Genomic DNA, 144,179 nt, shown 5'->3' on the forward strand with positions numbered 1-144,179 from the left:
TGCATTTGAACAACGTGGCTAACTCATTGGAACTGTGCTCTCTAAAGCAGAGTTTGATGCTTGGTAGTTTAGTCAGAGTAAGGACTTCAGTGTCCTTACGATTCAGTTTCCTGTCATGGCACTAGTATACTGTCCAGGTTTCATAGGCATACAGCAATGAGGTCAGCACCACAGCTCTGCAGACTTTCAGTTTGGTAGTCAGTCTAATACCTCTTTCATCCCATACTTTCCTTTAGAGTCTCCCAAACATTGAGCTAGCTCTAGCAATGCATGCGCCAGACTCATTATCAATGTATACTACTGAGGCAAGTGAACTTATCCACAGCATTCAAAACTTCTCCATTTGCTGTAATCGATGGTTCCACATATGGATGGTGTGTTGATGGCTGATGGAGCACCTCTTTTCTTGGTGTTAATTATTAGCCCAAAATTAGCACAAGCAGCATAGAATTGATCCATACATTTTTGCATCTCAGCTTCAGAGGCTACTTCAAGTGCACAGTCATCTGCAAAGAGAAAATCATGCACCAATACTCCCTCCACTTTGGTCTTGGCTTGTGACCTTTTCAAGTTGAATTTACCATCCGTGCAGTAGCAGACCTTGATGCCATGTTCATCCTCATTGAAAGCATTTGACAACATGGCTGAAACCATCATGCTAAAAAGCATGGGAGCAAGCACACAGCCCTGTTTCACTCCATTGGCAACTGGCACAAGAGCATTGTCCATTGTCTAGAACCTTGGCAAGCATGTGTCTTGAAACTGATGTACAATGCTGACGAACTTCTCTGGGCCAACAAATTTTGACAAAATTTTCTATAAACCTTCACAACTGACAGTATCAAAGGCCTTGGTCAGATCTACACACGTGTACAGACCTCTGTTCTGCTTCTATTTATTTCATAAATAAGCCATTTTAAAATGACAAAATCCTTCACTTCCTTCCAAAAAATTAGAGTACCAAATAACTAAGTGATAAAATTTTGATAATGGTCCATGTAGAATAAAAATAACATTGGAGGAAAGGGTTATGGCCAAAGCAGACAGTAGGATCTCTTCTCCTCTTGCATCAATACTGACAATAGAGATATCAGTGCTTGAAAGATCCTTTATTTCGTGGGTACAGGTATTCCCTCCTTTACTAGAGACTATAAGCACTTTGCACCCTAGCAGGTTGCCTTTTTTGTGATCCCCATTAGATTTCAATCTCCTTGAGGGAATATCTTTTAGGTCTTTTTTCTCTTTGGTCATTAGCATAGAGATTGGCACATAGTAAATGTTTAATAAATGTTTACTATAACAGTGTGGCGCAAACTAGGCATAGGCCAATGCCTGAAACCATACACAAGAATAAAATCCAAATGACTACATGATTTATGTACAAAGATTGATACTATAAACAAATTAGTGGAGCAAGGAATAGTGTATTAATCAGATTTATGGTGAAGGGAAGAATTTTTGATTAAACAAGAGACAGAAAACATTATGAAGTACAAAATGCATAATTTTGATTACATTAAATTGAAAAAGTTTTGCACAAACAAAGCCAACACAACCAAGATTAGGAGGGAAGCAGAAAACTGGGAAAGAATTTTTGCAACTAGTGTCTGTGATAAAGGCCTCATTTCTAAAATATATAGAGAACTGAGTCAAATGTACAAGAATACAAGTCATTGCCCAATTGATGAATAAAAGGATATGAACAGGTAGTTTTCAGAAAAAATTAAATCTATCTATAGTCATATAAAAAAATGCTTTAAATCACTATTGATTAGAGAGATGCAAATCAAAACAACTCTGAGGTACCACATCACACCTATCAGATTGGCTAACATGACAAAACAGGATGATGATAAATGTTGGAGAAGATGTGGGAGAGTTGGAACACTAATTCATTGTTGGTGGAGCTGTGAGCTGATCCAACCATTCTAGAGAGCAATTTGAAACTATGCCCAAAGGGCTGCAAAAATGTGTATACCCCTTGACCCAGCAATACTGCTTCTAGGAGTGTATCCCCAAGAGATCATAAAAATGGGAAAGTGTCCCACATGTACAAAAATATTTATAGCAGCTCACCTTGTGGTGGCCAAAAACTGGAAATCAAGGGGATGCCCATCAATTGGGGAATGGCTGAATAAACTGTGGTATATGAATGTAATGGGATACTATTGTGCTATAAGAAATGATGAACGGAAAGACTTCAGAGAGGCCTGAAAAGACTTATATGAACTGATGCTGAGTGAAAGGAGCAGAACCAGGAGAACTTTGCACACAGCAACAACCATAGTGTGTGAGGATTTTTCTGGTAGACTTAGAACTTCATTGCAATGTAAGAACTTAAAAAATTCCCAATGGTCTCTTAAGGCAAAATACCTTCCACATCTAGAGAAAGAACTATGGAATTCGATCACAGAATGTAGCAGATCATTTTCTTTTGTATTACATTTTGGTTTGTTTTATGATTTCTCCCATTCATTTTAATGCAATATAACTAAAGTGAAAATGTATTTAATAGGAATGTATGTGTAGAATCTATGTAAAATTGTATGCCATCTCATGGAGGGAGGGGAAGGGAAGAATGATGGAAGGGAAGGGGAAAAAAATCTAAGTTATATGGAAGTGATTTTAGAATACTGAAAACAAATTTTAAAAAATGTCCTTGCTTTAAAAAAATAAATGTTTACTGATTTATTAACTGAGCCAAAAAGATCAATTAATTGCCAGCCCACCTAATGATGAACCTCTCTGAACTTAAGTAGGCTAGTCCTCAAATAACAAATGTCACCAGGCCTTTACCCAGTCTTTCCAGTATAGAAAAAATGCCAAAGTTTGTTCTCCAAGGTGCACCCCTGATGACATGTCAGAGGAGGATGCAAAGTGTGATGGCATAGACAGAGGAACTAATTTATGTTAGAAGCATCATGAGGGAAGGGGAAAGGGAGAACTGACAATATGTTTTCAAAATCACCTGACTAAATCTTCCAAATTGAGAGAATCATAGAGTATGAAAGCTGAATGGAATCTTAGAGTTTATTCAGTCAAAACATAGGGTCAAAGACTTCTGGCTAGGAAAGACCTTAGAAGATATGAAACTGAAGCTGAGAGATTAATTAATTTGCTTAGGATAGGTGTAAGTCTGGGTCTTCCTAATTCTAAGCCCAGTGCACAAGCAATTATTCCACACTGCCTACCACTCATCCTCCCCACAGATGAAGAAAACCGAGGTGCTTTGAGTTCAATTAATAAAGCCAAGGTCATATAAATGGCAGAGTTTTGACTAGAACCCAGGTATTATAGTTAGCTCTGTATCCATAGAGGTCACAACCTCCCCAGACCTGAACTTCCTCATCTGTAAAATGAAAAAGTTGGACTAAAATGCCTCTGATGTATCCTCTAGCTCTAGATCTATGAATATGAATGATAAAAGAGAATCAAACAGTAGGCTAATAGTAACCAAAATCATCTATTTACGTCTCAAAAACTATGATCCTATTATCCCCTGATCTGGAAAATGTTGAAGAGGAATCTAATATTGAATGGTAGCCTGATGACAAGTCAATCAAGACTTATATTTGAATTGAGAGCTCAAGGATGTGGTTTCAAGGGTCAGCAAGAACTTACTGGCCAGATTCGGTCCCTGTTTTTATATACGCACCTCTTGTTTTTGTACAGAGCTAAGAATGGCAGGCAGTAGTTTGCCAAACCCTGAGTTACGTGAAATATACTGACAATTATAGAGAAAAAAATTATTAAAACAAGACGTGACAACCAACAACTGGCCCATTCAATCACACAAAACTCTAGACACCATATTCTCAATGATTATTGGATGTAGCAAGTCCAGTGTTAAGAAATGAGAATGTACCACTCATTAAGTACTTAGTGTAGGATGACATCTTGAGTTGAATGACCTAGGGCTCTCTGAGGCAGAGTGGATTTGGTGGCCCTGGGGTCTAGATGGAAAAACATGATGTAGTTGCACATCTTTTACAAAGGAAACCTTGTGATACAGAGGCACCCATGGGATGCCAAAAAAAAAAAAAGCCAAATTTTCTGATCAGCTGTGGGACTTTATCAGTAGCTCAAGGTAATAGCCCTCTCATTCTGCCTTGCACAAAATACAATTAATGAGGAGTCAAGGGCCATGGCCAAGTGATATAGATAGATAGATAGATAGATAGATAGATAGATAGATAGATAGATAGATAGATAGATAGATAGGTAGGTAGGTAGATAGATAGATAGATAGATAGATAGATAGATAGATAGATAGATAGATAGATAGATAGATAGATAGATAGATAGATGTAGATGCAGATATATAGGTATAGATATATCTTCATTTAGTCACAGGCAAGGGTCAGGGGGAAAAGGTTTATTCGTGGACAGCAGAAACATTGTAAAAAAAAATAAAACCTTGAAGTACAAACTGATTCCTGAGGAAGATGAATAAAAACAGAAAAAAGAAGTTCAAAATATGAGCAAATGACTATCAAATATAGGTCATACATATGAGTCGATGTAGTTTTGGGCCTTTCAAGCAGGTTCCCAAGTCAATACCATAACTACCATCCACCACAGGATGTTACTGAGAAAAAAAACAAGTTTAACTCCTGGGATCAACATGGTGCCTATATGTTCCACTGCAGAAGCCACAAACTGAAAGATGAACCACGTTTAATTCAAGACAAAATACATTATTGAATGCCAATTAAATAACAGAGCCTCTACAACACAGTTCCAAGTACCCACAATGATGGGATCATGGAATCCTGGAAGATTTATGCCTGGGTAAGGAATTACAACAATCAGCACAAATCTGGACAAAGAAGAAAGGAGAGGGTGGAGCTATTTGGAAAAGAGAGGCATATAAAAGATAGAGAGTTGGTTGGGAAATGATAGTCTTGATGTTCCTGATATGTCAGTAGTGGAGATGGAAAAGATAATTTACATGCTATGGTTAGAGGGAGAGAAAGAGGGGGAGCGTGCAAAAGTGGTATTGTTCATGGTATCCACAAATCCAGAAATCCCAGGTGAGGGTGAGAGGACAAAGGAATAAGAATTTATTAAATTCCTACTATGTGCCAGACTAAGCCCTTCCCAGTATTATCTCATTGGATCATTTGATCTCAGTAGAATCCTAATGATAACAAGAACCAAGACGAGATGCTTCAGCAGATTCCAGGCTGCCCTGAGAAGTTAGCAGAGCTCTATACCTACCACTGAGAGCATGCTGAGAAGAAATGACAAATTATTCCACTCATACCCCAACATGATTAGTCTCCTCATCCTCTTTTAAGTTTTCCTCCAGAAGTTTCTATCATGTCACTTCTGGGAGGAGGTGTAGGAGTTTGTAGCCATTTTTGAATGGTGGTAGATGATTCTATTGCTTTGTTCACCTTTTTCATTTAAGGTCATAGATCTAGAGTCATAAATATAAAGGCATAAAAGGTTTTTTAGTCCAGCACTTTCATTTTACTGCTGAGGAAACTGAGGCCCAGTGAGGCTAAGTGACAAGCAGCATAGGTGGAATTTCAAACCAGATCCTCTTACTATAGAACCAGTGCTCTTTCTACTATCTTATATTGTCTTCTTTAAACAATTTACATAGGTTTATATCTTAAGTGCTTTTGCTCTTAGATTGGTGATTCTTACTTAATATGGTAATAGAATAGCGTACTAGACAGGCACTCAGGTCAAGAACTTGAGCAAATAATAATTTTTAAAAGTAATTATAATGTAAATGTAGCCACCCATAGGGATTACCCCTGACTCTTCCCCTGAAAAGAATGGGAAGGGCCAATGGAAAATTACCACTGGATCAAGTCCTGTCTCTGACACATACTAACTATATGACCCTGGACATTTAATCTCAGAGGTTCCCTGAGAGAAAAGGCAAGAACCAGTAGGAATGTTCATGATCACCTGGATCATGAACTTGTTTATTTATTTGATGTTTGTTTTTAATATATTTTAATAACTATTTCAGTTTTTCTTGTGGGAAAGCAGCATGTACTCAGATTTTAAAAGAATAGAAAACATATATAAAGTAATTTAATTCCTTCAGGTTATCATGCAAAGATCTAAATAGTAATCCAGACATTTGCAATACACAGAAAGAGGACCCTTTAAAATGGTCAAGAAAGTTAAATGATCCTGGATTGTAGAAATCATAAACCTCTAAAAAGGAATTCAGAGTGATTTATATTCCAGCTAATTTGATTAGATAAAAAGCTTTTACATAGGTCCATCCATCACAGATTGTAAACTGACTGAAGAGTCTTCCTCCAACCATATTGAGTGGTGGTATCCCCCAATCTTCTAGGTATCCTCAGGCTCCTTTTCATATAATTTTCCCATTGGTAATCACATCCATTCTCATGGCTTTAATTATCATCCCATGCAGATGATTTCCCAGTCTACATATCTAGCCTCAAAAATCTCCCTTTATCAGTCCTGCATCTCTAATTTCCTGCTGGACATCTCCTGAATATCTCCACTTCAAATATGACATATCCAAAATTGGATTTATCTCCCCCCAAAAAATTTCCCCCACTTCCAGCTTCCCTATTTTTATTGTTTTATAGCATCACTATCCTTGCAATCATCTCAGCCTTAAATCTGGGTGCCATCTTCATTTGTATACTCTATATCCAATCAATGGCTAAGTCCTATTGATTCCATTTCCAAAACATCCCAAGAATGTAGCCTCCCCTCTCCACTACTGGACCACAATCCTAGTTCATACCTTCAACAACATTTTCTGACCTAGACTAATGTAGTAGCCTCTAAATTAGTGTATCTCTTTTGGTTAACTGTTACATTACCAAAGGGAAAGATAAAGGTTGTAAGTGAACTAAATTTACCATATTTGATTCAATTCAACAAAATGTATAGAGTGATTCCTAGATCTGTCACTATGCTAAGAACTCTATGATTAATCATAACTGAAAAATTACACATTCTGCAGAGAATAGCAAATTCAGCTTATGTGGAAGAAAGCACTCTGACTCAAAGTTTACCTGAATTTAACTCACTCCTCAGTGTCTTCCCCAGTCACTTAAAAGAAAATCAAGATCCATTTAAGACTGTCAAAGCAAGATCATCAGAATATCCTCAAAAGGCAAAAGCACCAAACATTGAAGTATATAACTTTTAGTAAAATTTTGAAAACGTTTACAAAATAAAAAGGAGTTGTTTCTACCTTAATGTTAGCTGACAGGGTAAGATTCAATTCAATAAGCTTTTATTAAGCATTTACCACCTAGTAGTCACTCTGTTTGGGGTTTGTAATACAAAGACAAAAATAAAAATAATCTTTCCCTCAAAGACCTTGCATTCTATCTTGCACCTACTTTATATGTAAACTCTGTGTAAGGCCCTAAAAAGAAGCTGATGGAAACTGATTAACCATAACCAGTTCTGATCTGCCCACTTACAAATAGACAGGTCAAAGTTCAGAGAAATTTTGCCCAGGTTCAGTAAGATCTACTTCTACCTGTTCATAAAATTGGCCAGAAAACATTCATTGTCAAGTTCTCCTTTGCTTTTTTATAATAATAGCTGACTTTTCTAATATACTATACCATTTTCAAAGTACACAGTATTATCTCCTGTGACCCTCACAACAACCCTGAGAAATAAGTATACACATATTTATTATTATTGTGAAAATAAAAAAAATTCCAACTTGAAAGGGGCCTCAATGACCATATGGTCCAGTCCATATCTGAAGAATTTCCACTTCATCACATTACCCTAGTGATCATCTATCCTATGAATTAAGACCTTCAAGAAGAGGGAATCCACTGATTCTCCAAGCAACCTATTCCACTTTCCTTCACATCAAGCTTACATTTGCCTCTTTACAACTGCTACTTCTTGTCCCTACATCTACTGAGGCTAATAACCCCTCTTCTGTGTGACAGCCTTTCAAGTGTTCAAAGACAGATATTATGTCTTTCTTGAACCTTTTCATCCCCAGGCTAAATAAATATTTCCAATCTCCTCCGGTGATCCTCATATGGCACAGACTTCAGGCCTTTATGATTGCTTTCCTTGGGATACTTACTCTCCAATATATCAATGTCTTCCCTAAAATATGGCGCTCAGAAATTAACGCAGTGATCCAGATGTGTTCTTTTCATGGCAAAATACACAGCAGAAGTATCATTTCCTTAATTCTTAGTTTTTATCTCCCAATTCAGTCCAAAATCAAAATAGTTCTTTTTTTTTGGTTGTTACGTTGCACTTTTGAGTCATATTGAGTTTGCAGTCCACTAAGCCCACCAGTCCTTCTTCGGACAAACTGCTATACAACCATACTTTTCCCATCTTATACTTGTCGAGTCAATTTCTTGAACTGAAAGCAGAAGACACTGCAAAAGATCATGAATATGTCTATTTTATTTACCACAGGAAAACAAATGAGCAGAATGCTACTTCAGACTCTTCAGACTTCAGTAAGTAATTTTGGCAAAGAACTGACCAGGAACTTCACTATTCGCACACCATTTTTTTTAATTGAGAGAGTTGGTGCAAAACTGTAACAAAGACAAAAGAATAATGAACTTGGAGTCAGAAGACATTGTTTACCTATTACAGAAATGAAATTACTAGTCTAATGTCACACAGGGCAGCTAGGTGGCTTAGTGGGATAGAGTGCTGGATAGACATCTTCCTGAGTTCAAATCTGGCCTCAGACATTTCCTAGCTGTATGACCCTGAGCAAGTCACTTCACCCTGCTTGCCTCAGCTTCCTCCTCTGTAAAATGAGCTGGGGAAGTAAATGGCAAACTACTCCAGTATCTTTGCTAAGAAAAGCCCAAATGGGGTCATCAAGAGTTGGACATGACTGCATGACAAATGCCATATAACAAAACATTGCCAAAGTAAATCAGACCAGCCCTTAACTCTTCCTGCTCTTTTCTGATTCAGTTCTTGTGATTTTCTTTCTGTTATTGGGCTTTTTGTTTCCCTCCTACATCCCTACTCTCCTCACCACCACAGAATATCCTTGTGTTTCATTCTCAAAGTGACTGAACTTAAGAAGGCTTTTTCTGGAGCCTTCCTGTCAAAGGGTGAGTTGGGCAGATGCATGCCAGCCCAGGATTTGCTCTCTCACTCTGCTTAATTACAGGCCCAAATAAAGTGAGCAAAGAGGTTCTGAGGCAAATAACCCATTGCACTGAAATGTGCTTGTCTTCCTCAAACCTGGCCCCAGACTGAGTCCTAAAATGGTTTGACTTCATAAGATCATATAAAGAAAAAAAATCCTCTTTTATGATTTTTCAGATTTGGTGGTCACCACTCTTAGGTCTTGTCATACCCAATGGAATATTAGTTTCCTGGAGGCAAGACTGATTCATTTTTATCTTTACATCTCCAGAGCCTAGCACTAATTCCAGGGACATAAATGCTTATGCTGATTGAAATCAACAAGATTTGTTACTTACTATGCACTAGGTAACGGGTTAGGTATCAAAATCTTTGGAGCCTGAGTTCAAATATTGGCTGTCCCACTTAATACTTGTGCAACTTTAGGCAAGTGCCTTGCCTTTTAGATCACCTTCCACTTAACATTTAAGATACAGAGATAGAGATAGGTTGGGAAACTATGGCACAGGATAGCTAGATGGCCCAGGGAACAGAACACTGGTGTTGGAATCAGGAGGGTTCATCTTCTTGAGCTCAAATCCCACTTCAGACACTTATTAGCTTTGTGACCCTGGACAAGTCACTTAACCCTGTTTGTGTCAATTCCTCCTCTGGAAAATAAGCTGGAGAAGGAAATAGCAAAACACTCTAGTATCTTTAACAAGAAAATCCCCAAATGGAATTTATAAGAACCAGAAATGGCTGAAACAACTCAGCAACAACAAAAAACAGAGATAGAGATATCAACATGGATATGTATTTGTATGTGTATGTATATATATACATACACATATATATGTGTATGTATATATATACATACACATATATATGTACATATATATACATAGTAAGAGACAGATTTAGATATAAAAAGAGATAATGTAGACATTTCTTGTATATTCGTGTTTTGTCATCTATAAAATAAGGAGATGGGACTATATAACTTCTAAAATTCCTTCCAACTCTGTAATTCTATTGCCTCCTTATCTTTGGCATAAAAAACAATACCATCTATTATTTCTCTCTCATTATAACATGGAAAGCCAAAGAGTGAGTATTATTTGTATCCCAATTATGTCTACATAATACAGACACCAATATTATATCTACCTTTTATACAAATGATTTGCCCAGGATGACACAGCTAGTAAGTCTGAAGCAGGATTTGAAGTCAGGTCTCATCAGATCACTGTTGTTCAGTCATTTTCCCAGAGGGTCACACAGCTAGTGAGTGTCTGAGGCCACATTTGAACTCAGGTCCTCCTGACTCCAGGGCCAGAACTCTCTCCACTACACCACCTAACTGCCTGACATACAATAATGTGTGTTGAATTGAATTGAATGACTTAACTAGGGAGAAGCAGTTTTAAATGTACTATAGGGGGAGCTACATGGGAAAGTTGGCCTGGGATTTAAAACTGGCCAAAGGGTCTGTGCCACACATATATTTGAGAAATGGTAGCAAGTAGAAGACTGATTATTATTCCAAATGATGCAGCATTTCTATTGAAACTCAAAGGTACAGAAATCTTCTTTTTGGTATTGGATCTAAGCATTGCATGTGTGTTCGTCCTTTGTTGCCAAAGAAGATGGTGCCATCTGAGAAATAATGACATGACTTGCACTTGACTTTGTTTTGAGTGAGGGAGGGCTGTGCAGGTCACCAGCCTCACTTCTCCTCCAGAGCCATCTGAATTCACTGACCAGATATTCATCAATATCTCCAGTCATCAAGATGACTGGAGATGACCCAGGATGAGTGAATTGGGGTTAAGAGACTTGCCCAAGGTCACACAGCTAGTAAGTGTCAAGTGTCTGAGGTGAGATTTGAACTCAGGTCCTCCTGACTCTGCACTGGTGCTCTATCCACTGCACCACCTAGGCTGCCCCATCATAGTTACATAATGAACATATGAATCTAGAAAAGACTGTGGCAGGTTTTTGTAACAAACTGGAAAAGTAAATGGACAAGAGGATCAAAAAACTTTTCTCAGGAAACAAATTGAGAAAATATACTTTCCTCCCTAATCTCTTTCCAGAGTAAGGGAATATGGGGAGAGAATATTCCATATTCCTTCAGCTTCAGTTGATATCTTGATGATTTGCTGAACTGATTTGTTTGATTCTTTGTTACAAGGGATGGTCCCTTGGGTAGAAAAAGGGGGAGAGATATATTTGGAAATAAAGATCATGTAAAAATCTAAGCTATAAATATCTTTTAAGGAAAGTAAGCAATATGAGAGTACTAAGGAACTTAAAAATTTTTTTTTTAGTGTAACAAGGGTCAAGAGACCAGGACTTTGTTATGGCAGCTTATTATAAAGATTCAAATGTGTCAAAACAAGTACTCACCCAAATATAACAACTGCATCTGTAAAAATCTAATACGACACCATGTTCCTATAAAGAGAATATTAGTCCAGAAGCTTTACAGAGCTCCACTCTGCTATTAAGTAAACAGGATAGGATTCCATCATAGAATCACAACCTTCAGAGCTGGAGGAGCCTTCCAGAATATCTAGTGCAGATTCTTTATTTGATAATTGAGAAACAGAGCCCCAGAAAGGTCAAATGACTTGCCCAATGTCCCAAGGGTAGGAAGAAGGCCGCTACTTAAAATTACTTCATAATATATTCTTCTACTATTAATGAAAAGATTTTTTTACCCTATATCATAGAGTTGGAAGTAAGGAACATTAAGTCCAGTCCCTTCATTTTACAGAAGAGGAAACTGAGGCACAAAGAGGTTAACTAACTTACCTAGAGACATATAACTAGGGTCTAAGGTAAGACCTGAACTCAGGCCTTCCTGATCCTAAGGCTGGAGCCCTTTCTACACTACACCATGCTGCCTCTTACAAAGAGTACAGAATAGTTAATCTTTATTAAATTAGAAAGATTCAATGATCCTTCCATGTATTTGGAGTCATGTTAAGTAGATTGCTATTTAGTCATAAGTGAAAACAAGGTATGTTTTCTCCTTTTACACAATATGTGATATAGTAAAAAGGACACTGAATAGAAGGGTCTAGACCCACCTCCCACCGCTTCCTAGCTATATGGCCTTTGGTAAGTCACTTGGGGGGGGGGTCATAGGATCATAGAACTAGAATTGGAAAGGGTCACAGAGGTAATCTAGTTTCATTTTATAGATGAGCAACTGAGACCCAGAGAGGTTAAGGTAAGTCATAAGCATCAGTGCACTAGGTAACCCAGTGGATAGAGTGCCAGGCCTGGAATGAGGGAGACCTGTATTCAAATCCAGCCTCAGACACTTACCTGAGACCCTGAGCAAGTTACTTAATCCCGTTTGCCTTAGTTCCTTCATCTGTAAAAAGAGCCAGAGAAGGAAGTGGCAAACCTCTCCAGTATCTTTGCCAAGAAAATCCCAGATAGGGTCATGAAGAATCAGACAAGACTGATACTACTGAACAACAACCCAAACAACATCAAGGACAGTATTCAAAACTAGGTCCTCAGTTTTCTCATCTGTAAAATGGCAGGATTGGGTTAGATGATGTCTGTGTTCCTCTCTAGCTGTGACTCTACGCTCCTATGACCTCTAAGATCCCATCCAGCTTTAACTTTCCATGATTCTTCACTCTGCTCAGAGGAAAGTTTGCATCTTAAAAGGAAAAAAATTCTGCACCTTAGATTCTGAAGATTATTCATCTTCTTGTAGTTCCAAATAGCATCAGCTCAGCCATCCCTCCACACAACCCTCAGCAACACTGTTCACATAGTCAAGCTTTGAAATTCCAAAATACTGTAACCACTAGGCCTGCCAATACAGCATGGAACAAGTACTTCACAATTCAAGTAGTCAGCTATTGACTGATGGCAATCTATATCTGCATTAAAATGGTGAGTTTGGGATTAATGTGGAGCTGAGAGCCTGTCGGAGGCTCTCTGCTGCCAGCCTGTCTGTGTAACAGCAGCATGGATTTCACCAACCACAGAGGGCAAAATGAATGTGATCATCCCCAGCGGTCGATAGCTCATCGATTTTTTTTTTTTTTACTCTATGATTCTCACAAATATCGAAGCTCATTTTTTAAGCAAGGAGGCTTATTAATCTACATTCCTCCAAACCAGCATCCTCCAGAATGAGGTAGATTCTGAGGGTTATTTAATATGTAGGATGTAAATTGGGGGAGCAAATAGAAAGCCTCTGTCTTCTTCCCACCTCCACAGATACACCAAATATGTGGAGACCTGTGCACGCCAGACATGGACATGCACACAAAGATAAAGGCTCACATAGGCATGCACACACACACACACACAAATACATGTGATTGCTTGCTCCAAACTGGAATTAAAGGCAGGCAAGGTAACCTCAAGCTCATAATTGTTGTGTCATGTATCTTATTGCTTGGTTAGGAGATTAAAGAAGGAAATGTTGGCAGGTCTCATTCTGGTCAGTGGTCTCTGTTTTCTTAGTTTGGTTTCATTTTTGCTAACCCCCGAGGTTGTAAACAGAATGTGGACGGCAACACCTGTGGTTCCTCTGATGAAGCAGTGATCCACGGACATTTCTTTACCAAACGGAGGTTATTAATCTGCAATAACTGATAGAGCTTCAAACATTAAAAAAAAAGCGAAGGACTTTTCCAGCAGAACTTGATGGGGGTAGCTCAAAGCACTCTGTGCCAATTCATAGGAACAAAGATGGCAAGCTTGAAGGGACCTTGGTCCAACTCCCTCATTTTACAAAAAAGATCTTGGAGTCCAAGAGAGATTAAGTGACTTACCCAAGGTAACACAGCCAGGGTTGCTGAACCAAGGTTCCCTAGGAGGCAGAATTCTCTCCATTGCATTATTTAAAAATACTATGATAGATCCATTATGACCTAAGGGATAGAAGGCCAGCCTCTGAGTCAGAAGGACCTGGGTTCAAGTCCTATCTCTAACATTTACTAGCTGGGTGACCAAGTGTCAGTCACTTAACTTCTCAATGACCCCATACAAATCTCTACTATAAGAAGCGAGGCTGTGTAGTGAATAGCATACAGGACTTGGAGTCAGAGAAGACCTGAGTTCAGATCCTGCCTTAGACTGGATTGCCAGCTATATGACCCTGTAAAAATCACTTTTAGCCTCACTTTTCTCACTGGTAAAATGGGGATGATAGTAGTATGGAACTCTCTTGATTGTCATATGGATCAAATATGATGATGTATATTATCTGTAAAAATTACAGCTCACAAACTTGTTGGTTGACTATTCTTCATTCTTGAAGAAGACCAAAATAACATCACTATGTTAAAGCTATATGCCTCTGACTGTGGCTGATCAGACCAATACAAACTCAGAATGCTTTACCACAGGTCAGGCACAAATAGTCCATGTGGACATTTGGGGTGGATTCTCTAAATCTGCATATCTTGCATTATAGCTTGATAGTTATAAATATATCTAAAATAGATATGTAATAGAGATCACATATAATATACAATTATACATATATAAATATAATTATAGCTTATAAATCATTTTCAAATCTTAAAATGCTATATAAAGGCTAGCCATCATCATTGTTATCATTAAATAAAATGAGCTACTAACCTATAGCCTGGAGGGAATTTCACTCCAGGTGTTTTCCACACTGATAAAATCACAATTTGGGCACCAAAATGATTGCTTAAAAATAGAAGTAATAGATCTGGGTTTAATGGTGCCTGTGTGAAACTTTCTACTCATTTAATGCTCATATCCATTAGGGTTACTAGAATTTTCATCTGAATTGTTGGTAGGAAGGACATCAGCTCTAGAGTTAAAGATCCTGGCTCTGCCACTTAATACTCCATGACTTTGGGTGAGTCTCTTAACCTGAAGTTACAGATAAGGTGTCTGCTGTGCAAATTGATGGAGTTGAACTAGATTTTCTTTCCAGTCTCTAAAAGTTCCAAATCTGTGGTCCTTTGTCTTAAATAAATCCACATGATTTCTTATGCTTACTATTGCTATTGTGTTCGTCCTTCATTGCCGAAGAAGACCATGCCATCAGAGAAATGATGACATGACTTGCAGTTGACTTTGTTTTGAGTGAGGGAGGGCTGGGCAGGTCACCAGCCTCACTTCCTCTCCAGAGTCATCTGAATCCAGTGACCAGATATTCCACAGGATGAGGGGAGATGACTCAGGATGCAATGGGAGACCTTGGGCCCTTTAGAGGAAGTTCTTTGCAGGTACTCACTTAGGGTGAAGTAACATCCATTCATTGAATAGGCCTGTTTAAGAAGTAGCCAGGGCTTGGCCCCTTTAATGAGGCAAAGAAAAAGAAACACATCAGGACACCTACACCTCCACTTCAGCTTTAAGGAGAAACTCTAGTTTGTTTTACAGATGAGCAACAGAAGCCCAGTAGTCAACTAGCAAGGGGCAAAGACAGAATTCAGTCAGGTCTTCCTTGTCCAATGCCCTTTCCCCTGTGCTAGTTGACTTGATTTCATCAAGCGCCAACTAGGGATTCACTTATTACCACCTTATCTTGGGCATCATTTTTCAATTATTCATTTTTGTGTGTCATTTCCAGTTCAATGGAAACTCTTCTTGGCAGAGAAAAGAGAGGCAAAATATAAACCAACTAGTTCCACTGTCTCTCTGTTGTCATTTATTAATGTCCCATCTACCACAATTGACAATCCTATCATTTCTTTGGTCCTTTTGGATTTAAAAATTCTAGCACTTTCCACCATTCCATAATCAATCAAACAATAAGCATTTGTTAATTGGCTACTATGTACCAGGGCTTCTGCATGATCACAAGGTATTGTTGGGGACATGCACAAGATATGTCTGTGGGTTAGGTGACTCCCAGCAATGCCCACCATCAGAAGGTGTACAACTAGTGCAAGGACTGCTCACTTATTAAACAGTCAGAGAAAAATCTCTGGACATATACAGTATCTCTATTCAATTCAATTTGACAAAGGATTTATTAGGTACCCACTTGGCACAGGGAGAGACAAGAGAAATGAAACAGTCCCTGCCCTTAAAGAGTTTACATGAAAGAAACAATACGTACCAAGATGAGTAAATATAAATATATACAAAGTAATTTTGAGGGGTGTGAAGCTCCTACTGTGTGCCAAGCAAAGATGCTATGTGCCTTATACATTTTTTTAAATTTGATCTTCACAACGACTCTAGAGGCAGGTACTATCTATTATTAATCTCATTTTACAGTTGAGGAAACTGAGGCAAACAGAGGTTAAAGTGACTAGCCTAGACTCATACAGCTAAGCATCTGAGACCATATTTGAACTCAGGTCTTCCCCACTCTAGGCACAGTTGTCTGTCCACTATGGCACCACCTAGATACCTCTAGGGAAGGAGAGAATTAACAAATTAGGAATTAAAAAAGACTCATTGGAGGTGGCATTTGATAAAAGAAACACCAACATGAACCAGTTGATGGAGAGTATAGACTGTACAAGGGAGAATGTAGTGATGTATTTAGTTTGGACTTAGAGGTGACTGGGAAACTTTGTAGCCTCTTGAGTATGGAAGTGACAAAGCCAGACCTATATTTTCAGGATATCAATTTGGCTGCTACATAAAAAGTGAACAGGAGAGAGGAGATACTGGGGGTCAGATGACTGGTTAGAAGGCTACCATAGTAATCCACATCACAGCACTGCGGGTCTAAACCAAGCTAGTGGCTTTCTAAGTGCAGAGAATGAGGAAGATGTCAGAGATGAGATAGTAGAATCAACTTGACAATAGAATTAAAATTGCCTTGACAATTCTCTGGCCATGGGAAAAGAAAAGCTAAGAGGAAAAGAAAAAGCTAAGATTGCAAGTCTCCTTCCACTATTTTTGCAACCAGGCCAGAGTATCTTCATTCTGGGTTCACACTAAATGAAAATGTTTATTCAGGAGAAATGTTTTTGAGAAGTAACAAATTGATTTGGGAGTCTTCAAAATCAAAATGAAACTGAAGACATTTTTTAAAAGGTGGCCAAATTGACAAGATACTGGTGAAATTTTACTTTTAGATTGATTGACTGATTGAGAAATAATCAGAGCATGTGAGCTCTTATAACTTTTCTTGCATTCTAAGGAGTGAGATGGTCAGCTTTTCTTCTTTTCTACCCCCAAAAGGTTAAGAACTGAAAGGATATTGCAATCCCTCATGGGCTTCCACTAAGTCCTCAGTGGAAGTTGTTCATCCTTCATTGTCTAAGAGGACCAGATGAATAAATAAATGAATCAATTAAAGACAGTTATGAAATACTTACTATGTGCAAAGCACTACACTTCATTCCAGGAATACAAATAGAAAAGCAAAAACCAAAAACCAAGTTATTTTCTTCAAAAGGACTGGAGTTCAGACTTATCTGTTGCTCCAGTTTTCTTTTTTCAATGTAATGTGTATGAGGAGGTATGCCTCAAGGGGTTGAGAAGTCCCTACACTACCTTCTTCCCCTAGATAAAAAAAATATGGTTTTAGTAAAGGTGGGAGAAACTGTCTTCCAATCCTGAGACTAGGTGAGCATCCAATGCACTACCAGACAATAATAGCTAACTTTCATATTTCTGTGGCAACACTTTGCAATTACTTCTAGGACCCTGAAAATGGCAGGGTAAAGTTGTAGGTTAATGCAGACTAAAATGAAAGGTAAAAGCTGCCAACTATGCTTATAGGTACACAGAATGAACAAATCAATTGGCAAACAAAGTATTTTCAGTTGATTTCCAATTATCACATACTCTTCTCTTTAAATGGCATCAAAGACCAGTCATTGTCTTTAGATGATAATCCAGATGGTTGTTTATTATAATTGTTCACATTCAGTTCAAAAGTACTTCCTGCAATGTAAAAGAAGCCTCATAAATGAGAACCGTGTCAATCCATTTCTCAAACTCTGTGCTTTCACAAACCTTCTTTAGCAATACCTCTCAGGGTCCTGAGTCCTCTGACTTGGGCACATCTGATAACAAGGAAAGGCCCCACATGGTACCCCACATATACAATGTGCCAATACGACAATTACATGCCAACTACACACTAACACTTTATCATGAAAACTGGCAACACACCAATCACATGCCAACAATACACCAACCCTTTACCATGAAAGTAAGCAACACATCAATTACATGCTAACAATCACACACCAACAACATGCTAATTTATTCTATGCTATTCCACCAAAAAGATAGTTATTGCTGAAAGTGACTGTCTCTTTGAAACTACCAGAAAGGAGGAGGCAGAGCCAAGATGTTGAGGAAAAGGCAGCAATTTTCCTGAGCTCTCTGCAAAACCCCTCAACACCTTTAAATAATGCCATAAAAAATTCCTGGAGGGACAGAACCCATAAAGAATCAGATGAAATTTTTTTTCCAGCCAAAGACAATGCAGAAGGTCAGCAGGAAAGGTCTGTTGTACCTGGGTGAGAATGGAGTACAGTCCAGCACAGGCCATGCTAGCTCAGACCCAGCCCCAACAAACCAGGAGCAGGCCTTGGGAGCCACTGAATCAGCAGTGGCCACATTACTTCTGGAGCTCTCAGCCCATAGATGGTAAGGGGGTCAAACAAGTGGTCAGAAGGAGATTACAGGAGTCTTTGTTGGCACTGTGGATAGGACTCTGTTACTTTACCCATACTCAGCTCTGGGTGGTAGTCTTGGGAGGCATTTCCAGGGCAAGGAGGAACATTAGCATACCAGAGCCTGTAGTCACAGTGGAGCTGGGACCCTCATCACAGTTTCAGGGCAGAAAAGAGTGCCTGTGATCACTCCAGAGCACAAGTCAGGAGAGGAGTAAACACCTCTCCTTAGATCACACCATATTGGAAGAACTGAAATTTTATATATCTCTAGAAGTATCTCTGAAAACAACTGCACAAAACCCCTGAAGCTTGGGACAGTACACCTTTCACCCTGGAATCAGAGCCTCACTTTAACAAAGAGTTAAAAGCCAAGAAATAGACTAGAAAAATAAGTAAACAACGAAAAAAAATTCTGACCATAGAAAGTTGCTAGGGTGACGAAGAAGATCAAAACACACACTCAGAAGAGGATAACAAGGACAAAGCTCAAAAATCCACAGCCTCCAAGAAAAATATGAGCTAGTCTCAGGCCATGGAAGAGCTCAAAAAGGATGTTGAAAATCAAGTAAGAGAAGGAGAGGAAAAATTAGGAAGAGAAATGAAAGTGATGTAAGAAAATCATGAAAAAAACAATCAATAGCTTGGTAAAGGAGACACAAAAAAATACTGAAGAAAATAACACCTGAAAAATAGACTAGGTCACATAATAAAAGAGGAACAAAAAACCAGTGAGGAAAAGAATTCATTGAAAGGCATACTTGGACAAATACAAAGAGGGGCACAAAAATTCACTGAAAAAAACTCCTTAAAAAGTAGAATTGGCCAAATGGAAAAAGAAGTCCAAAAGCTCACTGAAGAAAATAATTCCTTAAAAATTAGAATTCAGCACATAGAACTTAATGACTTTATGAGAAATCAGGAAATAATAAAATAGCCAAAAGAATTAAAAATAGACAATGATGTGAAATATCTCACTGGAACAACAACTGACCTGGAAAACATATCCACGCAAAATAATTTTTAAATTATTGGACTATCTGAAAGCCATGATAAAAATAAAGAGCCAAGACATCATCTTTCAGGAAATTATCAAGGATGCAGAATGAAGCAGACTCTTTTCTATTTTGTTATGTTTTGTTTTGGTTTCTCTCATGATTTCTCCCAGTCATTTTAATTCTCCCATGCAACATGACTAATGTGAAAATGTGAGAAGAATGTATGTGTAGAACCCATATAAGATCACATGCTGTTGTGGGGAGGGAGGGAAGAAAGAGGGGAAGAAAAATGTAAAACTTATAGAAGTCATTGTTGAAAACTGAAAGCAAATAAATTAATTATAAAAAAGAAGTTATCAAGGAAAACTACTCTGATATTCTAGAACCAAAGGATAAAATAGAAATTGAAAGAATCCACTGATCACCTTCTGAAAGAGATCTCAAAAGGAAAACTGCCAGGAATATTATAGCCAGATTCCTGAGTTCCCAGGTCAAGGATAAAATATTGTAAGCAACCAAAAAGAAACAATTCAAGTTATTATGGAAGCGCAGTAAAGTTAACACAGGATTTAGCAGCTTCTATATTAAAGGACTGGAGGGCTTGGGATATGATATTCTGGAGGGCAAAGGAGCTAGTATTACAACCAAGAATCATCTACCTAGAAAAACTGGCATTCGATGAAATAGAAGACTTTCAAATGTTCTTGGTGAAAAGACCAGAGCTGAGTAGAAAATCTGACTTTCAAACACATGACTCAAGAGAAGCACAGAAAGGTAAAAAGGAAAGGGAAATCATAAGGAACTTATTAAAGTTGAACTGTTTATATTACTACATGGAAAGATGAAACAACTCATAAGAACTTTGTCATTATTAAGGATAGTTAGAAAGTATCCCAAAAGTCTTAGTGTAGCTTTAACAGCTTAAAGCTTTAAATAACCTAGAGTTACACTAAGACTTTTCAGATACCCTGTGTACTTTTATTTAGGTTGTATATATTTATATATCTACTTATTGTCCCTCCCATCAGAATATAAACTTCTTGTGAGCTGGAATTGTTTCATTCTTTGTACTTCTATCCCTAGCACAGTGCTTGGTGCATAGTAGATGTTTAGTAAATATTTGATGATTGTTGATCCATTTTATTTGATGTAGTTCAGGGACCAGCAGAATCACTGTTAAGTAAGAGTGAGAATTCCTGACAGAATGTACCCTGATTACCTCAAAAAAAAAAAAAAAAAGAGAAAGGTCCCTTAAAGAATGTGAGATTTCATGAAAAGATAGTATGGGGAATGCACATTTTAATGAGTTGTGAATCATATTAGAGATTTGCATAATGTGCAATTTGCATATGTGAATCACATAAGATATTAACAAAACTAAAAGACAGTCTGGAGAAATTTAAAGCATGGATAAATACAGATTTCTGCATGAAAGATATAACTGGTTAAAACATGCAAGAATTAAAATGCCAAAAGGTCACTCCTGAATCATAGTTATAAATGACAGAAAAAAGAGTTGATAACGAGAGGGCAGACAAATGTCAAAAAGAATCTAGAATATGTAACAAAATGACTTGTACTATAAAATAAAGTGACTCCCTTCATTCTGGTCTGCCAACTATTATCAAAGACCTGATCTACTGCTTGAACAGTCCATTCCAGGAAAAGGTAGTGACCAAAAAGAAAGTCAGCAGAAGTCTGGAGAGATGCAATTCACTCAGAGAAAAACAATCAGTCACAATAGATGCATATCTTTATATGCTTTGGCATATCAAAATCCATTAATCAATCAACAAGCATTTGTTAAATGCTGACTATGTGACTGGCATTGGGTTAAGCATTACGGAGCAAAGAAGAGCAAAACCAGTTCCTGCCCTTAGGGAGCTTATATTCTAAGGAGGGAAAAAGCATAAATATAAAAAGGTACATACAAGATATATACTGAGGAGATAGAAGACAACCTTTGAAGGGAAGGAGGGAACAGGAAAGATCTCTTGTGGAAGGTAGAGTTTGAGCTAAATCTTGAAGCAAGTCAGGGATTCTGAAAGGTGATGGGAAAAATACTACAGACATGACAGATGGAATGTCATGTACAAGGAATAGTAAGGAAACCAATATAGCTCAATCATAGAGTGCATGGAGAAGCATAAGAAGACTGGAGAGGTAGGAAGGGAACAGATTGCGATAGGCTTTGAAATGCTAAAGGACAAATATATAGCAGGGCGAGCTTTGGAATCTCAAACAACTGGGTTCAAGTCTTCCCTCTGACATATCGTGGCACAGTGTGATCTTCGGTAACTCACCTAACTTTTCAGTAACCCCAGGAAATTGTGTATCACTATAAGATACAGGGCAAGTAGAAACACTGATCAACCTTGGAAGAGAGAGTTGACTTATCAGGAATTCTCTAATGACAGGGAACTATCTACTAACAAGTACTTCATCCCTTCTCCCTTGTCAACAAAAAGCAAGGGGTATGGAGAGAAAATGATGAGAAATCCAAATGAAAATAGAGTATATACCCCCAAGAGATAAAAACAAGTGTGTCCTCTTCAAATCTGACTTCTGATGCAAGGAGGAGGTCATACAATATAATCCAGATGATAAAGAGATATAAGTGGAAAATGAATTCCAGACGCTGTATGTCAAAGAGAATGCCTTTGGGCACACCTTGTGTCATGTGACCACCAGTTTCCTGGTGGGTGAATATGTACAGAAGTGATACTTCATTTTATACATGGGATTAACCCCGGTATAGCAAACACATTAAAACGATCTTTTTCCAACAACACCAAAAAGGCCAGTTAGACAAGTTCACTCACTCAGTTAGCAGGCATTTATACTCAGTGCAGGCTAGGAGTCAGGCATTATGGCAGTCATCGGGAATACTATAACAAACTGAAACTGTCCCTCCTCTAAAGGAGTTGACATTTTACATGAGAAGACAACATGTAAACAAATAAATATATGCAAAATACAGGATAAAGTTTAGGCTTGTGATTTCACTGGAACAGGAAACACTTAGGTGAAGATACTCTTTTTTCCAATTCAGATCCAATACTGATGCTGAAATTTATAGTCATAGGGAATTGCCTGGAGCAGAGGTGATGGTTCAAGTAGTAGTTGGAACTCCAGAGTGTGGCCTAAAATCAGATTAAAATGTAATTGGGAAATGTTTAACAAAATAAACAAAAATGCAATACAAGATAGTGTTAATTTGTGTTTTTCTAAGTCAATATACTGCCTACAGGGACCCATTTCTATTTGATTTTGACATCCCTATTAAGGGGAAGCCCAGAGTCGCACACTCCACTCCTCTCCATGTTGCACTGCTGACTTTCTTACCAAACTTTGTATATGTAACAGAATTCAGCTTTTACAAAGCATAATTGACTTCCAGAGGGATAATCATAAATATATAATCTTATTCTCCCCACCCCCCCATGGATGGGAGGCAATCTCCAGTAACATGCTATACATCCATGACCATCTCAGTCTCTAGGGAGAGAAAGGAGATTAGGTTCATAGTTTTAGCATGGTTTCCACAAAGCAGAGTCCCAGTTCCAAGTCCAAAACCTCTTTCGGGCTCAAGTCCCAAGCACCCTGGCTATTTAGGACTTCTATGTAGGCCTGGCTAGATATAGTACCCTGTCAGCAATTCTAGCTCTGGGAAGGGAGAGGACAGGGCACCGTGTCCAGGTCAATGAGGATCACCTCCCCCACCAGAAAATAAGGAGATACACACACACACACACACACACATGCACGCATATTCAGTGGATCATGTATGAACTCATCAATGTGGGTACTTTCTCCAATAACACATACATTACAATCTGTTCATTGTCTTCTCTTCTGTGTGACTCTTATCTATGCCTTCCTGCAAATCCTCCATAGATGATCTTATCTAGTGCCCTAAAAGCTTTCCCCTATTTTTTTAAATATTCTATAAATGTCAGTGCATCACTTGGACTGTCCACGTCTTACCCTCACAAAGTAACTAGATCACTTCTTTCTCCATTCATACTTTTTCTGTATATCTTGTTCTCAACTTATTGTTAATAATATGCTGCAGCCTACTTAGAACCACCATATACCTCTTTCTATTGCACTTTAGGTCACCCACAATTTTTAATATTTGGAAAATATGTTGCTGCATGACCCACAGCTATATAACACCAATGGGAGATTGTCTGTACTAAACAGATATATTTTTTGTGGCAGAGAGTAACTTGGAATTGTTGAAAATGATTCACAATTTTCCAAAGGCAATGCATTCTCCTACCTCTCTCTTATTCAGTTCTCAGGTCAACTCATTTTCTTGCTGGTCATCCCCCAAGATACAAGCTCATTCCACTGCATGTGGAATATTCATTCCACATTATTATATCAATATTCATATTCATTCATTCCTTCAACAAGCATTTTTTAAGCATGTACTTATTCCAAGTCATTTAGCTAGGCACTAGAAATATGGAGATTAAAAACAATGGTCCTTTCCCTCAAGGGTCATTCATGCTATTAGGACAAACACCACATACACAAAGAAGTAAATACAAACTACATGTACATGTAAATTTTAAAGGTCCCTATCCCAACTCACACTTGCATTGATAAATCAATTCCACTGAGCTTGTCTATTTCACCTCTTCAGGGTTCTAGGTTTAGTACTGAGGAGTCAAGGAACTTATTTGTCTAGTTCAGGGTGTTTTTAATCTGGAGTCTGTGAATCTGGCTTTAAAAATAATTTTTATAATTGCATTTTAATATAAATTGTTCCTGTTGTAATTCTTCGTATTTTATTTTATGCATTTAAATGTCTCATTCTGAGAAGAGGTCTATAAGCTTAACCAGACTTCCAAAGGACTTCATAACACAAAAAAGTCTAGTACTAGAACTCACAAGCCCACACTGGTATATACCTACTTCGGTCATGCATGCCAAATTATCAGTTGATATCATTTAGTCAGACAGACTCAATTATCTTTTAGAAACAGGTAGATTTGGCATAAAATGTCCCTGTAATAGACTCCTTTCTTTCCTAGATATCTGAGAATCCTTATCTTAAACTAAGACTCAGTTCAATTGCAAAGCTTTCCCCAATCCACAATGTCAGTAGCTAATGCTCTTCTAATTACATTTAGATACACTTATCCATTTATATATTGCACATCTTTCCCCTCTCCCCCCAGAAAATTATAAGCTCCTTGAGGGCAAGGACTGTGTTATTTTTATCTTTGTATTCTAGTGAAGAGCTTGGCATATGTTAAATACAGGGGGACAATGTAGTACAGTGGTAGAAGCATTAGCCCTGGAATCAAACTGACCTAGGTTCAAACCCTACCTCTGGTACATACTCAATGTGTGACCTCACACATTTAAACTTCCTTGCCTTAGTTTTTTTGACTGTAAAATGAGGATGTTGAATTAGATAGTTTTTGAGATTCCTTCCAGCACTATATCTATTACCTTCTGGTCTTAAATGCTCAGTAATTGTTGAATTTTAATTCTAAAAGCCTGGAGCCACATAAAACTCTAAGTCCAAGAGATGACTATAATCTCTTTGTAGGACAGCTTGAAATGCAAGGTAGGAATTTTGGTGACTCAAGTGGGAAGGTGCCTCCTTCAACTAGGAATGACTATACCTTGAGATCAAAATTGAGGAGAAGATTCTAGAAGGAGCTGAGAATCCTGCCAGTAGCCAAGTATATTCTCATTCCATAACAATACAAGAAAAAAATGTTTTTAAATTCTTTAAGCTGATGAATTCATATCTGAAAGATAAGTATTTCTCACTTTTTCAGACTGAGAAACAGCTCAAAAATATTCTATCATCCTTGTCTAACATGATGGCCTAGTCCCCAAGCAGTCATTTTGAAACTCTGCCACCAGAGCCCATTGTAGATATGTATACAATATACAGATATATGTAACATTTCTTTTTGATTTGTGCTGCCCATTTTGTCCTTCAATCCAAGTATTGTCTGGTGCCCTCTATGCCCATGGCTACTTTAGTTACTTTTATTTGCTACAAGAGCATAGGGGACTATATAACATAGGTTGTTTTTCCATTGGGACTTTCAGTTCACTGAAAGTATGATTCCAAACAAGACAAGATGCTCCAAAGGCCATGAAGATGTTATCTTGTGTAGTGGATAAATCACTGGACTGGGTTCTAGCCCCAGATCTGTCACTAACTACATGAGTGACCTTGAGCAAATTCCGTATACTATGTAGCCCCTCCCCTCTCAAGCTCTCAAGCTCTCTCAAGCTCTCCAGTCTTTGGCTGTACCTTCCTTAAAAGCCAAGACCAAGGGCATAGGTCAGGTGTATGAACTGTTCATGAACTTCGTCATTAGTGTGGAATGAAGAAGGACCAGAACAAGGAGGATTCAAACTTTGGAAAACAGACAGTAGAAAAAGAAGGGCTTGCTCCTGGAATCATACGTGGCTATATCCATTACATCCTCCTCATCTTCATCAGCTCCCTCCTCCTTCTCATCATTATTATTTGTGCTGCTATAATATAGCATGCACTCAAAAGGAACACCTGTGTTCTATGATGGAAACCTGTCTTGTTACCCTACTAGTTAATTTCAGTGCCTTAAAATCAGCATCTCTCAGAATCTGACATTCATTTCAGGAATTAGGAACTTAACGTGGTTTGGGAGAAATCAGATAGGGTAATTAGCTCTGCTTAAATCAAGGATGTAAAGTAAAAATAATGTTCAAAGTGTTTAAAGAATAGTTCTAATTTCCCCAGGACCCGAGAATCATATATGTGGTATCTCATACCCATATGTGTTCAGCAAACATCATTAAAGAAAAAAGTCCTGTATTAGCTACCATATGTTATATTCAGACTTTAGAATCTAGTTTATTTTAAATCCAGCAAAATTTTACCAACCAAAGCCCCAAGTGAAAGATCCTGATAGTTTTTTCTGTTACCCTGTCTTCTGTTGCTGCAGCCACAGCATTTCTTTTATGAAGAGGAAATGCCTACAAAACACCCTGAAACAGAGTTCCTCTTTGAAAAAAAACCTTTTAATTGTTCCCACACTAGCCATACCACAAAGAAGAATGATGCCTTTCCAATCCTGACAAGTGAATGTGTCCCCACTGGGTTTGATTGACATTTGACTGGGTCTCTGACCTTGAATGACATTGCTAGGAAATTTTGATTGGCAGGATGCAGTAGAGCAGACCACCCTTCCAGCACATAACCAACCTCCTGGAATGAGGCTTTATCTTTGAAAAAAAAAAACTCAAAAAGCATAAAACAAAACCCATCACTACGATGAGTTCTCTGCAGCCTCATCTATCTTAAAACATCAGCTGGGTATGCAGGAAAATGTGACTGCAATTGTCAAATATGAACCAAAAAAAGTATACTCTTTGATTTGTAATTTTTAGATTATGCTAAAATTGGCCATATCAAATGATGCAGTACATCATCCACCAGCCAGACAATAAAATAAAATGAGACATTCAATCCTTCATCTAGATGTTACACCTATGCAGCACTAAATATCTGAATTTTTTCTAAATAGTAAAGCTTTTCTAAACATTAGTAAGTTTTCCATGACTATACATAACTGAAAAGAAAGTGGAAATATGCTTTATTTGAACCAGAGGATATCCTAAGGGGGTTGCAATTAGCAAAAGAGTCACCAAAAATTTGCCATTTAATGAAGATCTCTTCTTCAATATTCAAAATTCTTCATAATACAATAAAAATTATAGGAAAATATAGGAAATTAATCACCATGCCTAAGAGGCACTCATGGATTCTTTGTGAAATGGAAGTTGTTTGTTTCAGCAGTAGTAATAAGTACTTATTAAGCATCTACTATGTACAAAGAGCCCTAAGATATAGTCCCTGCCCTCAAGTTTACAGTTTAACCTCAAAGATAGTATTAACACATAAAAGAAACATAACAATATAACATGAGGTTTCCTGTGATGATTTACAAATGAATGGTAAGTCAAGGATTACTTTGCAAATTCAAAAGACTGGAGAGGTCTTTTCAGGGTAAGAGCTAGGGGAAAGCTTCATGGAAGAGATGAATTAACTTTTCAAGGAAGTGTTAGAAAAGTAAATAAGAAGAGGGGGCATTCCAGTGAGAATAAACTTTGTGAGCAAAAGCACACAAGTAAGAATATGCATAATTTCATGGGAGTGGAGGGTTGTTCATGAATGGTGTATAAGATTAACCCCATAGGTCTGGGTCAGATAGTACAGCCATAAAAGGTGAGATCAAAAGATTTTTATTTTATTCTATTAGTAAAGGAAGTACTTTAAAGTTTTGGGGGATTTAGGGAGGAGGATATTTTATACAAAGTGGTGTTTTAGGAACATTATGAGCAGTATTGTTTCAGAATATAGCAAAAAAATAGGTTAAAAAAAGTTTCTAGGAAGGTGACATTAGACTAAAGACTAATTAGACCAAATTAAACATTAGACTAAACCAGGTCATGCCAAAAGCATGTGTGGACAAAACAAGAGAGACAACACATAGACAAGAAAAAACAGTTCTACCAGCATTTCACTAGTTATCTATTTTCAATATTTATGATAGCGAAACCTCCACTTTGAATGCTAATATTTCAGTATTAAACTTTCTATATGAGGAGAGAGAAATAACGCTTAAGAACGATACAAGAAAGAATAACAAGAACCAAACAAATACACACAGAAAAAATCCATGCTGGAGGTAACAATCTGGAAAGTATTCATTGATCAATTTTCAAGGTATCTCAAAGAAGAGAATGTACCAAAGGATTGTGGGGGATGGAAATCATAGATTTCAATTCTTTAATTAAAAAATAAAAATATGACAGGGAAGACATCAGCAACTATTAATCTAAAGCCTTACTTTCTCATCTCTAAAAATCTTTATGAGAATGGTCTATGTACATACAAAGGGTATACTTGATGAAAGATGAAATTATAATTAGCAAGTTTTCCCAGATGATTCTTTATAGCAGACCACATCTTTCACAATCACATAGGTGACTGAAAGATGTAAGAAGTTCAGAGAAGTGAACTGAGTCTGTTATTTGTTGATTATTAAAAGCATTTGACTTGGAACAAAAAGTAATCTTAAAGTTTCTCCTATTACAAGGAGTCTTCTAGATATGTATCATTAGATTCATGGTAGATTCCTTCATATATGCAGTCACAAAGATAACTTTGTTCAAGAATGCTTTATCAGTAACTAGTAATGCCATACAATTGCAAGATCATGGATTATATGAAATGTCAAAATTGTGGATGACCCAAAAGAAAACAGAGAACCACAAGACAGATATTAAGTAGATGATTGTATCACCAAAGACATCCTTTAGGAAATACATGAACAAAAAAGGTGGTGGATCAGTCTTTCTTCTAAATTAATTTATTTGTTTTCAGTTTTCAATAATCACTTCCATAAGTCTTAAATTTTCTCCCCCTCTTACCCTCCTCCCTCCCTGAGACGGCATGCATTCTTATATGGGTTCTACACATACATTCTTATTAAACACATTTTCACATTAGTCATGTTGCATAGAGGAATTCAAATGAATGGGAGAAACCACGAGAAAAACCAAAACAAAACATACCACAAGACAAAAGTCTGCTTCGTTCTGCATTCCAATTCCATAGTTCTTTCTCTGGATGTAGATGGCATTTTGCGTCAAAAATCCTTTGGGAATGTTTTAGGTCCTTGCATTGCTGTGAAGGGTTAAGTCACACACTGTGGCTGTTACTGTGTATAATATTCTCCTGGTTCTGCTTATTTCACTCACCATCAGTTCATATAAGTCTTTCCAGACTTTTCTAAAGTCCTCCTGTTTGACATTTCTTACAATACAATAATATTTCATTACATTCATATACCACAACTTGTTCAGGCATTCCCCAACTGATGGATATTCCCTTAATTTCCAGTTCCTGGTCACCACAAAGAGAGATTCTATAAATATTTTTGTACATGTGGGACCTTTTCCCTTTTTTATAATCTCTTTGGGATACAGTCCTAGAAACAATATTGCTAGGCCAAAGGGTATGCACATTTTTGTAGCCCTTTGGGAATAGTGTGAATCAGTCTTATAATGAAAGTGAGAATATACAGGCTGTTCAAGTTCTGTACTGGTACCTAAGAAATGTTAAAAGATCTGTATTCTCTAGTGTAATGAGTAAGAAGAGGATTTACAATTGGATAATAACAAGAACCACATAAGCTAAGAAGGTGATCTGAACCTTTATAAAGATAACTACTTAAGTGAGACGATGAATCTATTCAATCTGACCAGAATATGCAGAATGGATTGGAGTGGGGAGAGTGATGTGCTGGTATGTGTTCAACAATTGACTCCCTGAGGAAAAAAAAACCAACCACATACACATGACATACTTTTAAGTTTGATCTGTATTATTAACATTTTCATCTCTTTCCTAAGTCTAAATTAAAAAACAAAAACAAATCAAGTCTTTATTTGAGGCCTTTACCAATTCCTGGGGTGTAAAAACTTACAATGAAAATTTGACAATCAGCTCTCAAGAGCTTTTATGAGCCAACTCCAGCACACTCCTTAGTTGGGAGCATGACTGAAGATAAAAAGAACCACGAGAACATTATTACAGTTGTCCAGAGATGAAGCAAAAACAATTTGGCCTTGGAAGGTATCATGGGAATGGAATAAAGGGGCAGAGGGAAGAGATACTAATAAGGAAAAAGTCAACAGGTCCTAGCAATTTTATTGAATATACATATCTTCATATGTTTATATATATATATATTTATATGTGTGTATACTATGCAACAAAAATACATGATTTTGTTGGTATAAGGAACTCCTGATGTAGAAACTCTATCAATTAAGATTGGCACCTCCTCTACACCTCTTAGAATGCTGCGTAGGAACACTGAGAGGTTAAATGACTTGCCTAGAGTATGTATCAAAGACAGAATGTGAAGCTAGGGCTTCCGGATGCCAAAGTCAGCCATTCATCCATTGTTATACTGCTGCTTCTTGGTTGCACATAAATACATATATATGTATATATATGCAAGAATATATGGAATTTTACAGCTACAAAGGAACTGAGAGATCATCTCTCCTGACATCTTCATTTTGTAGTTATTTTTGATGGTATTCAGTCTTTTCAGTCATGTCTGACTCTCAATGAACCCATTTGGGTTTTCTTGCAAAGATACTAGAGCAGATTGCCATTTCCTTCTCCAGCTCATTTCACAGATGAAGAAACTGAGGCAAAAAGGGTTAAGTGACTTGTCTGGGGTCACCTAGCTAGTAAGTGTCGGAAGCTGGGTTTGAACTCAGGAAGGTGAACCTTTCTGACTCCAGGCTCAGCACTCTCTCTACTGTGCTGCCTCAAGTTGCTCTCAGCTGCATTTTACAGTTGAGGAAATTGAAGCATATAAAGATGGCCAAAGACAGAAAAATGCCCGTAGACCAAAAGAGTCAGCACCAAAAAGGGAACCAACTATCCAAGCCTTCTGATTCAGGCTAATGCCCTTTCTCCTATGCTGTGCCTCCTCTGTCAGTTTATGGAGGAATATCAGGTCTCTGGATTCAGATGGCTGTGGAGAAGTGAGGCTGGTGACCTGCACAACCCTCCCTCACTCAAAGCAACGTCAAATGCAAGTCATGTCACCACTTCTCTGATGGCATGGTCTTCTTCAGCAATGAAGGACAAACACAATGGAGTAAATACACATATTCTTTCAGACGTACATGTAACAGGAAACTTCGCATCCTCCCACCCTCTTCATGGAGCGTGCTCAGTAACCATTCCTCATTCTAGGTGACCAGGAGGAAGCCTGAGGAGAAGGGGGGCTGCTTCTAGCCATATGGCACTACTCCTAGCTTCCACATCATCACCTCAAACTAGGAATGGTGACTGAGCATCCTGCATAGGGGAGCAGGATTCCTACAACAAACAAATAGCATCTTTCTATATAACATGTAGATAACCTTCATGAGTGACTATACATACATATATATACATATGTGTGTATGTGTGTTTGTGTGAGTATATGTGTATGTATGTATGTGTATATATATATATATATATATATATATATATATATATAATATATATGCTGGTGTGAAGCCATACAAATGAACCAGGATCAATGCATGGACCAGGAATATATAGCACTGCTGATGTGTACTATATCTACCCAATATCACTGAGACTGTATTCATTTCAGGAATAGGGAACAGCCTGAGCTACATGTTATTCTCACCAAGTGAGAAAGGATCTTTGCATGTTGGTTCATTACATGCCAGATACAAATGGAGATGTGTGGCTAATATACATGACTCATAAAATCAGTTCTCTGATAGAATATCTACTCCAGCAAGGCAAGGACTATTTTGCCATTTCCCTTGTACCCCAGTACCTACAACCTACATTCAGAAGTTTTTCAATCATTTCTTACTCTTCATGACCCCATTAGGGGTTTTCGTGGCAAAGATATTAAGTGTTTTACCATTTTCCTCTCCAGCTCATTTTACAGATGAGGAAACTGAAGCAAACAGGGTTAAGTGACTTGCCCAGGGTCACAAAGCTAGGAAGTATCTGAGGCTGGATTTGAACCCACAAAGATGAATCTTCCTGACTCCAGGCCTGGCACTTTATCCACTGTGCCACCCAGCTTCCAGGGCATACGCTGGATGCCTCATAAGAAAACAGTAATAATAGCTAGCATTTGTATAGTACCAACCACATGCCAGGAACTATGATAAGTGCTTTACAAATATTATCTCATTTGATCTTCACAACAACTCTGTGTGGTAAATGCTGTAATTATTTCCATTTTACAGCTGAGAAAACTGAGGAAAGCAAAGACTCCATGACTTGCCCAAGGTGACGCAGCTAATGTCTGAGGTCTGGTTTGAACTCAGATCCTCCTGACTCCAGGTCCAGCATTTCTATCTACTGCAACATCTTATTTGATTTGCAGGTCATACAAGAAAGTTCCAAAGACCAGAAAATACTCAACTCTGCTTAGCTGACAGTTATAGACTTCTTTTTAATCTAGACAATTAAAAATCATTTTTGCATAAAAATTACTTGAGGTCTGCAAGAGTATAGTAAAAGTCTTCAGGAATGAAGTTATCACCAGACTAGAGGCCTGGTCTGGAGACCAGTGATGATAATAATAACTGGCATTTAGATAAAACTTTCAAGTTTGCAAAGAGCTTTACATGCACCGTCTCATACAAGCCTCGTGACACCCCTGATGATAGCTGATATTCACATAGCACTTCATGGTCTGCAAAGCACTCTTAACTGCATTATCTCATTTCCTCCTCACATCAACTCATCAGGCAAATATCATCCTTATTTTACAATTATCCTTATTTTACAAATGAGAAGAAACCAAAATCAAACCACTAACAAGCCAAAAGAACGTAGCTAGTTAGTGGCAAATCCAGATTTCATTCTGTCAAAACAGATAAGAGGAGTAAACCTGGAGGGAAGAGAGTTGGGTTTGATTTTGGCCTCACCTTACCAACTACATGACTGTGAACAAACTAACTTCTTAGAACCTCAGCTTTCTCATTTGTAAAGAGAGATAATAACAAGGCCTTTTAAAAGTAAGTTCCCCTCTTCACTATTCCAAATCATCTCACCCTCTACCAAAGGTTGTGTTCAGCACATCTGATTAGGATGTTTATTTCTTTTTTTTTAATTAAGTTATTTTATTTGTTTTCAGTGTTCAGCAATCACTTCTATGTATCTTAAATTTTTTTTTCCCCTCCCTCCGCCTCATTCCCCACTCCCTCCCTGAGATGGCATACAATCTTATATAGATTCAACACGAACATTCCTGTTAAATACATGCTGCATAGAAGAATTAAAATGAATGGGAGAAACCATAAAACAAAACAAAACATAATACAAAAGCAAATGGTCTGTTTCTATCTGCGATCCAATTCCATAGTTCTTTCTCTGGATGTGGAAGGTGTTTTGCCTCCAGAGTCCGTTGGAAATTTTTAAGACCATACATTTCAATGAAGTATTAAGTCTACCAGAAAAATTCCTCACACACTGTGATCATTACTGTGTACAAAGGTCTCCTGGTTCTGCTCCTTTCACTCAGCATCATTTCATATAAGTCTTTCCAGGCTTCTCTGAAGTCTTCCTGTTCACCATTTCTTATAGCATAATAGTATGCTATTACATTCATATACCACAACTTGTTCAGCCATTTCCTTGATTTCCAGTTTTTGGCCACCACAAGGAGTACTGCTGTAAATATTTTTGTACATGTGGGACCCTTTCCCATTTTTCTGATCTCTTGGGAATACAGTCCTAGAAGAGGTATTGCTGAGTCAAAGGGTATGCACATTTTTGTAGCCCTTTGGGCATAATTCCAAATTGCTCTCCAGAATGGTTGGATCAGTTCACAGCTCCACCAACAATGAATTAGTGTTCCAACTCTCCTACGTCTTCTTCAGCATTTATCCTCTTCCTGTTTTGTCATGTTAGCCATTTTGATAGGTGTAATGTGCTGCCTCATTTTCTTAAGAAGACTGAGACACAGAAGGGTTAAGTCACACAAGTAATAGAGTCAGAATTTGAACCCAGATTCTCTGACTTTGTGCCCAGCACATTTTCCCACTACATGACATTTCCCTGTTCTACTCTCAGGTCTACTCCCATTTTCTCATTAATTTGACTTAGAATCCTCAATCCAATATCCATACTTAAGATCTAAAAGGGGAAAATTCTCAATGCAAAATGCAAGACTAAACAAAAAGGGGGAGAGGGAGCATGAAAAGGCTCCAGAAATAAAAAGTTGAGATAAGAGCACTTCCAGAAAGATAACCTGCTGCTGTAGACTGCCTGTCACTCAGCAAGAGCTGTGAGCCAATCAGATGCTATGCCAAGGATCCAGGGCAAGAGAAAATCAGTCTAATTGGATTGGCTGCCTTAATGGGCCAGAAATCAACAAGTCTGAGTGAAAAATGTACTCAATTCAGTCAGCTGGAATGAGTCGGAAAAGAGGGTGATATCAAATGGGTCAATTTTCTTTGACTGTTAAGATGGCCCATCCTCTCCCGAACTGATTGGATTTTTCTGTCTCTATCTGTACATTTTTCATTGTGTGGATACAGCCTTCAACTTTCCCAGGCAAAGTCTCTCAATGAGGGTTATCCTGCAGTTACAGTTCATTTTGAGTGTCTTTCCAAAATGCAGCATGCCGTTTTTGTTCAGTCATTTCAGTTGTGCCTGACTCTTTGTGACCCCATTTGGGGTTTTCTTGGTAAAAATACTGGAGTGGTTTGCCTTTTCCTTCCAAACTGTAAATGAAGAGATTGCATTATATCCTCTCTAAGGTTCCATCCAAGTTGGGAATTTTATAATTTTAACTCTAGTTGGTTGAACTAGCCACTGATCTGGTAATCCATTTGGCCAGTTATTTCTATGGCTATAGACACAAACTGTCAAAGCTTATGTATATGGTTTTATTGTTAATAGCTTCACTAGGTTTTCCCAGTTTGCCTTCCTGCCGTCCTTCTATCTCCTTGCAGCTTCTAAATTGACCATTTTTCAGTTGATACATTTTTATGTCACTTTAAACAAAACGATTGATTAGACCAACCAGTCAGTAATCCAGATAAGCTGCGCAGCAACAGAAAGGGACTGACCAGAAGATTCAGTACTTCTGATAAGTTGGGGAACATTAAGGAAGTCACACAATGGGCTAGGTTGCTTGTGAATTGCTGTCAATCACAGAGCTAGTTATGTTTACTGCAACACTTTGGCCCACTGTTGTTGGTTTTTGAAGGGATTTTGTTTGTGTATTTTTTATTACAGAGACATGACCAATGTTTTTTGTCTTTTTTCACATTGTTGTTGTTATGTAATTCTTTCAGTAGTATCCAAAGTGTTCATGACACCACTTGGGGTTTTCTTGGCACAGATACTGGAGTGTTTTGCCATTTACTTCTCCAGTTTATTTTACAGATGAAGAAACTGATGCAAATAGGGTCAAGTGACTTTCCCAGGGTCACACAACTAGGAAGTGTTTGTGGTCAGATTTGAATTCATGAGGAAGAGTCTTCTTGACACCAGACCTGATGCTCTACCCACTCCTCCACCTAGCTGTCCATTTTTTCACATACAGAAGTTTTTATTTTCTCTACCACAGAAATTGCATAAGATGCTAAGGAGTCTCTCTCTCTCTCTCTCTCTCTCTCTCTCTCTCTCTCTCTCTCTTTTTCTCTCTCTCTTTCTCTCCCTTTCTCTCTGTTCATGGCTTCTATGAACAAATACAAAAACATTCAAATATCCCATTTTTACTTCCCCAGAAAGTGAAGACCCTTTGTGGGAATGTTCAATCAATATTATGCATCAACATCGCAATTACACTGTCCAAGCCCCAACTCTCCCTGTCCAACCAGGACATGACTTTAATTCTCCAACTGCTACAAAGCAGTACTCCTGATGACAGTCTTTGTCTTCTCCCAGAAGCACTTGTGGCAGGAAATATTTTCCCTCTGGTCAGCTGACACCTGAATCCTGAATTCAGGAACTCTCAACCCATGCAGTGACTGCCAAAGTTAGGAAGGTCAGTTTCTCAGGATTACTAGAAGTGCTCAGAAAAGGAAAAAAACAGAAGAAAGCATCTTAAGAGAGGCGATGATGTAAGAAGAGCTGTTCAGATATACCAAAACTCATTGGATGGAAAATCCATGAAAGGAATCAGTAATAAAAGCCCATGCCCTCAATATGTACATGACTTTACACAAATGCCCAAAGTTTAGCTAATAAGCGAGAGGACCTGGCAGTCCTAAAGTCGGGAAGCAAATTGCCTCTCCCAGGTATCCTTGAAATATGGTTGAGTGAGAACTGTGACTGCAGTGTGACTTTGGAGGGGTATAACATTTAAAAAAAAACCAGAAAGGGTAAAAAGGAAGAAAATATCCTACATTGAGAAAGCACATTTTGTGAGGAAATCTAAGAACAAAACAGTAAAGTTATGGTGGAGTTCACCTGGGTCAAGAGCAATGGAGGGAGAAACAGACAAGTTAATTTTACATTGGAGAATAATAAAGGCCAAAAAAGAGAACAAAAAAGAGAAAATATACCTGATTTGGGAAACAAATTATAAACCTGGTACAGAGGCCATGATATAATGGTAAGGGGGGACGTCAATTATCCAGACACCTGTAGTCTCTCTCTCTGTATCTGTCTGTCTCCGTCTCCATCTCCGTCTCTGTCTCCGTCTCTGTCTCTCTCTCTCTGTCTTTCTCTCTGTCTCTCTCTGTCTCTGTCTCTCTGTCTCTCTGTCTCTCTGTCTCTCTCTCTCTCTCTCTCTCTCTCTCTTCCCTTCTCTCTATTCTCTTTCCCCTTCTCTGTGGGTATATGCTCTTTCCCTTTTCTCTTCCTCCTCCTCTTACTTCTCTCTGTGTATGTCTCTATCTGTCTGTCTGTCTCTGTCTTTGCGTCTCTACATGTCTCCCCTCCACCTTGGCCAAAAACAGAGCAGCTAGCTTCTTCTTGACAGGTCTTAATGATAAATTCCAGAAAGTGGAGAAAACATAAACAAAGGACAATTCTGGATGTAATTTTTACCACCATGTAAGAACTGGTTTTTGCAGTAGGAGTGCTGGGACATTGACAACTTTCTCCTAAAGTTTTCTTAGGAGTAAAGGAAGATGGCAGAATATAGTTTATTATACACCTCAGAATTTAGCAAAAATGGTTTGAAATAGTTCAGATGAAAGATACATAGGAAGGAGAGAGATTTCTTCAGTTGAAATTCTTTTATATATACATTCAGTTCTCTCAAAAGTCAATTAAAAGGTTTTTCATATTGCCCTTTAGGTGAGGTGGATGTTACATGGAAGAAGATCCAGGTAAGGAGACAGAGAAGGATCAGTCAGACAGATAGGAAGAGAACCATGAGAGAGCAGTGTCACAAAAACCTAGGGAAGAGAATATCAAGGAGAAGAGGATGGTCAAGAGTGTCAAGGACTTCAGAGAGGTCAAGAAGGATAAAGACAGAAAAGGTCCTTAGATTTCAGACATCATTGAAACTTTAAAGAGAGTGGTTCCAGTTGAATGATGAGGTCAGAAGCCAGACTGCAAAGGGTAAGGAAGTGAGGAAGAGGAGTAGGAGAGGCACCTATTTTACATGACCTTCTCAAGGAATTTAAATTCTAAAGGGAGGAGAGATAAAGAATTAGAGCTAATAGAGATGGATGAATCAGGTAAAGGCTTCTTGAGGATGGGGGAGACATGGTGTAAGACAGATAACACTAGCACACAGAAGGGCTGCCCACACAGGTTTACTCTTGATCTAGTCAGACAGGAAAGACAACTTGACAACTTCGAAGGGATCAATAATCTTACTTCATTCTAGCCTAGTCTTCTCACAAGGGTTGCTGATGATGAGAGTACCAACTCCTACACCATTCCCTAATCACCCTTCTTGCAGGGGCTGGCAAGAAGGGGGGGCAATTAGCCTTATATCTCAATGGGGTCAATCGAGGCAGGCACAGCTTGTGAACTCCCCTAAATCCCCTCAAGTCTCAATGGGGGCTCATTGAGGGCAACACAGATTTCCCCCAAGCCTTGATGAGGGCCGGTCAAGGCACACACAGCATTCTACCTTATGTATTTAACCCTAAGGGTTCCCCAGTCACTGACCAGTGACCACCTACTTTATAGGGCATCAGACAAAGAAGACAAATTACCTCACAAGTTCACATCACCTCATCCCTATATCTCACTGCACAGCTGCCGTGGATATTTACAATTTAAGCATGTGTTTATATTATTTATCATTATATAATGCTGCTCAAGCATGATGGAGATACTTTGAACCATAATCGTGAGAATTCATATCTAATGCCTGGGAACAAGAGATGGTTGTGGCTATGGATCCTGGAAAATTAACCCTAAGAAAGAATAACAAAAATCCACCTTATACAGTAAAATCCATCTTACTTACACATGGGCATGTTTGTAAACAATATTCAATTATACAGGCAGAGATTGAAGATGCATAATAGAATGGGTATGATAGAGGCAGCAATCTGCTGATGATGACGGGATGAAATAGAGTCATTTGTACATTTTGAGGAGGAATCCATGGTTCTAATGAAACAGGATGAAAATATGCACCAGACAGCAGACCACCTAATGAGGAAACTGCCAGGTATGGAAGTCTAGGGCAAAATATAATAAAAAATAAAAGATAAGGCAAAAGTTCATCTAAATCTAATAAAATGAAATTAACAGCAATACATAAGTCTTATTCTTGAATTCAAGAAATCAGCTTCACAGCTAGGGAAGAGGAATCAAGGTTTGATAGAAATTTATCTGAAAATGTTCTAGGCATTTTGGGGGACTACAAATCAATATGAGCAAATGGTTTATGGCAGTCCAAAAAGCTAATGCAATCTTGAACCATATTAAGAGAGGAATAGCTAGATTTGAGGATCTAGTTGATAGAGACATTTTTTAGTGGCACGTGTATGTATTGCATTCAGTCAAATGTGCTGTTTACCTAAGTTTCACAGAATTATAGAAGCTTAGGGTTAGATCCATCCCTTGAAGTCATCTAGTCTAGTCCCCTGCCCCAAAACACAAATCTCTGCAAGATCTTTAACCAGTTGTTGTCTAACTTCTGATTAGCCAGTTTCAGAAAAATCTGCACAGTGTCATGTAGCTAATCCAATCTGTGTCAATGAGCCAATAGCACAGGTTTGAAGCCATATTCAATGCAGCCTAAGTACATGTAAGCTCAGTCCTCTTTTAAGAAAATAAAAGCCTTCCTGCTTTTGTTGTCTAACACATTAGTGATGCCAACAACTGAGGATGTTAGGTTATGACAGGCCAATAAGGTAGATATTTGGGGATACATGGGACCTTGCAAAAGCCTCATGACAGTTGATATCATTCATATGCTATAGGTAGCAGTCTATTCTATCTATGTATAGGGCCAGGCATTAAAAAAAAAACCAAAACATTATAACTCATGCAATTTTAATTGCATTGATTAGCAAGCAAATGTTACTATTAACACACAGTCCAAAGCAAGGGGAGTAATTCATAGTTTCTGCTGTTCATGGAAATGGGTTTCCAGCAAACTAGTCTAACATATTCTTTCCCTTATGATGAATTTCACTGCAATTATATCCACATGGTTCCTGATTATATAATTATGACATAATAGACGTAAAGTGACAAAATCCAAATAGGGACAGGTCTCCTCATTTTAATGTTAGTAAAACATCACTGCATATTAAACAATCTTGATTTGAAAGACTATGTTGATATTAATTTTAAAATAAAAAAGGTTGGACCTCTAGAAATAAAGAGATAAAATCAATAGAGAGGTTGGTCTTTCAAGAGTTTCCTCCATGCAGTAAAACAGACAGCAGATTATGCTAGCTGGTTGTCTGCAGTGCTTGGAGTGACTACAGCTGACCAACAAGGTAAATCAAATCTGCTGCCAATACATTCTTTTGCTGTCCAGATAAAAACGGCAGACTAAGCTAGTGAACTTTCACCCTTCACCCAAGCTCTCTAAGCCAAAGTACAGATTAAAAAAAATCAATAACCCCAATCGATGGGAAAATATTTTTAGTCTCTCACTGAACGATATGTTTTGACAAGGCCAAAGAGGCGCACAAAAGAATGACAAAAGATAAAAGACAGAAAATTAGGATTTTGCTTTATTGGTTGAGGTGGCATCACCAATCACTTTCTTCCCTACCCCCACCTAGGTTTTCCCACTGACAGGCCTAAATTATCTACTAGTAAAGAAATGAAGTGTAAGGAGATGAATTTATAAAAATGTATGATTCACCACCAAGCACCTTACAGCTTATTATTGCCACCAGTGGAAGTTGCAATGTCTAGGAGAATAATCCAAAGAAATGAATACATATAATTTGATACACTGGGAAAATGTTTTGCTTTGTTTTTCCCAAAAACTAGTAGGAGATAGAGAGGAACGTTACAGGACAGATGAGCAAGAAGGAGAAAATAGAATGGAAATTTAATGCAATAAAAATCTCTAACACCATCCCAAGACACTTCATGGTGATCAAATCAAAATACTGAACATTTGAGGATGTGTTTAAAATCCTATTCCTCTTCCCTGCCCCCATTCCCTCCATATTGCCCAATAGTTTGACTCAAGATAGTTTTTTCTTCCCATAACCTTATGCCCTTGGGGTTCTTTCATAAGTGAACAAATTAAACAAGGAATATTGACAGAAATGTTATCTTCTCCTCTAACATCCTCAGAAGTGATTTATTTCTATATATAAACCTTGGCCTACCACATTTACAAAAATTACTTTACATTTCAGAAATTTATTTCAAATGAAGTTTTTAAATGAAGTTTATTTTAAATGAAGTTTATTACAGGGCTGTGTGTGTGTGTGTGTGTGTGTGTGTGTGTGTCTGCAAACAATAATATCTATAGAACAACACAGAAAAAATTACCCGGAACTTATGTAGCTACCTTCCCCACTTCAGAAAAGTCATAAAACTAAAGAATGGTTTTACCAATTACTCTACACTTTCCACTTATTTTGTAGAAGTAACATTCTGCCTTGAAAACAATTAGCAAACAGATTTATTTATGTAAAGCAACATCCTTTCGAATCCTATGTACTAATCATGAGAATAGTAAAGACCATTTTATTCATCAAAACATTTTTAAACTTTTTCCCAGAATAAAAATTACTGATTTGATCTTTAGAATCTTCTTTAGGTGAGCCTAATGATAAGTTCTTTGCTAAATTCTAAAAGTCAGACTTCATTATTTTTCTCTTTATTGATCTTTGTTCTACATTCATTGTTGATATTCTTTTTTGTAATACCATCTTCTCAAGCACATGAAATACCAGGGCTCCCAGAAAATTCAGTAAAATTAGTCAGTTAAGTAGAAAAATGAGTCAATATATTCATTTGGCATCATGTACTTTGGTAATCAAATTACTAATATTTAATTGGTATTAACTTTTGGATATAAAGATTTCCATTTCAAACTGGTTGTTTTGGTGCTATGGAGGCAGGATGCTACAGAACAAAGAATATTGGACTTGGAGTCAGAGAATCTGGATTTGAATCCTGGTTTGGGTACTTACTGCCAGTTCGGCTTTGGGTGTGACATTGAACTCCTCTTGGATTGTTTTCTTATATGTAAAGTGAAAAGGCTAGACTAGTTAAGCTCTAATGTCCCTTCCAGCTCAACACCTATGATGTCATGTTGTCTTTGCCTCTCAAGGAATTAATGCAAAAATTTGGACAGCCTAATTCACTGTGACTCCTCTAACAAAAATAAACATTTCCATAGCACTTTATAATTTCTAAAATACTTTCCTCACAACAGAGAGGTAGTCATTATAAGGATTTTTGTCCCATGTTATAGATTTTTAAATGTGTGTGTTCATCCTTCATTGCCAGAGAAGACCATGCCATCAGAGAAATGATGACATGACTTGCACTTGACTTTGTTTTGAGTGAGGGAAGGCTGTGCAGGTCACCAGCCTCATTTCTCCTCCAGAGCCATATGAATCCAGTGACCAGATATTCATAAGGATGACTGGAGATGACCCAGGATGAGGCAACTGGGGTTAAGTGACTTGCCTAAGGTCACACAGCTAGTGAGTGTCAAGTGTCTGAGGTGAGATTTGAACTCAGGTCCTCCTGACTCCTGCACTGGTGCTCTATCCACTGCACCACCTAGCTACCTCCAGATTTTTAAATAGAGGTTACAAGATTGGAGGAATACAGATACTAAGTACTGGCTAAAAGTAAAATGAGAAAAATCTTTTATTTATAAGGATTTTTTAAAAAATGATGTCACCAACAGTATGGAAAACCCTATTGAGTCTTTTCAACTTTGATGCCATGAAATAGGGCTAGATCATTTGTAAGTAAAATTGATCAAATCCTAGCCTAGTCATTGGCTACCTTAGGTGATTACACTTAGGTGAGTCATTTAAACTCTCTAACCTTCAGTTTCCTCAACCACAAAAAAGAGTCTGGATTAGAATACTCCAAAAGTCCTTCCCATGATTCTGTGTCTCCTTTAATTTTTCTGTTTTTCAGTGTGATTATCCAGATATGTTTTAGTCTTGTCTTGACTGGACTACTAGGAGCCCAGAAACACAGGAAAGCACTTTTATGGATTTACCTGCATCAGTTTCAATCTTGGGGGTATCTCAACAACAATATGTTTTGACTTAAAACCCACAGATAGGGTTTCCCTTGGGAACGTTGACATTTGACTTTTTTGCCCCCTTCTAAGACTTAACCTGTTAACATCAGATTCTAGCTCATATCAAGGTCTCTACAATAAAAGAAAAAGCTTCCATGCAAGAACTCAGATGAACAAAATAGCAAATATAAAACAAGTCTTCCTCAAATTTCTATTAGGATGTCTCATTCTACCATTGACCCTTAGTTTTTTTAAAGTATTTTCAGTGAGCACAAACTCTGGTAGGTTCAACCATACTGGAAAAGTTTTGGTATATAGTTCTGCCAGCAGGTTGTGTCTGCTGAGTAATCTGATCATGACAGCCTACGAGACAAAGAAAACAAAATGATCTTCAGTCCTATGTATCTCCCATTAGGTCAGAAATAACAATAGGGTAGTAGAAAATGGAAAAGAAGATGCTAAGAATCACAGTTTTAATATGTCTAAAAAACCAACAATTTTTGATACTCTAAGTGTGAGATCCTTGACCAATGGTCAACAAATATACATGGCACTAGAAGAAGTGAACATTATCAGTCCTGACATTGATATAAATAAATCAGACAAAAAAGAAGTTGAAGTTAAATGGAAAGGGGGTTCAGATTCTCCTTGGAGATGAGTTGGTGGAATTGGTTTTTATGAAGTATCCAAAGACATCAAGAAACATCATGATTTCAGGGGACATTTAGTTTTCAGTATTGCAACCCTTATAATAAGTATTTGGGAGAAAAAAGATTACCATGGAAATAATGGCAGTTTAGGGGCCAATACCTGATGGAGAGAAAGAAAGGTAGATTAGTTCTATGAATGACTCAGTAAGATCCTCCAGTTTAACATGACATATACTTTGATGCTTAATGATTTTAATACAGTGGTGGACATAGATGAGGATGATGATAAATGCAGGGGGAAGATGTTGTTTAGGAAGAAGAAATGAAAGAGACCATAGACGACAGAGAAGTTTCATGCCTATACATCATAATTAGGTGGGTTTTTTTAATAAAAAGGAATAATACTTGTTATGGTGAACTTCAAATAATATCTCAAAAATATAATTGATTATATTTTAACAAGTAGTAATCAACTTATCGATGTGAGAGTCATTTATGAATCAGCTATTTGGGTAGGCTCAGACTACTGCCTTGTTAGAACAAAGTCAAAATTAAGGCAAAGATAGATGGAAGAATAAAAATGTATAAACATATGTTATAAGGAATACATTGAAAGAGGAGGTATATCAATGTGATGGAAGGAATGCCATCATACACAGGAACAGTATAACTAGAAATTAGCCTTTATGTTTTTGAAAGTTTAAATTTTCAAATATTTGGTTTTTTTAAAGTAGGATATACCTGCAATCATTATTCTAAATCAAGTTCAATTTGAGATCACATAGGAGGACATAGGTCAGTTTAGCATTTTAGTAAGTATGATTTAGAAATCACTGATTTTTTTAAATAAATGAATCCATTCGAATAACAGTTGATGATTGTCGTGTGTCAAATTTTTAATTGTTTTAGGAGGAACAACCCTTTCAGTTTCTTATACCACATGCATTCTTTGGGTAATGGTTTTTATTTTAAATTTAAATACAAAATGAGAAGAGGAAAGAACAACTGTCATATACACAGCAGACCTTTAGAGAGGATTCAATATAACACAATAAATTTCCATTTCAAGAAAACCTATATAATAAATAATATACATTGTTTTCACAGTTGCCCAGCTTTTCTTTGCTTCCTTGTTGGTTTTCTTTTGTTCTCTGCTATGCACTTTTTTCCTTTATTTTTTCCTCTCCCTGCCTCTTGCACCCTAAAGAAGGTTACAATTAAGCATGGATACGCACACACATAAATATACATATACATGATATTTAAAAATATATATACACATACACTCATACACAAATATGTGAGATTGTACTATGCTTAGTTGCTCCTATCATCTATTTCTCTTAAGGTGGATAGCATCTTTCTTCATAAGTCCAAATCTTCCCCAAATCAGCCAATGTTTCCTACATTACAACAATACTGCGGGCAGTTAGGTGGTGCAGTGGATAGAGCACCAGTGCAGGAGTCAGGAGGACCTGAGTTCAAATCTCACCTCAGACACTTGACACTCACTAGCTGTGTGACCTTAGGCAAGTCACTTAACCCCAGTTGCCTCATCCTGGGTCATTTCCATTCATCCTGATGAATATCTGGTCACTGCATTCAGAGGGCTCTGGAAGAGAAGTGAAGCTGGTGACCTGCACAGCCCTTCCTCACTCAAAACAAAGTCAAGTTCAAGTCATGTCATTATTTCTCTGATGGCATGGTCTTCTTTAGCAATGAAGGACGAACACACACACATAACATTATATATTGTATGTGTTCCATATATTGTGTGTATACATATACATACATACATGTGGAACAGCTAGGTGGCACAGTGGATAGAGCACTGGGTCTGAGTTCAAATCTAGCTTCAGACCCTTACTAGCTGTGTGACCCTAGGTAAGTCACTTAACCCTGTTTGCCTCAGTTTCCACATCTGTAAAATGATCTGGAGAAGGAAATGATAACCCACTTTAATATCTTTGCTAAGAAAACCCCAAATGGGGTCACAGAGTCTGAAATAATAGAAATGACTGAACAACAACAAATATATACAATGAATAGATATAGATTTAAATATAGACAGCTGCCTTGCATAAACACTGCAAACAGACTTTGAACTGGAGAGGAGAGTAGTCTGGAATGCCTTTGGGGAATTGTAGTTCTTTTAACAATCCCAACTGTACCCTAGGGACTAAGGGTCCCTAATGCCTTCCCTGATCTCTTATATTAATTTGGTCTTACATTCACTTTTGGTGGCTGAGAAAGTACCACAGAGTCAGAGGCTGAACCAAATGGTTGGTGAGGAAAGGGGAGCTTTATTGCAAGGTGAATTTCTAATCTTTCCAGGTCTGTGTTTTAGAAGGCTGTAGCATCGTAGAAGTCACCTGTGAAGGTGACGTAATTTATAAAGGTAGGCAAATTGATTCTGGTGACCCTAAGTGCTCTTCTTTTTTAGGGGGCCCTCAACCACAGGGTAGAGTAAGGTCTTCCTCCTTATATAGGCATTTTATTTGTTGAAAGGATACAGAAAAAGAATATTTTGTGTGTTTCAATCCAAATATTTGTGTATTTCAACACAAACTTGAAAGAAAATGTAACTCCCTCAGACAAAGTTTCTTGAGATGAGATTCAGAGAGTTCTGAAAGGGTTAGAGTGAAAGCATCCCTCCCTGAATAGTTACAGAGATGGCTGCAGATGTCACTGTGTTTTGTTTAAATTAGAAGCACACTGCGAGGAGCTCAGGAGCTACAATTGTGAATGTAGATGTGTATTTCCTCTACAAGACTATTACCTCCTAGGATGCCAAGAGCAAATTGTAGCAACATTGACACCTATGTTTCCCCTCTCCACTCCACCAACTCTAGAAAACCTTCCTGGACCTGCCAGCGTAAGTATATATAACCTATGGTGGGGTAAACCCTCTTCAAGAGAGACAAGGACATTGCAGCTACCATGTCAGGTGCCTCCTCCTTTTATGGTACTATAGTAGCATTATATATCTGGAAGATTCAGGAAGGTGGTATGATGAAGTTCACCTGTGAGGAAAGGAGAGTTGTTTTGACTCTTTATTTGTGGGCTTGAGTATAAGTCCTTTGTGTTTTCTGTTGATTTGAATGAAATGTATTCTCTGCTCAAAATATTGAAATGGATATGCAATCTCACTTCTATTGATTGACATTCCCTCCAAAGTCTTCCTTCAGATTTCCTGACATTCTGAGGGTATCAGTGGAACACATAGGCTGTACTCATTCTTCTTATTCTCACTAATGCTCATTCCTCTACCTTATTACAATTACCTCATACCTGGTCTGTTGGATTATAACCTCTTTCCCCTCTTATCCAACCTACCCAATTCTATGAGATTAATCTTTCTAAAGTAGCACTTTTATCATCTCACTCCCCATTGTTATCTACCAGATGAAATCCCAACTCATTATCTGGTATTCATTCCCAATGGAAAAAATACTGGATTTGGAGTCAGAAGACTTTGGTTCAAATTCCATTCCTGCCACTTGCTATCTGAGTGACCTTGTATGAGTAACTTAAGTTCTCTGAGTCTCTGTTTCTTCCTTTGTAAAAATAATGGGGTTTTAGTAGATGGCCCCTTTCAGCTATAAATCTATGATCCAATCCTTCCTTTCCTACTTTATATGTACAACTACTTCTACTATAGCCAGACCATTCTTTGTATATACTCATTCCTTCCAATATGCCTTTCTCTAGGCTATTCCCCTTGCCTAGAATGTCCTCCTTGCTTCTCTGTTTATCTAAACTTTATTCATCCTTCCTGATTCTGTCCAAACCTTCCTTCTGCATCAAGCCTTCCCTAAACAACCCAGTCCACACTAATCTTTTGTCTCTCATCTGAGATCTATATTAATATGTATCAGTCATTAAGAATTAAATTATTCAGTGAGTTATATTATTGTCTTAACTACTTCTTGGGTGTATCTTTTTGCTGCAAGCTGGCTGTAAACATTTTGAGTGAGATGATACCCTATGACTAATATCCTATTGCAATATCCTATGAGATTATGAACAAACTAGACTGGACCAAAAAAGCCATTAGACCAATAAAGAAAGTAAAAATTCTACCTCTCAGATAGTATTATGTTCTCCTGGTAAATTGGATTGAATTTTTCAGTCCTGGCATTATTAAATCATAGGTATACAGAAATTTCCATAATGGAACTGATTCTTCTCCTCCATTGTCCCTAGCATATAAAGGACAAGAGTGAGAAATAACATTTTGTGTATCGCCAAGGCACACTAAGCAAGGATGAGGGTATAATTAGGATTTAGACAGGTAGGTAAGTAGATAGGTAGCTTTATTAATAGATAGATAGACAATACAGAGAGATAATGATAGATATATGATGATGCCAGAGATATAATGATGATGAAGATAAATTATAGATCAATATATTGATAGATAATGTAAGTACTTACTATATGGCTGTCTTTGGAGCAAGCACTAGACACAGAAATATAGGAAAGAAAAACAGTTCCTACCCTCAAGGACCTTACGTTTGAACAGGAATAATATCTAGAGGAACTCAAAAGTGAAAGGTAGCATATAGGATGGCAAGAGAAAAAGAGGGACAAGAAGTTCAGTGGACTGAGTAGAAAGAACATTAGAGATCATCAAATCTAGGAATTCTTGACCTGATGTCCATACATTTATTTTTTAAAAATATTTTGATAACTATTTCAGTATAATTGGTTTCCTTTGTAATCCTATGCATTTTATTTTAGGCATTTAAAACATTATTCTGAGAAGGGATCCAAAGGCTTTACTAGGTTGTCAAAATCAAGTTTGTTTATCATCTCATAGGGTATTACAATACAATACTAGTCTCAGAGTGACTTTAAGAGAAAAGATTAAGGTCTCATGATCTATTACAACCCCTTCACATACAAGTTTGTATGTGAACCTAAGGTCTCCTGATGAGCAGGATGGTTTCAGAAAAATCTGGGAAAATGTATATGAACTGACACAAAGTGAAATGAGCAGAACCAGAGCCTTGTGTACAGTAAGACAAAAATTGTTCAGTGATCAACCTTCAATGACTTAGCTCTTCTCCACAATACAATGATTCAAGAAAATTCTGAAGGACTTATGATGAAAAATGCTATTCATCTCTAGAGAAAGAACCTATGGAGTCTGAATGCAGAGCAAAGCATACTTTTTTAGATTATTTTATTAGGAGTTTTTTGGACTGTGTTTTCTTTCACAACATGGCTAATGTGGAAATATGTTTTGTATGACTGCACATGTATAATCTGTATCAGATTGTTAGCTTTCTCAAGGAGAGGAGAGAGGAGGAATGGAGGGAGAGAATTTGGAACTCAAATTTTTTTAGTTAAAAATTATTGTTAAATGTAATTGGAAAAAATAAAATATAAAAAGTTTCCTAAAAAAGAAAAGAAACTAACTTCTCTGATGCCAAAATGCTGGCTCTTTACACTAAACAACCCAAAGCATTTCTTTTTCTCCATTTTCTGACCATGTCTATAAACAGAGGTTGGAGCCAGAAGAGATGAGGTGTTGATTTTGGAAAGTCCTTATCAATTATACACAGTGGATTTTATTGTTAGTTCATTTTTCAGTTGTGTCTGACTATCTGTGATTCCATTTGGGGAGTTGGGGGCAGAGATACTAGAGTGATTTGCCATTTTCTTCTCTAGCAGTGGACTTTACTACCACCATACCTGCAAGTCTGTGCTTCTAAGTATGTACAAGGAACTTTAGTTAAGTGAAGGTAAACAATGCTGTTCAAAATCAGGAGTGTAGTATTGGGGATAGAGTTCTGGACATGGATTAGGATAGAAATGAGTTTTCATTTTGTCTCTCTCTTTTTTAAACTATTCTTTTTCCCTTTGGCCAATCATTTAATTTTTCTGAGCACAGTTACCTGGCACAGGTGCTTAATAATTGCTGTTGATTGATTGAGTCTCAGTTTCCTCTTTTATAAAATATAGTACTTACCACCCAGGGGTGTTATATGAAACAAGTGAACTGATTATATAAGTAAAACTCTTTGCAAACCTTAAGGTACTATTCAACTGTTAGTAATATGACTGCTTCGTGTAAGGCCCAAACCAAACTCCCTCTTTAATTTAACTGTGTTGTCAAAGCCTCTGCTGCCCAAAATACCTGGTTGAATTGTACTCATCGGGGACAGCTAATCCATTTTGACTGCCTGGCCTGTTGATTCTTATTTCTGATTGGCCAGTGGCTAGAGGGGGGTCTTGCCTAACTGAATCTTTCAGCTACCCAGGGGCTATCAATAATGGAGTAAAGTTGAACTCCTATCACTCAAAACCCACCCTTTGGTGCCTCATAAGAAGTAGAGTTGAATGCCACGGAGCCCCTGCGGCTTTCAGGTGGATAATAAGTAGAAATAGCTGACAGGAAGATGCAGCCAATCAGTTCACTATGCCTACTGTTTCACTGAAGCAGCAGGGATGCTTGTTGCTTGCCTCTCTCCTTCCCATCAGTTGAGGTTGGGGAGGGAGTCTTGTCAATCAAGCAGGAAGCAGAGCCTCTTCCTTCAGGTGCTGGTTAGTTCTGGAATCTGAGAGGCAATGGGATGTATATGGGGCTCTGGATCTGAGGTCCTCCTATGTATCAGCAATTTAGAGATAAAAGGGGCTTTAGAGGTTAAGGATAGTCTGGAGCAGGCATGGGGAACCTGTGACCTCAAGGCCATATATGGCCTTCTAGGTCCTTGGGTGCAGCCTTTTGACTGAGTCCAAGTTTTACAGAACAAATCCTTTTTTTAAGAGGATTTGCTCTATGAACCTTGGATACAATCAAAGGGTCACACCCCTGGACTGAAGAATCAGAATAGTATCAACCTTGACATTCTTTCTATAAACAAAACCAGAAGGCCAATGGAAAATGAAGTTAAATGGAAGGATGACTCACAGGTTGTCCTTGAAGAGGAGTCAGTGGGTGAACTGGATCTAAACTCTTTGTTTTAAAGATGAGGAACTGAGGTTTAGAGAGGATCGTGACTTGTCCAAGGTCCCCAAACAAGTAATAACAGAATGGGGATTAGAACCCGGGTCATCTAACTCCAAATCCATCACTCTTTCTGCTGTACCCTATTGTCTCTCAAAGGCAATGACAAAGGACTTCAGGCTGAATCCTATTTCTCTCTAAAATATATATGATGTTGGGTAAGTCATATCACTTCTATGGGCCTCGATTTCCTCATGTATAATGTTAGCAGGTTAGATTATGTCTATGTCAATGTCTCTTCCAGCTCTTAATCCTATCATACTATGACTGTGAGCTTAGCTACTGGTTTAATAGAAATTTTTTTCCTTTAGTACAGACATAAAAAGTTAGATTTGAAGGCAGTGTTAAGCCCCTCCACCCCCAATGGATATTGCTTTGTAAACATGTAGATCACTGGATCTTAGGTTTATGAAACTAGAAGAAACCTTAGAGTTTATCTTGTCCAACCCCCACAATTTAGAAATTAAGAAACTATAGATCAGAGAGAAGTGACTTGCTTGCTCAACAACACACAATTAGTATGTGACAAAGTTGAATCCGATCCCAATTTTCCTGACTCCCATTTTTGTACTCTTCCCACATGCTGCCTAAAAAAACATAGAGGTCAAATTCTTAATGTGTAAAGACATGGTCTGACTACACATAGACACACACAGAGAGCAGAATTGAGCAATGATGCCCCAAGCACACAAACAAAGCTTCACTTAAAATATAGATATCATTTAATCAATTATGCACCTTACTTTTTTTGTTTTAGTTTGGTTTTTGCAATAATACTTACCTCATCAGGATAAGGTGGTCAGGGATTGGTTGGACTAGATCACCTCCAGTGTCTCTTCCAGCTAATTAACATACACTGGATTTCCCTGTTCAATTTAAGCCATTTCTGAAAATTGGGAATTCTGTCTTCATCAAAAAACAGTTCTCAGAGTTGAAAAGGCTAATGACACAAGCCTCATGGGATCTTAAGTCCATGTAGAAAAGCATGTCTCTAATAGGTTCCTTTTGGCACTCAGAAAAATATATTACTGTATTAAAATATGAAATACTCGGGTCGTTAGGGTTGTTACATGAACATTCAATTGCCTGGAATACATTTTCTGATTTCCTGCTGGTACATATGAGAGAGAAAAAAAAGAATGTGTATTATTTAGTGAGAGTGCCCATAAGGAATATAAATGATAATGACATATAATGGAGTATATTGATGTCCATGGAATCTTAGAATCTTTGAGTTGGAAGGGATATTAGAGGTCAGCACTCCAACCTTCCACCCAACACAGAAATTTCCTCTTCAGCATCCCTGACGGATGGTCACCCAGTCTCAACTTGAACACTATGCAGACATCTGGAACCCAATTAATATAAGAATTCAGATATATCAAACCATAACCTTCAAGAGACTATATCAATCTCTCCTAAAATTCTGACATAACATGGGTAAGACAGGTGTTAGCCCATAGAATGAGCTTTATAAAAGGAAATATACTGTATTTAGAAAAGAACCAAGCAACCAAAAAAATCCTTTTTAAAAAAAGTTACCTAAATATTTCAGGCGAGAGTTCTTTCTGGTCTGAATTATTGAGGTAATATTAAGGGGTTTTTTTGGCTTCTAGAGAAACAACACCAGTGTGAGACATAGTCACACAAGTAGACCATAAACACTTCTATGATGTCAAGAGATAAAGTGTCTTACCCATGGAGATCACCTAATAACCATTGTTGAAATAAAGAGACTCTATATGGTTCTAGTTCATTGAAAAGCACTGGATGTTGTATCTGGTCTAATAGGGTAGATAGGTCAAGAGTTAAATATATGGATAGATTCTAAACCTGTGATTTCCTTGACACTGGAAATTCCCAGAAGAGAAAATTCCCTCTGCCAACATAGGTTGACACCATCTCCACAAGTAATAGTCTTAGAAAGTTGCCTGAGGCACAAAGATGTTCAGTGATTTATCCAGGCTTAGAAAGTCAATATACATCATTGACAGGACTCGAACCCAGGCCTTCTGGTTTTGATGTCCAGTCTCATAGAGTAATGGAGTTGGAGATCTAGGGTTGAGGATATGACACCCATCCCATACAAGAACAGCATTAAATGCCCAATAGCAAAGCCTTAAATTCTCTTTCTGAAACAACATAAAAGCCCTAGTGAGAAAGATGGAAGAACAGATGAACCACTTAGGCATATTTTTCTCCAGCAATTCTTAATATTTCCTTCAAAGGTCTTATCAGTGAAAAACAATGGAGTTCAAGAAAATAGGGACACTGGAAACCAAATTAATTACAAGAGGCCTAAGAGAAAATGTAGCCATTGTCTTTGCTAATGCCTTCCTTTCTACCTATGGCATGGATTCCATCCCTTCCCATCTCATCTGGAAGTTGGATCCATTGTTCATTTTCTCCATTTTGTCTTCAACCTCTCCCTGTTTAGAGGATATTTTTCTGCAACCCGAAAATGTACTAAGGTCTCCTGCACCTTAAAAATCCTTTACCTGACCACCACCCCCCAAATTATCATCCTACACACACACACACACACACACACACACACACACACACACACACACACACACACACACACACACACACACACCAGATTGCTCCTGCTTCCAGCTTAGCCCCTGCAGTCATCCTAGTGTGAAATAACCCTATGGAAATATTACCTGGAAACTACCTCAGCAGGTGGGGCACCCCCTGCCAACTCAGCAGCCACAGTTACTAAAGACCTGGAAATGGACGTTCTTGCCACTAAATTCCTTGACAGTAGTGAGTTTTATCAATGAAAATGGCACTGAAGAAGATGGACTGTCATATGACTTGCCAATGTTCCCTAAGGTCCACTGGACCTTTTCATCTGACTTCCAGCTGAACCCTCATAAATGTTTTGTCTTCCTCTATTAAAATTTGAGTCCTTGGAGGTAAGAACTGTCTCATTCTTCTATTCGTATGCCCATCACTTAGTGCTATGCTTTGAACTTAGCAAGCCCTTGGTAGGTACTTTTTTTCATTGATTCAGCATGTCCAGAATAGAAACTCTCATCTTCCCTCCCCACTCTAAACCTTCTCCTCTTCCAAACTTTGCTATTTGTATTGAGAATAGCACCCTCGACCAGTCAACTAGGTTCATAGCCTCTAAGTCACCCTTGTCATCTCCCTCTCCATCATCTTACATAGCTACTCAATAGCCAGATACTTTCAGTTCTGCCTTCAGAACACGTCTCACATCTGTCCCTTTCTCTGTACTCACACCATCAAAACCATAGTTAGCCCTCATCACTTTTTTGGATACAATCACAAATTGTATTGACTGCCTCAGGTTTTCCTTTCTCTAATTCATTTTCCACCCAGCAATAGTACAGGAAATGGTCTTGCTAAGGCCTAAACACCTTTAGTCACTCCCTGTTGTTTGTAAGATAGCAAACTTCTCAGTCTAACTTATAAGGCATTATATAATTTAGCTCTCCTCCAACCCCCTTTTACAAACATTTTTTTTCAAATTATTCCCTTTTACACTTACTTAACACTTAACCAAATTGACATCTCTCTTCAAGCCATCCCCCATATCTAAAACACAGGCTCCCTTTGTCTTTGTGTTTCAGATTCCTTTTATTTCTTTCCATATCACCCACCTCTCATGAACCTCTCCCTAATCCCAATAAACATTGGAACATTTTTCCTTTCTCTCTCTCTTCTCCTTGTATTTAGTTAGCCATGTACATATCCATGTATAACACACTTCACTCACCCCATTGCTATACCTAATTCCTATCACAGCTGTCCATACATAGTAAACCCTTGACATCTCCACCCTGATGACACCAAATATGTCTTAAAACTGCTGGTACTGAGATGGCAATGGGACAACTGATTCTGGAGAAACAGCCTGATATGTAGACCATTGTTGACTTCTCCTATGATTCTGATATCAATATATGAATCATAGGAGTAGGGAGGGGGAAATGCCCTCTGCTTCTCAAGAGATTTCCAGGTCATTTCATTATGTCACCCACCAGATCCAATATAAAGAATGAAGTTCATATAGAATGAAATTCTATAGAATGAAGTTCTATATAGTTCTCCAACCTGGGCTCACAAAGGCTTCATCACTGGCCCTGAACTAAATCTATTTAACACTCCTGTGAACTGCCTCTTCAATTCACGTTAGCAAGTTGGGTGTCCCAGAAGATATCAACCACATCTAGTTTCACAAGAAACTAGTGGGTCCCCACTCCTAAAACTGTAGCTCCCAAGTCTCCAATGGTATGTTTACCCTTAAGAGTCAGCCAATAGACACAATTCACACAAAGCAAAGTCATTTAATAGGGTGGTATAGTAAAAACAGTAGCAATACATTTCCCCTCGCTCCAATAAACCTGGGACATGTCCTCCCACAAGATAACCATCTGAAGAGTGAGCTCAAACTTAAAAGCACTGGCAATGAGACACACACATAGGAAACATACATGTCCTTGGCACTGCATGCCTCTGGCACCACAGAACTTCAATGCCCTTTCCTTTCTTGTGGTGTCTTCACTCTGCTCCCCCAGGTCTCTGTATCTCTGACTGGTAGATTATTCATTCTGCAATTCTCTACAGACTAACTCTTGACTGCCAAGGACAGTTCTCTTGCAACTTCACAGACAGTACTCTTCTCTGCTGCCAGAAGTCACTGTTCTTGAAGTAGCTTCCTGTCCCGAGCTCTCAGTGTCTGTCTCTGATCTCTGCTGAATGTCTTCTACCAAGTTACAGCAGGGGAAGAAAGAAATCGCTATACCCTGATAAAAGCACAGGCGCAATTATCAGTCTATCAGACTGATCCCTGTCTAAAACAACTCAACTGATCCCCAGGTCGGTGAGCTTAGCTCTTTAATGATCAGCCAACAAGAACTGGCCTTTCCAATTCCATCAGAGAAATCTTGTAAATGAACAACAAGGTACTTCTCTTAACATATTAATATCTCATTACCTCTGTTTTCTGCCCCGTACTTTTTATGGTTATATTCATCATGCTAAAGGGATGAGGTGTGGGGAAACCAGTCCCCTTCCTACATGCTCACAGATAGAAATAAGCTTCATCTTCTACCACCAGTTTTATACAAGGTTGCAGACAGTTATCCCAAAAGTTACCTAGGGTTCTCATGACTACCAAGAATAAAAATGGAGCATTAGGCTTCCTGGCAGTCCTACATTGAGGGGCATCAACAGGTGATGTTGCATTCTGGACCAGTAAAGGAGGAGGGATATGGAAAAGGTCTGGTTTTGATAGAGATCTTCTCAGCATGAAATCCTTAGGTTTCCCTATTCCCTTGGGCTCTTAACTGTGCATTCTACTAAGCAGTACCTCCAGCAAACCATAATATAAACAGGCCCTTTCCATGGATCAGGTCTGTTCACCTGTGGTGAGTTTCAGGTGATTCTTCCCTCTCTTCCATTACCCCATCCCTAGCTGTATGGGTTCTTCTGGATTAAGTCATACAACCAGGGGGATTTGGAGAGTGAGATGGATGTTACCCATAAGGAGACTGTCACTAGTGGACCCATGCTGAGGGATATATTGATTTAGGTGTGCTGTTTGATGAAACCTGGCAGCAGGGTTTCTTCTAGCTTCATTTTTGCCAGTTCATCAAAGACTAGATCTGCCAAGTCTTCTTCCCTTTGGTTTGTTAAGGCCAGTTGGTTCTACGTGAGATCCTAGGCACAGGGGTGAGAAACCTGTGGCCTGAGTTGTGTCTAAGACCACCAATTGAGGTCATGGTTGGCCATCCCATGATCAATCAGTCAATAAGCATTTGTTAGTAACCTACTACATACCAGGCACCATGCTAAGTGCTGAGGATACTAAGAGGCAAAAGATAGCCCCTGCCCTCAAAGAGCTTATTCTTATTAGTAATGCAGGATCCACTCTAGGTCAGAATACTATGTATCACATTAGTTTCTGTACATACCATTATAAGCAATATTGTAGTGAGCATGCTTACTAAATTACAATGATTACAACCTTGATTAGGCCCCGAATAATCCATTTAGATGGGTCTCCAAATGTTCCGCATGTCCAAAGATCTTCCACTGTTCATTCTGGATCTTGGAGAAGGTATTACTTGACTCCTTCGAACATCATTTTGCTTTCCTAGAGCTCTCTAATAAACGCTATTACTTCTAAAGAATAATCAATGACCCAAGATAATTATATTCTGTGGTTAGAGCCTGGGTAAGTGAATCAAGGGTAATTCAGCCCTTCATCTGAATTAAGTCAGGAAGAACTGGATGGAAGGTGTGGAATATTAGGGCTTGCCAAATTGAATGTAGAGAGAGAAGAAAAGGGGAACAGGTCTTTGGGGAATCCATACCTATCTTCTATAGACAGAGACCCCAAACTATTAATTTTTGTAGTAATTAACTCAAGTCATACTTGGGACTGTTTCTGCTCATTTACATGACATTTGAAATGCAGAACTTTCATTACTTGTTTATGTATGTAAGAGGCAAGGTAGCATAGTGAAATTGGCTTCAGCACCAAGAAGACCCAGGTTCTCTGACACATAAAGTCACTTAACCTCTCAGTGACCACAGGCAATTCTCTAAGACTATAAAATGCAGAGAAGATGCTGACCTATATTGACAAAAGAAATATCTTTTAAGAATGAAATCCAAATATCCAATCCATATCTCTATTTAAATATTTATATTCTACATTGAGAAACATAGGAGACTGGTATTTAAACCTCAAAGACAAAAACATATTAAGAATTAAATAAATGGGAGGGAAATAAAGGAGAAGAAAAAATTTGGTCAAGTTGAGGCCATGTTAGGCTAAAACAAAACACTGAAAATTTGTCTAACGCACTAGCCACAGGTTTTGTCTGGATGCTCAGTATCCTCAAGACACAACTATGGCCACGGTACTAAGTGTGAGGTTTATTGTCTGGAATTTAGACCCAAGGTGAGGCCTAATCTTGGTTACAGGAGGTTAAGAACCAGTCTGTCTTCTAAGATGAAGACAAGTAGGGGGTCACCATGTAAGAGAAAGGCCCTTCCTCCCAATGTGGCAGTAACCACAAGGGAGCCTGAAATCAAACTGACCTCACTTCTGTCCTGGGACCACTCGACAACCAAAACCACCAGTTGCCTGCATTGTGTAGTAATTGCAGAGTAGTCTCCCTTCGTATGAAATGACCCAGTACAGAGACACACAGGAGAGTAAGGTCAACCTCTGCACAGCTAGCCCTGACTGACTTCAAACCCTTTTAAAAACGAGGGAGAAAGAAAGAAAACTTCACAGTTCAGATAATCATCTTATCTATCCCCTCAGTGGCATCCTTTACTAAGCTGGACAATGAAAGGGTTAACATGCTGCACTGTGCTGGGGAAAGCACTGGACGCATTATGTTAAACCCTTTTTGTAGAAAAGGAAAAATCCAACTGTTGTGCAGAAAATCCCTCCCCTTTCCAATCGATTCTCCCTACCATAGGGCATCTCGTCAGTTTTGATTCAACCTCCTGAAGCTTTTACTTCAATGAAGTGGCACAGCAGGCACGGGGGAGACAGCTGCCAGGCTCTGGATGGCCAGTCACCAGTGTAGCAGAAGAGGAGAGCAGACACAGGGAGGGATGTCATGGTGGGTAGCACTGGGACTATTTTAAGCCATGCCCTGGCCCTTAATCATAAACTCAGGGTTCAAAGGGCTGCTAGGCTGTTGGTCACTGATCTCATCTCAACGTGATAGTCACCTCTGGCCTTTCAGCAGACAGCAAGCTTACTGTCCATCCATCTTCTAGCAGCTTGACACTAGATTCTCTACCCATTTTACAGCCAGCGAACATTCCCGATTGATTTATTGATTTCTGTCTGCCTGTGGAAGGAGCCCAGAACAGACTCTATGTGCTCCTGCAGCCTCCTGCATAGATTTTTTTTTTCCCCCTTTTTTTCCAAGCCGTGTTAGCAGTCTGTGGTGGAACAGGAATTAGAGCATGCAGGAGCCCAATTTACCAGTGGTGAATGTGCCAAGCTCCAGATGGAAGATCAGCTCTGTTTACACACCCTTTTTCCTCTCTCCTCTTCTTCATTCTACTCCTAAACTATCCACAATAGCCTTCAACTCTCCTTTCTTTTCTCTGATTACTCCTACTTCCTCTTCATAACCTTTCCTTGCCATGTTTCCATAATCCAATGCCAAACAAATGAGCAGAAATCTTAGGTAATTGGAGGTTCTTTGTTTCTCAACCATCTCTTCCTTTGTCATTTCCCATTATGAGAAGGCCCTCATTTCCCCAAGCAGGTTTCTTTTGTCTTTCACTTCAGGATAAAACCTCAATTGTTTTAGGTAACTGAAAATTCTATTTTGGAATAATTCTGGTTCAACTCCATTTTGCATTCCAAAAAAAAATATCTTAGCACTCTCATCCTCACCAGCAGCCAAAGAAGGCACATAGAAAAGCAATGAAAAAGTAAAAGAAAATTTTTAAAAAGAAGTCAAAAGGAAAAAAAAAAGGAAAACAATGAAATCAGATGAAAGGTGGGGCAATCCTAAACTCAGTGGTTCTTTAATCACAACACCAAAGTCACATGAAGTGTATGTTAGGACAAATCCCTTCCTTTGAAAGATAAGCAGAAGATGTAAATTCCTGACAGCTACCATTCATCCACAGGGTATAAGATGCACCCTCACAGACCACTGGAACAGCAACCACCAAGCATTATTATAAGCAGAATTATAAATGACCATGTTTAGTGACAATTACCTTCAAATCATTGAGAATGAGATCTTTACAAATCGCACTTGCACGTCCCACTGGCTTCCCTGCTTTCCCAGTTCTCAGTGCACCATGCACATCTGTCTCCCTAATTAAATTGGGATTGGGGTGGGGGAGAGGATGACTCCAGCACACAGTGAGAAAATTCAGCATCTCTGCAGGCACTGGCTATCTGAAGCACATTTGCATTCCCAAACCTATTTCTCACAAAAAATTCTCTTTCACTTCATGTAAAACAAAAAAGGCAACCTCACAGGAACAAATCTCTCAAAAGACTTCAATAAACCCGCTAAGGGGGAAAAGTTATCTGATTTTTAGTCATAAACTTCAGGGTTCTTTCTATATAGAATTCCAAAATATATATTTTTTTAAATAGCTGTACAGATCCTTTAGCCAAATACAGGTAGCTTTGGCATTCAGGGCTTCTTGAATTCTTAAAGAAAGCTTCTTCTTCATAGTTCAGATCCTGCCTCTGACACCGGCTGTGTGAACCTAGGGAAAACTCTTGACCTCTCTGTGCTCTACTTTCCTTATATGCAGAATAGGGATGATAATGATAACTTCTACTCCCTGGGGACATTGTGACAATCAAACAACTTAACATATAAAACATGCTTTACCAAACTTAAAATGCTACATAAATACGAGTTATTATCATCAGTAGCATTATTATTATATTATTGTTACATAGTTGTGCCATTTGCCTATGAGACTTGGTCAACTGATAAGAAAATAAAAGCTTATAGGATTTTAGGTTTAAGGCTGGAAAAGATCTTAGAAGTCACTGGATTCAACTCCTTGTTTTGCAGATAAAGGATCAGGTTATGACATGCATCACACAGATAGCAATTGACTAAAAATTTGAACTCAGATCCTCCTGGGTCCAAGCCCAGTGTTCCCCTCTACCCTCTACCTACCTAGGTGTTATCCCTAGTCTTTGTGATAATTGAAACTATTTGCATTTTTTTTTTTTTAGTTACCTGCTTTTGTCAAATCTTGGAAAGATTTTTAAAGTTTCAATGTAAGTTAAGGATTTCAACATTTGGCATTTTATATCTTCATTGTAAAGACTGTAAAGAGGTGGGGACTGAGGTGCTTGGTTTGATGAAGTGACTTTGAAAGTTGTGTTTCTCTTAAGAGATGAGAGAAGAGCCAGCAATGTATACATTGCCAATACCTAACCAGTGCTATTCAAAGAACTAGGCTTGATACTGAGGCAATCCTGGCTCCATCCTTAATTAACGAGTTGTAGATCTTTGGGCAAATCATTATTTGCCCCTAGTCATTGTCATGTCAACATCTTGTACTTCACTTTCCATAACTGACTTGGCTCTCTAGGTCCCAGGATAAAAGAGAAACAATTACTATTTAGTATTTTAATCCACTCTGTGCTAGGTGGGTGGAGACTTGTTGGCCAGTCTATGAGTTCCAGAGCAAACTGGGTTTGAGGTTTGATCTTTGAGCAAGAGATGTAGCCAGTAAACCTAGAGGGAAAAAGGCAGCTTTTGGGGGTGGAATGGAGGAGGAGAAGAGCTGCTTCTCACTCACAGGTTGAATTTATCTTTCATTCTCAAAGAGGGCCATGACATCAAGATGATGACATGATTTGCAGTTGACTTTGATTTGAGTGAGGGAAGTCTGTGCAAGACTACCAAATGCACTTTCTTCTCCAGAGTCATCTGGGTCCAATGGCCTGATATTCATCAGGATGGCTGGAGATGACCCACGATGCAATGGGAGACCTTGGTCTTCTCCCAGTTTGATTTTTTTTTTTATTAAATGGCCATCCCATGAGCAACTACTTAAAGAAGTCTATTCATTGAATGGGTGTATCTCACTCAAAGTGAGAATGCTATAAGACCTTAGGCTAAAAAGTCCAGGGTCTCACATTGCATCCTGGGTCATCTCCAGGCATCCTGATGAATATCAGGCCACTGGACCCAGATGGCTCAGGAGAAGAAAGTGAGGTTGGTGACCTTGCACAGCCCTCCCTCACTCAAATCAAAGTCAACTGCAAGTCATGTCATCATCTTGATGTCAAGGTCCTCTTCAAGAGCAAAGGACAAACACAACAACAGCAACAACCAGGTCCCAGATCCCAGGGTTGCTTATTTAGTCACCATATCTAGGTAAATCCAGACCTGCAGTGATGGCTCACCAGCCATCTTCATGCTGTCATCAATTGTAATTTAACTCACCATCCCCATGACTTCCCTGACCAAGAGACCCCTCCTCAACCACCACTCACCCATCTACATGTTTTTTTTGTCTTATTAGAATGTGAACTTCTTAAGTGTAGGGACTCCTTCATTTTTTTATTTATCTCTTAGTGGTTAGTACAATACTTGGCACTTAGTAAGTAGCAGCTTAATTTTTTTTCGCTAATTCATTTCTACATTCAGTATAGTATTAACTGAAACAAGAGTATGGAGTGAATCATTTTGCAAGCTTTATGATGTTTTATGATACATATTTTCCCTTTATCATAATGACTTAGAAAATCAGTAAAATCAGAACTGGATCCCATTATACCTGCTCCTCAAAATATGTTATCAAAAGGGAAAGCACAGAATGACCTCTATTCTTACAATGAAAAAAGAGTTGAGTTCTCTTTCTTTCCTTCTTTTTTCTTTTCTTCTTTCTTTCTGTCCTTTTTCCTTCCTTTCTTTCTCTCTCCCTCTCTGTCTGTCTGTCTCTCTCTCTCTTTGTCTTCGCCTGTTTCTCTGTTGCTCTCTTTCTGTGTCTATCTCTGTTTCTCTCTGTCTATCTCTCTCTTTCTCTTTCTCTCTGTCTCTGTCTTTCTCTGGGGATATGGTGTTCCTGTTTCCTATTAAAAAGTAGGGGGCAGTCAGGGCTATATTAAAGGCATGGCCAATGTTATACCATAGGAGCAGTTAAAGCAGTACTCTTCATAGCTTGGGGCCTTGGATAGCATGATCAACAGAATTATTATTTTCAGTTATTATTAATAACAACAGCAGAAGCAACATTTACATAGTGTTTACTATGTGCCAGTTACTATGCTAAGTGTTTGCAATTATTATCTCATTTAACCTTAACCACAATCCTAGGAGATAGGTGCTATTATAATAATAGCATTTTTATATTATATAACTTCATATATAAAGTTATATTATATAACTTTATAGATGTTATAATAATATCATTTTATAGACAAAGGAACTGAGGCAAGTCAAAGTTGAGTAACTTCCCCAGGGTTCCACAGTTAGTAAATGTCTGAAGCCAGATTTCAATTCAGGTCTTCCTGACTATAGACTCAGGAACTCTATCCACTGCCATATAGCTGCTTAGAATACCCGGAAAGCTGAAGCTGAATGAATACACAGACAATTTTGCTCAAGAGGGAGAGAGATGAATGAGGATTCAAAAGCACATTGAAATTTCTAGCTCACTACAAACATATGTGTTGATCAAAAGTGAGCTCTATAAATTAAGAATATAGTCCTTAAGAGTAACTAAAGATAGAAGATATTCTATAAATGGGACAGAAATAGATTACCTATCCTAGGTCCAATTGAATCTACCTTGACACAAGCCAATGTGGACTTCCATAACTCTTAGCAGAGAACAAGAGAGGGATAGAAGGGAGGAAAGAAAAGACATAAAATTGGAGACAGATGGAGGCACAGGAAAATATTTTGTTGTTATTCAGTTGTGTCTGACTCTTCATGATCCCATTTGGGGTCTTCTTGGCAAGGATACTGGAATGGTTTGCCATTTCCTTCTCCAGCTTATTTTGTGGATAAGGAAACTGAGGCAAACAGGGTTAAGTGACTTGCCCAGGGTCATACAGCCAGTATGTGTCTGAAGCTAGATGTGAACTCAAGAAGATGAGTCTTCCTGATCCATACCTAGTGCTCTATCAACTGAGCCACCTAGCTGCCCCATAGACAGAAAAACAGAGTCTGAAAGAAACTATCACCCCTTTCTGTACCAGGAAAAGCCTAATGGAAAGACAAAGGAAGGGATGTCAAGAGGAGGTGAGAAGCAACACTGTCTACTGCCTTTGTGCCCTGCAAGAAAGAGAATAGGGACAGAAAAGGAGAGCCAAGCACAAGAGAGCCCTCAGAAGACCTACACAGTTTTTAAAGTAGACCAACACCTCCAACCTAGTTGAATGGCATGTGATTATCTTTCTTGTTGTTAGCGTCCCTTCTTTAGCCCCCTCTGAGGACTGAAGTCAACATCATTCAATAAATTTTAATTCAACAAACATTTTTAAGTACCTACTATGTGCAGGGTACTCGAGATAGAAGGACAAGAACTGGTGCTTGCCTTCAAGGAACATATGTCTCACCATATGCATTCTAAGATCTATGCCAGGGTTTGAGGACCTGTGGAGGTATCCCTCTACACTACTTTGAAGTTCCAAACTCTTTAGTCTGGCATTCACAGCTCTACCTTTCAGACCTTAGCTGACAATAGAAATCATTTCTGGCTAAATTATTTTACTCACCATACTTTAAACACACCATGCATTTTCCCATCCCATTTTTATACTGTTCCCATGATTTGCAATGCCCTCCTTTCTTATGTCTATTTGAATCATACTCATGTTTTAAGACCCTCATATAAATTGCTACACCCTGCATTAAACCTATAATCCACCCCCAGTTCACCATGATTTTCTCTCTTCCTATTATAAAGCTTTTTGTCAGCATCTCTCATTAAACACAGATATACTATCTTCTATTTTTATTTAAATGTTCATGTGTGAATGTTTTAACTCCCTACCTAGATTAAAAGCTCTTAAGGAAAGAATCATTCTTATCCATTGTATTCCCTACAGTGTCTAGTAAAGTGATAAGCACTTAAAAGGGATTCAGTAAATATTTGTTGAAGGAAGGAAATCCTCTTTCAGGGCTTGAGTTATCGGCAAGTGAACAAATTGCATGTGTCCTATTTTAATGGCAAACAATGAACAAAAAAATCTCAGAGTGAAAAAGAAGGGAAAAATAGAGAAAGTAAAGAAAAGGTAAATGGGGAGAAGATAAGGAAAAAGAAAATAAGAAGAGAAAATATATAGGAGGGAAAAGGAAATAACAGAAAATATAATCTTGAAACTCTCCAAGAAAATGAATAAATCATGCTCAAATTCCTGAAACTTCAAATCAAATTAAAGCATTCCAAATCTCAGAATGGTCAAGTATCTGGAGGGTAGGTGAGTGAAAGCCAGCCTGATCTACACCTTGCTTCAGAATCTCAAAGAAAGCAAGATCACAGAAGGTTCAGGAGAGGAGTCAGGCCAGGGGGGTGGGTGGAATCTGTCGCCAAAACACCAATTTGACCAAATACCTCATTTTTTTTTACCAATTATTTGATGTTATACAGTCATAATCATTAATTTCTAGCGCTCATTGCCCCCCTAGATATCCCTTGTTCCAAAAATATCATTGGTTCATATTGTCTTTTCTGAGCATAACTTAACTGGTCTAATGGAAAAAAAATCTGAATTTTTCATTTTTGAGATACATAATTCAGCAGTCAGAAGCCAAATCTACAAGGGCATGGAGACTTATGGGCCTCTGCTCTTGTTCAGACTTTTATCATCTTTGTTTTGAACTGCTGCAAGGACCTCTTAGTTGGTCTCCCTGCCTTCAGTTTTTCCTCCCTCTCCAAACTGTTCTTCAGCCAGCTACCAAGATGATATTCCTAAAACACAGATCTGACTGCTTCAGTCACCCAGATCAATTATTTTCAATGGCTCTCTGTAGTCTTTAATTTAAAATACAAAGTTCCTTCACATTTTTGCTCCTATGTACTTTTGCAGTTGTATTTTATGTACTCAATATAGTGTACAGAGGGTTTATAACTTCCTTATTTCTGGAAGCTAGATTATAGGAATGTGGCTCAAGCGTATTAGGTTTTTGACTGCCACATAGCACTGCTCATTTATATTAAACTTGTATTCCACTAAAAATCCCAGATCTTTTATAAACACTAATTACCTTATAATCATGCCTCCTAAATCTTATACTCATGAAGCTGATTTTTTAAACCAAAGTTTAAGACTTTACATTTATCCCAGTTAGAGACAGACTTATTAGACTTCACCAAATGTTTTAGCTTACCAGGATCTTTTTGGATCCTGTCATCCAACAATCCCTCTCCACTTTCTGCTATCTGCAAATATATGCCATTTATACTAAGTCATTGACAAAAACATTAAACAGCAATAGTACAGGACTGCTAGGTAGCACAGGGCATAGTGCGCCAGACCTGGAGTCAGGCTCATCTTCACGATTTCAAATCCAGCCTCAGACACTTACTAGCTGTGTGACCCTGGGCAAGACACTTAACTCTACTTGCCTCCGTTTCCTCTTCTACAAAATGAGCTGGAGAAAAGTGGTGAACCACTCCAGTATGTGTACCAAGAAAATCTCAGATGGGGTCATGAAGAGCCAAGCATGACTGAAATGACTAAACAGCAACAAAAAGCGGCTAGTACAGATCTCTGGCACACTCCTGTGTTCAACATCAAAATGATCTTGAACTATTAGTAATTTCACTATGAGTCCATCTATTCAAACTGTTCTGGCTCCATTTAAATGTATTATATCATTTAGTATATATATCAAAAGCATGAGATATTTTTTTAAAACTTTTGCTAAAACCTAGATAAACTTTATAGTATTTCCCTGTTCAACTGGTTTAATAACCTTGCTGTTTTTTTTTTTTTTAAAAAAATAAGTTTTAGTCTGATATGAAATGCTCTTGATGAAACCAGGAAGGCTTTTTTTAAAATCCTATTTCCTCTTTAAATATTCACTAACATATCTCTTTAATATTATGTTCTAGAATTTTCCTAAGAATTGAAGTTTAAGTCCACTGGACCATAATTTGATGATTCCGTTTTCTTCCTTTTTGGAAAACTGGGGCATTTGTCCTTACTTATTTTGTAGCACCTCTACAATTTTATATGGTCTTTAAATATTACTATCAGTTTAGCAATCATATCCAACACTTCTTTCGTTACCTAAGAAAATAATTCATCAGGGTCAAGTATCCTGACTTTATGATTAATAGCCAAGTGTTCTCTTACTACCCCTTTACTAATCCTCAGTATCAGTTCCTACTTGGCCATTTTTGTTCTGCCATATTGAGTACAAAGCTCATTCCCCTTAGCAGAGAAAACCAAAAGAAGGATTTATCAAATGCATCATCTGTTGTTAGCTATTATACCATCCTCCTCCAAGCAGTGGTCCTATCTTTTCTTTGTTCCTCTTTTTCTCTTTAACATAACTGAAAAAAAAAAGACTTGTTTTTTGCTTTTCCTTAGTTTCATTCACCTAACCTCGGCTCATTCTAAACTTCAGAATCTCAGACACTATTTTAGAAAACTATACTTTCCTCTTTAAGTATTAAAAGGTTATTGAGTTCCCTTTGTACACATACTGGTTTTTTCATATAACTCTTTTTTCATTCTCATTAGAATTGTTTCCTTATATGTCTTCAGAATTTCATTCCTGAGAATTTTCCCATCATTCCTACATTTATGTCCCCTATGCTGCCTCTGTCCTTTGAAAGATTGTTGACCAAAACGTAGAACATATGTCAGATTGCGCCCAACTTTTCTCTCTTCTATCACCAACTGTGGAAAGTAGTGGTCATTCCTACCCAAGGTTCCTATCATTTCTACCACACTAACAAGTTCTCCCTATTAATGGCAGAAAGAAAGCTCTAGTCTATGTCCAGATAATTGATTTATCCCATCATTATTATAACATTCTTCTGTGCTAGATTTGCAATCTGTTTCCCAGAATAATCATCTATTTCCTCTTTTTATCCGAGTGGTCTATCACTTCAGTTCCTGTTTCCAGTAATCGTCATCCAGGTACTCTGTACCAGATCTCTTCACCCTTGTCCCTGGATTTCTTCATCTAAGTATTTGTTTTTATTTGTCCAGATCTGTAATTTAATTGGTCCAGTAAGGAAACTCCCTCCACCAATGGAGATTAGTAACTATTCTGCAAGTCAATGCCTTAGAAAATCATTTGAGAATCTTAGAAGTTAAGTGACTTGCCCATACACAGCCTATAGATGTCAGAGGTGGACTTGAACCCAAGTCTTCATGACTCTGAGCCTGACGTTTTATCCATTACCCCATATGTACATACACATATAACTATACATTCTAACTATACGTTCTAAGCATTCAATGCTATCCTCTCCCACTCACATAACACGTTTACAAATCACATTTCTATCAAATAAGGAGCCATATAAAGCCATTTTCTGGTCGCTGATATGTTCTCACCACGTGTTGATAATATCTTTTTGTTTGTTTGTTTGTTTTTAATCAATATAGGGAGCCATATGATAGAAATATCTGCTACTAATACATATTGACACTTTTTTTGTGATACTAGAAAGTCAAATTTCCCTCCTTGCATAAGAACCTTTCTTCTTGCTTATTGCTTGAACTTTGAACTTTTGTGTATAGACATTTGAGGCTGTAGGTTTTTACTCCTGGCCTCTGTCTTTTTCTATTTTGTCTCCTTTGAACTTCTGTGTACTTTAATTATATTCTTCCTCATTCATTATAGATAATCTCTACCATATCTAGCTTGTTAGATATATGTAAGCAGTTTTTGTCTCCCTCATCTTTATTAAAGTCTTTTAAAAATTATATTTACAAGATACACAGCAAATACATCCAATTCTTTATTAGATATACTCCACTCCTGACCAGAAGCCTGTCATTCTTATTTTTTTCAGTTATTGTTCATTTGTATCATTATGTTGTTCATTATCATATATATTTCAGAGATTCAAATTCTATACTCATACGATCTTTGTAGAAAACTGTCCCAATTACTTTGTATTACTTCGTATTTATATTGTATTTATTTATTTGTGATAATATTACATTCTCCCAGTAGACATTTTTGAAATCAGGAATTATATCATTTTTGTCTCTATGTCCCCTAGCATTGTATATATTAATAAATATGGTTGAATTGAATTAAATAGATTTTTAACCACTCGGCTTTAATTTAAACCATTGTTTCCAATAGGGAGGCAATGTGGAATAGTAGAAAGAGGAGTGATTCTTAGAGCTAGGAAGACCTGTATTCAAGACTTGTTTTTAATACATAATAACTGTGCTAACATAGACAAGTCAAGTAACTTCCTAGTTATTCAAATGCACTTATAAGTTACTGTCCTACATTGTACCAGAAAATTTATACAATGGAGCTCCCCACATTAATGAAATCAAAGAAATTGAGCCTCAAAATATCTTTTGATCATATGTATTAATTATTTCTATAATAAGGAGTCTCCTCTCTCCAGAAGGAACACAGTTATAATTTCATGTAGACTTACATCTGCATGTTGAACCCAAATTACACATACCAAAAGAAAAAGCTCAGTCTTCTACAGTAGGCATACTTTCATCCAAATCAGCTCTCTTCTACAATTTTTTTATGTGAATGCCTGCCATTAGATAGCCAAAACAATAAATTCTTGTCACAGTTCATTTACTAATTTGCATCTTTTCAATTTTTTATTAAGTCCTTCTTCTGTATCCAATGCTTTGTTTGGCACATTGCAGGAAATACAGATGGAGAAGATGGTGTTCCTGCCCTGAAAATGGTATAGCTTAGTTATGGAGGCAAGAGGTAACCCATATAAGGTAGTGTTGGACATTGAGGGTGGGAGGAAGAGAGAGAAGAGAGGGAAGGCTGGTTTTAGAGCTGAACAATCTGCTCTTAAATCCTGGCTCTGACACCACATTACCTGTTTCAACCACTTCACTTCTATTTGTAAAAGGAGAGACAAGGAGGTGTTCTCTAAGGTTCCTTATAGTTCTAAATCTAAGAAAGAGGTAAGAAACAGGAAATTATTTGGGGGGCCTTTTTGTAGAAATTTGAGGTTGTACTAAGAGAAGCATGAAGGCAATAGTCCTATTTCATTCTGCCCTTATCAGACCACATTGGGAATGTTGTATTCAGTTTTCATTGCCACATTTTAGGAAGGACATCAATAAGTTAGAAAGAATCCAAGGATGGTAACCAGGATGGTGAAGGGTCTTCAAGTCATGTTATATGATGATTGACTGAAGGAATGGGGTATGTTTAGCTTAGGGAAGAAAATATTTAGGAAGAATACAATAACTATCTTCAAGTATTTGAAGAATTGTCACATGGAAAGAGAACTAAATTTGTTCTATTTGACTAGGGTAGAACTAGAAGGAATAGGAGGAAATGTTTTTAAAAAGCAAATTTAGTCTTGAGGTGTGTAGAAATTTGCCAATCATCAAAGCTATGCAAAAAAAGTTTAGATTGCTCATGAAGGTAATTGGTTCTCCCTTGATGGAAGTTTTCAGGCACAGTCTAGGTGATCACTAGGTTATCATTTTCCAGTGTCATAGATTTATAGCTAGGATATTCCTCAAAACTCTTCTTGTCTAATTTCCTTATTTTATAGCTCCCTTTCACATCAAAAATTCTGTAATTCTGTCAGTTCTTGAGTTAACCACTTGTTTAAGGAGGAGAGAGAGAAATTAGGAAGAAAGAGGGAGAGAGAAAGACAGAGAGAAAGAGTCAGAAAGAGGAAGGAAGAGAAAGAAAGAGGGAAAGACAGAAAGAGAAAGGAAGGAAGGAAAGAAGGAAGGAAAGAAGGGGAGAGGGAGAGGAAGGAGGAGAGAGAGTTAAATTTTGTTCCAATAAAAATCACAAATGCCTGAGATAAAACACAACTTCTCAGAGATGCCCATATGTGAAGAAATTAATGTTAGCATGATGCCACTAGGTTCAGAAAAAGGAAAGAAAAACTAGTCAATCGACAGCCTTGGGAAGCATCTATGTATAATCACTGCCAAGAGTTTCTTGGAGGTTTTTTAAGCCATGTTAGCAATCAATTAATTGCCCCACTATTCACCAAGACAAACAATTCACTTGGTCATGTTAATAGAATCTTCTAAACAGCAGCCCTTTCACACCTTGGCTGCATACCTGAGGGCAAAGACTGTTTTTATTTGTGCCTTTATATCTCCATGTTCTAGCATACAGTCTTGCATATAGTAGGTGCTTAGTAATTTTTTTGATTGAATTGAATTTCCAGTCATGACTCAGTCCTTTCCTACTGGGTCAATCAATCATAGTGCTTCAAAAGTAGAGGAACCCCTGCAGTAGAACTTCATTTGTTCAGTATTACTGTTTTATTTGAAATTGTGCAGAAGAAAATTCTGGGGATTTTTTAATATGGCAACATGAGCATAATCTATTCAAAGTTAATTTTTTCTTATTTATTTCTTTCTTATTTTTAATTCAATTCAGTTCAAAAAGTATTTATTGTACACTAGGCTAGGTACCAGGAGTACAAAGACCAAAATGAACCAGATACTATCCTTAATGGCCTTACATTCTCTTTAAGAGGAAAAGTTTTTATACGCAGACAAGTTAATAGAAAATAAATGCAAGGTAATTTTGGGTTGGGGAAAGTACCAACAAGTGGAAGAATTAGAAAAGATCTTTTGTAGAACATGGCACTTGATAAACTAAGCCTTGAAAGGAGCTTGAAGGGTTTACAAGAGGCATTAATAAAGAGAGAGAAAATCCTCAGCCTGAAGTATCAGTTGTTCAGTGACAGGAGGTGAGAGATGAAATGCCTCCTTCCTGGAAGCATCAGCAAGGCCAGTTTGGCGGGAATATTATACGTACTAAAGGAAGAAATGTGTGATCAAACTAAAAAAAAGTCACAATTAGATTGTAAGGGGTTTCAAAAATCTTACAAAAGCATTTATGTCTCATCCTAGAAGCAACAGAGAGCTACTGAAGCTTCTTGAGCACTGAATTAACATGATCAGATGTGTGCTTTAGGTACATCAATTCACAGCAGGCTGAGCCAATATAATAAACATTGACAAGAAAACCAAAGTTAATTTACTTACTCAGTACCAGACTGATCAAACTGTCATAAGACTATATTAGAGATCTAGAAAAATAATTTTTAAAATTGGTCTGTAGGAGCAAAAGATCAAAAAGGAAATATATTTTTTTAAAAAATCAGGAAGGAATAAGGCTTACCAGCACCAGATCTCAAGCTATACTATAAAGCATGATCATCAAAACTTTGATACTGGTTTTAAAAATAGAAAGACTGACCAGTGGGACAGATTAGGTTCACAGTATTAAGAACCAAAAAACTTATTAGCATGATGATCAATAAATTCCAAGATCCTAACTTCAGGGGCAAGAATTCAGTATATGCCAATAACTCTGGAAAAATTGGAAATCAGTATGACAGAAATTGGTTATAGGTCAACATTTCAAATCATATACCAAAATATGTGGCAAGTGGATACATGACAGATATAAATGGTCACATTAAAAACAAATCAGAGGATTAAAGAAGGAAATAACTGTCACAACTCTGGATGGAGAAAAGCTCATGACCAAACAATAGATATAGAGGATCATGGCAGATAAAAAAGGACAATTTTGATTGCAACAAATTCAACAAATTGAAAAGGTTTTACATAAACAAAATCAGGATGATAAAAATTAGAAGATAAACAATTAACTAGGCAAAAAACATCTTTGCACTAAGTTTCTCTGATGCAGGTATGATATCCACGATGTGAAAAGAACTGATTTAAATTGATAATAATGATAGTAATTTCTGAAAACATAAATGGTCATTAAATATAAGTAGTTCTTAAAATAAAAAGATCCAAGCAACCAACAACCATATGAAAGGGGGAATGTTTCAAATCACCAATAATTGGTGAAATACAAATTTAGACAATTCTGGGGTTTGACTGTATACTCATCAGATTGGCAAATATGGCTAAAAAGGAGAATGTTAGAGGATCTCTGGGAAATAAACATGTTAATATACTACTGGTGGACCTATCATTTAGAGCAGCCATCCTAGAAAGCAATCTGGAACCATACCTAAAAATCATTGTAGTGGCAAATAATTGGAAACTAAGGTTAAGAGAGTCACCATAAATTGGGTGAATAGTTGAACAAATTATAGCATATGAACGTACTGAAATATTATTATACCATAGGACAAAAGGGATGGTTTCAGACAAATTTAAGAAGAGTATAATGAATTGATGCAGAATGACAAGAGCCAAGTCTAGAAACCCTTTGTCCAAAAATAGGAACATTTTAAAGACAAATAACTTTGAAAGACTTTAAAACTTTGACTAATGCAATGACCGGTCACCATTCCAAAGGATCTGTAATGAAACATGCTGCCAGGTTATGCTAGTGAATGTCTCACCTGAGGCTCCAAGAAGCTGTAGCATGTGCAGTGGCTACTCCCCAGTAAAACCATCTCAGTAGATGATGTAAACCAGGTTGAGGGTAGCCATTAAGCCTCCTACCCATTGATGAGTTACGGGGGTGTCTACCCCAAGCTTGTGAAGACTTCCCCCAGTTCATGGAAAACAATGTGTTCCAATGGCCATGAAGGTGGCTGAAGCAGGTGTTGTGGAACACTTAGAGCTTGGTCAGACATAGAAGATTCCAAGATCATCCACTGCATCCTGGGGCATCACCAGTCATCTTGACATTTGTTCTGCCACTGGATTTTAATGACTCTGGAAGAGAAAGTGAGGCTGACTGACTGCACAACTCTGCCTCACATCCAATCCACATGCAAGTCAAGACATAACCTGTAATGTCACTGGTCCTTTTCAAAAGCAAAGGACAAACAACAAGGAAACATTTAATACTGACTCTTGGGGAGATACATAACACATTTGTGCATTATTAGGATTTTATCCATCACTTTCTTAAGTCTAAACAATTAACAAAACAATAAATCAAGCCCTGATTGGTAGCATTTGCCAACATTTTTAAAGTATGAATGCTCACACTGAAAATTTAAAAACTAACACTCATGAGCCAGGTTCAAGCTGGCTCCAGCACTCCTGCCAGAGGTGGTGAACACAAGCTACAGAAAAGTCATACCTTTTGTACATGGCCTATGTGGGAATTCGTTCTGCTTAACTACGTGTATGTGATACAAGAGTTATATATTTTATTGCTGTTTCAATTGGAGGGGGTGAGTTGAAAGGGAAAGGGAGAGAGCAGTGGGCTTAATAAATTTTAAAAGAAACGTTACAAAAGAGGGTCATTGAGGCATTTTAAAGGCATAGAAGAGAACAGAAACAAAATCAGTAAGAAACACAAACAAAAACAGCTTTGAAAATATGCTGAATTAATTGTATGCTTAAAAGGAAAGGCAAGTTGTCCATAATAGAGATTCGCAACTTCATGTATAAGCCTCTTTTTCTGTTCTAAATTATAACTAAGAATGCTTGTCTTATTTTGTGTTTTACTATAAAAAAGTTAAAGAAAAAAAAGAATGTCAATTTTGCCATCTGTATAAAGTATGATTTAGAAATGGAAAAGGTCAAATTCCAGGACACTGGTTAGGAAGCTCCTCTAAAAGTTTCAGGGAGGAGTGATGTATGCCTGAATTAGGGTGGTAGGTGTATGATCAGAGAAAAGAGAATGAATGTGAGAGGTATTGTGGCGGTAGAATCAATAAGACTTGGAAATTCCATTAGGGGATGGGGGAGGGAGGGTAAGTCAGTCAGTGAGTCAGCAAGCATTTTTAATAACCCCTACTCTATGCCAGGTACTGGTGTTAAGCACTGAGTATACAAAGAAAGGCAAAAACAGCTCCTGATCTCAAGAAACTCACAGTTTAATGAGACAATGAGAAAGGAGTTGAGGAATGATACCACGCTGCAGATGGATTCATCATTTATGTATTATGAACTTGAGGAGAGGCAGCAAGACATAGTACACAGAGAACCAGCTCAAGGGGACAGGAAGGCCTGAGATAAAATTTTGCCTCTGAAATATACTGACTATATGACCCTGAACAAGTCACATTTCCTCTGTGATTCCAAGCAACTCTAAGATAAGGCACAAAATTAGTGTCTTTTGCATTTGCAAAGAAAGTGTCTTGCTGTGAGCTTCCTATACTGATGAAATAGACTTAGTTTATGTGCTATCATTGAGAAAACTAGGCCACCATGATGCTAAGCCTGGCATTTTATCCACTATACCTCAATGCTTCTCCTTTTTCCTAGATAGAAACTTGGTGTCTTTAGAGTTCAGGTAAGTAGCTCTGAATTGTCAGTAGGTATCTACAACCACTGGGAATGGACTTGGTTTACCATGATGGTCAGCCTCTCTATTGCTTCTGTATGTCAAGCTGCCTAGAGTCTGGAGGCGCCCATATAAGAGTTTTTCCCCTGGGACACAAAGGACATCCAGCTAGCTCTGCTGCCCTGCCATGTTGCATGGCATTCTCAGAATGCAACTCACATTTTGCAAAGGGAATTAATAATGGCTGACATTTATATAGTACCTACTATGTGCCAGGCAGAGAGCAAAGTGCTTTATAATTTAATTATCTCATCTGATGTTCACAGCACCTCTGGGAGGCAGGTTGCAAGATATGGTTCAGCAAACAGAATTTCATAATTTGTAATAAGAATACAGTCAACTTGCCTAAAATCTGTTTATTCATTGTATTAAGGAGACCTATGTTAATGTCCAGGAGGGGTGATCATTTAGTCTTGTGATTTATGTTGCAAAGAAAATGAGACCATAATGCCATGGTAATGTTTATCTCTGTAACGTATATGTAAATTTAGACATAAAACGTTTTATAGTCCTAGTACTGAAATAATAGCAAAATAGTCACACTAGAGCATCTTAAAATAGATAGTTTCTGTATATTTTTTACAGATAAGAATATGCTTCTAACTTTATATGGATTTTTGAAGTCTGCTATAGGAAAAAAAAAATCTCTTTTCAATAACAAGTCCAATGAAATGCAAAGTCTTTCCTTTCTTTCTCTCTTTTTCTCTTTCTTCTTTTCTTTCCTTCCTTTTCCTTCTCTTCTCTCTATCCCCATCCCCCCTGTTTCTCTGTCTCCTCCTTCCTTCCATTGGTTGATGCCATTTGCCAGAGAGTGAAGGTGTCTGGGAGCTCTGAAAATTGGATCACAGGGACAGCTCTTTGCTGGCCCCGGTCATGCTGACGGCAAGACTGATCAATCAATACCCTGCGTGACACTCTCAGAATTCATTGAAAATGATGCCCTTTTCAAACAACACCCACATATTATTGAGGGCAGCTCTGGAAAGAAAAATAAAACACCAACATATTGGGGGTTTTGTATTAGATACATTTGGTTACAAGTAAACTTTATGAGTTAGGACCTTTCAGTTTTTATTTCCCCATCCTGGCCCCTTGGAACTAGGAAGAAATAGAATCTTTAGGCAGTTCTAACAGCTGACATTTCTCTGAGCTCCTAAATCTCAAGTTTATAGTGGCACATGGCCCTTTTGTGTTAAAGACAATGAGTCTTTAAAAATTCTGAGGTAGCCATGGGTTTCCAACATGCAAAAAGTATTGAATCATATTCTTCCAAACATAATGGCTCATGAGTAACAAGTTACGGCTTTAGATAACGTTTGCTAAGGCTGATTTACCTTGTCCCATTTAAGACCATATTATAGAACTCTCTCTCTCTCTCTCTCTCTCTCTCTCTCTCTCTCTCTCTCTCTCTCTCTCTCTCTCTCTCTCTCTCACACACACACACACACACACGCACACGCACGCACGCGCGCACACACACACACAAACTGCCTTTGCAAATGCAGAGAGACACTTCATTTGTGGCTTTTCATCTTAGAGTTGCCTGGGATCACAGAGAAATTGTGACTTGACCAGGGTCATATAGCCAGTTTGTTTCACAGAAGCAAAACTTTGAATCAGGCCTTCCTGACCTCGTGAGCTGGTTCTCTGTCTACTATGTGTTGCTGCCTCTCATCTCCCCATATAAGAGCCCTTCTCCAGGACACAGAGGACATTCACCTAACTCCACTGCCCTACCATGTGTGTTGTAGTACTCTTAGAATGCAACTCCTGCTTTGCAAAGGGAATCTCTCACTCTCTCCTTCTCTCTCTCTCTCTCTCTCTCTCTCTCTCTCTCCCTTCTCTCCAAATCACTTAAGTTCAGTTTGCCTCAGTCTCCTCACCTCTTAAATGGCAATTAATTATACCACTTACCTCCCAGGGTTGTTGTGAGAATAAAATGTCATGATACTTCCTAAACCTTAAAGAATTATATAAGTACCAAGTTTCATATATACATATGTGTATACACACATACATATACATATACACAAGCATGCATATATCTATGAGAAAGGTCTATATACTTCTTTCTGTTATATAGAGATGTACATATACATGTGTATATATGTGTATATGTATGCATATATCTATGCATATATACACATAAATGTATATATATTTGGAGTTGTGTATGTGCATACCAGACCAAAGTTTTAGTCGTTGTGTTTAATAAAGCTCCAAGCAGACATTGCCATGTCTGCTCCCTTGTCCTCTAGGCCAACAAGAGTAGTATTACAGAGGTACTGCCCACAGCTCCGGGAAGAAGAGAATGTCTGGAGTCACTCCATAACAGCCCCTCTAGTCAATCAGACAGTAACACTGACCAGCTTTGAAGAAAGCACATCTAGTTTCTGTTTGGGGAACCAGAGGTCAATCACTTTAAAGACAATTGGAGAGGGAGTCAAAAAAGAGAAGAGAGAAAAATTAGACCTGTAGAATTAGGGAAGTAACACAGTGGAGGCAGTAAAAAACAAGAACAGGATGTTTCCAACTCCAGTTTGAATAGTTCAGGGAAGCACAGTTTAGAGCCATTTTAAAGTTCCTAAATTTATGCTTTTTGGAAATGACTGTGAATTTCTTCTGGCTTCACTGTGTTCCTCAGAAGGCTAGAGATGATAATGCTTCTTCTTTTCAGCAACCATCTACTCCAAAATGCATTTTGATCACTGAGTACTGAAAAGGTACAGACAGAGGTAACTCTGAATTGCCTTTTCTCTTGATGACAATTCTATAACCAAAAAGGGCAAGTTTATAATCCTCGACAGTCAGAATTCTAGTGAAGGTTCAGACAGCAATCCCTGAAACTGCCTCTAATTCAACTGAATTAAAAAAAACAAAACAGGTCAATTCTTGGTGGCAGGAGAGGTAGGAGTTGCCTCTTGTAACAGCCATGCAATCAATAGCATGACCATGTGGTTTGTCCCATTCAGTTATCAAGACAGCCAAGAAAATGTAACTGACCATTTGTTAATCCAGTTAATTTTTTAGTCATCTTAATGACCAAATCTAGTAACCTTAAAGGGACAAATCTTCAAGTATGATACAGTAATATTAACTTCTTGACTTTGAGTTAATTGGGTTGAATGAACTTGATGACAGTATGAAAATAAAGTGAAACATATTCACCTTTTCAAAAAAAAATGGAAGAATGGCTGAGGCCCATTATTGGATATAATGGAATGATAATAACCAGGACAGAAGTCTGAGACCACAGGGTATACTCACTAACTTCTCTATTTTTCCCCACTAGTCAGCCCAGGTCTTGCCCCACTAATTCTCCTTTTCAGGTTTCAAGTTGCTACCTTTTCTTTTTGCTTACAAATCCCCAGTCACCTGTGGAAAGATCCTAGAGTTTTCTTCACTGGGTCCCTTCTCTCACTAACCTATTTCACAGATATTTGGATAGGACTTACTATAAATCTCTGAAAGGAAACAACATGAGCAACATACAATAGTTGCATAGGATGAAAAAGTTAAGAGTCTATAGTTTACAAAAGTCCTCCTAATTTAATAGTGGTCTGCTAACTACAGAATATTTGCTTATTTTCCTTAGCCCTTACTGACGTTAATTTCTCCTGCTTCATTTGGGCTGTAATATTAACACATTTGTAATTATACAGCCCTGAAATTCATCAGCCAGGGCTCACTGGTGTCCCTACTTCCCATGGCTCCTCTTTCTAATCTAGCCTTTTACAGAGGTGCCAAATTGACATATTCCTAAAATGCAGGTTATTTCTTTGCCCCCAAACTCTACTTGGTTGCCTCTAGCATAAAATGAAAGGGAGTTTGATATTTAGATCCCTTCCACAGTGTGGCTTCCAAGGACCTTAACAACCTTATTTCATTTTGGTCTCCTTCCTTCTGTTTATTCCAGCCAAACTGGCCTACTAACTGTCCCTTTCACTTGACATTCCACCTCCTGCTTCTGGGTGTTTACTAAAGCTATCTTGATTCCAGTCATGCAAACCCTTCTCATCTCTCTCTGCCTTTAGAATCCCTAACTTTCTTCAAGGTTTTGCTCATGTTCCAAGTCCACTGGGAGCATTTCCCAATGTCCTTAGCTCTTCATTTTCTTTCCCTCTTCAAATTTTCATGTATTTCCTTCTCAGAGTCCCCTTTTGTTCCTCCAGGTCTTCCCCATCCCTGTCCTGCCCCTAGGAGAAAATAAGCTCTTTTCATGGCAATGAAGGCCTTTCTTTTCTCAGTACTGAAAACAATGTTGTGCACATAGAAGGTGCTTAATGTTTGTTAAATAGATGAATCTATATTTTTTCACCACCCTGCTCCCCACTATTAAGCACTGTCATTCCATTATGAGGATGATAGGAAAAATAAACTCATTTTTCATAATGTTGTAATATTTAAAATGTTATATACAGAGAAATAAAAGAATAACCACAACAGCAGCTTAAAAAGAGTCCTGCTTGTCCAGGCAACTGTGTTATCTGATTGTCCACACTAAGCAGAATTATTAGTTAGCAAGCAGTATGGAAAACTTTAATTCCTAATTTTTCAAATTTAAGCTATCTTCATATATTTTCCCTTGACTGGAATCATCTGGCAACTTTAATATGAGGGAAAATGTCACAGAAATACGGCATTAAGAGTGGAGCTTTGATTTAATTCAAATTTGTAAAGTGCCAACTGGAGGCAAGATGTGGTGCTAAGTGTAGGGGAAACAGACAAAAATAACACATTCCTGGCCCTAACAGAATTTAAAACTTAATTAGATACACACAAATAAGTATAATACCTGGTAGAATTTAATAAAAGCAAAAAAAGTAGATTCAGAAAAGGCACTTTAGATCAATTTTAAGTGGGAGAATTCACTTTCAGCTGGGGGACTCTGGAAGGGATCCATGGAGGAGCTGGTTTTGACAGCAGAGAAAGATTTCATCAGGCAGAGATGAGAAGGGAGTGCATTACAAGAGTGAGGAATAGCCTTATTGAATACATGGAGGCAAGAGGATGAGCAGTATCGGGGAATAGCTTAGCTGTCTAGTTTAACTTTAATGTCGAATGCATGATGGGAAGGAGTTAGATATAAGGCCAGCAAGGCAGATTAGACATGTTTTTCGAAGGGCCTTAAAAATGCTTCACATAGTGGATAGAAAACTGGCCCTAGAGAATGAAAGCCTTAGTTCATCTCCTGCTTCTGACTTTGTTATCACAGGCATGGCACATATCCTCTAGAGCATAGGGAGTTTCCCTACACCTGTGAAACCAAAGGGTTAATAAGGGTGAGCAACCTGTGGCCTTCTAGGTCCTTGGGTGGGGCCTTTTGACTGAATCCAAGTTTTACAGAACAAATCCTTTCATTAAGGGTTCTGTGAAGTGAATGCACTTGAGAACCTAGAGGGCCACATGCATCCTTGAGGCCACAGGTTCCCCAGCCCTGGTTAGTCCCTCTCCCTCTTTCTCCACCCTCACTTAAATACAGTTCACTCACATGTCATGACATCACATCCCTAATATCATGATCCTCTTCGAGAACAAAGGACAAAAACAGCAGTGGCAAAAATTAGACAAAAAAGTATGTGTTTTGTCCTATAAGTGATTTTGGAGGCAAGGGACTAATTAGCATGCATTAGAAAAACAGTTTTGGTTTGGAAGCATGGTTTGGAAAAGGATGAGCCTGGAGGAAGGGAAATTTTTGAGGAGGTTACTGTAATTGTCTAAGCAAAAATGAATAAAAGTCTGAACAAGAATGGTGACTGTCCTGGTGTCAAGAAGAAGGTAAGTACAAGATATAAGTTTAAGGTAAAATTGATAGGAATTGGCAAGAGTTTGGATGACGGCAAAGGAAATGTTAAAGATCATTTTGAAGCTTTGAAATTGAATCAGAGAACAGGGAAGACACTAACAGAAATAAAATAGTTGCAGACATGCTTAGAGGTGAACGATGAATTCAGCTTTGTATACGTGTGTACGTGTGTTCGTCCTTGGTTGCCGAAGAAGACCATGCCAGTTGAGATGTTCATGGGACATCCAGGTGAAGATGTCCAGCAGGCAACTGAAGATATGGGACTAAAACTCAGGAAGAAACTTCAGCTGGACCCATAGACTTGGAAGTTATCTACACACAGGTAATAATTGAAGGCCTATGGATCAATTAGGTTACCAAAGAAAAAGAGATGAGCCTAAAAAATAAAATCCTGGAGGACATCAAATTGCTTCTTTACTGATTTCCAAAATCCCTTTATACTGAATATTCTAGGAAAATCTCACTGTCTTAATAGGTTGGGTAAATATAAATGACCCTTACCACACATACGTAGTTATATGACAGTAAACATCCTCTTGAATCAAGCAAATTATTATTCAGATTGCCACCATTCATGAGTTGCCATTGACCAGCAACTTGGCAAAGGCTATCACAGCTGTCACAGTCAAAGACTGAGAAATAGGGAAAAACAGAGAAGTTTACATGGCCAAACTTCTTCCCATATTTTTTGTTAACACCATGCATCATTGTTCTTTGGATTGTTTGTAATTGAGACTTTGCTGTGAGATGTTGCAATTACATACTATCATTGTGAGAGTGTTGCTGTTAAAGAGAAAAGATTTTTAGGGAGCAGGAAGTTTTAAGGTCATGGAAAGCACTGTATAATTTCCCAAATGCAACCCAGTTGTGCTTTCTTTCCTGTCCAGTTCTGGAGGCAATGTTTTGTTTTGTTTTGTTTTTTCCAATGCCTAGTCAGTACATATCTATAGCTATAAATCTACTTCATATCTATGTATGTTTGTATACATAGATAAATAATGTATCAGTGGGCTAATTCAGTGGACTGCACATCCATTTGCCCATCTGGTCAGTATGCATTCTTTATCTACTTTGTTTTTCCAGTGTCAATGGCTAGAAAATCTTTTTCATATTGTTTTGTTTTGTTTGTGTTCGTCCTTCATTGCCAAAGAAGACCATGCCATCAGAGAAATGATGACATGACTTGCACTTGACTTTGTTTTGAGTGAGGGAGGGCTGTGAAAGAAGCGTTATAGTGTTTTGTAATTAATGTAATTAATACACTGACGCTATGTAGAATGTAAACTCCTTGAAGGTAGAAATTGTTGCACTTTTATGTTGTCTTGTATCCTTGGCACCTGGCATGGTTTCTGGAATATTGTTGCTGTCTGTCCTTCATTTTTTTGAAGAGGACCACTGACATCATGAGTCTTGACTCAGGCATGCATTGGATTTGTGCAGAAATGCACAAAGCTCCACTCTCTCCTCCAGAGTCATCAAAGTACAGTGGCATGACAAAAGGTAAGTCAAGATTACTGGTAATAACTTGGGATGCAGTGGATGGCCCTAGTGTCTTTGATATCTACCAAGCTCTCAGCTTTCCACACTGCCTGCCCTCATGACTATTGAAACAATTTATTGTCATCTTCCCATTCTTCTGAGGGAAGTTTTCACATGCTTGGGGTAGATACCCCCAACTCACCGAGGTTTTTGAGGCCTGTCAGTTGCTGTCAACCTGGGCTAACCCATCTGCTGAGATGGTTTTACTGGGGTGTGGCCACTGCACATGCTACAGCTTCCTGGAGCAACAGGTTATTGTACAGTTTCAGGGAAGATTTACTGACACTATGGTTTGAACTGGTGATCAATTAACTTTCTCCCTCTTGTGTGGGTGTTCCTCTCTCTATTTGATAGATGTGCTTCTGAAAAGCTGATGTGCTAATCAAATATTTGTAAATGTAATAGTTTTATATGGGGATGGGATAGAGATGTAAATTTCTGTTTAAATAATCATAAATTGAATAATTTAAAGGAATCTCTCTAATTTTATCCACTTCATGAACTTGGTTTGTTATATACCAGGCTTGCATAAACCAGGGGTATATGGAGTATTCAAGGAGGATTAGCACCTCTGGAGAGAGGCTTGCCAAACCCTTTTCAGAGATGCTTATCCATCTATGCTATCCACCTGCCACTCCACTCTCACCTGTGTAGGTGAGGCACTTAAATGCTTCTTGGTTGATAGATGAATGTGACTTGTGAATAGGAATATTTGGAGAACCTCCATCAAAATGAATCCTCTTTCCTATTTGAATTGAATATGTCATTGGAAAATACTTCAAATGAACATTTCTCTCTGACTCCCCATTTAATGTCAATTCTTAATATATTATTACACAAAATTGTTTTTCAAGTAATCCATAAGCAGATGTTAATTAAGTACTTACTAGGTACCAAGCATTGTGCCTAGTGCTAGGAATACAAAGAAAGAACAAAGATCAATAATCCTTGCCTTTGATTAACTTACATTCTTTGGGGGGATATAACATATACATAAATCAGCATATACAAGATAAATACGAAGGAGATGGAAAGAAGCCTTATGGCATTAGAAGGAAGTGTTTCTTGCAGAGGGCAGCTCTGGAGATAAGACTTCAAGGGAGTCAGGATACAATAAAGCAGAGAAGTAGAATCTAAGTTATTATAACTTCATTAAATGAAAATCATTGTTCAACAAGGGCAGGAATCTGACAGAGGGCAGTTACATCCAAGCTGAGTCAGATGCTCTTTGAACAGTTTGTGCACACAGTTGTGGAGTCAAGTTTACCATCTTCTGTTGTTACCAGGAAATCTGATTGAATGAGGAAAAGGCAGTGGGGATGCGAGATGTTAGATCTGAGAATCAGGCACAAGTACAGCTAAATATGACCTCACAAGTGACGCTGACCATAGCATGATACCAAGAGAAAATGACTAAGCTAGACAAGATAAGCAAAAGGGAAAACTGGAACTGAAAGTAACCTGGATCGAAGTCATACGGAAGCCTTATGGAAACTGTGAGTGTAGATTTCTGCTGAGAAGTTCCTAAGCAACAAGTTCATGGTTACTTTCAGGTCTGGGTACTAATGATAACTCTGGATTCTGAAAGTTAGAATCCAACTATAGTCCATCTCAATTTTAGATCTAACCAGAGTGGAGACCCCTATGTTTACCCCTTTATCACAATTTGTCCGAGAGGCAATGTCTTATAGGATAAAGGGCCTGCAGTCAAAAATTTAGCTTCAAAGATCAGCCTAAAGTTAACTTCATGGAGAATGGGAGGATATAAAGGGTAGCTTTCAGGATTGAAGATCATGGTGAAAGCAGATTTAGGTGAGTAAAAGAGAAGAAATGGAAGAGTAAGAGAGAATAAATAAAATAAAGTAAAAGAGAAAATAAATAATTTATTTTCAATAAAAAAGAGAAAAATTTGGAGTTCAGCATCATGAAAGTAGCAAGGTAAGGGAGATGGTGAGTGAGATTTAAGGTATGACCATTCTTATGTGTGATTGTTGATAGATGAAAGGATGACCAAAGATTCATTGTCTTTCAGAGGTATCCAGAGTTCTGTGATTTTTAGGACAATCTTAGTGATTGAATGGGTTTTTCAGAGGGTATAGTGAGGAAGAAAAGAATTAGGGAGATACAAGATTGAGGTAAGTGGGTTGAGAGAGTAGGAATAGTGGCAAGACAAGGCAAAGGAGTTTTTTGCTTTGACAGACAAAAATCATGAATCACAAGGATTAGAAGCAGGAGAGGTGAGAGATTGCCATTTGAAGGATGGTAGAGGCACCAGTTGACTACAGCTCCCATCCTTGAGTGATGGCTTCCTCATATAATGTTAATATCTTGGAATCAGTCCCAGGAAGAAATCAAAGATCCTTTTCTAAGGATGCATGAAAATGTACTAATTGACCATGGTTATATTTTTATCTTCCTATCCATAGATGTTTTAGTTTCTTGTTCAAATAGGGGTTGGGAAGGCATGGAAATAGATACAAGGACAAAAGGACAATCAATCGACAAATATTTATTAAGCACTTACTATATGCCAAGCACAGTGCTAGGCATTGAAGATACAAAGATAGACATGAAACAATCATTGTCCTTAAGGAGACTACCATCTGTTCAGGGGATACCATATGCATATGCAGATACCCATGGATAATCATATACAAAATAAGTTTTTTAAAAGATATAAGGTGGTTTGGGAGAGGAGGGATTAGTAGCTAGAGAGTCAGGGGGTCAGGAAAAGTCTTCATGAAGAGGATGGTACTTGAGCTGAATCTTCAAGGAAGCTAGTGATTCTAAGAGGTAAAGGTAAAGAGGGAGTATAGATGAGGCAGCTTGGTTGGTACAGTGGATAGGACCCCGGACTTGGAGTCAGGAGGTCCTGAGGTCAAATCTAGCCTCAGACTCTTATTACCTGTGTGACCATGGACAAGTTGCTTGATCTCTCTGTCTGCTTTAGTTTCCTCCATATTTTTATCTGTGAAATGAAGGAATTGAATTAGATGGCCTCTGAGATTCCTTCCAGCTCTAGATTTAAAATCCTATTATCAAAACCTGAAGGTAGTTTTCTAGTTCAGTACTCAGGTAGTGAACAACATCCTACAAGCTCTGGAATTTTCATAGAGGAAGAAGGCTGTTACTAGAATCAGTACATTTCACTAGACTGCCTTACTCTGTCTTTTTTGACAGTTTTAGTTGTTTACAAGAGCAAGAATCTTAGATGACCCTCTAGGACATGGGATGAACACTAATGGGATTCCTGGGATTTCCCTGATCTGAATGTGTATCTCTGTGTTTCTTTCATAATATACTAACTTGCAAAGAAACTGTGTGTCTGTGTTTCCTTTCCCTTTATGCCCAGAGTATATTGGCAACTTTTGATATTTCTGTCCCAGAAGAGCAAAGCAATGGTGTTGAGTAAGGGACTTTCAGAGTCAACCTCAGATGAACTTCTGAAATTTCTTAGATCATGCTACATTACCCAAAGAGTGTTTTGAAAATCCAAATACAATAGAACTCACCTTCATTTTTCAAAAAAGTTTTGATTCTGAGCCAGTCACAGAATCTGGGGAATGAATGGTCTCAAATTCTCAGACATTCCTGTTGGTATTGGAATAATTGTCTTACTCATTTTCACTAGCAGTCCCCTTTAGTACTACTAAGATGTAATGAGGTGAGACCCAAAGCCACTATCCTCTCCAAGAGTGTGGTCATTAGAGCTGTATCATCCGTCACCTTTGGGTGGTAATTAGAAAAAGAAAGTCAATAACAATAGTACATAACACTACTTTACCAAGATTTAAACAAGTTGTAATATTGTTGAACATCAATTGATAAGTCCAAATGTGCCACAGGCTATTGAACACAAGAAGTACTTTGATGTGATGTTCTCCATTATTAATTTGATGGGGCAGGACTTGCAGAAGCCAGGACATTCATTTTCATTTTGTTGTACAGGCCTTGTCCCCACATAGATCTCAAATCAAACTATTAAACTTTAGTTTTTGATTTTTGCTTTTGTTAAGATTTCTGATAACTTAAAGAAAAAGACAGTAACCCACCAGGGGTGAAATACCTTAAACTCTTGGTACTAGGTCTTTGCCTAGGGAGAAGGGGTAGGAGGTCTGTGAGAGAAAACATTCATTTTTTCTTTTTTATAAAGCAGTTTCAAAGCAATGAAAAGCCTTCTATAGGCTATGTCCTCTCCAGAGAAGTAAAAGAAAAGGGAAACTGCTGTTATCTGCCACCCCAGCATACAGCTGTCTCAAATTATGAAGAATTTCCTTGATCTCTTCCTAGGCCACTGGAGGTAAATGCCTTATTCACTTTAAGAAGCCTACATACCATCTAAGAATTATGGCATTCAGAAATGCTTCTTCTAGACAAGAACTTTATTTGCTTGTTATGCAAGAAGAGAGTTAGAACTCAGAGGAAGGTAATATAGCTGCCCTTCATGTAGTAGAGTGAGCACTGGGCTAGGAGTAGTAAGACCTGGATTCATGTCTCATTCTGCTACTCTCAAATTGTGTGACACTTTTAAAGTCACTGCATCTGAACCTCAGTTTCCTCTTCTGAAAAAGTGCTACCACTACTCTAAAATGTTTTTCTAGATCTCTCAGCCCCAAATAGTTAACAAATACCTAAATTAATTCATGTTCTCCAGTAGGGAGTTTGCCCTTTGCATGATATTCACTATAGAATATACAGCATCTTTCATGTGAAGGAAATCAAACATTTCCCTGAATTCTATTTCCTCCATCAAGGCTACTATCAATACAAACCCTTCAAGCTTGCCCCTCACTTGGGCTACCTAGGTCTGTTCTGGAGGAAATGCATGGGCTGTGTTCTAAGTACCAAGTGGCATTTCCCGGAAAAACCAGGGCTTGCTCCAACTTCCTCCAGACAAGAAGAAAGTGAATGGTAGTTCTGTGGAGTTGTTAAAATTGAGGAAGCAGTCAACATCAATGTCTCAGGTGATCTTATTGACCCAATAGCTAGACCCAGGTGATCTTATTGACCCAAAAAGCAAGAACTTGGAGCTCCCAAAGTTCATAGCATGACAGGAGAAGATTTAGATCTAAAAGGATTCTGGGAAGTCACCTGGTCCAACCTTATCATTTTATAGATGAAGACACAAGTTTAAGTGTCTTGTTCAAGGTCACACAGAGAGTAGGTAGCAGAATCGGGGATCAGAATCCAAGTTCTTTGACATCAAATCCAGTGATATTTTCCAGTGTACCAAACTGCCTCCCGTATGAATCCATTCAAAATGACAGGAAGAGAGAGAAGCCACTTATTAACACAGATGGTAACTCTTGTGTTATTAACTTGCTACTATTATGCATGTCTTCTTCCCCCAAGAAATTTCTTCCCAAAATAGAATTTGGAGGCGCCCCAAAATCCACAGTCCAAAGACATCATGAAAACAGAATCTGATAACAGTGATGATGATAATAATAGCCAGCATTTCTATAATGCTTTAAAGTTTGCAAAGAGATTTACTTTATATACATCGGGTCATTTTATCCTCAAATCAGTCTTGTTAGTGCAATTATATCCATTTTGCAGATGAAGAAACTGAGGCACAAAGCAGTTATGTGATTTTTCCAAAAGCACATAGCTATTAAGTATCTGAGGCAGGATTTGAACTGTCTTTTCTGATTCCAAATCTTGTATTCTATCCACTGTGTTACCTACCTTCCAATATCTATACTTTTTTGTCTGTTTTCTTTGCTGGCATATGGCTGTATGTGAGGGTAGGGGCTTTGGAACCCAGATCTCCTTCACTCTTCATATTCAATTAGTTACCATGTCTTGTCCATTCTACCTCTGCTGCATCTCTTAAACCTTCCCTCTACTTCCATAGTTACCCCATAGTTCATCACCTCCACTTCTCTCCTAGATGGTCCATTGTGGTAGCCTCCTAACTGGTTCCTCTCCAATTCTTCCTACACACAAACCCAACTGATATTCCTAAAGCATAGGTCTGGCCATGGCACTCTCTCCCTCAAGAAGTTCAAGTGGGTCCCTCTTGCCACTGTGTTCAAATTTGTGTTCCGCTGTTTTGCGTGTAAGATGATTCCCCAAATGGCTTCAGCCTACCTTTTCAGGTTGGCTGCACACACATTCAAGGGTCTAACCAAACTAGTCTTGCTGTTCCCTAGCCCCACATTTCTCCTTCTGTGCGTATGGCTGTAAGTGCTCTCTCTCTCTCCTGTGCCTGAAAGTTATATTCTCCTTATCTTTGCCTCATACAACCTATGGCTTCTTTCAAGGCTCTACTAAAATGCCATCTCCAAGAGGATTACCACGCTCACACACAACTACGAGTGCCCAGCCCTCCACCCCAGAAAATTATCTTGCATTTACTTTGGGTATATTTTCTGTTTACTTATCTATGTAACTTTGGTGTCTTCCTCATCTCCCTTGGCAACATGGACTATAATCTCCTAGAGGGAAGGGACTGTTTTATTTTTTTATTACAAGTACTTAACGCAATCTCTGGCACATAGTATGATGCTTAACAAATAGTTATTGGATGAATGAATTGAATGAATAAATGAATTTCAGGAAGGAAAGCCAGTTTTTAAGAAATAACTTAGATTTTAGACATATTAAGCTTCAGGTAACAATCAGGGAACCCAATTAAATTTTAGAGACCTCTCATTGTAGTTATCTCTTTTTCCTAAATATCATAATTATTTGTGCATATATTTTCCTTCTGTTAGATTAATAATAACATAGACATATAGAGTGCTTTAATCTAGGTTTACAAAGGACTTCACATGCATTCTCTTGTTTGATTCCACAATAACCTTGGGGGAAAAGAGCTACATATATTATCATCCCATTTTACAGATGAGGACACTGAGGCTCATAGAAGTTGAGACTTACTCATATTTATTGTCAGAAGTAATTTGTATGTCTCCTGACTCTTTTTCCATCATTCTCCCCATTACACTACGCATTTTTTAGAACAGTGTCAGTGTTGAATCAGTCCTTGCATCACGGTACCTTGTCATGTTGTATGTCATAGCAAGACATAATGGAGAGGGCACCAAACTTGGTGTTAGGAGACCTGGGTCAACTACTGCTTTAGCATGAATTAGTTAGACAACTAGGTGGCTTGGTGGATAGAGCATTGGGCCTGGAGTCAGGAAGACTTGAATTCAAATTCAGCCTCAGACACTTACTAACTATGTAAGTCACTTTAGCTGGGCAAGTCACTTAACCTTGTTTCCCTCAGTTCCCTCATCTGTAAAATGAACTGGAGAAGGAAATGGAAAGCCACTCTTAGATCTTTGCCAAAAAACCCCATGGACAGTATTGGTGTGCTAGAGTCTATGAGATCACAAAGAGTTGGACACAACTGAACAACATCAGTGACATAAATTAGTTGTGTGACCCTGGGCAATTCACTTCAGCTTTCAGCACCTTAACTTTCTCAATTTTAAAAAGAAAGGTTTGGACACAATGATTTTTTATTCCCTTCTAGCTCTGAAATTATGATCATGTGATCATAATGATTTACATAGCATAGATATTAAATAAGTATTTATTAGAAAAGTGTTTATTAAATATTAACAAACATTTATTTGAATTCAGCTGAATGGAAGAATAGCCACAAAGTATGATGCCTCTGAAGCCAAAAGCATCTAAAAGGGGGCGGTCAACAGAACGAAATTCAGAAGGTCAAAAAGCCTGTTGGTTTGGTGATTGAGAAATTACTAGCAAACTAGAGAGAACAGTTTCTAGTTTACCCCAACAGAGGATTGGGAGGTGTTCAGCCTGATGGACCCAGAAGGTTTGCCAGAATCAGTGTCTTAGCCCACTAGAACTCAGAGATCATTCAAGCATTCCCCAGTGTAAATGAATGAAATATTTATTAAGTATTTACTATGTGTAGGTCACAGAGAAAAAGAAAGGTCACCCTTGTTCTCAAGAAGCTAACATTCTAATGGAGGAGATGACCAAATCGTATCCTTTCTTTACGTTAAACCATTTGTCAGTGCTAAGGACTTTGGTGACAAGAGCCTTCTTTTGAAGTGTCCAGTATATTTGGCAATATAACCTGCAGGAGCAGTGGTCAGGCTTCACCTCCACAGGGGCTACTTGCCAGGATGATGTCTATGGCCACTGGCCTGGAAGCTTTTCTGTTCCAAAGGCATAGAGTTGGAAGGGACCTCAGAGACCATCTAGTTTAATCCATCCCTACACAAAAATCCCCCAGACAACATGCCTAAGGAGTGATTATTCAAGCTTTGCATAAATATTTACTGGAACAGGGAGGTCAATTAGCATTTCAATAGCTCTAGTTGTCAGAGTTTTTCCTTGAATCAATCCCAGATTTGTTTCTTTGTGACTTCCATACATTCTGGCCACCGGGGTCTAGAAGTACAATTCATCTTCAATATGTAGGCCCTCTATATATTCGAAAAAAGCAAGCAAGTTCCTCTATACTAACTATTCCCTTCTGAAAATTCCTGTTTCCTTCAAATGATTCCCATATAGCACAATTCCAAGGCTCTTCACTATCCCAATCACTATCATTTGAATAGTCTCCAATTTAGAAATGTCATTTCTAAAATGTGGTGCCCAGAGCACAGTATTCTAAATGTGGTTGCTCTGGAGCAAAGCTGACATCTTACTAATCCGGGAGTCTATGATTCTCAAAAAATAATCTAAAATCCCTCAAACCCTTTTGGCCAGAATATGACACTGTTGAAGGAAACATAGTGTAATAAAGGGTTAAGTGTGAAGTTAGGAAGCCCTGAGTACAAATTCAATCTCTGATGGTAATAGCTTATGTGGCTTTAGGCAAGTAATTCAACTGTGTGTCTCAGGCTGCTCCCAAGAACTTATTATATACTATCACAGAAATGTTGTAAGGGTTGTGATTTGCATTGGTGGATAGAGATCCTAAATCAGGAGTCCCTCTGTGCTGATAAAATCAGAGCTCCTTTTCATATTCATGTATTAACTGTTGATTCATTTCTAGTTTTCAGTCCACTTAACCCCCCAGATCTTTTTCAGAGAAATTGTTGTCTAGCCAATATTAGGGTTCCAAGGGTATTATAAGACTAGCCTTTTCCTAGGAAAGTCAGAGTTCTTTTCTAGGGATTGAGTCTTTCCTAATAGGTCTCAGCAATATCCCATCTTCCTTTGAGGATGGAAGGTTGGAAAGAATGAGTAAGGATGCTGAAAAGTTGTGATGGATAAAAAAGGCATCTCCTATTAGATAACAGCAATCTCAATGACTATAATAGGACCTTAAGCCCTATATTGTCTATGTTAGGGTAGGAGTATAACTGAAGGCTTGTGGACAAAGAACAAGATTCATAAGAGTTACTGTGGGAAAATAAGATATAAAGTCAATAAGAAAGATATAAAGATATAAATAAAATATAAAGTCAATAGAAAATAGTGAGGCTTATGCACAGAAGCCAAGATGAGTTTCACAAAGCAGGATCAGTCCATAGTGCCAAGTGTTTTAGAGAAAATGAGGCCTGATCAAAAACCACTGGATTTGGCAATAGGGAGGTTATTGATTTGTGAGTATTTAGTTTAAAATAAGATAGATATCCTCCCACTAAAACCCTACCTATGTCTCCTTGTAACATGTAACTGAGACTCAGTTCTAAAAGTCTTAGCCAGTGGAGCACAAGCTCTGGCCAGTCCTACTAAGAAAGGCTTCAGTTACAGACCTTTCAACAGACAATGTAGCAATTAACCAAGAATTATCCTAGCTGGACTCAGAGGCTCTTCACCAGGTTGGTTGTAGGGTCCTGCAGCTAACAATTCTCTAAGAGCCTTTACTAAACCAGAAAAGAGTTGAATCTAGGCAAGATGAACGAAGTTATGACTAACAATTGGTGTTTGAAAAAGCTCTGCAAGGTTCTTTTCAGAGCAAAAGGGAAAGGAGGATAACAATCTGTTCTTTTTTTAAATGAATCTCATCTGCAGAATGGAAATGATAATACTATCCCCCAAAGGCACTGAATAAATGAAATATCATATGAAATTACTTGAAGAAATATGTTTTCAAGTATTTAATATAAGCATTTAAGTTTCATCTGGTATGAAGAAAAAATGAAATCACATAAAATTGCTTTGAAAACTATAAAAACATGGCACAAGTACAACACAGCTCTATAATGTGTACTATATAATACATAATAATTCTTATTATAATTGTGAGATGATAGAAAAAGTCACTCCCTTTGTTGTTTTTGTCATTTGTTTTTGGAAAGGATCAGTGAATTAGAGTTAAGTGAGCCAGAGTTACACAAAGTTGGCAGCCTCACTCTCTCTTCTAGAGTCATCCAAGTTCAGTGAAAGGACAAAAGTCAAGATAACTGGTGATGGCCCGGGATTGAGTGAGTGACCTTGGCATCTTTGATGTCTAACCAAGCTCTAAGCACTTCACAATGCCTATTTCAGTTACCTTCATGGCCATTGGAGCAAATTGTTCTCATCTACCCATTCTGCCAGTAGAAATCTTGATACCCTTGGGGTAAACATCTCCCTAACTCAGAAACTGTCAGTTTCACTCAACCTGGTTTAAAATATCTGTCAAGATGGTTTTACCAGGGTGTGGTCACTGTGCATGCTACAGCTTCTACAGATGAGAGTTGGGTGACCAGTTGAACACCATTCTGATGCTGTTAAATTGGATAAGTAGCACTGAAAAGGGCTTAGCAAACCTTCACATCAGAGGTGCTAGTCCTCCCTTAACACCCCCATACAATCAACTCCTTTTAAAAGTATAGTATAATAGGATCATAGGAACTCTAGGTGTTATCCAATCTAATTCCACCATTTGTCAGATGAGGAAACTGAGACCTGATAAATTTTAATTATTTGCTAGCAAAAAGTAGTGCTAATATTAAAACCTCCTGAATCTGAATTAAGAGAACAAACTATTCTTAAAACCATTTTGGACACTTCTGTTTAACCTACTGCAAAATTAAAACAAAATAAATAAATCCCTAACATTTATAATCATGTAAAAATTGCATCTGAAAATATATTTGATAACTTAAAAAGGAGGTAATATTCAAAGGCAAATGAATGGGAATTATGAAACATATGCCATTGAATCATTTTAACTTCTAATATTGTTTTCATTTCACTTATCAGGGAAAAGATGTATTATATACAGTAGTCCTTAATGTGGGAAATATTCTCCCAACATGTGCAAATGAAGATACTTCCCTCCATTTGTTTCCCATATTGAAAGAATAATATAAGTCCTATTTAGGAAACTACAAAACACTAACAGTACTTGCCTAAATTCTATAGACATTCACTCATGATGGAATCAATAGCTGGAATATGGAATTCATCTCACAGATGAATGGTACCTAATGGACCTAGATTCTAATATGAAGACAGGGCTTTAAACTGAAAAGCTAAAAAAAAATATTTAAGCAAGTTTCACTTTGGAACAAATATTTGAATGAAGAAACCATGCAATTAACAATGCTCTCAATATCTCTGAGGAATATTAATAAAACATGAACAGGAATTATGCAGATTAAATATTGAGGCACTGAATGTTAGCATTCCCCACAAGTAATATGAGTGAGCTCTTCACACAGATCAGTTACTTCCTTATTAAAAGTAGAGAATAAAACAGATAATTGCTCTCATGAAATGCAAGAGGAAAAATAAAAGGGCATAAATTAAAGCATCATATTTTTTCATGTTAGCCAGAACAAGACTCTTTTAATGCATCGTACAGAATATCTGGCTACTTGAAAATAATTCTCTCATTTTTTTTTTGGCAGATCATAGATTTAGAACTACAAGGTGCCTCAGAAGTCATCTAATCCAAAACCAAAAAAATTATATGTAAGAAAAAAGTATAGACAGTGAAAACATGAAGGACTCCATCACCAAGTAAGATTGGAGAACAGTGACAATGAAGTACCAATGGTGATAAACAGGGAGAAGTACCAATGGGAGGAGAGTTACTAGAAAAAGAGCAAGGAGGGGCATAGCATTGATGGCTATTTGAGAAATATAGCTTTTCCCCTTGCTAGAGACTCACACAGTAGTATTGTGAGTCATGAGAATTCATAGAACCCTAAGGGAGATAGAGGTTCACTGTGGGATGAGGAATCCATTGTTTCTCTGTGGGCTTAGATGTGAACTCTGTCTATGAAAGAAACAAATGTCAATGAATGGGATCTGACTAATAATTTTGTTGGAGAATACAAGCATAAAACCTAAAAAGTATAATCTCACATGCATCATCACTGAACATCCCTCCATCAATTCAAAGTTGTCATGTAATTACCTTCTCTCAACTTCATTGTTCTTACCAAAGGCACTCATTATCTAAATCAACAAGGCTTGATCAATTTTGATTCCTTCTTCTCACTTATTCCTTATTTCACATTCAGGCATCAAAGCCTGTCAGCTGTTTCTTCTCCTCTCTATTCCCATAGTCCAGTCTGCTTCCATAGAAGTCTAGGTTGTCACCTCACACTCAGATTCATATAAAAGCATGATAATCAGTCTCCCCATCTTCAGTCTATCCACCCCTACCAGTCAGCATTACATAGTTCCACAAGATTAATTTTCCCAAAATACCAGTTTGATCATATCATTGGGCTACTCAAAAGCCTCTGCTGCATTCCCCCATTGTTCACAGGATCAGAGTCAACATTTCTCTTATGATTTACAATCCTACCGTAGTTGCTTTAACTTTTAGCAAATAGTATACAAATTCCTCTATTTAGAATCCAGAAACATGAGAAATTTTGGTACGCTGAACGATACTAGAGTTGGAATCAGTGCTTGGCTCAAATTTGGCCTCTGATGGTTACTGGCAATGTAACTGTGAGCCAATCATTTAATCTCTTCTATTACTTTCAAGGAACTCTTCAGATGACAAGTCTTCAGTGCCAAAGAGTCTGTGGATAGATTTCATGTGCATCTATAAATGTGAATGTGAAAAGAATTATAACATTTTTTCATCAACCTCTAACTAACCTTTAACTTTCCTTCTATTATTAACATAGGCAATAAACCACAGTAGTATTAACACCAAACTGCCAAAGATGTCTGTGACACAACTAGTTTAAGAAGCCCTGATATAGAATGATATAATCTCTTGCACCAGATTTTGGTCCAATTAAACACCAGCAGATTGGCCAACAACTGCAACTGTTATACTTCTTGTCTTCTGAAAAATACTGCATTTTGGGAATCAGGATGGGCTAATGCTGGGTGGGCTTCAAAGAATAGAAGATCTAGCTAGATGGCAGATAAGTGATAAAAGATACCAGAAATAAACACCATACCATGATTATCCATGCTGCCTGATCATCCATGCTTCCTTTTTTCTGACTGAAACAATAAGCCTCCTCCCCACATGAAACAAGTTCCTCTACCTCCTACTTCCCCAGAAGACCAATAGATCCTATAGACAAAAAAATAAAAATAGATATTTTTGGAAGTGTTCCCTTCTTCTATATGAAATGTATATACAAATTCATCCAATATATCTTGAGCTATCTCATTCTACTGCCAGTATTGAATAAGGCAGAAAATGTATTTTCAGCCTATCTTCTTGTCTAGGTCAACATGCTCATTTTACAAATGGAGCCTGGAAGAAGATAAGTCATTTACAAGAGTAATTTATGCCCCTGGAAATCAGTGGTGATACTGTGAATGGAGTCACTGTCTCCTCTAATCCAGTGCTCCATCTGTGTGACCATGTAAAGAAACACAGTGGTCACTGAATAACCCATCTGGAAGAGACTAACCATTTCTTTTCCCATTGCTTCCATCAAAACATTTTTAAAGAGTTCTGACCACTTCAGAGCTAAAATGGGACATTTATCCTGGATTCTTAAGAGGATTTTTGAAAGAAAAAAGCTATGTTTCCTATCCTCTATTGTGTGCTCCCTGTGGAAACCTTCTGTGAAAGGGTTTTTATTGTTTAGGGTAGTTTTTTAGCCATAGTTCCAACCCTAAGTGTATCTGCATTAAGAAGCAGTCTGTTCCTTTCCTCTCCTAGACCCTTGCCCTTTTGTTATTAGTACTTTCCTCGGTCCCTTGCATTTATAAGGGCAGAAAGGGAGTCAAAATAGATGAAAGGAAAAGGATGCATTTTATCCTAACCAGCTCACTTAAGAGCCTCTTATTGGGTCCTGGGCATCAAATATTTTCATCTGTTCCATTCAAGAATACCTTTTTGAGGGTAAGGCTATGTCCACAAATGAGACAAAGATCAATGTTACCTTTCCTACTGCTCCTTCCAGAACATTTCCCAAAGAATGCCTTTGTCCGTAAGCCACCAGGCTGCTTGGTGCCATCTGACTATGCTGATTGCAGAGTTCATTTGATGACCTCTCTGATACTGCTTTATTGGAGCGAAATTCACTGGAAGAAGTGTTGTTACTGTAGAGTATTTTGTCATTTAGGTCTGAAGCTCCTTTATCAAACCCAAACAAGTCCTAAAGATATCACTGATCAGCATGTAGAAAGATTTGGATAAGAAACAGCTTTATGGCCTTTGGAGGAAGGGGAGATAGTGCCAGGAAGGCAGCTGTGGCAGTAGTCAACAAGAAACCAGTCCTTCATCATCCTTTACCTGTGGAATCACATATAATTAAACAAAAGTTTGTTCTTATATTGACCAGAGAAAACTACTAGTTCCCATAACAACCACATGTGTGGCATCCCCCTTTTCTTTTCCTGCATCTTGGTGACACAACATAAGGGCAAGGCCAGGTGTGATCACATCAGCTATATACTCACTGCAGCTCTGAGAGTGGAAAAAGGTCATAGCTGCACTGAACAGTGAGAGATGAAGCTGCTATGTAATCTTCAATGGAAATAGTTATGATCTTGCTGTGGTCAAGGAAACTAAAAATTGATAAATATCCCATAACCTTGGCTGTTGGGCCTTGAACATGACTGAATATGTGTCTTACAACAGAATACATTTTTCATCATGTCCCACTGCTTGGATCCTAGATAAATGAGACGTTTGTAATTTTCTAGTAATATTATTTTGCTCTTTTCAGAAGAAATATTTTTGGTCAAATATTTAGTTTTAAAAATGAGTCTAAATAAATAAATAAGTGTAAAATATTCACTTGAGTTCAACAATAAGTTGGGGGAAAATGTCAGTTTATTTAAGATGGCATTTTGATAGCACAGAATTTTCAGGAATATCTTTGTAGTCATCTTAATTGAAATATTTACTCAGTGGACTATAGATGGAATTTCCTATGTCCAATATAAAACTAGTCCTGGAAACTATTAATTTCTCAAGTGACTTTTTCTTTTAATATGAATGTATAGAAATGGGTGTTGAGAAGATATGGATTATATTAGGGTTATTTTAGGCTAGCAATAGTTAAGGAGGGTATTGTGGATAAGAGAGCTGGGCTTGAAGTCAGAGAGACTTGATTAGCTGTGTGACTAGAAGGAGCTCCCTCTGGTTAGGCACCAGATTCTCACCCCCATACCTTGGCAGGGAAAGGAAATGATCCCAGGTTTAATCCTCACCCACAAGTCATGGCTTAAGGCATTTCCTAACACAGAGAAGGCTCCATTGTTTGTTCTTTGTCCTCCATTCTTGAAGAAGACTGTGACATCAACCGAAGTAATGTGACAACATGTAAGTGAACTGGATTTAAGTGAGTAAGGGCTGTACAAAGTCACCAGCCTCACTTTCTCCTCCAGATTCATCTGGGTCCAGTGGTAAACTATAGATCAGGATGACTAGAGATGACCCTGGGTGCAGTGGGAGACCTTGGCCATTTTAAACTAAGGTCTTTAACAGCTCTCAGTTTGACTAAGGCAATGCCCATTCAATGTTAAGGATAGGGAAGGAATGAGGCAGAGAATAGCCTCTTTGACCTAATTAGAAAAAAGAATCAATCTTGGTGGGGAAGACCCTTATAGTTTCTGGCCAAAACAGAAACAATTGCTGTTTATATTCACTATGAGCCAATTTGGGCCCAAACAGAGAACTCACAGGTAAAGGTATGATACCTTGTGTGGACAGAGGGAAGGGATAGAAAGAAAGGAAGGAAGGAAGGAAGGAAGGAAGGAAGGAAGGAAGGAAGGAAGGAAGGAAGGAAGGAAGGAAGGATGGAAGAAAGAAAGAAAAAGAAAGAAAGAAAGGGAGGGAGGGAGGGAGGGAGGAAGGAAGAAAGGCAATAGGGAGCCACTAGACTTTATTGAGTGGACATTATCAGACCTATACCTTAGGAAAATCATAATAGTGACTGAATGGAGGATGGATTGAGGCAGGCAAACCCATCAGTAGGCTATGGCAATATTCAGGGCATGAAGTGATGAAGGTCTGAACTAGGATGCCGGCCATAGTGTGAGGAGAGAGAATGTGGACTACTCAAAAGATGTTGCAAAAGTGAAATTAAACAGACCTTAGCAATAGATTGAATGGGATTGGGCGGAGAAGAGTGAGAGGGAATGAGGAGTGGGGATGGCTCCTACATTTCAGGATGGAAGGAAGGAAAGAAAGAGTTAGGGAAATCCCTGAGTAGGGCTAGAGAAGTGGCTATGTGCAGGGGCCTTTGGCAGGAGGATCACAGATGCAGGATATAGTTCTAGCAAGCAACTCAGTTTACTCAGCACGTCCTCAAAGCCAAGAGGAGTTTGGCAAGGGAAGAGACCTCGGAATAACCCTAACAACTATTCTCTGGCTGAAAGTGATTACACCTGGCTTTAGGTTGAGGAAAGCTTACAGTTAGAAGGCTTTGCTCTTCAGATGTTAACTAGTCATTCCCATAAAATAGCTCAGGTGGCAGCAAAGATCCTTGGGTGTGTGGTTAATAAGGCTGGAACAGACAGGGCCTTCCTTGATATGCTAATTAGGCAACCCTAAATTGGCACGGATAAATTCTCCATACTCACAGAGCTGGGCTGTTATGGCCTTCACTCCAGGTACCTTGTGGTCAGTAGGTCAGTAGCTCTACACATAGCAACAGATGAATAGAAGCCCAGTAAGAGATGGCAGTAGGACTTTGCAAAAGCCAGTGCTATTAACAGCTCCGCTGAAAAGTAAGTGGAAGCTACAGAAGCAAATGTTGTGGAAGTTCAGTGAAATAACAATGAGTTACAACTACTTATGAGAGACTCTCCTACTGGGACGCAACCCTAGGAAGCTTGAGTTACCTGGAGAGAGATTCTTCTCCCACTGAGCAGTTCACGAATCTGTGAGAGCTTATAGTCTTTTGTATAGCCTTATTTACTTTTCTATTCTCACCCAATTAAAAGCTTTGTTATTTGATTTACAATTCTGGGTATTTTGTTAGAAAATGCAATGGATAAAGGCTAGAGCCACACTTACATAACCATGATTTCCCAAATCAGAACCTGAGGTACTGATGGGTTCTGGAGTCATTCAAGACTTGTGCCAATTTATCTTTCTGGCAAATAGTCCTGGGCACATGGCATCTGTTGACTGATTTTTGTTTTTTGATAAATCATAAAGAGAACATGATTTGATCTCTCATGCTGAAACCACAATGAAGCATTTATTTGTCCATTTTTTCTTTTAATTTTCATTTTTAGTCCTTCTTTCAGACCATATCCCATGCGACTAATATAATTCTTCTAGGCCTAGAAATGTGTTTCTACCAGTGACTCTAAAATAGCTTAATAATCAGATCAAGCTCATCTTTCAACTTAAATCTCTGAAAGAATGCCAGATATCAAACTGTGGAGGTGGTGGTGGTGGTGTTTACTCCAACCATGTGATTCTGGCTTCATTTGAACAAATTTGACTACCAGAGCTTTCATTTAAGCCTGAATAGATGCCTTTACTGAGGAGCATCTCTTGGCTGATGGAATGCAGAAACTTTCCCTTTCTCTGATTCCCTTGTTGGACTATGGTTCTTTCTCCCCTTTTCACTCCCCCTTCTCTTGAGTGCCAGGATATTCTGTACCTTGCTGGGCAGAATTTATACATAAACCATATTTTTCAGAGTAAAAATCCATTATCCACAGATATCCACAAGGCCAAAATAATAGAATTAAATGACCCCACCGTTTTATCAGGAATAGGCTAGACAGGAGTGGTGTTCATTATCATGATGTCCTCAACATTTCCCATAACCATGGGCAATATTGTCCCTTTGTATCTAACCCCACTCAGCTGCCCTTCTTACAGGTGACTTCAACATATTGAAAAGGAAAGCATGAAAATAATTAACCTAGAGATTTCTGTAAGAGGAAACTTAAGGGGAAAAACAGAGCAGGGGAGATAAAGTGATATTGGGCAGTGAGCGGAAAGGGAAAGATGTAGAGTTGGATAGGTGGAAGAGGAGAAAAAGATGAAGTTCACAATTGTGAACATCTCAAAAGTCAGAATCAAGTGGTTTGAGCGATGAGAATTGTCAGCACAAATCTATGAAAAAGATTGACTTAATGAGCACCAGTGAATTAATTTGGAAAATTTTATTTAAAAAAGTCCTTTGATACAGTTAGCCATTGTTTGTTTGTTTGTTTGTTGACATCACAGGTTGTATTCTATGGGGGAAGCCTGATACACTATGATTTGAAAGATTTTTGTCGTGTTTAGAGGTCATAGAATGTTTGTTAGGAAAATCCTTGGATCATCTAGTGTAATCAATTCCTTCATTTTATAAATGAGCAAACTGAGGCCCAGGGAAATCATTGCTTTGCTCAAGGTCACAGAGCAAGTGAAGGTCTCTTGATTCCTAGGTGACTGTTATTTTTAATTATACATTCAGATACAGACTTCTTTCATCTGAATACCTTCTTACACTGTTTGTAGGAAAATTAACTCCTCCCTCCCAAAAAAGTCACCAAGGATTACGTATTGACAGGCACTGGCCTCAGGATCACAAAGACCTGAATTCAAATACCACCCCTGCCACATACTAGATCTGTGGCCCTGGGAACATAATCTCTGAGACTGCAGAGTGAGAGAGGGTGCCAATTTGTACTGACAGAGGGAGTTCCTCAACTGAATCTCCGTGTATCGCCGAAATTGAAGGTTCAGTTAATCAATAATGATAATTGACATTTATGCAACACTTTAAAGTGTGTTCAGTCCATTATGCACGTTATATTAAGAGACATGAAAACTCTTTGAAATACAAGTATGTTCTCATTTTAGCTTGTATTTATATATGTGTAGGTGTATACATGTAGGTTGTATATGCATGTATAATGTACATTATTCTACACACTTATACACACAAATTGTATAGCTGTATGTATATGTTGTATATGCATATAATGTGTGTATATAATCTTATATAAATTCTATTTATGTATTTATATACCTATATTATATATATGTTAAATATATGTACATCTATATTTATATTTATGCAAACTATTACATGTTTTATGTAGATATATGTATTGATATGTATATGTGTGTCATTATATATATAGTTTTTATGTACATATGTAAATGTGTATAAATATATAAATACATTTAATTGTCATATTGTAATATAAATATAATTTATATATAAATATAATATATGATTTATATATAATATACTATATATACCCTCGTTTATACTTCAACATCTGTACATCTACATATGTAACACATAAATCAGCTAAAATGAGAATATATTTGTAGTATATAAAAGAGTTATGATGAGGCTTAAATGACATAACATATACTGAGCTCATTTTTAAAGTTTTATCTAAGAGTCAGTTCTTTTTATTATAACTGGAGGAGGGGGGATGATAAAAGCTTCCTGTAGAAAATGAGATTTTAAATGGGACTTGAATAAAGTCAAGACAGTCAGGAGGTAGCAATGAGGAGGTAGAACATTCCAAGAATGAGGAACAGTGAAAAATGCCTGGAGTCAGAATATGGAGTGTCATGTTTGAGGGACATCCAGGAGACCAATATTTCTGGATTGAAGAGCATGGGAGAAGGGGGAGGTAAAGGGGGTAAGAAGATTGGAAAGGGAGGGAGGGGGAAGAAAAATTTTACATTGGGACAGTGGGGCAGTGGATGCAATTGGACATAAGCATTCTGTCCTGAATGCTGATGAACGTTCATCTCTGACATGCAGTAGAACACTGAGTTCTGTCTTCTTATAGCAACCCCAAAATGTCCTACATTTGTAGAGTAGTACAGTGGACAGAATTCTGAATCTGAATTGTAAGAATGTTCGTTCAGATTCCCCTGCTGTCACTTCTTACCTGTACGATATTAAGTGTGTCTCCCAATCTCTTAGCAGACTGATGATGAATCATACTTCTCACCTCCTGACAGAGAGATGATCACTGGAAGTGCAGAATAAGACATCTACTTATAGATACAGTCAATGGGTAAATTTGTTTTGCTTGACTATTTATCTATTATGAAGAAAGGCTTTTAACTGAGCTGGGAGATGGTTCCTAGGGAACAGAGATAGCAGTAGTGCTGAAAAATAAAGGCAAAAAAGAAAGGAGACTCTATTAGTGAAACATTTTTTAAAATACAAAGGAGGAAAAAGAAGGAAATTCAGAAGAAAATATAGATAAATAGGACAATGTTGGAACTACCTTCTTACGGTACATACAATGGAGATTCATTATGTCACATGCAATCTTCTTGGCATAAAGGAAAGTTCCCATTTGTTGACATTTGTTGAGTTTACAGTAACAAAAAAGAAATGATGAGAGCTATTATTTATATAGCACTTTAAGGTTTGCAAAGCATTTTACAAATATTATCTCATTTTATCCTCATAACAACCCTCATAACAATGGGAGGTGGCATCTTGGATACTTTTCCACACTGTATCTGTGATCCTATGACTTTATTTTTCCTGATATCTAGGTTCTCATGTTTGACAATTGATTGAACGGTATCTGTAGATGATTGGCAAGGATGGTAACCACCAATGCCAATACCATGACCCTATTCCCAAGATCTTTTAATACAGAGAATTAAAAACTCTAAAAATATAGCATTTCAGAATGAGGCATACAGCTTTGGACATGGATAATATGGGAATTTGTTATGCTTGACTATGCACATTTGTTACCACAGTATTTTTTTTCTTGTAAATTGGAGGGGCAGGAGAGAAATATAATAAATGCTTACTAACTGAAAATATTTTTTTATGTAGCATTCATAGTTGGTTTTAAGAGCTTAATTTTAAGGGTAACCAGATAGTTCTTCTGGGTCTAGGATGATCATTAGCCTTTTTTCAGTCACATCTGGCTCTTCATGCAAACACTTCGTTAGATGCTGTAGTTACAAAGGTAAAAATGAAAGAGTTCCTGATCTAAGGAGTTTATATCCTCCTAGGTTAGATACATATATACAAATAAGTAAATAAAAAATAATTTCAGTAGAGTAGAGCAGCTACAGTTTCAGGCAGGTGAAATTAGGAAAATCCTACATCATAGATGACACCTGGCCTAAGTCTTGAAGGATGCTAGAAATTCCTCACCAGGAAGGGAGGATGTGAGGAGGGACCTAACTGAATGCTTTCAAGAACACAGATTAATCCACCAACATTTCTTTCAAAATTCTTCCTGAAAATAGTTTTGTTATAGACCTGCAAAAGTTACCAAGAGGAGATTTTGGTCCAAAATTTATAGTCTGGGATTTAATATAGCCCTAGCCTAAAAACCTATTTACTAATTGTTTTGTTCTAAATTAGAAGCAAAAGTCAAGCAACCATCATCAACAAATATTTGTTGAGTATCTTTGTACAGGACAGTTTGTTAGTTTTTTAACCACCATGTAAAATTAGTTATAGCTCAAAGATAAAAATTCATTAAAATTCACCACAATCCATCAACATAATTCTGAAGAAGACAAACAGCTGGAAAAAATGGTCATTATAGCAAGTCCCAGAGAATCAGATTATCAGCTTTTCATCCCAACTGATTCTTGTGTGAAGCCATAGACCAAGCCAACACAAACGTAGAATTGTTGTCATTACAATGTTTTTACATTATGTCCCATCACTTTCTGGTGCATAATACAGGGGAACATTTCAACCCCATATTAATAACATATGCTAGTTAATATTTCATTGAGGTTTAAGCTTCTTGTCTTTATCTTTATATAATAGCAACAATTATAATATTTGGTATATTATTTGTTACTTGGTCCAGGCCCACAAATTATAATTATCATCAGTTGCTATCTGCTTGCAGTTTTCTCCGAGTTAAGAAGGATTACCATAATAACAAAGAATTTAATATGTACATGTGCACACTTGAACATATACATGCCAAGTCAGCCTCTGCACATCTATCCAAGGTTTTGTTTTGTTTTCCATCTTTACAATCGATTGTGCAGCAATCAACTGGATTGATCATGTGACAATCGCCTCAGGTCATTAAGGCCTCTGAGCTACTCAGATCAACCTCACTGACCAGTTATTTTGGCCATACAGACAGAGCAGTCTTTTATGTCAGATGCTAATTTTTGCGACTCAGAACTAACTGTATTGCTTTAACCCACAATGTTTTTTTTCATCTGGGCAATCACATCCCATATATCAGGAGCTAATTACCAAGTTCATTTAAGGCATCACTTTTCAAAATGATCACACAGGATACGCAATCGAAACTTTGAATGTAAATGCTATTTCCAGAGTCTTTCCTTTTAAATAATGCAATTGGAAAGAAACACCACCAAGACAATGAGGATTTTTGGCTCCTACACACAGGAACAATTCTCACAAGGCTCAGTTTTCCAATTCATAATTCCAAAGCCTATGCTGCAGATATGCCTAGTTAACCATGTCCTCATGTCCTGCAGGGAGGTGGGTGCAGCTGGACAGTAGCAGTCTGCTGGTTCAGGTTGATTGTATGACCTGTCCTGAAGAGACTCCAGGGACCTGCAGTGTTCTGCAAATTAAAGTCGGCCTGGCCTGAAGGTCAGCAGCCATCTCCCAGCAGTCACTCTGACTGTCCCAGCCCACTGCCTTTGAGAAATTGGTACACTGTGAAACATATTTGCTCTGATGTGAAGTGAAAGGGATCTTTTTTTTTACCTAATTATATCCATTTGGCTCAGAACAGATATTGCAGATCTCTTTTATGAAAACAAAAGAAGGGAAAAAGAGCTTCTCTTGGTATATTTCTTTTAGATTACAGTAGCATTGTCTCAAAAGAGAAATTGCTATCAGCTATAATTATTCAGGACAATGAAAGTCAGTTACTGACCCACCCCCACAGATCTGAGGGAAGCTCCTATAGGATGATGTTGTCATGCTGTCAACCACAATTCTACTGCCTTTTGGGGGGGGGGTGGCGGGGTATAGGATTGACACCAAAATTCCACCCACCTTGTGGGAAGGGGGAGATAGATTAAGGATACTCCTCTTCTCCAAAATTTAACCCTCTCCCACCAAGTTTCAGGGGTGTGAGAACATGCATACTGTCAGGATCTAAATCTAGCAGTCAATCAATAATCATTTGTTAAGGACCTTCTATGTGCTAGGCATTGTGCTAAATCCTGGGAATACAAAAAAAAGGGGGTGGAGGGAGAGAATGAGTTTTTGCTCTCAAGGAGTTCACAGACAAATGGAGAACTCCAAACCTCCTAATAATACTTTTTCAGTATAGTATCAAGAAGCAAAATGTCAGAGACAACATTGGCATGGAGGCCAACAGCTAAAGAAAAATAGGGGAAGCTATCCTCTTCTTGGAGTTAAAGATAGAAATGGAACTCTAGGGGGGAAGTGAGAAAGGGAAATGAGAACAGTTATCAAGGAGATGATATAGTGAATAGGGTGTTATACTTGGAGTCAGGAAGGCCTGCCTGGATTCAGATATTTCCTAGCTGAGTGACCCTAGGCAAGTCATTTAATTTCTCTCTGCCTTCTCTTTCTCATCGCTAAAATGATGGGAGTCCCTAAGTTCTCTTTCATCTCTAAATCTGTGACCCTATAAATCTATCTTTGTTATTTTATGGGATCATAGATTTAGAGCTAGAAGAGACCATAGAGATAAACTAATAAGTACCAGACAAATGTAAGGGATTTGCGTCAGGTCACACAGATAAGTGACCAAGCCAAGATTTGAACCCATATCTTTTGATTCCAGATTTAGCACTCTTTCTACTATGTCATTTTTGTTCCTTCTGAAGGACACAGGGAAGGAATTAACTTAACTGGGTATATTTGCAGAGTTTGTTGGAAACTGGGTTATATCAGACAGTCACAAGCAATGGATGATCCCATAATAACTCCTGGATCTATAGACTGTTAACTGTGAATACCCCACAATAGATAATCCCCCAGCACAAATGTTTTCTGCATAATTTTCCTCCATAGTGCTTCATCCATGTAACTGTTCTTTGCAAAATGATGCTTGTGTGATCTCTTCCCCTGTAGGTAGAGAACCAGGCCTAGAATCAGGAAGACCTGGATTCACATTCAGCCTAAGACACTTTCTAGAATGCTAAGCAAAGCATTTGACTCAATTGCCTTAACGTTGATGCATCCCTTGAATAAGGCCAAAGATTAGTAATCAAAGGAAAGGTAGGAATATTAACTGGCTAATGTGTAAATGCTCATGAAAAAGATCACTCTGCTTGAAGTTAGGAGCCCTGAGTTCAAATCCCAGTTTTGACATTTATGAGCTGGGCACTATGAGACTCTTCACTTCTCCAAGACACAGTTTCCTCATCTCTAAAACGAAAGTAATAATTCTTGTACTACTTAACTCAGAGTTTGGAGGAAGAAAACACTTGGTAAATGTGAGTGCTATAGAAACATGAGTTATTATTTGAGTATATATGAGTACCTACTATAATATATGACATGGAACTCATCTGAAAAGTGAATGATGCTATTTATCATTTTTTTACTTCAAGTAGAGAGGTAGAGGGAAGTGAGAGGGAGAGAAGAAAAAGAAAACACTTAAGAAAAGCTCTGAAATCCTCAGATTGAAGAAGCTTGACAAATGAAAACAAAAATAGAAATGGAAAGAATGAAAAAAAAATACCCCAGGACTAAAGAGTGGATAATCAAAATGACAAATCCCTGTCATTCTCCAAGAAGGGATAAGAAAAGGTACATCCACCAGATTGCATGCCAACTTGGGGAGGGGAAAAAGGAGAGAGGAGAAAAATTCTGGAACTCAAAATCTTATAAAAGTGAATGTTGAAATTTAAAAGTAAATAAAGTTTTAGAAAAAGATGTGCATCTCTCTTTTCAGAGCGGGGGGACTATCGGCATGCAACATTTCATATACTGACCTTCTTGATTGGTGTAGGTAAGTTTTGCTGAATTACTTCCCCTCCCCTTTCTCTTTTTTATTACTTACTACTTAAAATACCTGAGAGTCGAGATGAGGTTGATATAAAAATGAAAGATGTTAATAAAATAAAAAGGATATGAAATTTAAGGACAAAGGGATACAAACTTTACTCAGCACTTTAAAAAAATCACTGTCATCCATTGCACTGGTTTTTAAGAAAAGGAACTAAATGCTTTTTTTTTTAAGAAAAAAATTCTTTTATCTCTATTTGCTAGGAGTTATAGCTTAACTGCTTATTTATTTCCAAGATCATGCTGCTAGTTACAAGGTTAAAATTCAGACTGGACCCATATATGAAGGATACGTGAAAAAAAAGTGTCCTTTGACCTTTGGCAACTATTTTGTCTGCAAAGCACGAGTTTCATTTCATCTAATGGCTAAAACAAACATATGCTAAGAATGGGGTCTTCCATTTCATAGTGGCCACACAATCCCATCAGATTGGGTTCAGCCAATTCCCTACATTCTAGGAAGAACCCCTTCAGGGCACCATTCCTGGACAGCTCCCTTTCTCATTAGTCTCTGCATGGAGAATGCCCTGCTCTTGGACAATCTCTGACAAACCCCTGAGAATGGATTAGGCTTGCTCATTGTGGTTTCATGAATTTGGCCAAAAGGAACAATCAGCCTTGATTGGGATGAGGGGGGAGGGAGGCTGCAGAGGAAGCAGAAAATGTTCAGCTAGAAAAATCTGCAAGAAATGATGGGAGAATTATGGACCAAGACTAAGACTCACTGTTGTATCTTGAACTAATCTGGCCTTTGTCTTTTAAATAATAAATGGCATGAGTTCATAGAATCATAGGTTTGGAACTGAAAGGGACCTTCTAATGCAGTCCTCTCACTTACAAATGAGAAGCTGAGGTCTAAAAAGGTTAAATGAATTACCCAAAGTCATGTAGGTGGTATCAGGGCTAGAATTTGGACCCAGAATCCTGGCTTCAAATCCAGTATTCTTTTCACTTCTCTTTGTTTTGTAGGAAAAAAATATTATCCCATTAATGCAAGGACTCTTAATCTAGGGTCTGTGAATAGTTGTTTTTGTTTTTAATATTTTAATAAAGTATTCTGGAAGAGAGTAGGTGCTCTAGAGCAGAGGTGTCAAATGCACCCTAAACATGGCCCATGAAACTCCCAAGTGTTACCTGAAACAGATAAAAATATAATTGGGAAATATTTAACAAGATGAATTAAAATGCAATTAACTATAGATACTAGATTTTAAACCTAAGTCAGTATGCAACCAACAGGGATCCTTCTGTGCAGTTTAGTTATTTGAGTTTGATACCACTGCTATACAGTGTCATTCGCCTCAGAGAGGTCACGACATATGGGAACTCAGAAAAGTTTACTGGATTTAGTCATTGAGAATATATTGGTAATTTAGAGCAGGGATTCTTCCCCTGGGGGACGTGAACTTTTAAAAAATATTTTGATAACTGTATGTTGACATAATCGGTTTCCTTTCAAATTTTACGTATTTTATTTTCTGCATTTAAAAGCATTATTTTGAGAAGGAGTCCATACAGCTTCACCAGACTGCCAAAAGGGTCCAGGGTACAAAAAATATTAAGAATACTTGCACTAGTGAAACACTCACCCTAAACTACAGTTTCAAATAATTTGCCCATTCCAAAAAAAACAAACAAAAAGTATAGGGGTGAATATTTTCTCCTATTGGTCCTTTCATCAATGACAGAAAAAAAAGCCTTTTCCCCCTGGCTCTGTGTAGCTCAGGATATTTGATAATAGGATCCAGAGCCTTTTGCCCTCAAATCACTGATTTGAATCCACCTCAGGTCACTTTTGACAGAATGTTATTACCTCTTGGTGACTTTCTTGTGGCCTAAGCAGAATAAGTTGATGGTCTCTGTCCTGTTCCAAGTGGACAGTTGTCTGTGTCACCTCATTGACCATCTCAAAAGAGAAGCCAAGGAGTTAATGGATATGGAAACTGTGCTACCCGATCACCATAAAAGTGGTGCCCTTCAGGTCAGAGTGTAGGCACATGAACTCAACAAATATGGTTGGGGAGACAAGGGGAAGAGGGGCTGTGCTATAGTTCATCCTCATCCATTTCCAGGGCATCAATCCATCTCATTTCTCACAGACATTTGTAAGGGGGGTGAAAATGAAAAGCAATGATTTGGTTTGCATCAAAGACTTGTTTCCATTTTCCCCAATGTTGAAATAGGGAAGAATAGTATCTGTCCCTTTTAACTCCTCACCATAAACAGTGGCAACAACAAATCTGGAAGTTTCATCAACACACTAAAGACATGAACATTCGGCATGCAAAAGACTTAAGGATTCATGATCTGAGCATTCTGACTTTTAGGGGAGAAAAAAGAAAACAACACATCAAGTCCAGCCATTAGGTTAGTTGTTTAGTGGAATTTTTATCAAAAAAGCCACCTAGGTATAGACTTCAAATGGATATCCCAGCAGTACTACTCTAGGTCAGTTATGTGATCCTAATTAACTTCTCAGTGGCCCCAAGGTGGTTCTCTAAGAGTTGTTGTTGTTGCTGTGTTTGTCCTTCATTCTCAAAGAGGACCATGACGTGAAGATGATGACATGACTTGCAGTTGACTTTGATTTGAGGGAGGGAGGGCTGTGCAGGTCACCAGTCTCATGTAAGTGGAAACATTATCAGCCTCCCTAGCTGGAGGTTGTAGGTTCGAGTCCTGTGGAAATCTAAGAGTATAAGTTAAAACATAGCTACCATTTTGCATTTCTGCATTCCAGAAAGTCCAAGAGCCAGTGAAATCATAGCTCTGAATAACAACAAAAACCTTCATTAACTTACACATTATAGGCACTTAATAAATAACTTGTGGAATTATTATTGGATTGGATCTCTATTCCATTTCAATTTCATTCAAAAAGTATTTACTGAGTACTCATTTTATGCCTAGCATTCTGTATAAGAAGTCCTTCCCCTTGAGGAGCTTGCTATGGAAAGACAACAGTGGTACACATAGGGCAATTAACAAAGGATGAATCAAGGAATAGGAATTTCATCCTTGTGGAAAACTCCTGTAGTCAGAAGTTCTCTTTCATTTGAAAACTCATTTTTAAACTCTTGAATCATTTCTTCTATGACTTTGGACATAAATCTCAGGAAGTTATTTGAGGTACATGGAAGTTAAGTAACTTGTCCAGTCTACTTGGTCACTCATAGTTAATAGCTTTCCAAGTTGCTAAGGAAGCTGATCCTACCTCCCTATTTTGGCTTGATATGTTGCTACTATGAGTGCCTCAAACTCACTTTCTCATTCTTCTGATTGATAGTCATGTGTGGAGGAAAGTAACCAGTGGAGCAAGCTGTGTTATTGTTTGAAATGGAGATTGTTACAAACAATTAAAGAAAGAACAAGCCCACTCCAATTCTACGAAATGTTTTAACCAAGTATAGCTAGAAGTTTTATGAAGCCTTGATGATCCATTCTACATCAATGACCTTGATGGCAATTGTTGCCCCCTGTTCCTCTAGACTTATTTACTCTCTAGTTTATGATTGGAGGACTAATAGGGAGGTAGCTAGTCTCTAACTTATGAAAAGGTTGTGTTGACATCCCAAAGTTTTTTTTGTATCGCTGTTGTCTGGAACGTGAAGTATGTATTCTCATAGAAATGGTGTTAGAAATAGTGGTTTAGTTCTAAGACCAGAGTCAAAAAGCCTACTTGGACTATAGAGCTGAACTGAGCCTTCCAACACTGTTTTTATGAGAAAATATTCCAAGTTGCAATCCTGGATGAAAAGAATACATTTCTCAACTTTGTGAATGAATAAAAAAGTGAATGAATGAGTGAATGAAAGAAACAATGAATAAATAAATTAGTAAAATAAATATTATGAAATAAAAAGTACTTATTAAGCACTTATATGACAAACTCTGTGCCATGCCCTGGAAATTTAAATTAAAAAGCAAAGATAGTCCATAACCTCAAGGAGCTTCAATCTTAATAAGTCAAGATGATATACAGATATGGAGTGGACAGGGGAAGATATTTTGATTTGGAATGTTATAGGGTAGTATGTTGACATACACACTTTCCAGGAACAGTGACAAACTTTATTTGATTATGATTCCAGAACTAAAGAGGATGGAACAAAGGAGGTATGGATTGTTTCATGGTGGCTGGTAAAGGAAAAGCCTGGGGACTGAAGTATCTGAGGAAACCACCAAAGAAGTGGCAAGTGGGAGAGGAATGGGGAGTGGTCAGGTGGGGAAGTTTAAGACATCAAAGGATTAAATCTTTCAAATTTTTTTTTCTGAACCTCAAGCTAGTGAAAAGAAGTTTGGAGAATATAGTCCCTTTTACCTCCAACCCACCATGATTTCCAGAACCTCATAGGAAGCAGGGATTCTTCTCCCCCTTCCTCCCACCCACCAATCCTCCACCCAGTAGCTGGGTATAGGAGTTGGAGCCCTCCCAACTCTGGCCCAGCAGTAGCCCTGAAAGTGATGAGGCCAGAGTAACAGTGGCAGGCTTAGATCTGCTAGGAGCAGTTCCCATAGGGAGGCCTGAGGAGTTAGGAAAGAACTGGTAAAGAACAAAGGATTCTGGTGATACCAACAAAGGGGCCAGCAACATGGAATGTGACTGCTTTTATTTCTGGATTATTTATAAGTAAAACATTCATAAATATTTGCCCATTTTAGTATTTAAATATTAATATCCTTGTGCATATTGTATATTATACATATTATATTCATATAGCTATAATCTTACAAATTTCTTCACTTATATCCTTCTCCAATACCTCATCACAGCTTAAAGCATAACTTCTGGTAGGTCTCACCAAATTAGAAATTATTCAAATACTGCCATTGACTGACTATGTCTATTCTCTTAGAACCACCCTAAGTTTAAAGGGATCCATCACTAAAGTGACCAAAGGGTATAATTTTTTTTAACAGAAGGACTCTGAAGGACCATTTATTATGTTATTCATAGACTTAGATACATGTCAGAAGGAAGAATGCCCCCACTGACAAATTACATGTCCTGGGATTATTACATAAATCAAATATAAGAAATATATAAGAAATCAGATGTAACTTTCTTCTCATCTCCTACTGGCACAACAGCTACATTCTCACAGAAACTCTACTGGATAGTGCCAACCAGTTCATTTGAAAATTTATCAAATAGAATAGTAACATAAATGGAAGATAATAATAATAATTTAAATGCATGCCAGATTGGCAAGGGGCCACCAGGAGAAGGGTGTGGGAGCATGCTACTAAATATTCAGTGGCTCCCTGCTATCTACAGAATAAAATTCAGGTACCATATCATGTTATTTAAAGCTCTCCAAAGTTTGGCCTTGGTCTACTTTTCCATATTTACTTATCACTACTCCTCTTCAGTGGTTCTCAATAGATTTTGTTCTATAAACCCCTAACAACAACAACAAAGTGTTTTGAATCCCTTGGGTGATTATAATGTTATTTAAATCTATTCATTAGATACATACAATAATTTTTGCCCAAAATAAATAACTTTTGCCACCTAACACCTTCAAATTAAAATTTATATCCCAACATTTAAAAGTATAAAATGTATACTATCTTCAATTACAGAAACTCTAAAATTATAAAAATGGAAACATAAAACAATTTTGAATATTTTATGTAAGATATTCTTGAAGAATTAGAAGTAATCCAACAAGACTTTACTATTATCTGCAAGACTTGACGCAAAATTTCTTTATTTTAGAAACATGTTAAATATTTATTTCCACACCCAACATTCACTTTCCTACTTTCATACCTTTACACATACTATTCCTTCCACCACTGCCACACATTTTCATTTGGTAAAATCCTCCCCATCCTTCAAGGTCCACATCAGATGCTGCCTTCTTTGTAACATGTTTTCTGCTTCTCCCAGTCACAAGCTCTCTTTCTCTCACAGTATTTTGCTTACATCTCTCAAGCTTTTATTATACTTTATCTTGTACTATATTTATTATATTGTATTACATTTACTTACTTATATGGACATATCTTTAGCCTCTTATTAGACTGTCAGCTCCTAGAGGTCAGGAACTGTGACTTGTTCATCCTTATAATCCCCACAACACTAAAGAATGTAATAGGCACTCAGAAAATGTTTGTTGGATTGAATGGAGCCGAATCTGAACAAAGTTAGTAGACAGAGGCAGAAAAAATAAGAGTCCATTGCTGTGAGCTTAACCACTTTCATACACGCTACACTATTCACTGTTTTTTATAGCCTGGAATCATAGGATGACCTCCTGACCCCAAGGTGATGGGGGAGAGGGCAGGGAAGAAGGATATAATCAGCATTTTCTGGAGTTCCACAAAAGGCTCCCTCTGAAATGGAGATGCCAATAAGATTCATTATGAGCTTTCAAAAATGCATCCATTAGAATTCATACCTCTGGTTTTTAAAACCTCTTCTTTTTATCTGACACTCATCTCCTCTGACCCATACCTTCCTTCATATTGACAGAGGACAATTAGGTTGCACTTGTCCAGCCTGGGAAAATTCCATGACACCATCCTCATTCCCTCATAGGGATGGAAAACGGAGCCATGTACCCATTTCTCTTCCTCCTTGGCATATTTGCCACAAGGGCTGTCTGAGTTCCCAAATGCTGCCTCTCACTTGTTTGCTAGTGAGCTTGTTTGCTCACTTTCCCCCCAAAGACAGTCCAAGCCCTTGTGACCGTTCTTTCCTTAACCATACAAGCTGAAGCTGTGGGAAAAGGAAAGACTGTGAATTCAACTACATTTCTAGAAGTTCGCCACCCCTGCCAAATGTGGCCAGCTCATATTCTTTTAATGTTTGAAGCATTCTTTTTGCCAGAAATGCTTTTGAATAGACGCAAATGGAAAAACCTTTTCTCTTCAGCTTCTTTCTAATAGTGACCTGGGCTAAGGCAGCGAAGCCATCATCATTCCAATCCCCATTACACAGCTCAGTCACCAGCCTCCAGTCGTACACATATTTTAGAAGCGGCAGCTTTTATCCATTTGACCTTTCCCATCTGCCTCTAACCATTACTATGCCTCCTCTCACCTTTAGTGAGAAGGGAAACAGAAACATGGTTTTTGGTTTATTTAGTTGGTTGTTTTTTATCAAACCTTAGCCACGAAAGAATTCTGACAACAAAGATGTTTTCTATACCCTTCATCTGGACAACTGGATGTGGTAAGGAAATGGATATTTATCAAGGGGGCGGGGAGCAAAGCTTCAATTTAACCAAAAGCAAACCCCCAAAAAAGGTGTTTGGGGTGGGGTGGGGCAGGGAACATCACTTATCACTTCCAAGGCTAGTCCTCAACAGCAGATCACCATGGTTCACAAGGAAAGCAAAGGGAAAAAGATGTCTGGAAAATGGATATTAAAATGAAAGTGACACAAAGGTGGTGGTTAATTCTTTGAATGAGACAAACACAAATGATGTCTCAATATGGAATAAGGTGTAAAAGAGGAAGTCAGATGCATTAGAAATGAAAGTGCATAATGTACTATCATCAGCTATGCAGCTTTGATGGGTGAAGGCTTTTATACAGACACTCTATTGATAGGTATTTCAACCAGCAGTAAAAAACCATTCTTGACACTCATCTATAGGGAAAAATATCCATGTACTCTTTGCTGTAGGACCAATTAGTCTGTGAAAGCAGTTGCAGGGGGGTACGGAATATAAATGCAGGATGCATCCGCACTTGATTACTCTAATGAAATGTCCATTGATTCCTATAGATTAATGTGAGAAGAACAACAGCTGCAGAGTGGCTAACACCTCTAGGTCAGCAGCTGTGTGTGTGTGTGTGTGTGTGTGTGTGTGTGTGTGTGCACACGCACATGTGTATGTGGAGCTAAAAAGAATAAGTGAGACAGAGAAATAAGGAAGAGAGAGAACATTGAGAGTATGTTACATGTGTAATTGTTGATGTGGGGATGTTGAAAAAAAAATCTAAGAAAGGAAGAATTAGATGTGTTTTAGAGGAGGTCAGCAATGGCTTTTATGTGTGTCAGTAGACAATAGGATGCCATTTGAGGCCCCTTCCAGGGACTGCAGGCAATGTTCCATTTCCCATCTCCCTTCCAGCTCTTCTCACTCATATTTGACTTTGCTGGAAGGCAGACAGAGAGCTCATAGGTCATCTGTTTTTTATTTGATTCATTTAGTTCAGCATTTGGGAATAAAGTCTAATTTGCAAACACATTCATAGTTCTCTGTGGGTTTGATTGGTTAGCGGGCACCATTTCCTTCTGCAAATCTTGCCAATCTGGCAAGTACCTTGGCCAATAATATCTTTTGTATTGATGTGCCAAACAAATTTGCACATGCATGATGCTTAAAAAAATGTTTAATTGGTCTTTTGGGGGTAGCTGCTGTATCAGCCCAACTCTGGCATGAATTTAAATTCTGAATCTCCTCAGTCAAAAAGTTCAGAAAGAACTCTCTATTCATTGAAAAGTATTTCCTGGCGAGGTTCAAAACCTAGACTGTATTTGTAGGTATGGGTTATCAGCCTCAGAATGGAGAGGAAAGGAGGTTGACTCTGGAATTTTGCTTAAAAAAAAATAAAAGGTCACAGCAACAAATATTTATGAAAAGAATTTGCAATCACTTTTCAATTTCTTGCATATCTTATCTTCTTTATTCCACTAGACCTACAACTAGTAGGTATGATAGAGAAAAGAGAGCTACATTTGGGGTCAGAAATCTGCATTGAAAGTCTAATTCTGTCACTTGTTACTTGCACTACCTCAGGCAAGTCATTTAATCTCTATGAAGCCTCAGTTTCTTCACCAGTAAGAAGGAGGAGATTAGACTAGGTAAACTTTAGAGTACCTTCCAATTCTAAGTCTCTGTTCCTGAGATCCATTTAAAGAAAAAAGAAGCTTAGAAAAGCTAGAAAACAAGAAATTTTCCTGTTTGAATTCAGTTGCATATTCCAAATGATTCCACAATGAGAAATGTAAAGAGCCTTCAGGATTCCAGCAGAAGCGTCTAAGGAAGAGAGAAGCCTGAGGAGGCTAGTGGGAAGGCACAAGCTTATCAAATCTTTTTCTAGTCAGAGAGGAAAACCTTCATCTGACAGAAACATTTCTTCACCAAGAAGTAGGAACTTGGCATGTAATTGATGTGAAATCCATCCAAAGCCCAATGAGAGAGAAAATGGAAGTCTCAGTAAACAAAGCCACTTCCCTCTGGCTTTCTCAGAGGACCTTAAAGGCTAATCAGAATGTGCTGATTGCTATGAATTCTATTTCTGTGATCTTCTGTGTGCTAAAGAGCATCAAGAAAGGGTCCTTTTGTTGGAGAATTAAGCAGATAAAGGGCATGGAGAAGACGCATTAATAACTCTACTAGTTGAGTATTTAACATGGAATGAGAAGTCAACATCTACCACAAAATATATGTGTTCAATTAATTGTTGGCAACATGGCTTATATGTAGTGGGAGAGATTTCTAAGCTTAGAGTCTATCTTTTGGCAGATGTCATATTGTCAATGTGTTTTAATTTCATGGTTGTTGTAGTTTCTTATTACTTCAGACCTGTGATTACATATTCTAGTACAGGAAATTTTCAGTATGGAAACTAGGGGCAACGGGTGGCACGTGGATAGAATGCTGGACTTGAGGCCAGGAAGACACATCTTTGTGAGTTCAAATCTGGCCTCGGACTTTACTAGCTACGTGACCCTGAGCAAGTCACTTAACCCTGTTTGCCTCAGTTTCTTCATCTGTAAAATGAGCTGGAAAAGGCAAACTATTTAGTATCTTTGCCAAGAAAACCCCAAACAAAGTCAGGAAGAGTCAGACACGACTGAACAACACCAAGAAGTACGGAAACTGCTTCCAGCAATGCAAATTAACAAACCCTTCTGGAATTTATAGTGCTACAGAATAACTGAGAGATTAGGAGACTTAGTATCATAGATTTAGAACTGGAAGAGACCTGAAGTCATCTAGTCCAATTCTCTCATTCTAAACAAGAGGAAACTGAGGCCTCAGGGCATCAAGCAACTTGTTCAAAGTTACCTGAGTAGGAAACATGAAAGGTGTGATTTTTAATCTATATTTTCCATCTCCAGAGTCTGTTCTCTTGCCACTCCATACTGGTTTCTATTCACATACCTAGTATATGGCAATGGTAGGATTTGAACCCTCTATTGACGATGCTACACTGACTTTCAATATTTAAATGATCTCTTGATTTTTTTAAAGCACAAGCTGAATAATTCCTCCTGGTCTCTGCCTTAGGCACTGAGAAGATAACCTTTCTCTCTCCAAGTTTCCTTCACCTGTTGGCACCGTCTGTCTTTTAAGTAGCACGGGTCTACAGCTCTTTTTTTCTTCTTCTTTATTGAGAAGCTGCAGAACTCTAACTGGTGGTTCAATAAATTGTATTACATCCCCCTCGTACTGAATGCCCAACGTGCTTTGGCTTTCCATGTGTAATTGCAAGTTGTTATTAGCCCTGAGCTTCGTCTGTTACCGTGCCACACTATTGCTGAGCGGTCAATTTCTCCCCCTACCATTTCCTTTGCTCACACCATGCTGACCACGTTGGCCAGAGGCGGCCCAGGGTTTATAGTGCAGCATTGATTTTTCTTTTCTCTCAATACTGACAGAATCATAGATCCAAGGCAAATGAAGAAATGCATTCTGGGGGTGATGAAATGTCTTTCATTCAGGCTGGATTGAATCAAAGCCCATCACAGAAATGTGGGGCTTTAAAATGTTCCAGAAGCTCATGTCTCAAATTGTGGAAAAATAAATTTTATGTTTTCTTAGCTTTCCTTTGGATTAGTAAATCACAGTGAATATAGATGTTCCCGTTATGGGCCTAACTTAGGAGAATAAACACAAAGCAGCTATTATCAGATTCATTAATTAGGATCCTGTTTGTAACTCTCTTTTGAAGGACAGCCTTTTTATTAGCTTGAGTAAGGCCCCATGCCTTCTGGAGAAGTGTTATTCTATAAAAATATTGACTGAGAATCAGCTCCAACTAAGAAAAACTAGACTAGGCAGTTCATTCAGACCTGTGAAACTAAGGCACATTACCTGTGACTGACAGGCTACAATGGCAGTAATGAACAAAGCATAGAAATAATTTTAGTTGACAAGAGAAATGCAAATATAACTTTAATGAATTCATTTGGTTCCCAGCTCCTGGATATTAAACAAAGTTTAATATTTTTAACATACAAAAATGTCCATAACCATTTAAGCAGCTAAGTATAGTGAGAGGGGGAAAAATATTGTATCTGGAGTCAGAAGACTTCAGTTCTAGGCCCCAGCCATGCCACTACTTACCTTCAATGTTGAACAACTTAACTGAGTACTCTGGCCTCAGTTTCTTCCCGGAAAATAGAGAATAATGCACTTCCACTACCCTCATCAGTTACTCTAAGGATCAGATGAGATTATATAAGGTATGGATAGCTATAAAACACCATATAAATATTAGAATAATGTACTAGAGAACTGGCTTCAGAGTTAAGACCAGGTTCCAGGTCATATTTCTGATACATACTGTCGATGTGACCCTGGCCAAGATCATTTAACCTATTAGTGGTCCTTCCCCACCTCACTTTCCACCTCCAGCCAATTATCTGAGACTCTATATTTCAGAATATTTAAAAGGTGTAGACAGCCACAAGTGTACACATAGAGTATACTAGATATGCATGCCCAGGAACAACCTATCTCAAAAAAAAACTTGATGTTTTATTTCTCATTTCTTGTTTGTATTTCTTTTAACCAAAGCTTAACTAATTTTTAAATTTTGACTTAATTTTTTATAATTAATGAGCATTTATTTACTCTTCCTCCCACCTATAGGCTACATGAAAGAAGGAGAGAGAAGGGAAATTTTTTTTTGGTTGGTTGGGTTTTTGCTAAAGATGTTGATCTTTATTTTTTAAAATATTTTCTTTTTCCCTCAATTATACGTTAAAACAAATTTTAACTGTTTTTTTAGTTTTGAATTCCAGATTCTAATCCTCTTTCTTTCCCCTTCCTTCTCCCTGAGATGATAAGCAATATAATATAGCTTTTACATGTACAGTAATGTAAAATATTTCCATATTATTCATTTTGTATAAGAAGACTGGGACGGAGGGGAAGAAAGTGAAAAATAGTTTGCTTCTGAATTCAGACTACACATGGAATACATAAAATTACAAATGAAGCCAATTATATTAAAAGGCAATGATCAGAATATTTTTTAAAAGACCTCATATCCCAAGTTCCAAATCCTTGATAGACAAAAAAATCTTCATAATCATCATCTAAAATCAAACTGAGTATAATTCACAGTCATTCACAGTTTGAGTTATCTGCTAAACGGTTTAGATAGAGCTCTTGTAGCACAGACCAAGAGAGATGAAAAGCTCTGTGGACTCCAAACTGTTTTCCATAAGAAATGTGGGTTCAGGGGGAGGAGCTAAGATGGTGGAGTAGAAAGATACACATATGCTAGCTCCAAACCCACAGCCCATAAAATACCTGTAAAGAAGAACTCTCAACAAATTCTGGAGCAGCAAAAGCCACACAACAACAGAGTGGAGGAGATTTCTGTTCCAGAGAGAGCTGAAAAACTGACCCAAAAGGTCCATCGCACACCTGACCCAAGCAGATCCCAGCCCTGCCTTTCCCACACAGCACCGAGAGGAGCAGATCCAAGCAGGCTTCAGGGACAGAATCTCCAGCTGTGCAGGTCCCTCCACCCACAGACACCAAAGGTCAGTGAGAGGGTCTTTTTGGCTTGCCGAGAGGGGAGCAGGGTATCCCCATAACTCAGGCCCCCTTGGGAGGCAGCACCTGGGGCAGCAGTGAACAGGGGCTCCCAAAGCAGGCAGGAGCTTGGATCCATCCTTGAAGGTCTACACATAAACCCCCTGAGGGAAGTGAGCCCCTTGTGGCAGCCCTGCCCCCACCTGAGCACCTGAACTTCATCTCACACTGAATAGCAGCCCTGCCCCTGCCAAAGCCCTGAGGCTGGGAAACAGCATTTGAATCTCAGACCCCAAGCACTAGCTGGGCGGATCTGGTGGCAAGGTAGGTGTGGAAAGAAAACTCAGAAGTCAAATCACTGGCTGGGAAAATGCCAAGAAAGGGGGAAAAAAAATAAGACCATAGAAGGTTACTTTCTTGGTGAACAGATATCTCCTCCCATCCTTTCTGATGAGGAAGAACAATGCTTACCATCAGGGAAAGACACAGAAGTCAAGGCCTCTGTATCCCAAACATCCAAAATAAATATTCAATGGGCTCAGGCCATGGAAGAGCTCAAAAATGATTTTGAATATCAAGTTAGAGAGGTGGAGGAAAAACTGGGAAGAGAAATGAGAGAGATGCAAGAAAAGCATGAAAAGCAGGTCAACACCTTGCTAAAGGAGACCCAAAAAAATGCTGAAGAAAGTGACACCTTGAAAAACAGGCAAACTCAATTGGCAAAAGAGGTTAAAAAAGCCAGTGAGGAGAAGAATGCTTTAAAAAGCAGAATTAGCCAAATGGAAAAGGAGGTTCAAAAGCTCACTGAAGAAAATAGTTCTTTCAAAATTAGAATGGAACAGATGGAGGCGAATGACTTTATGAGAAACCAAGAAATCACAAAACAAAACCAAAAGAATAAAAAAATGGAAGATCATGTGAAATATCTCATTGTGGAAAAACAACTGACCTGGAAAATACATCCAGGAGAGACAATTTAAAAATTGTGGGACTACCTGAAAGCCATGATCAAAAAAAGAGCCTAGACATCATCTTTCATGAAATTATCAAGGAAAACTGCCCTGATATTCCACAACCAGAAGATAAAATAAGTATTCAAGGAATCCACCTATCGCTGCCTGAAAGAGATCCAAAAAGAGAAACTCCTAGGAACATTGTGGCCAAATTCCAGAGTTCCCTGGCCAAGGAGAAAATATTGCAAGCAGCTAGAAAGCAACAATTCAAGTATTGTGGAAATACAATCAGGATAACACAAGATCTAGCAGCTTCTACATTAAGGGATCAAAGGGCGTGGAATAGGATATTCCAGAAGTCAAAGGAACTAGGACTAAAACCAAGAACCACCTACCCAGCAAAACTGAGTATAATACTCCAGGGGAAAAAATAGTCTTTCAATGAAATTGGGGACTTTCAAGCATTCTTGATGAAAAGACCAGAGCTGAAAAGAAAATTTCAAACATAAGAATGAAGAGAAAATATAGAGAGGATTGATCAAGGGAATTCCCTGGTCAGCTTCATGAACTTGCACAGAGATATGCCCTTCTGTGCACTTTGATTATGATTGGCTATGAAGGGTATGGTCGTGCCAATTTGATCTATTCAGATATAATAGGAATCAGCTGAGGTGGATTGTAAGGCTCAGACTATTATGAAGATTGTTTGTGAGCCTTTCTTCTGGGCCTATAACAAAGAAAGTTAGTTTCAGAGTTAAATCTGTATGGTCTTTTCCCCATATTTCCAAAGAAATCCCAAGAGAACAATAGACCTGAGTTTTGGTAAAAGGAGGAATTTTCTATTCTGGGAATGTGGTGAAAGAAGAAAGGAGGAGAAGAAGACCCCTCCTATGAGGAATTACTAATAGTCATCTTCATGATGATTATATGAGCTTTCAAAAAGAAATGGCCTGATAGTAGAGTTCCTGGACAGCATTTTTCTGGTCCTGGATTTGGAATAACCTCTTCTCCCAAGAGATGATAGATATTGATAGGAAAACCACATGGTCTAAGTAGCAGGATTTTCTGAACCCCTGATTTCTGGATGTATGTCAATACTTCCTGAACTCCGACTTTCTGAATAGAGAAATGAGGGTTTCCCATGCATATAATCCTAGAATCCAGCTTCTTGTGAGAGAAAGAGAGATTCCTGGGTAATAATAGTTCAAGATTTGCATTGTTAGCAGCACCATGTCTAAGAGTTCCATGTCTGGACTTCTGGAGAGATTCCTGGACAGTACTCAGCTCTCAGAAAGAAAAAAAATCTCAAATGTGGCCCCAAAGGGACGATACGAAGGAGGGAAAAAGCACACTTTTCCCTTCTTCTGTAACCATTGTGCAGATTGGCTAGGAGGAAGGTTGCCTGTCTTACAGTTCAAGTGCGCTTTGCTTCCAAGGAAACTCTAAGCCATTAGGGTTGTAATATAAGGTTAGATGCCTGGATGATTCTCTGAGTTAAAAGAAGGACTGACCAGAACGGTATGGCGGTTACTTATCTATCAATCCCCTATTGTTGTTTTTTCCCTTTCTCACAAAAGTCTAAGTCCTCATGATAGTATTATAGGGTTGGATGTCTCTGTGGACATGTGTGGGAGGAAATTAGCCAGAAAGGGAAAAGAATATATAGCCTGACATGAATCCTGCTTATTGTTTGTTTTAGTTTCATCTGGTTTTGCATTTTTGTGTCCCTGATATGTAGTATTACTTTGAATACTTAATCAAGAGCTGTGAGTAGCCTTTTACCCATAACTGTAGATACTTAGGAAAAGAACTATGTTTTAACTAAAGTATGAGGTTTTTCAGAGGTCTTTTCTATAGGAGTAACGTACGTCAAAGAGAAAGTTACCCTCCCCCTAAGATCGAATGTGGTCAGTGTATAGTCCAGAACTTGAAGGACTGGGCCACAGGTTACAAGCATATAAAAAACTTGAATGATACATATTTTTTACAGTTTTCAAAGAATTTGCTTCTACTTCTGCCACATTAGAGAAAGCAATCTAGCAGTCAATAAAAGAATATTACTCATACAAAGTCCACATACCAATTTTGCATTTATTTTGTCATTTCTAGACAATCACCTAATGAAAACAATAACAATAATTAGCATTTATATAGCACTTTAAGGTTTATAAAGTGCCTTACAAATATTCTCATTTTATCCTCAATGATCCCAGAAGGCAAGTGCTATTATTATCCCATTTTAAGATAAGAAAAATGAGACAAAGAGAGGTTAAGTGATTTGCCCAGGGTCACAGAGCTAGTAAATGTCTGAAGCTAAATTTGAACTCAGGTCTTTTGATTTCAGGTGCAGCTCTCTTTTCACTAAGTCACTTAGCTCCCTGACCATAAATACTTTAAGACACTAAATAACTTGCTTGCTTCTTCCCTCTATATTATGGAACCTGCATTCCCTAAGCACACCAAGAAATGTCTCTTTCATTTACCTTCCAAATTCTGTGCATTGACTAGGCTACTGTAATATATGACAGCATTGTACAGTGACAAGAAGTTGAATCATACTGGTGGGCCCTATGTTGTTATGAATTATCATTCGACAAGGAGTCTGGAGACCTGTGTCTGTATCCCAGCTCAAAGTCTTCACTTAACCTTTCTAAAACCTAGTTTCTTCATCTTCAAATTGAGGATGATATTACATGAACTCCCTAAATAAAGTATTATTGTAAGGAAGAATGTATGGAGTGTTCATGGAGGAATGGCACCTCTGGTGTAAAGGCTTGCTGAGCCCTGTTCACTTCTCATCTAGCTCTCATCTGTGGCTCCAAGAAGTTTTAGCATGTACAGTAGTCACACCTTAGCAAAAAACATCTCAGCAGATGGGCTAAACCAAGTAATCAGGTAACTGATAAAGGCCTCAAACCCATCAGTGAATTAGGGGGATATCTACCCCAAGCATGTGAAGACTTCCCTCAGTAGAATGGGTAGATGAGAATAGTTTGTTCCAATGGCTATGAAGACAGCTGAAACAGGCACTGTGGAGTGTCTAGAGCTTGGTCAGATATCAAAGATACCAAGGTCATCCACTGCATCCTGGGCCATTGCCCTTGGCCTTTTGTCCTGCCATGGACTTTACTGACTCTGGAAGAGAGAGTGAGGCTTTATACAACTCTGCCTCACTTAAATCCAATCCCCATGTAAGTCAAGCCATTACCTGAGGATGTCATTGGTCCTCTGAAAATGAAGAACCAACAACAAGAAAAAAGAATAAGGACTTTGCAAATATTTAAGTGCTGCATAAGTTTGATCAATGTTTTTGAAAAAGGGGGAGCTTCCTAACCTCCTAAGAAAATAACAATGAGCATGTATTGTTTAAAAAGTGGAAGGGAAGTAGATGTGCACACAGTGCCACTGTATATGCCCTTTTGGAGGAAACCTTCCCAGTTCCTCATCCCAAAATGCTGGTGCCTCTCTTCTGAGATTACCTTCCATAAATACTATGTAAAAATAACATACGTGTGATATATGTGTGTGTATATATATATATCCTGGTAGATTGTTGCTGTTTAGTCAGTTAATCATGTCGGACTCTCCATGACCTCATTTGGGGTTCTGTTGGCAAAGATCCTAAAATGATTTTTCCATTTCCTTCTCCAACTCATTTTACAGGTGAGGAAACTGAAGCAAGCAGGTGTAATGTTAATGGGATTTGTGTTCATGGAAGTTAAAGATCTTCCTCACCAATTAAGCCTCAGGTGGAGCCCATCAAGGGAAGCTTGATTTAAGGGAGGCTTGTTTTGTAGGAAGGGCCACACCTTTTGTTAGTTTCTAATGAGGCACTGGGTCAAGAGGGTTGTGATGTACTCTGGCTCTGAAAAGTGCATATATATGTATGTGTAGGTATATATGTATATACTCTGAGGTGAAGTTTTGTTTGGGGGCTTACTCTTTGGAAGAAGATTCATGTGCCAGATGAGGCTCTGGGTAACCATTTTAAGAAAGCCCTGGCTTTGAAAACTCAGATGCTGGTGCTTCTCTCTCTGGTAACTATATATGTATGTAGCAGTTAGACAGTTGGATCTGTCTATGAATCTGTGATGTAAGCATTGCTTACGGACATACAGTTGGAAGCCCTGTCTGTTAGTTTTTATTTCTCTGCTTGTATTTTCTCTGTTGGTATATGTGACTAAAGAAAATTGTTGACCCCCAAAAGTTACTTTCCTTTTAGAAAAGCAGACCTAAGAACCTGTGCTAGCAGGTGATTCTGGATGCGTCAGGGTGCTTGTTGCTACAACAGGGTGAAGTGACTTGCCCAGGGTCACACAGTTAGGAAGTCCTCCTGACTTCAGAGTTGGCATTCTATCCATTGTACCATGCATCTGCCCTATCTTATAGGTAGCTATTTACTTATATATTGTCTCCCCCATTAGAATGGGACTTCCTTGAGGTCAGGGACAGTCCCTCTGCTTTTCTTTGTATCCTTATACAGCGTACACATTGTAATCACTTAATATATGTTTGTTAACTGACTACTAGAGATCCAGGCTTTCTCACCAGCCTTCTCTAACAAAATGTATAGAGTTTCCCTCTGAAGGTTTACACAAATGCATTGTTTAATTCATAGGTCAGAGCAGCAGGTTTGTGGTTTATTTCTTCATGTGGTTTGTTTCTAAAATTATAAACTATCCCAGAAGGACTTTGACTGGCAGTCTGATGAGGAAGCTGAAGGCAGAGGGGACTTGCAGTGATTACTGCCTTCTAAGATTAGGCAGCACAGAAATCAAGGGTGTCACATAAGAGCATATCCTCAGCCTAGAGGGGAAGGGAAAGGCTGGTGTGAGCTGGGGGTGAAGGAAGGAGGGACAAAGGCCAAAGTCAGCCTGAGACCAGAAGAGCAGTTAAATTTCTCCTGAAAATTTCCCTAGCCTACTCCCAGGAGGTAGGCAAACACTCCACATTTATCATTCACCTTAATTCAAATCAATTCTGATTTACAGGAATATCAACTATTGGAAGAGATAGGTGACTTCTTCAATATATTCTTCCTTTTCTTTCTCTGCACATGAAATTAGTGAATTTAGGGGGAACTTCACTTTCAGTAAAAAATAAAGTCATTTGGGGGTACCATGCATATCTGGCAGAAGAAGAGGCAGAAGAGAAATAAGATAATTGACTGATTTTTTTCAAATTTCTCCAAATTATGTTGCTGTCATGAAGTCTCTGAATTCTAAGCCATGATTTCCTATCTAAAGGAAGAATGTATCAAAGCAACACAATGGAAGGGGTAGAAGTAAGTAGTGTGCAGCTCTAAAAGGATTCTTCAAGGTCATGTCCATATTAATCCTTGGAAAAAATATTCCATTGAAAGGGCAAAACAGCAAGGCTTTATTTGTTGTTGCTATAGCTCATTCATTTCAGTCACATCTAATTCTTTGTGATCCTATGTAGGATTTTCTTGGCAAAGATACCGGAATGTTTTATCATTTTCTTCTCTAGTTAATTTTACAGATGAGGAAACAGAGGCAAACAGGGTTAAGTCACTTGCCCAGGATCACACAATTAATATGTATCTGAAGCCAGATTTAAACCCAGGACAATGACTCTTCCTGAGAAAGCCTGATACTCTAGCCAGTGCCCCATCTAGCCATCTGACAAATATTTACATGTAACATACTATTACTGGGTGTATGCTAAAATGAATGGGAACTTTCAATGACTTGTCAGTGGAAGAAATTACAGCTTCATAACTCTTGTCATGGCTCTACTATCTCTTATTCATTGGCTTTGGGAAAACCATTTCCCCTTACTGGGACTTATTTTTCTCATCTATAAAATCAGGGGCTTGTGACTACATAATCTCCAACGTCCTTTCCAGCTTCAACACCGTCAATTCAAAATTTCAAAATTAAAAATTATTAAGTGCCTACTACTCTGTACATGTCATTGTGTTACAATGCAAAAACTAAAGAAGAGTTCCTGCCCTAAAGAAGTTTACTCTTTAATATGTGATTCTATAGCTCTGTATCAAAAGGAAACCAGAGTAACAAAAAAATAGAGGAAAAAGTGGGTGCCCACCCATAAGACAATGACTAAATAAATTGTAGTACAGGAACATAACAAAATACCACTGTGCCATTTTAAACAATGAATATGAGAAATTTGGAGAAACATGGGGAGAAAATGAATTTGAGAAGAATAAACTAAGCAAAACCAGGAGACCACAATAATTGCAATAAATAATACTACCTGTCAACAGAATCCTTATTAATTACAATGATATATTTCAGTCCTAGAGAAGAGATGAGAAGACACACTTCCCTTCTCTCTAGGCCATCTGCACATCATTCCACCAGTACTCTGGCCATCATCCCCCTTCAACCTTGAACTACAGTCCCTGGAATGCTGGACTCTCATTGGTAAGCTTCTCTTGTCCTTAGCCACCATACCCTACCATAGCCCAGTGCTCCCTAAAACCCATCCTTCCAGCTCCCTTTTATGTGTTGTCTTCTTCCATTAGAATTGGTTAAATTTATTTTATTTTTAATTCATGGAATTTAAAAAAGCATTTCCACAACATAGCACAATAAAAAAATTTTAATTAATTAATTAATTAATTAAATATAATTCCTCCATTAGAATTTAAGGTCCTTGAGGGTAGGGACTGTCTTGCTTGCTTGTAACCTCAGTACTTTGCACATTGCCCAACACAAAGAAAACACTTCATAAATGTTTCACCTAGCTAATTAACTGTCTGCTTAGAGACTTGGATATAGACTGCCACATAAAATGTCAAGTGTATTTGCTATCTTAATTGTTTTGCCTTTGTTGTTTTTCCTATTATAAGGAAAAGTTTATTGGGGATGAAGAAAATTAAAATTTTAAGGAAAGAGCTACAACGTAAAAACAAAAGAAATCAATAAAACATTTTTTAAAATAAACCAGAAGTGTCCATTCTAACTACTTACAGGTTACTGAAAGCTCTGGTTAGGCCTGGGTATGATCCATTAAGTTTGAGTAGAGTTAACCCAGGATTTCCTCTGAAATAAATCTCTTTTGAAGGATCAAGCATCCAACACCATGTATAAAATGATGCTTAAGGAAGACTTTTGAGGGATTAATATAAACTATAAAGTTTATGTAAATTTTATTAGCAAAATTAGTAATTTTTTTTTAAATCTTCATGAGGAAACATTAACTGTTTTTGAGCAAGAACTAATTGTAGAAGCCTTACCCAATGAGCTTTGGGAGAATCGCAAATCAGTGCTGATAATCAGATTTCTTCTTTTCCAAACCAAGAGGAAATGCCTTCCTGCAAACACAACAATTAACGTGTGCTTGAATTAAAATAAAATCATCCTGGTATCTTTGAGAGATTCTGTGCCAAAAATCAATTAGTTTTAGCAAACTCCATGAGTGACATAATCAGCTTCCAGAAACATAGCTTGGAAAAAGTGATTCAGTTCAATAACTTCCAATGGGAACACAGAACATGTGCATTTTTGCATGTATTGTCCATGCCTCTTCCCTTTAAATAAAAAATTCTAAGAGAAGATAAGACCTTTTTTAGAGTAAATTGTAAATAAACATCCATTCATAGAAAACATACTGCAAATCCTTAGCCTGGTCATTCAGGTGTTCTGCCTAAATTGAGACTTTTAGGCACTAATAATAATTAACTACTTTCTTAGCAACGAAAAAGTCTTAAATGCCTATTTACTTAATGGTCCCCTAGGGTGTCTTTGTTTTGAATGGGATAAAAAAATCTTAGCTGCAAAATAAGCAGGTGATTCTAATCAATAAAGCCAGAGGACTATATTGATTACAAGAACTCCATTCTTCTGTCATTAACCCTGTGAATTCTTTACTAAAGCTGCAGAGGAGTATTTTTACCCATTACAACATATAAGTGCTCTCATGCGGCAACTGGAATCTCCTTTCATTATTATATCCTGTTTTAATGGCTTCTATTTAATCTAGACATGGGATCCCATTCCAGTGAATCCATTTCATATGCTGTCCATATGCAAGGATGACTCCAGTCTGTCTTTCAGCAGGGTGCACATTTGGAATGTTGTTATGGTGTTTATGCATCCTTGCATGTATATTTCCAATGACGGTGATGTATCTGATGCCAAAGCATCCACTTCACTAGAATTGAGGGGTGAACTCCCCATTTTTGTTTTTGCCAGCACTTGCGTATATCAAAAAGTTTACCTGATGAGAAGCAGCATTGTTAACAAGAAATAACACCGTAAGCTCCAAAAGCTGTAGGTTATTAAAGGGAAGAAAACAGCTTTAATGAGATATCTTCCTGGTATCTCTGGTTCGATGTCTCTGTCTTTACTTTGATTAAGAAATAAATTTTGTATTTGCATGATGATAAGAATCTGATACCTTTGCTTCATCTTAAAAATAAAAAATGACAACAACCAACAAGGAAAACCTTAAATATTAAAAGAACTCACTATTATAATAAAATAATTAAGAAAAGGCTTAACCAAACAGTTCTATCAAGTATAAGCCCCTTGAGTGTAGGAACTGTTTATATTCTCTCATACAGTGCCTAGAGCCATGCCTTGAATGTAGTTGTTGCTTCACGCATGCTTGTTCAATTGAATTTAATTAACTCTCAATTAGTACTAATACTTGCTGTCCCTGCCCAGAAAAAGGGAGAGAGTTAAGGGGGAAAAGTCAAGACTAAGAATTGACCAGGGTCACATATGTACATAATGAGGCAAAGAGATAACTTGTAAGGATGTTATGCCTAGATACCATATGTTCTCTTACATAGAATATAGAAAAATGTCCTAGAATAGCTAGGAAAGCAAAGTCCACAGGATGTCACAATAGTCAGTTGAAAATTGTAAATTTCATTAACCGAATCATTCTTTTGACTCAATGACACATCATCCCTAGTTCAAATGATTTTTGGACAAAACTGATGGGTTGTTTTAGTTTCCACCAAAGCAACAGGAGACTAGTTTTCTTCACAATGGATGAATAAGTTTCTTAATCCTCCAGCCTATTTCTGGAGGTATATAAGAAATGGCCAAGTAGTCAGAGAAGACGTCAACAATTGCAATGAAAAGCAATTAAAGATGATTAAAATTCAAATGTCTAGGTAAGATGTTTTGGCATCCAGTAACCCTTAACATCCAGGTGATTGACAAAATTTTTTCACTTTTCCTCTTGATTTGATATCCGTGTAAATACATCCTCACAATAATCTACTCTGGGGTCCCGAACATCCAAGATGAGCAAGTTAATTTTGTCTCCCTGCACCTGAATTTGTCCAATGGAAAAAAAAAATGTTCTCCACAGATAGACATGTGACTGACTTTTAATGTTAATCTAAGACTAAAATTTTCCATTAGTATGCCACATGTGTTGTCATAGATAGCATTGAAATTATAATCAGTTGATTTATAAATTAAGACTCAGCCCACTACAATAAATAAATCTCCATTTTTGTCAAGTGTTGGCCTCGATCAGCCTGGTTCAGTCTCAGATAGCCATGCTACTTGGCAACCAAATATTATTATACCCCAGTGACCATAGTACACAGTGACATAGCAGGAGTTATTGCTATTTGGTAGAAGTTGGCTGAATAAGACTATTAACTAGAGGCCCCAGTTAGATAGTGGCAAACAAATTATTTTTAAAAAAAAAGACGGGGAAAATATAGTCCAATCCACTGGCCTTGCATCAGGGATGTCCTGGTAAAAAATTTCTAGCACATCCCTGATGAAATCCCTGTAAGACCAATGACTGCACTTTTATATAGAGCATAGGAAACATTTTTAAGTTTAATCTGCATTATTGATATTTTTCCATCACTTTCTTAAGTCTAGATAATCTAGAAAACAATAAATACTAATTTGTAGTGTTTGTCAGTTTCCAAAGTACAAATGTTCACGTTGAGATTTTAACAATTGATTCTCATGAGCTAGTTTGAGCTGGCTCGAGCATACCCTGGATTTCATGTACTGGTAAGAGCTTTGACTCTGGAACCAGAGGATGTGACTTCAAGGTTAGACTCTCCTACTTAGTATACATGTGATATTGGCAAATTATTTACCTTTCCTGGAACTCAGTTTCCTCATCTGTGAAATGAGAGAGTTGGACTACATGTTCTTAATGACTAAATTAATGCCACTATTTGATTTCTACTTCTGCTAATACTGCTAAAGAATTAAATGTATTGTGTCTTTTTCTTTCTGCTGTTTGGTATATTCAAAATCATCTCAGTTGTTATGGCCAGTTATGCTTACATGATTAGTGGGCAACATTTGAAATTGAATGGACTTTTGAAGAGTCTATGTGATGTTTGTGCCCTTAGGAATCTTTGGTTGCTCTGGAGAGACCACATTTAACAGAGCCACTCTATTCTAGACACCTTCCCATGAACCAGGTTTAACCTTTTTTATTTGTGGATTTTTCTCTTTAAATTGTTATGACAGCATTTATCTGCCCCATAGCCCTAAGGTAATTTTCCACTAACTTCATAAGTGCTCCCACAGTGCTTTCAAAGGCAAAAAACAAAAACAAAACACCAAGTAACATTTCAGGCAGATTTGGAAGAGTAACCTGAGGCACTGACAACAATTTTCAAATTGGAAAAAAACTCTACTCCCAAGAACCTTGGGTGGAGCTAGAGAGACCCCGCAGATAATGGACTTGGCTACCATGCTATTTGAGAAGATAGAATCAGCTAAGTGAAAAAGTTGACAGCATAGTCCAAAAAAGTGGCACTACTGATTCCTCAGGGATTCAACCAATTTGAGTTTGTAAATGTGGTTACCCAGGCAACATTTTTCTTTCTTCAAGCTGATTCATCTGTCTTTCTGTCATGTAGCTGGGCATGAAATAACTGTTTGGAATGAGAGTCAAGTGTTTATAAATGGTGACATCATATAGCTCAAGACCAAAAATCGAAATTCACTAAGCAGATAGAACAGACTTTCACAGTCAAACTGGCTCACTAAGGAAGTAGGGTCATCTTCAAAATACTTCCTTTCACATGATCTGGATAATTTTCTTTACTAAGTAATATTGGCACTTTTGGATTCATCAAGACCATTTGTCCAAACAACAGAAATATTAGCTTTAGGTAAGCAGAAAGAATTTTTTAAAAAAATTATTATTATCTTTGTTCTTATATCACCTCCATTTCCCAAAATATCAGTCTGAGAGAGACATCCCTTCTACCTGAGACTGAAAAGAGAAGAAGAAAAACAGTTGAACAAAACTAACCATGCCCAATAGTATATGAGCTAGCTATCAATAGCTTCCTAGTTTTGCAAAGAAGAAAGGGAAATAAATTCCAATAGATCTTTTGGGGAGCAAACTTGGTCTTATTAATTTTATAGCATACAGTTTTAATTTGTTATTGTTCTCTTTAAATGTCTGTATTCGTTGTACATCTCGTCTTCCTATTTGCTTTACTTCATTTTGCATTAATTCAAGTCTAAACTTCTCTGGACATTCTTCATATTCATTGTTTCTTATAGGACAGCAATACCCCATCACATTCCAGTACTACCATCTGTTTAGTCATTTTCCAGTTGAAGGGAATCTGCTTTCTTGTTAAAATTATTTCTAATGCTCCCTATTGTCAACAAGAGTGAACTTGGAGAATGTATTTTCTAAGAAATGAAAGATTTAGCCAATTTATACAATGCAGTTTCAAGAGCACCGGTCTGGGGTGCAGAACACCTCTAGATCTGGGTCTATGACCTTGAACAGGTCCCTTAAAGCATTCTGGTCTCCAGTTTCCTTACTGTAAATTAAAAGGATTGAACTAGATGATCTCTAATATGCATTCTGAATCTTAAGCTTTGTAGTATTCTGTTATTTTTAATGATATATGATTTAAATTAATAGAATTATAAAACATGAAAAGGAATTTAGAAATCACCTAGTCCAATGAATCACTTCACTTTTACCAAATGAGGAAAGTGACAAGCAGCAGTTATGTGATTGGCCTCAAATACACTACTTTTTATTAACACAAGTAGGACTAGAATCCAGAACAGTGCATTTGTGTGCCCAGTGCCAGGTTTTGAATATTACTTACATATGCAAACACACATTTCAAAATTCTACTTCTGTGTATTCCTGTCCACTGGTGACTTTGAGCCTTTACTCACCGTATAAGAATAGATACTCTTAAAACTTTGAGGATGAATAACTTCATTATCATGAGTACTCCCTTCATGCATGGATTGAAATCCATCCTGCTTTCCTTTCTTGTGTAATTATTGCACACGACTTGCCATAAATCTTCCATAAAAGATCTAACCAATATATGAAAGGTCTTCCTTTAGTTACCAAATATTTTGTGGATTACCCATGCAACATGGGAGATTCTGGGATTGCTCATTCTGGCTACACTATTGATCTGCCTCCATTTCTGATTGAAAGAGAGAGAGAAACAGATATAGATAGATAATATTTATATCCTTCATGATATCTTTCATTCTGCTTCTCACATGTAAGCTATTGTTAATAATGTTTTTAATATATCCACCTTGATTTTTTCCATTGACTCTGGTTACATTTGTTCTTGATTTTTCTGAAATCAGGGTGCTCCATATTTATAGCCCCATATCAACACCTGGAGAATACTGTTGTTCTTTGAAGGATGAGCTTTGGAAGTTGAAAGCAGTCCGGTCACTGAAAATACTGTAGAGTTTCCCAAATGTATTCTAATCCATTCTTTTCCTCCTATTCAACTCTAGGCCCACATCATTGTTTCTCTATGGTACCTCTTCAAGATCTATATCTTTATCTGTCTATGTCTATATCCATATCCATATCCATGTCTATTTTGATTCAAAGGCAGGAACTGTTTGATTTTTGTCTCTGTCTCCCCAGGCCTGCACAGAGTAGGACTTACTGAATGTTTATTGAATTGAATTGAGCAAGTCATTTGACCTCTTTAGGCCTCAGTTTCTTCACTTGCAAAATAAGAATTTGGACTAGATGATCTCTAAGGTGACTTCCAGCTCTGAGTCTAGTGATTCAATGATTCCTATGTGTATCCCAGGCTAGCTACTGTGAAAGCCCCAGTTTCTGGAGGTTTGATAGTAGATGGTATTTTCCTTGGCCTTTAAAAGAATATTAGGGTCGAATAAACATTGCAATAAAGTACTTTAACAGATATGAGTGCTATATTAATACTTTATAATGACAAAAAGCATGGGTTTCATTTCATGGGGTTAGAGAGATAAAACGGGTAATGTAAATTCAATACTTCTGGCAAAGATGGTATATTAGAAAATCAGAGTTTATGACATTGTTATCACTAACACACAGCTTCCAGGAAGGTAGGGGACATGCACTGAGACTTTGCGTATAAAAACCAGGCAAGAATCCAATCACTACTATTGCTCACAGTTTCATATTTGGAGAGAACCAGCTGCACTTTGTACCAAATGTAGGGCATACACCCAACCCACAATTGGTCTTACAAATTTAAAACTAATAAGGATTCAGGACAAGAGGGTAAAGGAGTCATGGAGGAAATGCCATGGTGAAAAGGTCTAATTTTCAGGCATAGTCATTTTTCCTAAGGTTTCAGTCATCTACCAGTCATCTATCAGTCAGAATCTAAACAAGTATTGAAATCTCATAAAACACCAGCAACACTAAGCCAAACAAGGATGTTGTTGCCAGTCCACAAATACCCTGGGAAAAGTTACCCCAGGGAAAGTTCTAATCTAAGAAAGGTATTAAAGAGAAAGTGAAAGCCAAACCAGCACTGAGTAAGTACATTAAATAAAAAGTGAAGGAAGAAATAGTACACTGAGATTATGTGACAATGGGAAAGATGAGTGCATTTTCTAGTGGGCCAAACAAGGGGAATTGCATGTTTGGATAAAAGCTATCTTTCCCAATAGTTAGGGAATGATCCTCAGAGGATTTTAGAGAAGAGCCAGATCTGTTTATCTACACTACAGGATGGAAGTTGGTGTGTATGTATACAAATGGACATTCAATATGTACTTCTTCATCATGATGATAATGATTTTAAGAGCTTGTGCCCTTACCTGTAGATTAACCTCATGAATCACTTCCACCAAGCCCTCATAAAAATTCCTTTATAATAGTGAGGCAGGAAATTTAATTCAATAAGCATTTAAGAAGCACCTACTATGTACAAGGTCTAAGTGACCTTGAACAAGTCATTTAACTTGTCAGTGCCCCAGGGAACTCTTAAGTTGACAGGTCCTAGGACTTCCACATTTGAGTTCCCCTTATACTGATGAAATCAGAGATAAAGACCCAGAAAAGAAATGTATAAGACATAGTGCTGGCAGCTGGGAATACAGAGCCAAAAATTAAATGGTCTCTATCCTTGAGAAATTTAGATTCTGAAGGAAGGAAGGAAGGAAGGAAGGAAGGAAGGAAGGAAGGAAGGAAGGAAGGAAGGAAGGAAGGAAGGAAGGAAGGAAGGAAGGAAGGAAGAAAAAGAGAAAGGAAAAAGAAGGAAGGGAGAGAGGGGGAGGAAAAGAAAGGAAGGGAGGAAGGAATGGAGAGAGGGAGAAAATAAAAGGAAGGGAAGAAAGGAGAGAGGAAGGAAAGGAAGAACAAGAAAGTAGGTATTTCTTAGTGTTTACAACACTCAAAATTTTGCATTTATTGCCTGTAAGACAGTCTTGAAAGGCTTTTCTTTGTATTGCTTATAAGGTACTCTTACCATATGCTGTTTTATTGATCAGTGCTTGTATATTTGTCTGTGTGTTTGTGTACTTAGCATTTTGGAAATTTAAAAAAAAGACAACAGGTCTTAGTGATATGACTGATCTAATTATAGAAGCCCACAGAAAAGCGTGAAAGGGTTAGAAAGAGCACTCAAAGGGAAAAGATTCCAGAATAACTTTGAAGATGGGCTTGAAGGGCACAGTTAATACACCTCAATGGACCATCACAAGAGGAAGGAAAAAATAGCATTGCTTAATACGGGTGATAAATATGCATCTGAATCTTAAATGGACTCATCACAAAGAGCTCTGTTGTATCCAATATTTACAATACTTAATTACATTTCACTTTTAAGTAGCTTTAAGAAACGTTGAGGAAGACAAGGGCCCACCTGAAACTCCATTAACAAAAAAACTTTTAACAAGAGGTTGGCAGTGGCCTGTGACCACACATTTATCTTTTTATCTACTTTCATATGCACAGGAAGCAACTCTGCCAAAGGGTCATCTTCAGATATGAAGAAAAATTATGTGTATCTGTCTATATAATATCTACCACCCAATCTATGTTTTAAAAATATCATTAGATAGTCAGGTATTTGGGGTAGCTGCACGGTACAGTAAATAAAGCCTTGGACTTGGAGTTAGGAAGTGCTGAGTTCAAATATGTCTTCAGATATTTACTAGTTGTGTGATCCTGAGCAAAACATTTAACCTTGTCTACCTTAGCTTCCTTATCTGTAAAATGGAAATGTGAAGATTTCTACTGCAAAAATCACTCTGTGAAAACCTGATTATTCCCTTTTCATGTTTTCATTAGGGATGCCCTTAATATATGCATGTCATTCTCATAAAGATATTATAGAGTTAAACAAGCAGGTATATGAATCTATAGCTTCTAATGCCTTCTTGGTTACCCTTTCCAGCAATATCAGCAGTCATGATTTTTTGAATTTTTTTAAATCTTTCTCTCTGAAATATCTTAAAAATCAATCTCCACATGTCTGTAAAATTGCATGATCTCCCATGTACATTTCTTCTACCTGATTGGATTCAGGGCTAGACATTCCTCTTAGTTTTTGAATGATTATTAATATCCTCTATTTTTATATCACCTTTATCTTCCTACATACTACCCTCCTCTCCCCCAAACAATGAGTCATCCTTCTTAAAGAAAAAATAAAAAAGAGAAAAAAATAGCAGTTCAGCAAAACCAGACATCACATCAATTAACAACGTATACAACGTTCCTTTCCCATAACCCCTCTCAGCAAAGAAGGGAAGGAAATACATTTGCATACCTCTTCTTTCTAACCAAGTTTTATCAAGATAATTATACATGATTCATTTTATACTTCATTCTTATTGTTTGTGTTTTTCACACTTACCATGGTGTAGCTACTGGAGGTTTTATTTTCCTACTTCCATCACTTTTAGCAATTCATATAAGTCCTTCCACGTTTCTCTGCGTTCCTTATATTCACAATTTCTTTAGGTGGCTATAACATTCATGTGCCATAGTTTTTTTAGTCATTCCCCAACCAATGGATATCTATCCACTTTTAAGGGGGGGGGGGGGTTGCTCCTACACTAAAAGGGGGCTGTGACGGGATACCCACCAATGGGGAATTGCTGAACAAGTTGTGGCATGTGAATATAATGGAATATTATTCTTCCAAAAGAAATGATGAGCAGGCAGACTTCAGAAAAACCTGGAAAGACTTATATGAACTAAGTGAAGTGAGTAGACCCAGGAGAACATTGTACACAGTAGCAGCAACATTGTGTAATGACCGACTTTGATCGACTTAGCTCTTCTTAGCAATACATAGATCTAAGACAATTCCAAAAGACTAAAGATGAAAAATGCTATTCACATCCAGAGAAAGAACTATGGAGTCCAATTAAAGCATACTCTTTTCTATTTTTTTGGTTTGTTTTCTCTATCTTGTGGTTTTTTTCCTTTGGTTCTGATGCTGGTTTACAACATGACTAATGTGGAAATATGTTTAATATGATTGTACATGTACAGGGAGGAGGCAAAATTTAAAACTCAAAATCTTACAAAAGTGAATGTCAAAAACCAAAAATTAATTATTTTTTAAAAATAAAGTAAAGGGAGCTGTTATGGATATTTTGGCATATATGAGGGCTTCCGCTCTATCTTTGACCTCCATGGGACAAATTCTTAGCAATACAGTATCTAGATCAAAGGGTTGGGGAATTTTAGTCATTTTCCTAGTATAATTCCAAATTGTTTTCCACAATAGTGTAATGTTAATTATGTTAATGAGAGTTAAAGATCTTCCCGCCCCATTAATGGGCCTGCCCATTAAGGAAAGCTTGATTGGGGGAGGCTTGTTATGTAGGAAAACCCACATCTTTCATTAATTGTTAACGAGGCCTTGGGTCATCAGGGTTGTGATGCCCTCTGGCTCTGAAAAGTATATAAATACTCTGAGGTGAGGTTTTGCTTTGGGGCTTATTCATGAGAAGTATATGTCTGGCCAGAAGAGACTCTGGTTAATTGCTAAGGAGCCCCTATCTTTGAAAACCCAGATGTTGGTGCTTCTGTCTCTGCTATGTATGTTATGTAATGATCAATTAGATCTCTCTGTTGATCTGTGATGTATGTATTGCTTATGGTCAGACAATTAGAAGCCTTGTCTGTTGGTCTTTATTTCTCTGTTTGTATTTTCTCTGTTGGTTTATGTGATTAAAGAAGATTGTTGACCCCTCAAAGGTTGCTTTCCTATTGGAAAAACAGATCTAAGAATCTGTCCTAGCAGGCCTTCCTGTGCCTGCTGGGGTCCTTGCTGTTACAAATGTTTAGGCCAATTCACAGTTCTACCAACGTTGTAGAAGTATATTGACTTTGTCTTAAGCCCTATCTATTCCAATGTGGAATACATGGTGGTAGAGTCAAAAAAGAGTGTTCTATAGGTTTTGATGATAAAAACAGATCTGTATAGAAACTTCACAATGGAAAGAAAATTAGAATGACTTGACCTAAGAGCTGTTATTTGGATGTGATGAGATAATGTATGATGGACAAGTGGGTTTTTTAACCATAAAACTATAGACGTTGGAGGAAATTTTATTAAACAGTTTTTAAGCCATTTCATAATTGAGATTATTCAACACCTGTGAAAACTGCTTGCTAACCTCTGGGGGTGGGGGTGGGGGGTTCTGTTTGAGTTTAAACCTAAGCTCAGCTCAAGCTGAGGCTGGGAAAGCCAGAAGAAGGGGAGGTTTTGATGGAGTGAAGGTCTCCCATTTGTGGCTTTGCCCGCCACTAATAACAGAGAGACAGAGTGACTTCTTCTCTTTGAAAACAGGCATGTCAGCTTTTTCATATGTTTTACTACTCCCCCAAGCCATTTTCATAGCCTCAACTCCCCTCCATCAATGACCTAGCTTGGTGTTCAGTGAGGCAAATGAAACTGTCAAGAATGGCATTTGCTACTTGACATTTTCTACCTGAATGGGGGAAAAATTGTACAAAAACATTCACAATAAAAGAAGGAATTCAAAACATCCATCTTTTGTACCTGTTGTGACCAGTGTGTATGGAATAAGCCCATTCTGACACTCCATTTTATTTTGGGGAAAACATGGCCTCAAATTAGCTGGGCAGTGAATTCACTCTGATGAATAATGTGCTCCATTTTCATAATAGCCCCACTTTTCTTAAAGGACATCAACATCTCTTGTTCCTCTATAATAACACCAATTCACACTTACACACATGTTTAGAGCATGCCAAACTGCTTTGTAGGGGAGGACTATGGTAAGGACTAGCCTGCTTATTAAATACTTCCCAAATCATTTATATCTACTTGAAAGTTACGGTTTCATCGCAATAGATTTGTCTCCTTCATTGTATTTGACTTAGGCTTTTAAAATTATCTTGCTAAACTTTGACCAGAGATTTTATTGCTACCATATACTCCAAGGAGATCAGAGATAGAAAGAAAGTTCTATATATCTCAAAATATTTGTGGCAGCATTTTTGTAGCAATCAAGGACTTGAAACAAAGTAAATGCTCATTGCTCAGGAAATGGTTAAGGACATTGTGGTATGTGGATGTAATGGAAGAAATGATGAATATGAAGAATACAGAGAAGCGTGGAAAGACATATGAACTGATGCAAAGGGAAATTATACAGAACCAGAAAAAAATAAATACAATTACTTCAACAATGTGAATGAAAAATACAAAAAGAAATCAAAATCAAATACTGCTCCAGGTCATGTTTCTGGCTTCTGGACTACAAAACGATTTCTCTGTTTCCTTCCCCTGAAACATCCAACCATCTCCATGGTCTTCTCAACATGGGATATCCCTTTATAAAATCCAATCCCTTCTCCAATGGTAAGTTCCTCCTGGGCTTCCATTTTGTAGTAGGACCCAAGCTGACCTTCATTTGCCTTCCTGATCCTGGCTTTTATATTTCATAATCTTTCCCCCAACCCTGTATCTTCATCTCTCCTATCCCAACTTTTTCAGCTCCCCTTTCTGTGGTGTCTTCCCCCACAGGGAAGTTCTTTAAGAGCAGGAATTACCTTATTTTATGATATATTGACATCATTAGCACTTAGCACAGTGCCTAGTACACATAAGCTCTTAATAATACTTGTTTTCCTCCTTTCTTCCTCCTAATGATAATGATCTGACTTGGTCCCAAAGAAGAGATTTGTGAATCTCCCTTCCTTTGTTGCAGAAGTGAGGAACTATGAGTATAGAACTCTTCATATGCCACCAAACTCAATTGATAGATTACTTACCTTTGCTGAACTGATCTTTCATCTCTTTTTCCTCTGGATAGGAAATGGAAAGGGATATTGGGAAATTGATGATGAAAGGATACAAATATTTTCAAATGAAATTATCTTGGGGGGAGGAGCCAAGGTGGCAGAGTAGAAAGACACACATATGCTACCTCTGAACTCACAGCCCATAAAATATCTGTAAAGAAGAACTCCCAACAAATTCTGGAGCAGCAGAAGCCACAGAACAATGGAGCGGACGAGATTTCTGTTCCAGAGAGACCTGAAAACAGACACCAAAAGTCCATCCCACACCAGACCTGGAGCAAAACCCAGCCCTGCCTTGGCCACACAGCACCAAGAGGAGCAGATCCCAGGGACAGACTCTCCAGCGGCCATGCAGGTCCCTCCACCCTCAGGTGACAAGAGTTGGTGAGAGGGTCTCTTTGGCTGGTTGAGAAGGGAGTGGGGTGTCCCCATAACTCAGGCCCCCTCGGGAGGCAGCAGCTGGGGTGGCAGTGGACAGGGGCTCCCCAAGCAGGCAGGAGCCAGGATCCATTGTTGAAGGTCTCCTCGTAAACCCCTTGAGGGAACTAAGCCCCTTGTGGCTGTTCTGCCCCCACCTGAGCACCTGAACTTAATCTCACACTGAATAGCAGCCCTGTTCCAGCCCAAACCCTGAGGCTGGGAAGCAGCATCTGAATCTCAGACCCCAAGCTCTGGCTGGGCGGATCTGGAGGCATGGTGGCTATGGAAAGAAAACTCAGAAGTCAAGTCTCTGGCTGGGAAAATGCCAAGAAAAGGGGGAAAAAAAGACTATAGAAGGTTATTTTCTTGGTGAACAGATAATTCCTCCCTTCCTTTCAGATGAGGAAGAACAATGCTTACCATCAGGGACAGACACAGAAGTCAAGGCCTCTGTAACCCACACATCCAAAATAAATATACCATGGGCTCAGGCCATGGAAGAGCACAAAAAGGATTTTGAAAATCAAGTAAGAGAGGTGGAGGAAAAACTGGGAAGAGAAATGAGAGAGATGAAAGAAAAGCATGAAAAGCATGTCAACACCTTGCTAAAGGAGACCCAAAAAAATGCTGAAGAAAATAACACCTTGAAAAATAGGCTAACTCAATTGGCAAAAGAGGTTAAAAAAGCCAATGAGGAAAAGAATGCTTTAAAAAGCAGAATTACCCAAATGGAAAAGGAGGTTCAAAAGCTCACCGAAGAAAATAGTTCTTTCAAAATTAGAATGGAACAGATGGAAGCTAATGACTTTATGAGAAACCAAGAAATCACAAAACAAAACCAAAAGAATGAAAAAATGGAAGATAATGTGAAATATCTCATTGGAAAAACAACTGACCTGGAAAATACATCCAGGAGAGACAATTTAAAAATTATGGGACTACCTGAAAGCCATGATCAAAAAAGAGCCTAGACATCATCTTTCATGAAATTATCAAGGAAAACTGCCCTGAGATTCTAGAACCAGAGGGCAAAATAAGTATTCAAGGAATCCATCAATCACCGTCTGAAAGAGGTCCAAAAAGAGAAACTCCTGGGAACATTGTGGCCAAATTCCAGAATTCCCTGGTCAAGGAGAAAATATTACAAGCAGCCAAAAAGAAACAATTCAAGTATTGTGGAAATACAATCAGGATAACACAAGATCTAGCAGCTTCTACATTAAGGGATTGAAGGGCGTAGAATATCATATTCCAGAAGTCAAAGGAACTAGGACTAAAACCAAGAATCACCTACCCAGCAAAACTGAGTATAATACTTCAGGGGAAAAAAATGGTCTTTCAATGAAATTGGGGACTTTCAAGCATTCTTGATGAAAAGACCAGAGCTGAAAAGAAAATTTGACTTTCAAACACAAGAATGAAGAGAAGTATGAAAAGGTAAACAGCAAAGAGAAGTCATAAGGGAGTTATAAAAGTTGAACTGTTTACATTCCTACATGGAAAGACAATATTTGTAACTCTTGAAATTTTTGAGTATCTGGGTAGTGGGTGGGATTACACATACACACACACACATGCACACACACACAGAGACAGAGAGCACAGAGTGAATTGAATAGGATGGGGTTATATCTTAAAAAAATGAAATTAAGTGGTGAGAGAAATATATTGGGAGGAGAAAGGGAGAAATGGAATTGGGCAAATTATCTCTCTTAAAAGAGGCAAGCAAAAGACTTTTTAGTGGAGGGAAAAAGAAGGGAGGTGAGAGAAAAACATGAAGTTTACTCTCATCACATTCCACTAAAGGAAGGAATAAAATGCACACTCATTTTGGTATGAAAACCTATCTTACAATACAGGAAAGTGGGGGAGAAGGGGATAAGCAGGATGGGGGGGAAGGTGGAAGGGAGGGCAATGGGAGGAGGGAGCAATTTGAAGTCAATACTCTTGGGGAGGGACAGGATCAAAAGAGAGAATAGAAGCAATGGGGGGCAGGATAGGATGGAGGGAAATATAATTAGTCTTACACAACACAACTATTATGGAAGTTATTTGCAAAACTACGCAGATATGGCCTATATTGAATTGCTTGCCTTCCAAAGGGAATGGGTGGGGAGGGAGGGATGAAGAGAAGTTGGAACTCAAAGTTTTAGGAACAACTGTCGAATACTGTTCTTGCTACTGGGAAATAAGAAATATGAGTAAAGGGGTAAAGAAAGTTATCTGGCCCTACAGGACAAAAGAGAAGATGGGGACAAGGGAAGGGAGGGATGACAGAAGAGATGGCAGATTGGTGATAGGGGCAATTAGAATGCTGGGTGTTTGGGGTGGGGGGAGGGGACAAATGGGGAGAAAATTTGGAACCCAAAATTTTGTGAAAATGAATGTTAAAAGTTAAATAAATTAATTAAAATTAAAAAAAAGAAATTATCTCACATTACTGAGTCCATGTGCCCTGGTAACAAAGAGAAACCCAGAACTTTGCTGAGTGGAACATTTTCTTCATGGCATGGTTCACCTGTACTTCAGATTAAAAAAGTAGCTATCACTTGTTTATATTCATTAATGACTACCCCTTAGGATTGAATTTGTCTGGCTTCAAGATCAGTCTAAAAAAACCTGAAGATTTTTTCTCTGGGTTCATGCTGTAGAACATCAGCCACTTCAAGCTACAGAACATTGCTAAAGAAGATATTGTTAGTTAGTTTTTCTGCAAAAATGACCCTTTGACATTTACTCAGCCAATAAGAAGGCAGTTTATTTGAAAGAAGAAATAGAAATAGAAAGGACAAGTATCCAATTATCTCCAGACAATTACTCTAATTTGACCTCCTTTTTAAAAAAAAAATCCAAAAGGCTTTTAAGTAACTACAGTTCAGTGAGGTGCTTCTGGGGTTCCATAGAAACTATCACTGAACTTCTCCAACTATAGTCTGGGCATTGGGTTCATGGCCTGTGGTGAGCCCAGAACTTTCCTGGGTTGGTAAAGAAGAAGTTGCAGCAGCAATTACCTTCTTTATCCTTCTTCCCTACCCTGATACCTGATACCTGGCTTCTGGTGTCAGAAGGCACACTCCTCTTCCACCACTTTTATCTAGGATTAAGAAAAGACTCAGTGAAGATACATCAGGTATTTGGCAACTACTGAGGTTAGTGAACAACTCTTAAATCACTGTCACTTTCCCAAGTGACAAGACTGCCCAGTTTCTGCCACTTCTACAACCCTAGACAGACATGACTAGTAGAATTCTGGGTCCATTCTCTCATGGGAATACATGCACACAAGACATACCTCCTTTTTTTTTTCATCTAATCCAAGCAAAACCTCAGCAAATTAAATAAATTTATACAAAAGTATTAAGATCCAGGAAGCCCAATATCACCATAAACCATGTCAAGCTATCTTGAATTAGATGTTCTGTAGACAACTTAAATGTCCA

This window comes from Notamacropus eugenii, chromosome 1 (assembly GCF_028372415.1).
Source record: "Notamacropus eugenii isolate mMacEug1 chromosome 1, mMacEug1.pri_v2, whole genome shotgun sequence".
NCBI lineage: Eukaryota > Metazoa > Chordata > Mammalia > Diprotodontia > Macropodidae > Notamacropus > Notamacropus eugenii.